General features: G+C 18.9%; 18 protein-coding genes across 18 annotated transcripts; 3 read left to right on the top strand and 15 right to left on the bottom strand.

The window, feature by feature from the left end:
* Positions 1–10,209: 10,209 nt before the first annotated feature.
* Positions 10,210–11,112, bottom strand: MKS88_000176 (fam-m protein; the record flags this gene model as incomplete). The annotated part of the gene is made up of 2 exons (XM_067216072.1): positions 10,210–10,896; positions 11,029–11,112. 2 exons carry the CDS (start codon positions 11,110–11,112, stop codon positions 10,210–10,212), a joined length of 771 nt encoding a protein of 256 aa, XP_067075982.1.
* Positions 11,113–14,403: 3,291 nt separating this feature from the next.
* MKS88_000175 (fam-l protein) lies at positions 14,404–15,405 on the bottom strand (the record flags this gene model as incomplete). The annotated part of the gene is made up of 2 exons (XM_067215966.1): positions 14,404–15,195; positions 15,322–15,405. 2 exons carry the CDS (start codon positions 15,403–15,405, stop codon positions 14,404–14,406), a joined length of 876 nt encoding a protein of 291 aa, XP_067075981.1.
* An 11,384-nt stretch (positions 15,406–26,789) lies between these two features.
* MKS88_000174 (fam-l protein) lies at positions 26,790–27,805 on the bottom strand (the record flags this gene model as incomplete). Its single annotated transcript, XM_067215857.1, has 2 exons — positions 26,790–27,593; positions 27,722–27,805. 2 exons carry the CDS (start codon positions 27,803–27,805, stop codon positions 26,790–26,792), a joined length of 888 nt encoding a protein of 295 aa, XP_067075980.1.
* A 6,567-nt stretch (positions 27,806–34,372) lies between these two features.
* On the bottom strand, positions 34,373–35,241 carry MKS88_000173 (uncharacterized protein; the record flags this gene model as incomplete). The annotated part of the gene is made up of 2 exons (XM_067215749.1): positions 34,373–35,023; positions 35,155–35,241. 2 exons carry the CDS (start codon positions 35,239–35,241, stop codon positions 34,373–34,375), a joined length of 738 nt encoding a protein of 245 aa, XP_067075979.1.
* A 10,414-nt stretch (positions 35,242–45,655) lies between these two features.
* MKS88_000172 (fam-l protein) lies at positions 45,656–46,666 on the bottom strand (the record flags this gene model as incomplete). Its single annotated transcript, XM_067215639.1, has 2 exons — positions 45,656–46,453; positions 46,580–46,666. 2 exons carry the CDS (start codon positions 46,664–46,666, stop codon positions 45,656–45,658), a joined length of 885 nt encoding a protein of 294 aa, XP_067075978.1.
* A 4,312-nt stretch (positions 46,667–50,978) lies between these two features.
* Positions 50,979–53,498, bottom strand: MKS88_000171 (STP1 protein; the record flags this gene model as incomplete). Its single annotated transcript, XM_067215533.1, has 4 exons — positions 50,979–52,121; positions 52,210–52,295; positions 52,374–53,364; positions 53,490–53,498. The coding sequence occupies 4 exons, from the start codon at positions 53,496–53,498 to the stop codon at positions 50,979–50,981; spliced, it is 2,229 nt and encodes a 742-aa protein (XP_067075977.1).
* Positions 53,499–60,713: 7,215 nt separating this feature from the next.
* On the top strand, positions 60,714–63,305 carry MKS88_000170 (STP1 protein; the record flags this gene model as incomplete). Its single annotated transcript, XM_067215423.1, has 4 exons — positions 60,714–60,734; positions 60,864–61,890; positions 61,977–62,029; positions 62,151–63,305. 4 exons carry the CDS (start codon positions 60,714–60,716, stop codon positions 63,303–63,305), a joined length of 2,256 nt encoding a protein of 751 aa, XP_067075976.1.
* Positions 63,306–67,286: 3,981 nt separating this feature from the next.
* Positions 67,287–68,467, top strand: MKS88_000169 (uncharacterized protein; the record flags this gene model as incomplete). The annotated part of the gene is made up of 3 exons (XM_067215316.1): positions 67,287–67,313; positions 67,457–68,170; positions 68,294–68,467. The coding sequence occupies 3 exons, from the start codon at positions 67,287–67,289 to the stop codon at positions 68,465–68,467; spliced, it is 915 nt and encodes a 304-aa protein (XP_067075975.1).
* A 2,676-nt stretch (positions 68,468–71,143) lies between these two features.
* MKS88_000168 (uncharacterized protein) lies at positions 71,144–71,599 on the bottom strand (the record flags this gene model as incomplete). Its single annotated transcript, XM_067215209.1, has 1 exon — positions 71,144–71,599. The coding sequence occupies one exon, from the start codon at positions 71,597–71,599 to the stop codon at positions 71,144–71,146; it is 456 nt and encodes a 151-aa protein (XP_067075974.1).
* Positions 71,600–74,754: 3,155 nt separating this feature from the next.
* MKS88_000167 (fam-l protein) lies at positions 74,755–75,773 on the bottom strand (the record flags this gene model as incomplete). Its single annotated transcript, XM_067215099.1, has 2 exons — positions 74,755–75,558; positions 75,687–75,773. The coding sequence occupies 2 exons, from the start codon at positions 75,771–75,773 to the stop codon at positions 74,755–74,757; spliced, it is 891 nt and encodes a 296-aa protein (XP_067075973.1).
* Positions 75,774–87,589: 11,816 nt separating this feature from the next.
* Positions 87,590–88,572, bottom strand: MKS88_000166 (fam-l protein; the record flags this gene model as incomplete). Its single annotated transcript, XM_067214991.1, has 2 exons — positions 87,590–88,360; positions 88,486–88,572. 2 exons carry the CDS (start codon positions 88,570–88,572, stop codon positions 87,590–87,592), a joined length of 858 nt encoding a protein of 285 aa, XP_067075972.1.
* Positions 88,573–91,149: 2,577 nt separating this feature from the next.
* MKS88_000165 (uncharacterized protein) lies at positions 91,150–92,069 on the bottom strand (the record flags this gene model as incomplete). Its single annotated transcript, XM_067214885.1, has 2 exons — positions 91,150–91,848; positions 91,986–92,069. The coding sequence occupies 2 exons, from the start codon at positions 92,067–92,069 to the stop codon at positions 91,150–91,152; spliced, it is 783 nt and encodes a 260-aa protein (XP_067075971.1).
* A 6,163-nt stretch (positions 92,070–98,232) lies between these two features.
* On the bottom strand, positions 98,233–99,194 carry MKS88_000164 (fam-l protein; the record flags this gene model as incomplete). Its single annotated transcript, XM_067214777.1, has 2 exons — positions 98,233–98,979; positions 99,108–99,194. The coding sequence occupies 2 exons, from the start codon at positions 99,192–99,194 to the stop codon at positions 98,233–98,235; spliced, it is 834 nt and encodes a 277-aa protein (XP_067075970.1).
* Positions 99,195–107,787: 8,593 nt separating this feature from the next.
* Positions 107,788–108,732, bottom strand: MKS88_000163 (fam-l protein; the record flags this gene model as incomplete). The annotated part of the gene is made up of 2 exons (XM_067214669.1): positions 107,788–108,519; positions 108,649–108,732. 2 exons carry the CDS (start codon positions 108,730–108,732, stop codon positions 107,788–107,790), a joined length of 816 nt encoding a protein of 271 aa, XP_067075969.1.
* A 1,966-nt stretch (positions 108,733–110,698) lies between these two features.
* On the bottom strand, positions 110,699–111,664 carry MKS88_000162 (uncharacterized protein; the record flags this gene model as incomplete). Its single annotated transcript, XM_067214560.1, has 2 exons — positions 110,699–111,448; positions 111,578–111,664. The coding sequence occupies 2 exons, from the start codon at positions 111,662–111,664 to the stop codon at positions 110,699–110,701; spliced, it is 837 nt and encodes a 278-aa protein (XP_067075968.1).
* Positions 111,665–117,691: 6,027 nt separating this feature from the next.
* MKS88_000161 (STP1 protein) lies at positions 117,692–120,231 on the top strand (the record flags this gene model as incomplete). The annotated part of the gene is made up of 3 exons (XM_067214449.1): positions 117,692–117,712; positions 117,841–118,864; positions 119,129–120,231. The coding sequence occupies 3 exons, from the start codon at positions 117,692–117,694 to the stop codon at positions 120,229–120,231; spliced, it is 2,148 nt and encodes a 715-aa protein (XP_067075967.1).
* A 3,799-nt stretch (positions 120,232–124,030) lies between these two features.
* Positions 124,031–124,348, bottom strand: MKS88_000160 (uncharacterized protein; the record flags this gene model as incomplete). The annotated part of the gene is made up of 1 exon (XM_067214339.1): positions 124,031–124,348. One exon carries the CDS (start codon positions 124,346–124,348, stop codon positions 124,031–124,033), a length of 318 nt encoding a protein of 105 aa, XP_067075966.1.
* Positions 124,349–131,098: 6,750 nt separating this feature from the next.
* MKS88_000159 (fam-m protein) lies at positions 131,099–131,987 on the bottom strand (the record flags this gene model as incomplete). The annotated part of the gene is made up of 2 exons (XM_067214233.1): positions 131,099–131,755; positions 131,892–131,987. 2 exons carry the CDS (start codon positions 131,985–131,987, stop codon positions 131,099–131,101), a joined length of 753 nt encoding a protein of 250 aa, XP_067075965.1.
* Positions 131,988–135,697: the final 3,710 nt, after the last annotated feature.

The raw sequence follows: 135,697 nt of genomic DNA, 5'->3' as shown, positions 1-135,697 counted from the left end.
ATTAATAAAATTAGAGCGTCAATCAATATTAATGCTGAATAAGCCAAATTCTAAATTGTAATTTATTCAAATTATATTTTTGAAACATATTTTATTAAAAAATTTTATTAAGTACATTTTTCTTTTTTATTTACATATATTTTATAAAGAAAAATCTAAGAACACTTAATTACAGATGATTATATTATAGTTCCAGTAAACAAATATAGTTTAAATGAAGCATATAGCACACAAAAGCATATAAACATAATACAATGGAAAATGTTATTTATATGTTAATTTTTTTTGTATTATGAAGTATATTTTGTACGCAATTAAAGTTAAATAATTTATGATATATTAATATATATTACTAAAGTAATTATAATTCTTAGCGTAGATTGTTACTCGTAATTCAAAGCTATCATGATATCAACCATATGAACAAACACACTATATTTATAGTGTTTAATTTAATAAATAATTTTGTTAATTTTATTATATTTTGTTACATAATATATGTTTATCATATAATAAATAATTACTAACATACTCCCTTGATTTTTAATATTATTAGATATTAGTAATATACATAATTTTATTTTCTTTTATTATTAAAAAACATAATTTACACTTAATTATTTGAAGTACTCCCTTATTACGTCTTTTAATTATTTTTCATTTGTTTCATTAAATCATTCAGAAAATACACTAACTAATTATGACTATTATTTCAATATCCCTTTAATTCTTATCAAAGTAATTCATTCACAGCATAATATGTCATCATAATATTTACTATTCTTATGAATAATTATTAGTAATAACTTTTCTTTTTTCCTTTCTTTTTAACTTAATTTTTATACGAACATAATTCACCTTCATACAGATAAATTACAATCTTTACAATTATATTAAAAAAATATATATGTTTTTTCTGAATATCAAAATTTTGTAAAATTCCTAATTTTTAAATTGAATTTAATAATATTTTAAAAAAATATATATTTATTTTCCATTACATATTAGGGCAATTCAACTTTTTTATCGTTAATTTCTTTGATGTTAATATGATAATGTTGTATAAGTAAAAATATTAAGGATATTAATGCATGAATAATGCATATTCAAATACTAATTTAATTATGTATTTACATAATATTGTGTTATTAAAATATAATGACTGAAATGTTCTGTTCAAATCATTATTAAATATAATTATATATTTTTTTTTTAAAGTATTCATATTTTTCTTAATACATTTTACATTAAATGTAATTTAAAAAAAAATGTAAGAATTAATTTACAATTATGTTTATTTTAAGAATATTGAAATACTCTTTTTAAAAATATTTCTTTAATAAAAATAGTAAGAAATTATATAGTACATGAATCATATTCATTAATATATACCTTTTAATATAACAAATCTTTTTTTTATATAAATTAGAAACTCATTAAAAATATTTTTTGTTAAGAACCTTTCTGCAATAATATATATTTTCGGATTATCATCTTAAAATTCATATAATCAACACCTTTTTTTATTTATATTTCCTTTGTACTTTTAATATAAAATATGAGAATATAATTATATTCTAAAACGCAATTTATTATAAATTTAAGGTTAATGGACATATAATTTGTGTTTCTATTTCCATTCTTCATATAATTTTTATATAATTAATTTAAAATTTATAAATTATATATAATTTTTTATTATAAACAAATATTTATTTAATAATTTAAAAGGTTTATTCGTCTTAATTTTTAATATTGTTCCTTAAAATGGATTTATATATATATATATGTCATAATATACTTTTGCTAAATATTATATTTGTGTTTTCTGTTCTATATTGAATATAAAAATAAATTATATTATATAATAAGAGTAGTGTATACATGTGAAGGAATAATTTATAATTATAATATTAATTTTTTTAAGTATCCTAAAATATCACATAATGTAGTGTACCCCTAATATTATATATAATATGAAGTTATTTCATTATGTCTAATATATATATATATAGAAAATTTCAAAGTTAATTAATATTATATATATGAACATAATCCTTTAATAAATTACAAATAATATTAAAGCATAACAAATATATTTTATATACTAGTATTATTGTAGTTAATAGTATAAAAAATTTTCCTATTTTATGAATTATTTTAAATTTATTTAATTATTATAAATTTACATGCTTATTTAACCATTAAACAATTTAAATTTCCTTATTATATATATATTTCAATATAGTCAATAATCCATAGAATTAATTATTTTAATTTGATTCTTTTATTTTCTCTGCAAAAATATTATTTCTTAGTGTATAATTATTATGTAACTCATATTTATTTATAATAGGTATTTAAAAATTACCAACCCTTCTTTTGAAAAGTTATTAACATTATCCAAAAGTAAATATATTAAAATTATTAGTTTTTTCAAGAAATATAATACACGTTATTATAACATTCATGTAAAATAAGTTTATTAATAAATTATTCCAAATAAGTCTTATTTAGCAAGCATTTATATAGATATACAGATATATATTTTGTTTTTTTCTACAAAAATTATGTTCTTATTATAAATTATTTTCTAAAAACAATGTAATTTTTTTGTTTTTTGAAAATTTTCCTTTCCTAGTTTTTTATTAATTATCAGCATCATGCTCAAAGGCTATTCTTAGTGTCAAATAATTTGTAATAAATCTAAATTCAATTAGTTATACAGATACTGATTAATTTATTTAGTGTTAAAAAGGTATGCAAGTTTATCATTAATAAACAAAACTATTAGATTATAAAATGAATATTTATGCGATAACTGTAAGGTACTTTTAGTAAATAATATATAAAATACAATAATTTTTGTGAAACACAGTATAAAAAAACATTTATTAGTGACATTATAATGGAAGAAATATTACTACATTTATTAAATTACATATTATAATTTTATGAAATGAAAAAAATATTACTATAAAAGTAATAAAACGTACCTAATTAAAATTTTTATTCCTCTATATTTTAAAGAACAAAAAGTCATCATTATATGACATATTATGTACACGCGTATTTACCTATTTAAAAATAAACATTTATATTTACGTATGTATAATTCTTAAATAGTATGAATTAATATACATGTAAACACTCATTTTCAATCTATAAATACCCATGCGTCCATGAAAAATGTGCTATATATATATTTTCAAATAATATTACGAATAAACTAGATAAATTTTACTTTATTTTTTTATAACTATTGTTGAAATGTTGTTTTTAAAAAATATTGCAAAAATGAATCTCCACTAATAAATTAATGTATATTAAATATGTCATTTTTTATTCAACGACATTGAACATAACTTTATCATTAACGTGAATATCTAAAAAAAATACTGATTTATAATTTCATTATAATTGTTCATAATGATATAATCATGTATGACAAGACAATATTAACTTTCTTAAATACATACTATTCAAACCTGATAATATGCATTATATATAATTTAGACATTATATAATATATTAATAAATTAATAATTTTTTTCTATAATTATAAATTATTATAATTTTACATATTGATGGAATAACATGGTTTACAAACATTATTTATGAATATTAAAATATATGAATGATCAGGAATATACTATACAATATAAAATGTGTATATAAGTATACTCATTACATATTGTAAAAAAATATCCTTAAAAATTTCATTTTACTTTAATAAAATAACACACAAATATACTTTATGATATTTAATATTGTACAGAATAATAAAATATATTATTTGATCTATTTTGAAATTGTGAAGACATATTTTCATAAGACATTTCTAACAATACATTTGTTTCTTGTTCATTAATATTTTTGGAATTTTTCTTCATCTTTCTAATAAGTCTATCCAAAAAATATCCAGTAGGAGAAAACTGTTATATAAAAGTAAAAAATTCTATTAATAAATATATATATTTCAAATTTTAAAAACTTTCGAAAAAGAATAAATATTGTAATGTCAGAATATACATATTTATAAAGAAAATTATTTTTATATCACTTTATATATAAATATACAAATGTGAATTATTCCAAATAGAGAGCAACACACAGATAGAGGAATAAAATATTCTTAATAATAAATTTCAGAATGACTACAACTACTCGGAATCAAGTCTTGAGTTAAAGTGTAAGTCCTCAGATTGTTTTTGTTTCTAGGGCATCAGTCTTTTTTTTTTTGTCCTTCTAATTCCGTTTCAAAATTTCTTAATATTACCCATAATGATTCCACACATTTATACCATAAAGTATTATTTTTCTGACAGGATCCCTTATAAGTGTAAATTAGTTTTACAATGTTTAATCAATCATTCAAATAATCACATAATGCAGTACTTCCCTTCTCCATTTCATTCCGAATATGAGCATGTTCATAATATTCTGAGCGATATAAGGAAAGAGTTCTCAAAACACGATAATTAGAATCTACGATACTCGTTGATTTAGCATCATCCACTCTGGTAATATTACGGGGATTTTTATAATAACATTGATAACGGTGCTTTTTGTAAATGTTCGTGACTGTTGAACCGTAAATCGAAAAATAAACATGCATAAATATAAAAGTGAATGTCAAAAATACATTCATTTATAAAAATATTATAATATTCAAGTACAAGAATGGAATTAAAGGCTTCAAAAGAAAAAATAAATATAATACAGCTGCCGTTTTGAAAGAAAACAATTGGATCATAAATTTATATATTTATTTATATTACATTATATTCCAATAATTAAATATATTTATAAAAATTAAAAAATGTACTTCAGAATTTATTCTAATATATGTATAATCCAACATTAACAAGGTTACGCAAAGATTCTCTTAACGTAATATTCGTGAAATTATAATTAACCACTAAAACATAATAATAATACTATATTAATAAATTTTATTAAGTATTGTTATAAAATAGTAATAGTTAAAATATTTATACAAAATTATATTTGTATGTATATTTTTTTTTAACATTTCTACATTTTAGTAGATATTAATTTTATGATTCTTATTCAAAAAGCATAAAAATTAAAATATAAATATTCCTATATATTATTTTCATAATATTTCAACAATATAACATTAATCAAAGAAATACCTAATAATCACAACAAATATATTGATAGCTGTAACAAAATATATTTTAGTTGTAAAAAATTTATTCAAATATTTTATTAGGATGCACTTTTTATCTTTCAGAGAAATTCTGTAAGATCATAGTTATACCATTAAACGAAACTTAAATAAAAAAGATAAAATAATAGTGAAACTATATATAATAGTTAATATAATACATAATAATTAGATTATTCATACATTATATAAAAATTAAAAGAATGATTTCTCTTCCATTTATGACACCATATTTATAACTCTCATTTAGAACGCTTCTATACATTGACTGTTTAATGTAAAATACTAAAGTTATTTTAATTTGATAATACATAATTATATATATATATATATATATATGTAATTTATTTGTATATCTAAATATGACACACACACATAAAAAAAAAACCTTATATGAATACATTGACTATAAAATACATTATAAAGTGCACATAATTTTGATAACCAAAACACGTATTAACAATATATTAACATGTTTATTTGAAAGATCAATAGTCAATTAAATGTATTTAAATGATTAAGATATTTATTCTCATCGAGTTGTATTTTTAATATTACACACAAGAAAAGACTTTGAATTTTTAGCATAAAATATTATGTCTAAAATATATAATAATTATTCCTTCATTCATATGTAATAATTTTATTTAATACAATGTATTATTTAATATAAGCACTATAAAATAGAACTATATAAAGTATATCCTTAAATATATATTAATTGAGTAATATATAATGTTAATTATTTCTTTAGCTGATAACAATAAAAATGATATTATTAATATATATTATATTACTTAATTTTGATGTTATTATATAATTATACTTCTACATTTTTAAAAATATAAAAAAATTCTACTGATTTTGTCGTTACTTTTTCAAAATATTAAATATAAACTTTTTTGAAATATATTTTATGCTAAATATAATATTTCTAATTAACTTTTATAAGTCTTTTTTTCTATTTTTTTCTATAAAACAAAATAAAGAATGATAAAAACATCAAATTTATAAAAAAATAAAATATTATGATCATATTGTTTAAATGGTACAGAAATTAGAAGAAGTACATTGAATTAATAGTTCCTTGAATAAAAATTATTAAACATCACAATTATAGATAATAATTATTTTTATTCGCATTTAAAATCTTTAATTTTTTTACGTATTATATTTACATTTTAATTATATTTCTATTTCATGTACATATATTTAATGCATTATTGTATTCTCTCTAGTAATTTTGTAAAAATACATATAACTTCTAAAAAAGGTTTAATAAAATAATTATACAGTATATTTCGAAATATCAAAATGAAATAATTTTTTATGGAAAATATAGTTTTGTTATATACAAATATACCTATAAATTATATATTATACTAAAACAAACATATATATCGTTTCATATATATTTAAAAACAATTATTAATCTGTTATTTCCCCACGTTTTTAAATATTGAAAGAATTACATTTTTGCCTTATGTTACTATGTTGTTACAATTTGCCGTGACTTTATGAAATGTTATATTTTTTCAAATATCTAAAATATTAAAGTATTACTAAGTATATAATATCATAAATAATAAAAAATTATTTTTATATATATTTCCCCATATACTGTTATTAATTATTTCATTCTTAAAACAAAGGGTATATAATGTTAATTATTGAAACAGAGTGAAACAGTGAATAAAGGAACAAAAAAATTTCATAAAATTAAAATTCAAAACCCATAAACATACCAAAATAATGATTTTTTAATATAATAGATTGATTAGACATAACTATAATAAAATAATAGTTTATGTACATAAATATTTGCAAAATTTGATTATTGGGTAATATGAATATTTTTTTTTATTTTTTTCACCATATAACATGAGCTGCGTGCTTTTAACTTGTAACAGTATTGATATTTAAATACCTTTAATTTAATGAATTTAGAGTTATTATATTTTTACTAGTTAAGAGTTAATAGTCATTTTTAATCGTAATGTTTGACATTACTCCATTAAATAATCATATGCAAAAATATATATATTTTTTGTATTATGTTAACTTATATAAATTGAAAGGCTAATACGTCTTATATTTAACCACTATTATAAAGGATTCAAATATTTAAATAATTTTCAGTTATTTTTTAATTTTCTCTTTTATTTTTTTGGTAGATTGTTTTAAACTAGTTTTTCTGTTTTTTTTCATTCTACAGTCGTAATGTTAATACATTATTTAAAATTTTATTAATTCGTTTTTTCTTTATTTCTTTTAGTAATGTATTCCCTTAAAAAAAGTTTTCATTGTATAAACTCTTTATATACAAATATATGTCCTTTTTTTTGGTTTTATTTTTAGTAATGAAAAGAAATAGTCACTAAATATCCATTTTTTCTCCAATTTCTAATATATATTGTAACGTAATATTTCATATTATCGGGAAATAAATAATAACAAAAATTAAGGCATACAGAAATATGTTCATGCACACAACACACATATCATGGATTGGCTCTCACATATACCAATTATTCCGATTATAAAAAGAGAAAAAGTTGGTGCGTTATGGAAATGGCGCTTAATAATAACATTTTTACATTAATATTTAAAAAATGGCTCATAAGAGAAGAAAGGATACACTAAAAAGTGAAGCAGTAAAAAAAACTGGTGGGTAATTTACAAAAATTTTATTTATTTAAATACATTAATTGTAGAGAAAAAACGAATAATGAATAAACTCCTTTTTCCTAATTAATAGAAGCATTCATTTGTTATGAAAAATGAAAATAAAAGCAATGGAATTTACAGAATAATGAGAAAAAGACTATAAATTGGAAAGCAAATATAAATATAATAAACCACGATATATCTAAGAATAAATATTAAAACACTTATAAAATTTTCTTCCATCTTAGGTACTAAAATTAGAAAATTCTATTGGTTCATTATCTAGGTTTTATGCTTACTTTTGTACGCTTATGTTTCAGATTTTATATTATAATGAAGTAGGGAATAGTGCAACGAAATGAAACCCTGAAAAACATGTTAATCATTCATATTTTTCATTAAATGTTAGTCATAAATGTTCGATATATCAAAAAGAGTTTGTATAATTTTAAAAATATTTTTAAATAATTGAATTTATAATAACACATTAATAAAATCTGTATAATTAGAATTAATTATCATAGTTGTTTAATAAGCATTAAAATAAGCGTATGATTCTCATTATAATAATAGGTTTATATAATTTTCCTATCTAAAAATTCATCTGAAAAAAAAATTAACTAAATTATGTAAAAAAATAAAAGGTGCAAGATTTATTATCTATAAAATAGGTATTTCTTTATTTTTATTTCAATAACTGTGTTACGTTATAAATATCAAAAATTCAGAATATAAAATATAAATATTACTGAAATATGTAAGTAAAAGCAAAAAAATAATCAAGAAATAACATATAATTTTTGAAATATTTAATCCAAAATAAATTAATAATATTTATATTAATATAAAAACATACTTTATTTATGAAGTTTATACATATTTATTATATAACCAACATTTCAAATATTTCGATATATATCTTGCTATATAATTATTCATCTGTTGAAGTAATAAATAAAATAATATATAAACAAAATATAAGTGATAATATATTTTATGAGTATTAACCCTTAATACATTTAAAATAAACATAAATTATCACATATATGGCTAGTCTATAATTATAAAAATTATTATAAAAAATGTAGTTGTTCCGTTGTTAATTTGAAAATTTTAATTATATGTATCAATTCGACTTATTCTAATTAATAATAAAAATAAGATATATTGTTATTTTAAAGCATGAATGCAATAATCATACAACAATATTGTAGCAAAGTAACAAAATGATTATATTAGCTTAGAAAATATGAATAGAATTAAGCAGAACTACTTTGACATATATTTTCAGTAAAAACATATATATATATATATATATATATCTTATATGCTTCAGATCTGCCAGTTAATATGAAAACTTTATATTCTACTAATAGACTTTAAAATGATAAATCTTACAGTCTAAATAAATATAAATATTACCTATTAATATGTGATTAAAACTAATTCATAAATTTAATTTTTTAATAATATAAAAAAATAAAAGCAATATAAAATATATGTATGTATCCTCAATACAATATACATTAAATTAATTTATAATGAATAGAATCAACAATATCATTATGAACAATAATAATATAATAATTGGTTTTTATTCTTGAAATAATTATGAAGTTTCATAATACACAAATTATTAAACAATTATAAATTTTCCATATTCCAAAAATATATTATTTCATTATATATTTATACTTCACAATTACTGATTAAGATAGAAATCAAAATATTTTGAGAATACTTTTTCAATAAATATATTTTTTTATATACGTCTAATAAAAGATATTATATAAAATAAATATTAATGGCGTTTTTAAGTAAAAATATATATTTATATATATAACCGTGCAACACTATGTTCCCATATAATTATATTAAATACTAAAATAGACCAGTTTATTAATTTAAAAAAAATAATATAATTTCTTTTAATTACCTTAGCAAAAAATAATTTTAGAATAAATGATGTTACATAATAGGAGACAATAATTTTTAGTTATAATGTAATTTAACTGAGTTTTATAATATTTTATAAATAATTTTACTATTTACTCCCCTTAAAGCACCGACATATATTGTGCATTGAAATCTATTTATTACACAAATATATTTATTGTAAGTATTTTTAGTTAAGCTTAAATTATACGTTAAAATACAAATTAAATAAATTTTTAACTTTCAAATTCCTGAAAAGACGAGCAACTAATATTGTGTGCCAAAAAGACTAATTCTGTTCATGCGATTTTACAATATTTTAAAAATTATAAGTATTCATATTAAGAGTATCACTAAATATATTGCAGACATTACTCATATTAATGAATTAGTCACAGAAATATATAAGTCTATTAATATGCATTTTGTTCAGATATCAATTTAATTTTATTATATTTTTCATTATTTCCTAAGACTCTACATATTCCTATTACAAGCATAATAATCAATATAAGCATAAGTACACTATATAATGATAAATAAATAGAAGTCATTCCTGCCTTTCCCAACTCACTTATAGTACTATTCAAAGCTTCCAATATTCCACCCTCTGTAATGGATTCCCATGCAGTAATCAAAGAGTTTAATCTTGGTAATACATAAAATGCTGCTGCAAACAATGAAAAAATAACAAACATAGCAACTCCAGTACCATACTTTCTAAATCTTATTTTTCTTAAAGATATATTACAAATTCTCCTGTTCCTTTTAAGAAAATTATCGTAATCTCTTTTTTTAATCCATTTTTTTTCAAAATGAAAATGTTTTCCGTCGAACATTCCATTATTATAATCTATAACTTCTGTATAGTATTGTGCCTTATTTAATAAACTTTTGATTGATTGTTTATTTTTTCCTTTATTTCTTCTTTCATTATTAGTTATAATCATTTTTTCATGTTCTCCATTATATGGTAAATCTTTTAAAACTAAAACATTTGAATCCTTATCATTATTATATTTTGCCAATAATCTACAACTTGCTTTATCCAATTTTTCCCAAGAATTGCTATCCTTACCCAAAGATTTGTTAAACAAGTTCTAAAGAAAAAAAAATAATAACGTAAACATTTATTATGTAAGAAATATATAATTCATGCAAAGAAACATTATTAATAAAAACAAAATACGTAAAATATGAATAAATATTCTTATATAAAAGTATTATATAACATTATGGTTAAAAAGGAATATCCAAGACAAAAGGATAAATGCATCAATTTTAATAAATAAGAGTAAAAAAATTTTATGATACATTATATAGTTATATAATAGTCTAATGTATTCAATGGGTAAAAAATTATTAGTAAAAAATGTATTTCTAATGATAATATGGAATATGTATTTTTAAAATTTAACTTTATAATTGCTTCGTAAATACTTAATAAAATATATATAAACGTATTTCTTTTTACAAGAACAATGAAATATATCTTTAAAAATATAAAACACAGTTTTATCTTAATATTAATCGGAAAAGTAACTAAGGTACATTAAAACAAAATAATATTAATTCATTCATATACTTTCAAAATATATAATTAATGTAATGCACTAATTAAATTTTTTTTTTATTAAATTTTTAAGAATTAGCTAATAAAAAAAATATGTTATATATTGTTGCATCGATATAGTGGATTTATATGTAGAAGAGAATATATAGAATATATATATATATTATATTTCTCTACATATTAAAATAATAAATCATCATTCTAAGTATTTTATCTTATACTTTTAATTTTATAATCATTATATTATAAATTAATTTGTTGTAAACATCTTCTAACTCATTAATTATTATAAAATAATAATAATAATATCTATAATGGTAGTAGTAAGTAAAAAAAGTAATATTCTGTATAAGGCTTTTTATTAAATTATATATAACACGCCCATTAGTTAATACATGCTCATATGAACTTTTTTTATTGCATATATTATATTTAACAATTACAAGTTATATCATGTTATCTAATCTATTAAGACACTTATTGTTAAGTGAAATAGAGATATATATTTTATTCATTATCTAGTATTTAAAAATATTATCTTGAGTTAAATTAAAATAATACCTACTATTTCTAAATGAAATGTTTAAATATATAAATTTAATTAATTTTTTTATTTAAAAATAAATATATTTACAAGAAATGTTAATATAATAGAACATAATGAAAAAAAAAGCTTATTAAAAGTAAACTAGCATAGAAATATTATATTCAATTGTTTTAATTTTAATATACTAAAGATAATATGTATTTACAAATAAGAATAATATATTGGTGTAATATATGTATAACAAATAAGAAGAATGACTAAATTATATACTTATATATATAATATAGTAATTTTTACGTTCACAATTTTAAAAACAAGATATTATTTTTTATTTATTCTTTTACTAATACATAATGTCAAGAACATTATTTAGAACATTAATAAAACAATGTACGTAAATAAATATAATTTTGTTAAAAACGTTTTTAGAAAAAAAAATATGGTGAGTTCAGATATTTCTGTTCATTTTGTATTATATCTGAATATTTCGTAATTATAAAAATATTATGTTTACACAATATTATTGTAATAATATATTATTAAACTATTTTATTTTTCACCTAAGATATTACACTTTTATGGAAATAATTAAGAAATTTTAAAAAAGTAAAAAGAATTAAATTTTAAATGATATATATTATTAAAAATTAATTTACAAAAAATAATATTATTTCGCTTTTATTATTTAAAATTTTTTATAGTGTCTTATTGATTCTTATAAATTTTTTTAATCAATTACACTTTTTTGTTACTGTAATTTGATTCTTTCACATTTTTACTCACAGTTATTATTTCTATATAAAATATATGTAAATGCATTTTAATAGATTTAAATAAAACATATATAATGATTGAAAAAAACAAAAATACATATATATAATAAAATCATTCTAACTGTTTACTTATATAATGAATTTATTATTGTTAGTAAAGTTCATTGTTACTAAACTTATATTTGGCGTATATATTATTAATTGCACATATATATTTTTCTAAATTTTCCACATTTTTGTAAAATTAAAGTATTATGTATAAGTAGTTCCCATTTTTATAATATATTCAATTTTCTCCTTATTAAATTACTATATCACGAATTGTTTTATATGTATTCGTATTAATCTTGCAATGATTTGTACATTTAAGTGTATATTTAAAATACTTTTCATTTATTCTTTTTTTTAAATATATCATTTACATTTATATTTTATATTCTTAATATATTTGTTCAGTGCTATTCCATATATTGAAATTTATTACCGTTCTTTTAAAATTTTTGTCTAAGACATAATAAAAAGTTTTTAATATTTATCGAGGAGAAATTAAGTGTATAATTTTTGAATAATTTGTAATACTTTAACGTATTTATTAAAAAATATTACATTGCTTAATTTATTTTGTTAGAAGTTAAACATTAATATATTTACGTAATAATATATATCTAATTTATTATTTTAGATGAATAAAATTTTATGATTTCATTCATGTCATTTTTCTTATATTATAATTTAGATTTATATCTGTTTCTTTATTAACAATTATCTTTCTACTTGATTAAAAGTATTCTATAACTCTGTGTTCGTAGTTTGTATAAGTTTACGAGCATTTATACATGTTGTGGGAAAAAAATATTGTGTCATTTTAATTTTTTCTTTATAATTTATACTTGACGATAACGGAATAGTTCGTTTACGTAAAAACTTAACTTATTTATAAATTATTTTTAAATTATCATCGTTTTACATACATATGCCTTTTCCATGTTTTTATTTTATTAAATAGTATAATAATAAAAAAACTCATATATTAATTCTTGCATACAAAATTTGATTCTTTATTTAATTCATTCTTAGATAATTCTTCATTTTGTATTAAAATATTTTTCTGTTAAATAGGAACTTCCATATATAAAAATGTAACTTTTACAGTTTATTTTAAGGAAAAAAAAAAAATATATATATATCCATGAAAAAAAATGTATTAATATGTTATTATCAAATATATAACAAGACACATAATTTTTCAAAATAAAAAGTATAATAGATATTTTTAATTGTACCAAAAAATAATAATATTACAGAGGAATATGAGAAATAATATAAAGTATCACTAATGGTTTAAATACAAATTAACACAAGACTTATATTAAATTATATGAATTGTTTTATTTTATTCTTATTATTACTCAAATCTTTTATTTTTCATAGTAATGTACTTATATAAAAAAATATATTCAATCATATTATTTAACTAAGTTTGAAAAATACATAAAATTCAACATTTAGAAACATAAAATAATTCAAATTCATAAAAAGAGAGAGAACATATTTTTTAAATATTTTGCACAAAAAAGACATGTAAGAGTAGGTGTATTTGTAATATTTAAGCAGATATCTATATGATAAATAAGTACCTAACTAATGATATTATGTTTGCTATTTTTTACTAAAATATTCTTTACAGAAAGAAACGTATATTTTACTATTTGTTTTACCTTTTCCTAAATTTAATTTTTTCATATTTCTTAACCTTCTTATGATAATAAAACACAGCTGATATAATTGTGAAACCTAAAATAAAGAACGTTGAGAAGTATATTAGGAAGCTAATAAAACCAAATACATAATCACTTCCATCTATTAACACCCTCTTCTCGCGTGCAGATGATGCCTTATTCCATGTATTTTTTACTTTTCCCATAGATTTGGTAAACGAACTTAAAAAAGATGATTTCAAAAATATATGAAAAGAATTGTACCATAAATCTCCAGCGTATAAATTTAGTATCTTAAATAACCCTGCTCTTAAGCCATAACCACCATAAAAATCTAAAGAGAATGATAATGATAACAACAAGAACAACATTACAGGTAAAACAAGCCGTAATGCAAATTTTTTGAATATTATTTTTTTATATATTTTATCACTAATTGTCCTGCTGTTTTGAAGAAAATCCATATAATCTAGTTCCTTGAATATTTTTTTTTCCATATGGGAATATCTTTTTGTTTCAAATACACAAGATTTACTTCTCTTATCTTGTTTATGTCTTCCAGAATTATTCAACGCATTTCTACATATTTGATTATTTTTTGCTACAACAACACTTTCATTATAGGTTACATCTCTTTTCTCGTTCACTATATTATTTGGTAAATCTCCTTTTAAACATACGACATAAGAATCAGTATCCTTTTTATATTTTGATAGTAATCTATAAGTTATTGAATCTAATTTTCTAGCATACTCGCAGTTTTCATCTATATATTTGTTAAACATACACTAAAAAAAAAGTAAATATTTATTACTAAATCATATATAATTTCATTATAAAATACAGTATTAATAAAAATAAATCACTCAGACTATTCATAGTAAAAATTTTCTTAAATAATATTATCATATTACATCATTGTTAAAATGGCATGTCCAATTTAAAACGATAAATGCAGCAATTATAATAAATAAGAGTGACTTAGTTTTTTTTTCCATATTATATATATTTAATACTATAATATATTCAGTATAGTATAAATTAACCGTAATAGAATAATCTTTTGATGACAAAGGATTATACTTGTATTTTAATAAATCTTTTTTATTAATATTTTGTAAATAATATATATATAACTATACATTCTTTTTACGATAAACACAATAAAAGGTAAGATTTAAAATATATAAAAATAATTTTACCTAATTTTATGTTAATGTAAGAAAGTAATTTAAAAATAAAATATTTTGCTCCTTTCAAAAATATTCAAAATACATAAAACGATTTTTAATATATTAGACTAATTTAATAATTTTTGTATTAAAACATTCAAAACTTAAAATGAAATATGACTTCTATGTATTGACACGTATTAAATTTATGTGGAATACAGAATGTATAGAATATATAGAATATAGATTTTATAGAATATAGATAATGTATTTGCAAATATATTAAAACAGTAATTGATATTATTAAAGATATTTTATATTAATAATTTGTATATTGTAAAAAATTTTATTTTTCAAAAAGGGTTATTTTTTAAAATATCAATTATTAATACATTAAAATAATAGTAAAGTTAAATGAAAGTAACAATATTTTTTATAATTTATTGTACTGCATTAACTATAGCAATGGTATTAGTTACTATTAAACATATGTATTCTTTTATTTTCTATATCTTATTTAAAAATAAAATATACATGGTATTATTTAATATATGAAAAAATATATATTTTTGATTTAATAAAAAACTTATTTTTAATTTTTGTAATATAGGATCTTAAAGTTTCAATATTTCATTTATTTGTAATTTATACTATTTCTTTTACAAAAAAAAAGTTCAAAATTAACGACTTAATCTTTTTTTGTTTTTACTTATATATAAATGTTTAATAGAAATGGAATAATAAAAAAAAGGAACATATCTATAAACTATTTCTCCTATTATTTTTAAAAAAATCAAAATTACCTTGTTATATCAATGTATTATTTCATTCTATCAACAATAAAAATGCATATCATATTAAGTTATCAGGTTATACTATATATATTTAAGTACTTTTTAAAAAAAACTATTAAATAAACAATTGAGCACGTTTAATTAAAAATAGTATTTATATTTAACTTTTCATCAGTAAAACATCGTAGCATATTTATTCATAATTTACTGCATATATACCAACTATAAATTAAAATATTTCTAACAAAATTTGAATGCATCCTTCCAGTATTCTAAAGCTCAAACCATAACATCTGTGCGTATACATTACATACAGTAAAAAATGTTATTTTTAAAAAATAGAATACCTTTTAATATTTATAGAAAAAAAAAAAAATTAAAGAACATATTAAAATTTTTATTAACATGTTTTTCAATATTTTTTTGTAGATATTTCCAAATATTAATCTAAATATATATAGGTACAGAATTATTTTTGAAAAATATAAAATATAATATATGTTTTATGGAATAACAAATATATTTTCAAATTTACTATGATGTTATTAATAAATCAAATACTAACGTTAATTTGGGTTTCATCTTGAATTTAAAGAAGCGAGTTTTTTAAAAGATATGATTACTATAGTTGAAAAAATTCATAAATAATTTGCATCAAAAATCACGTAATTTATTATTATTAAATTATGCAATTTATAAATAATAAAGTAATTTTTTAATTAGCATATATTAGTACTTATAGAAATAATAAAAGCATAATATCATTTATTTGAACTAACTTAAATATATAATGTGGATATTCTCTTAAATATTATATCATAATGTGAAAGATTGCAAATTTCAAAATAATAATTGATTACTAATATAAACCACTGATGTTTCTGTATATAAGTTCCTATAGCTATTGAGACCAAACATTTATATAGCAAAAATTGAAAGTAATACAAATGTATAAATTGTTATCTATATACAATGATATCATCGCAGAAATATATTAATCCAAAAAAAAATTATTTTAATTTTATTTAATGGCTGATTAAATTTCATTAAACATATATTATTCATTTTAACTATGTAGTTAAAGTTTATGGCATATTAATATTAATATTTGTTGTACAGTATTAAATAAAAATTATCTAACATTTGTTCAAAAAATACACTCGCTTTATATGGTAAAAAAAAAATATAATTTCATTTTTCTACTGAGGTATAAGTGACGTATATAAAACATATTTATGTCTAGCAACTATGTTAGTTAACTAGTAAATTTATAAATAAATTTTTAACCATTCCTCTAATTATAATGTTTCACAAAATCTAAAATTGATTATGTGTCAAAAATAATTCAGAGTTATATGTGAACATATAACAGTGTATATTTATGATATCATAGTTAAACTATATATAAAAAATATAAAAATCTAATAAATATACTGTTATATTAAATAATATCTTAACGCTTTATTTTTCAAAATAAATTTTATTAAAATATTATTTGATATACATACATTTAAAAAAAAAATGCATATGAAAAAAAAAAAAAATTATATGGAATTGGTTACATTGAACAAAGAATAGCACTATATATTTAAATTTAAAATAATATATAATAAATTGTTTTAAATCATTTTCCAAAATACCACTTACTACATAAAAATTGAAAGAAAACCTTAATTTTTGAAAAAATAAATTTCCTCAAGTTGAATTGTAGAAATTGTAATTTTATATATTAATTAAATAAGAACATATTTATCGTAATACATATTTGCATAAAAATTTAACATATATAATTTTTGCTTATAAATACACGCTTAATTTCACATATTCGAAAAAATAAATTTCAATTTTTAATGGAATATCATATAAATGTTTATGCTTAGTGAGAGTACTAAATTGCCTCAAAAGTGTACACTAAGAGATAAAAAAAACGTAGAAAAGAGAAAACTCTTATTAATATTTAACATATATTTATTTTATTTTTTTATTTTTCTGTAACAGCATATATTTTTATATTATCTATATGGAATAATAAATTTTATATTTTTATAATGGACTTTTTTAACATATAACTTCATTAATCTTTTAGTACATCTACAATGATTACAGGAAATATATATTCCCCCGAAGTAATATATATACTATAATTAAACTTTGACTTTATATTCTTCTATTTAAATTACATATTTGTGTATTATATAAATTTATAAATACCTATTCAAATACTTAAAATAAATTAGGATACAACTATATCTCCATTATAAGTAATCAAATTTTTTAATACTTCAGAATCACCATTAAACATTAATTATATGCGATAAATACCTATATAAAAAAACTAAAATCCTATTAGAAAAATTAATACTGGTAGAGGAAATGTTAAATCTATACTGATATGTGTTGAATATTTTAAACTTTTTCTCTGAATAGGGTTAGAACATTCTATGAATTTATATATAAGAATAATTCGCATATATAATAGTTTTTTAAGCAGATTATATATGATAGAAAATGGTTTATATATAAAAACCATACATTTCTCAACAATTTTTTCACATAATATGTTGAATTATTTTTATTCTTAAAGTAAAGTTTTCCATAATATTCTTATACAACATTATCATTTTCGTTGCATGAATTAACATATCCATTTCCAAATGTATTATAATTAGTTACATATTATTTATTCTCTTCTCATTTTACAATAATAATCTATCTACTATTCAATCTAATTCTTTATCATCACTCAACCAATTGTCTAAAGATTTATCATATATACATTAAAACCAAAAGAAAATATTTTTATAATTAATAATTTAATATATTTACCTACGCATGAAACAAAATTCTTTTATATATATATATATATATATATAACATGAAGCATCAAAAAATAAAAATAAAAACTTTTGCAATGTCATTATAACTAGTTTTTGAAATGAGAACATATTCATGTAAAAAGGAAAAAAGGAATAGTTTTATGATAAATAAAATATTTAACTATTTTATTGATTTTGGTTCTATTTAATTTTATAATATGTCTAATTAGGTGCAAAATTCAATGTATATTCACAACGTAGTAACAAAAGGGTATATTTATTTGCATTCCTATTTTATACTTTTTTTTTTTTTTTTTTTTTAAGTACTAAATAACATTAATAAAATACAAAAATAATGTATAACAAACAAAAGAAAATTTTAAAAATATTCTTGCAAATATTTTCATATAGATATTTACAAAATAAGCAATATACAATAATATAATTATTGATAAAAATAATATTATTAATAAATTCTCAAGAAATATATATTATAATATTCATACAGAACAATTCTAAATTGTTGATATGAATTCCTATCGGTGAACAAACAATATAAAGTAGATTTTTGGTGAATAAATATTTTAATTTGTTAGAATAGAAGAAACATATATAATGAGAATGGGCACATTAGAATATATTATGAATGTCATTATTAATATTTTGTTCTGAGCTTTCTAATAATATGTTTAATCTGTTGTACATTTTATAACTTTTAAAAATTATTATATAATTAAACAAACAAAAATTAATGCATACAATGTATTAGAATTCATAGAATAAAGGAAACAAATTAATAAATGTAAAATACAATTTTTACACTATATATTATAATTTAACATATACATATACCTATGACACGTACAACATTTGTACAGTAATTAAAAAATATCATTTTATGACTTAATTCACATAATTATTAATAATGTTTCAAAAATTACTATCCATTTTAACGCTTTTGTATATTCGTATCTTATTATTTTATATGTAATACTAAAGTTTTTATAAGATTTAAATAAAGTATTTTATTATAATAACTAAAATAAAATTTAATAGATTTGATAATCAAGAAATACTTATTTTTTTTTTTTTTGAAAAAATATAAATTTATAAGTTCTATAAAAATACTTATTATAATAAAAGAATAAAAAAGTAAATTTAGAAAAAAAAAACATTTTTAGTAAACATGATAATTAAAAAAAAATATTACAATAAGGAAAACATTTTAAATTAAATAATTTAGTACATATAATTATATAGATAAGAAATTATAAAAGATAAATCATAAAATAATATACATTACCATTTACGAAAGTAATTAATGCATTATATTTCTTATAGGAAACTTTATGGTGCAGATTATTATATATTTATTTTTTATTAAATTATGTATAAATATTACCCTAAATAATAAATTAAATGATAGCTTTTATATAATTAAAAAAAATAGGTAAAATTTTGAAATTTTTAATATTCTGCATAGTACATAATATTCTGCAGTATTTCACAAAAATAAGATAATAATTTTTTTTTTTTGTATTTTAATATACTTGTATATATATTTTTATAAATATATTGAGAAATTTTCTTCATTAGAGGTTTTTAAATAATTCTCTTATGTGAATACTCCTTATTCTCTCAAAATTTACAAATTTCCTGTAATATAAAAATGTATAAGAGATGATTCTTATAAAATAATACTACTTAATATTATGAATCCATAATAATAAATATTATATAAAGATATAAACTCTTATCCATTTATTGTTTTGTAAAATTCCATGTAATTAATTGGGGTGGAAATTTTTAGAGCATTAATTTTTTCCTATATTTTCTTATGCATGTTGTTCTTACTAAAAATATTAACGCAAATTTAAATTGATTAATCATTCATATGCAGTAAAATAAAAAAAAGAACTCTATTAGATTTTCACTTTCCTTGAAATATTTAATTATGTCTTGAGTGAACGCATGTAACATAGGCAAATAGAATTATTAAATATATTTTTTTTATCTATGTATATCTATTAATTAATATATATATATTTATATTATTCCCTTAATATTTCTTAGATTACTGTAGATATGATATCATTTCCAATAATCATTTCGCATAAATATAACTTTTGTTATCATAATTTAGGTTTCTTTTAACATAATATTTACGTAGTGTTATAATAATAAGGCTTATGAACACTTTTAATTTAATATTTTGTCGAAAAATTAATTAATCTGTGCTATTCATTTTTGAGTGAAATGATTTTTTCCTAATGTTTAATTACGTAATTGTTTTTATGATCATCCTTATTATTGGACTACTCAAACTTTTCTATACTGCTATTACTACTATGATGTCTATTGAAGAAGGTCCACACAAACATATATATGTTAAAATTATTTCTTAATTTCGTATCATAATGAATTTTAAATTCATATATTTCATTTTACTTTAGAACCTTATTGATATTTGTTTATTCTTCCCATTTTTAACACTTTTATATTACAAATAAGTCTACTTACATATATTTAATATAATTCTTTAAAAAAAAAAAAAAAAAAAATTTTATGTATAATTTTTTCCTTTTTTTATGTTCCAAATATGTTCATACATTACATGCAAGCTTCCATATGTAATTTCCTTGTGCATTTTATTTATTATTACATTTGCATGTTTCCTTATATACTTGTTTAACTATGGTGAAAATTATGAACACATGTACCAACATATAAGTACAGTTCAAGCATATGTACACTTATTTGCATGCATGAAGTGTTTTCTATCTTACTACAACGAACTAATAATTTCGAGGTTTTCGCTTATACCTTTACTCCTTTGTTATTTTTTGTATTTTTTTTTTTGCTTTCTCCATGCTTACGATGAATGTTTTAATTAATCTCTATATAAGGATCTTTAATTGAGGCAATCATAAGTACGTTAACAATTTTGACCTAATATAAAATAGGATACATATAAACGAATTTTCTTTATAATTAATTTAAACAGATCACTGTTCAAGTAACGCGCAATATATATTACTTTTTATCTCTTTTCCGTATTCACACATGTAAGATAAGTAACTCCTTTAACGAACTTCACTCTTTGTTGTTTATCTCTCTTGTAATTTATTTTAATTTTATCATTTTTTTCATACTCTTTTATATGCATGAACTTATTTTCTAAATGTTTCATATCTATAACAGAAAAAAATAAGTTGGTAACACTATATAGATAAATTTCCATTATGCAAAAGTTTGCACATATGTATATGTGCCCACGTTTTCTGTTTATTACTTTTCAATATAAATGATCTAATACATACATGAAAGGAGAGTGTAAAAAAACATATATGCATGCATGGCCATAATATGCATACATAAGCATCTAAACGTGGATAATGATATCTTATTAACGTGCATATATGTGAACTCATTTGTGTCCTTAAGTTATTTCAGTTAATGACGTAATATTGTATTCCTATTACAAATGCCTTATTCCATTTATTTTGCTTTAAACATATTAAATGAGCATTAGTGTCTGTACAAAAGAATCCTTTCTATGGATTTTTTCATTCCCGTCACATGTAATGGTTACAATATAAAAATATGTATATGTATTAAGTTCAGCCAAAATATGGAAATGCCATAATTATTTCGTAAAATGAAACACATAAAGCAGTCTTTGAAAGATACATCATATATGTTTTATTTGTTATTATTACTTTTATGTGACCTTTATTTATATACAAAACACGCTTACATCATTCCTTTTAATAATATAGTTAACTAATTCAATTCATTTTTCCAAATTATAAAATAAGGATGCATTTTTTGAAATATAGGAAAGAACATGTATTGAAATATATAAATGTATACATATATTACGTAAGTATACATATGCACTCATACACATGCACCTATGCTTCTTTACACACATACATGCATGTTCATATGCAAATGTATATATACATATCATAGCAGCATGCATGACACACATACATTCTTGGAAAACAATTGTTTTCAACTTTAATACGTCCAATACCCATGAAAGTAGATAATTACTTCCTTATTTAGTGGGTTTTAGGTTTTATGTATCAATTAAGAGATGCAATAAGCACATAAAAAATTTTGTAAGGAGTTAAACTCCCCTTTATTATGTGTTACTTTTTCATAAAACATTTATATATACATCTATCTTCGTTTTTTATAAAAATATTTTTGTAATCAGTGTCTGAACTTAGAAAAAAAAGTAGTTTTTACAAATTTACACTTATACACATATACTCTGTATAAATATTAATTAAATTTTATGTTATTTTACTTTTTTTATTTTTTAGGAATTACTTTTGCATGAACTTGTTAGATAATATATTCCTTCTTTTCCATTCTCTCCTTTATTATTATAACTTTCTTTCAAGACCAGTATGTTTTCTTGATAGAGATACAGGTAGTTTATAAGAAAAAGTATTCTTCATAACCATAATATTGATAATTTTTACATATATATATAAAGTTAATTTCCTCAATTCTCATATTGTATATTTATTAAAGTTCGTTCATGTATTCTCCTATTAATGCTTATGGATACTAGCAAAAATGATACTCTAAGTACTGAAAATAAAATAATTTTCATAATTTTAATTACACATATCACAACTATTATATCATTTGAATCTTATATTGTTAATTCAGTCACTTTTCCACAACTGTAAAATGCAATATTACATTTTCATATTTTTTAAATCTCGCTCAAATAGTAATTCCATTAAAATTTAATAATTTCTTATTTTTTGATTTTGATTTTTCATAAATTAATTACAAAAAAGAAAGAAAAGCAAAAAAGCGTAATTAATGAGAGAATTAAAAGAGTGAGATAAGAGGGAAATGTTAATATATGAACTAAAGAACTTTTAAGGAATATATGCACACTTGTAATGCATTTTCGCTCCATATATATATATGTAAATAATTAATAACAATTAAAAAACAAGAAATATATATTTTAAAGTACAATATTAACACAAAAAAATTCAAAACATATTATAAAGAAGACTCAAAAAGAGGTTTATTCTTTTATTTTTTTGGTGAATAGTTTAATTCATTTTCGATTATAATGTTATGCATATTAAAAGTATTTTATTAATTCTCCCTTTGGTGGATTCTAGTAAAGAGGAATTTTATTATTATATACTCAAGTTCACGTATACAATAAAAATAAAAATATATGAAAAGCTAATAGTATAAAAAAATATGAATAATTACTAAAAAATAAGTTTTTCTAATTATATAAAAATTTTATTATCATAACTCTTCTTTTTTTTATATAGTTCTTTTTATATAAATAGTTATTATGCCTTATACGAAAGAATATTTTTGTAATACTTATCTTTGACTTAACCTATAGGAATGTTCTTAATTCATTTTTATTTTATTTTACACTTCTATGTAATATAATAATTTTTATTTTTAAATATTTATATTCAGGTGAAAAATATAGGACGAGGCAATTCTATTATAATATTTTTTCAAAAATATGACATAATTAATTAACTATAAATTATAAAAAATAGATCTATTAAAATAATTTTACTTTTTGAACACTCAAATTTCCTACTAATACATACTGATTAATATAAAGCTAATGATATGTAGCCCATATTAATATGCTACAAATTATAACTAAAAACTTACTTACTTTAGTATACTTGTGTATCTAAACGTATAATAAAATGACCTAATAAACTTTATTATTTATCTATTTTATATCTCATTTCATCTATACTTTTTAGAAATTTAACTAAGCAGGAATACAATTATACTTTCTAACCTCACCAAAAAAAAAGCATTATCGTATTATTATTATTCTACATACATATATATATATTATATATATAGAAGAAAATATTTTAGTAAAATAAATCAATAGTTAATATTAATATAATAATATGCACTTTGTATTAAAATTCCCATTATCAGAATTTCCATTCTCCCTTTTCAGAAACAAATATGCCTACTCGAATAATTTTCTCCAGTTCTTAAGTATACTTTTAAAAGGATTAATATAGGCACGTGATGTTCGACTACAGAATACTTTTTAACGTTTATATAAGAGATATAATTAAATGAATTATTAATATTATATTTTTATTTTCATTTAAATATATAAAAAATAATATTTAATAAAAGGATATTATTTTCAAGAACTACTATGGGAAACCTCAACTTTTTTAATAACACAACGTTAAAAAAAAAAAAAAAAGGGTAACTTTTTAATAAATCTTATTATAAATTATCTTAGGAAATAAATGATACATATCTACGAATTATCTGTAAACATATTTTTTTTTTGAACATTATTTTATTTAAAGAGTTATCACTATTAATATGAATAAATTGCTAATAGATAATATAAATTACGTATATTATTATATACCATTTAAACAATGTTAGCTCATTTCTTAATATATTTAGAAATATAAAAAATAGGAAATAAATGTAAAAAAATACGTACACATTATTATATTTTTTTTAGAAATTATTTATTTATTTTCTGTACAATTACCGCTACTTTTTCTTTTTGCGTATATATTCACTTTCTTAAAAATTATAATATTATGAAAAATCAAAAACAAGAATTTATATATATCATTCATTAAAATATTATTACATTTATTTCATTAATTCAATACATTAGATATATAAAAAATGAAAAATATATGTACTTAATTTATAAATTTTTAAGATATATATATATACAATACTTTTAATGCAAAATTGAATAAAAATTTCAATAAGGAACCATAATAGTACAATTAATGTTTTTAACTATTCATTCTGTTATAGATATATAAAAAATATATAATTGCTTAAAAGAATACGATAATTAAAATTTAATAATAGTATATTATACTTATATATTTTTAACTTCAATGTTATATAATGCAAATTAAAATAAATGTACATTCAAAAGATTTATACAGTAGTTATGTTCTATAAAATGCTTCTCATACTCTTATTTTATAAAATAAATATTATCCATTCTCCAAGATATAAGAAATATATATATACATATAAAAATACGACATATATTCACTTCCTTTTTGTTAAATACAAACCAAGACAAATTTATTCCTATTATGATGGTAATTATAAATTTTCTTCACAACAGGATAAAATAATAGATTCATATTAGAACAGAATAATAAACAGAAATCTATCATTTTTAAATAAAAATTAAATTAAAATACTTTAGTAAAATTATGTAAATTGTGCTATTTTACATTCACTTTAACGCACATATATGTGTATACTTATTTTTAAAGGCAACCTATTTAAATATATAAAAATAAACACTAAACCATAAAAATTATTCAATCTCAAACAACATTTTATAATGCAAATTCAAAAATATTAGAAATTCAAGTTTAAAAAAAGTGAGATTATATGCTGTACAGTTGTTTACGAAAAAACGACTTATCTGTATGTATATTTATAAAATATAATCAATTATGAGGAAGTCTAATAGATATGTAACTAAATATATTATAATTATAACTTCATATTAAATACTTTATAAAATAAAAAATATTTGTTATTATTAGTTTTATCTTTTCCTGAATTTAATTTTTTCATATTTTTTAACTTTTTTATGGTAATAGATAATTCCTGATATAACTGTGATAGCTAATATAATAAAAGGTATAACATAAATTATAATACCAAATAACTGTCCTAATATGCAACCTGTACTAACTTCTGTTGCAGTACAACCATTATGTGTAGCTTTACCAAAAATTGAATTATGCTTCCAAAACCATGATGAATTTGTTTTTAACCATTCTAACATTGTCTTCAACCAACTTCCATCAGAAGCTGACCAACCTTTTAGAATTTTCGATAATCCTAATGCACCCCACAATCCTTTACTTCCATCTACCAAACCCCATGTAAAATCTGTTATGAGTACAGTTAATAACAACAAGAACAATAATAAAGGTAAAGCAATTCTCAATGCTAGCTTTTTGTACATTATTTTTTTGTAAATCTTATTACTAATCATTTTGTTACGTTTAAGAAAATCTTCAAAATCAAGTTCTTTAAATATTCTTTTTTCAATACAGGAATATTTTTTTGTTTCAAATATATTAGCTTCTTTTTTCATAGCATTCCTATGATCTTTTATACTCTTTGATGAACTTTTATATAAATGCTTCTTTTTTTCTGGGGTTTCACCTTCATTATTAGATAAATATTTTTTTTCTTTCACTCTATTATTTGACATGTCTTGTTTTAACCCTAGTATATTTGAATCACTTTCTTCTTTATGTATTACTAATAATCGATAATGTTTTCCATCTAATTTACTATCATTATTAGAGTTATCTTTTAAAAATTTGTTAAGCGTGCTCTGAAAAAGAAAAAATCAAATATTAACTATTTAAAAAATAAATAGTTTCATGTTAAAAAACTGAATATATAAAAATATAACAACAAAAATATAAATTGTACATATATGAGTAAATGGCATTATCATACATTATCAATGCTAAAATGGAATAACCATGTTAAAAATATAAACGCTGAAATATTAAAAAATAATAATTTAATATTTTTTTCCATGATATAGATTTTCAGCATTTCAATGTATTAAGTAATAAAAATAATAACAAAAACATAAAATTCTTCTAATGATAAAAAATTATATACAATATATTTGATTATTTTTTCTATATTTACTACCTTTCGGTAAAAAATATATTGTATATAATTATAATATTTTTTACAGCGAAGTAAAATAACATTAAAAATATATATTATAAAATGTTTTCTTAATATTATTAAGTAAAATGTTATATTCATTAAAATGATTTTATTATAATTCATTATTATATACAAAAAATATTTTTTTTTATATATTCGTGTAATTAAATTATTTTTTTATTAAACTTTTTCAATGTAAAGTAAAAAAATACATTTTTTTATCATATAAGGAAATATTTAGTTAATATAGAATGTATTTTCTATATTCTATATAATATAGAGAATATAGAGAATAGATTGTTCCATATATAATGAGAATATTAACGATTTGATGAGTGACTATTAAAAAAATTTAATTCCATAAACATTTCTTTTCAGAAAAACTTGTAGACAACAATATATTAATTGTTATGATGATATAATAATAGTAATAATAACTAAAGAAAAAAATATTATGTATAACCTTCCCTTTTTATATTATTAAAAGCCTTTGCGTTAACTACATTTTAAACATATTCATTATAATATAACATTATATATCTTAGAAACTAAACATAAAAATGAATAACTAATCTATGAATAAAAATATATATATAAGTAAGTGAACACTAATTTTTTTTTTTTTAATATAATTTCATAGAGAAACACTTTTTATTATATATAAATGATACTATTACTGCTAAATAAAAATTTTGTAATTTCATCAATACAACATTTTTTTTATTTTTAATTATGTATATATATATATAAGAAATATAATAAAAAGTAATGAAAAAAAAAAAAAAAAATATATAGATTAATTATTATTTAAAATTTATTAAAATCAGAATAACCTTAGATCAAAAATGTATTTCTTTAGTACATTCAAGAATGGAAATATATATATCCTTTTTGGGTATCTATATTTTTTTTCAAAAATATTGAAGTTCCATAATATAACGTTAAAACAATATCTACGTTATTGTATATATAATATAATGAAAGAATATATAATTAGAATTAATGTAACTACATACTAATATGCAACATTAATTATTCTTTATATAAAATTTTAACTAAAAACAACATTACGCTAATAAATGATTACTATTTTTTATCTGTAAACTGAGAACTGAATATCCATTTATGAATTATCTGCAAAATATAATTAATTCTTTTTTCTTTTTGCTTATATTTTATTTAAGATTTACGCGTTACAAATATAAATAAATTAGTAGTAATCAACATATACTACATGTTTATTTAAAACTCAACAAATTTATGGACAACCAAAAAAAAAAAAAAAAAATAATAATAAATATATAAATAAATACTTACTAAGGAATAAAATTTTGTATAAAATACATAATTATTTTAATAACTTCCAATGTTAATTTAGATTTATACTTATATATAACACACTTTTAGAAATTAACAATTATGAAGTTAAGAAATATCTTTTTACTTACTAACTCTTAATATATATTTAAATTTAATTCTACAATGACGTAAAAAATAAAAACAAAATATAATAAATTTATTTATTATCAAAATAATATATATTCAAATAGCTCGATCAAAATGTAAATAGAACTATAATTAGGAACTATAATAAAATAATAAATGATTTTAACTATTTTTTTAATAGAAATATGTTAGAATCTTCAATTTAATGAATTATAAAAAGTAGTCGATATTTAATAAGTATATTTCTTCAATATACATTTATTATTTCAAATTTATAAGATGTAAAAATTAACTAAAATGTTAACTTCGCTATGTAATATAATGGGTAAAATTAGTGGATTATTCTATAAGTATACGATATAATCTCTCTTTTTAAAAATACATTTATTATTAAAGGCGTTTTTTCTGATGAATCATATATTTAAATTACAAAGTTCCCTTATTTTCTATATATTTTATTAAAATTTTAGTTAAATTATATTTTCATATACTTAAATTTCTATTACAGCTATAATCAAGAAGTTTTTCTTAACAAACATATAAATCAATATAATAGTATAATAAAAACTGAAATAATTTGACATGTTTTATTTATCCTTAGTAACGAATAAAAGTTAATAAAAGAGAATATTCTATACCTTCCAAAGAGATTAAATTTATGTACATATGATATTTTAAGTGATATAAGTATATTAATAAGTAGATATTTCAATATGATATTCTTTTTATGTGAATATGTACTAATAATATTTTATTTTATTGTATAATATTTCAATAAAATTATATAATACACTTTTTTACAAAAATAATTGTAAAGTGTATGGTACTCTGGAATATGTTTTAATAAATGTAAAGTAATCCCTTTTTTGAAATTATCATATTTACAATTAAAATATTATTCTTTTATACTATTCACACAATACTGACTTATTTCAATTTTAACTAAAAACTAAAGAGTATTTTTAGTTAAGTAATTATTTTTAAAATTCAGTGTATCAAAAAAATAAATTTATAAAAAATCAACATATAATATATCATTTTTTTACATATACAAATAATTTGATATGGATTGAATTTTTGCTACCCAATTAACGTTTATTTAATACAATGACATCCTACAATGTTTAGAACTCATATTTTATTTTTCCCTTATATTCAAATGAGTATCATGTTTTTACAAAAATTTGGTGTTCTTTAAATGAAATAAATATTTTTTTTCAAAAAATATTATTTTTTCCATTTATATATTATAATTTTTTGTTTTATTTTTAGGACGATACAGTGAAAACGTTTCTTAAATATAAAGAAAAATTTAATTCATTCGCCTCCCAAAATTGAGAAATTAATAATACCCTTTGTAGTACTATTTATTCAATAGATTCAGATAATTCTATTTATTCAGATTTTGTCTCTTAATGTCCAACGTTCAGTGAGTACTTAAATAGTATATATTCGAAGAAGGACGAACCTGCTGCTCATGATAGATGTAAATAATTGAATTATCTACTAAATACTGGTAATTTTCATGATAAATATAATTTGTTTAATAAAATTAAAGTTGATATAACAGGATTTATTAATGATACATGTAAGCAAGAAATAAAAATAATTAATTCTCGTATTCTAAAAAATCTTAAAAATCTATACAGTTATGAGGATTTGAATAGCTTTAATGGTAAATACGATAAACCTAATGATAATGGAAGCGATAATTGGAAATCACTATAATTTTGATACTAAACATTATAAATGATGCTCAGGATATAAAAATAACGAATTTCTTGAAGAGTTAAACAGATTTAAAAAAGCACATAATAAAAAAATATCCGCTGTAACTTCTCGCTCTAATATACCACAGATTTTACCACCTACAAAAGTAAATTACTTATTTGTTTCCACCTTAATAACAGCTGTAGTATTATAACATCTTTCACTTTATTCATTTTATATAAGGTTAATATAAATTGTACATAATTGTGCGAATATTATACCACAATTTGTAAATTACATTTTTACGAAAAAAATAAAAAATAATTTATTATTTTTGAGTATATATATACACATTTATTTTCTTCTATATAGTTTAATCCAGTCAAATGTTGTCTGCGTAACTGTTTACAATGAAAGAAAATAAATGAAATTAAGGAATCTTAAGCAACTAGATAATCCTTACAAAACATATAAAAAGTAGTAAACAGATATAATACAAGATTCCACAATGTAAACTGTCATTCTCAATGATATTTTATACAAAAATTACAGTTAATATTATATACATTAAAAAGTAGTATACTTAGTAGTATAAAGGTTACATATAAGGGAATATATATTAATAAATTCGATAAACGAAACTTAAAAGAAAGTATTTAAAACTTATAAGAGTTGCAAAAATAATTATATAAAAATTATTCAAAGAAAAGGTTACCATAAATAGAACATGATTCAAGAACCAGTTGCATAAAAATATTTTTGTATATCATATTTTCATTATCGTAAAAAAAAAAAATTTTTAAAAGTAAATATATAAGACAACACTATGACATAAATGTAGATTTTTTACACAGTAATATGTATTAACATTTATTACATACTTATTAAAAGAGGAATAAAAAAAATTAAAAAAAATAAAGAAACAAGAAATAGAAGAATTAATAACTACGATAATATTACTGTATAAATAAAAAAATAAATATCCGTAAATAAATATATTATTCAAAAAATATAAAGAATATATACGTTTTAATTAAGACTATATTTTAAACGTATATTTTAATTTGTTCCCTTTAAAATGAATAGAATTAAAATTTTGTCCAATTATGGGAAATTTTAAATATTATTGTTATTATCTGGAAGATATTTTATATAAAATGTTAGTAAAAAGTTTTCTACAGAAAGAAAGCAACAAAAATCATGATCTTGTTAGAATTCAAATAGACATACTTATGACCAATTTTTAATAATTCATAAATGTATTTATTGGACAATTATTCGTAATTTTTTTTTTTTTTGTTATCCTAATAACCTTGTATAAATATAATATCCAATCTGAGAAAACAAATGGACATATAATAAATAAAATATATATATAAAATTATTATATAATTATAAATATTTCACTAAAATAATATTAGTAACAAATAGTGAGTATATTCCTATATTTTATTTTTTCTTTACTTTATACAAAAGGAAGAATACGGCAAATATTCCCATAAATATAATATCAAGTAACATGATAATATGTAAAGGATAAGAAATATATAAAATTAATTTTACTTTCCTTTAGTTTTCAAAGAGAATTACTCTTTTATATGATCCATGGAACTCATTATATACACGTTGTTAAACATATGATATTTTATTAATAGGGGCTTACTTCTTTCTTCATGTAAAAATTTTAGCTGTTGTTCTAATTTTCTAATTAGAAATTTTAGGATATTCACACTTATATATTAATACAAATAACTATATAGTCTTGGAATTTACTATATATCATTATTTTAGTTATTAATTTAGACATAACAATTTTAGGATTATACTCAATATCATATTCAAAATAATAAAACAATAAATAAGTAATACTAACATTATAACACATTATTAAAAGATTGGCTTATTCAAATAAAAAGGACAAATAAAAATTTGTGTATGATGAAAAAATACTTAATAATATTTTTTATGACCTTTTCTTTATAGTTACCATAAATTTGGTAAAGATAAAAATGCTTAGCATGTACTTCATATTACTAATAAGTATTAAAAACTTATGTAGTTTTTTATATTTTTTTTAATACTTGTTATTAATTTTACCTTATTATATATACGTTGAGAACGGCATAATCGTGTATATAACAACAAATGTTATAAAAATAATAATAAAACATTTCTTTATTAATTTGTTTATGCAATACCATGTTGAAATATTTTTAACCTAATTAATTCATAAAAATTGTACTCTTCGTTCGCTTACGAAATCATCATATTATTAATAATTTATTTTTAATTTAAAATATATTTCAGTAATAAAAAAATTGTTTTGGTTAATATATTAAAAGTATAAGCTATAAATTAAAAGTTATTTAATAGATTAAAAAAATATAATTAAAATTCATGTTATTTTTCTTTAAAATTTTTTTTTTTTTAAGTACATAAATATAAAGGTATATCATTTTCTTAAATGTGTAAGATTTATATTTTTCATTTACTAAAAAAATTAATTGTATATTTAATAATAAGCATAATATTAAAAATAAAATAAAATATTAACAATAGTAAAATAAAAATATTAACCATTCTACCTAAACTAAGAAGCATGTTTTAAATGGATATTATTTTATTATATATATAATTCCCGAGATATATCATAAGAAAAAAAAAAAAAACCAACATCTCTTAAGAAGTCAAAAGGAATATATATATTTAATAAAATAAATATTTTGTAATTTATACTGAGTAAAAAATTTATATATATATCATTGTAACAGTATATATTTACATCGTTTCATCAATTACAATAGAAAGCATAATATTTTTTAATATACAGCTAGTCACATAATTTTCTTATTAGAACTACAATAATCATATTAATCTTGAAGATGATAAAAAATACGGCAAAATTATTTTTCATTCAAAATATAAATTGTAAAACGACATCAATAAATTTATATTAATTTTACCTCATATACATATATTTTTATAAGTATCTATTTTAACAAACAAATATAAATATTAAGCATTAATATTTAATTTTTCTGTAATAATGATTTATTATGCAAAATGAATAACATTAAAACATTCAAATTAGAAAAAAAATTAACATATTTTATTACCATTCCATATAAAAATGAAGAGTTATACGCACATACATCTACAAAACTGTAGAAATCATAGTTATGAATATAAAAATTATAGCACTAAAAATATCACAGTTATGACATCATATTGATTGCATTCTTACAGAAAAAGAAATACTTATTATACTATTCACTCAGTCATATACTTAATTTTTTTATATTTTTCATTATTTTTTAAGATCTTAGGAATTGATACTAAAATCATAATAGATAATATAATGATTAGTATGCCGAATGATATCAGAAAAGAGTACTTTTTTTCTTGATCTACAGCTAATTGTAGAAGACTATTCATAGGTGACAACACATTCTCTAAGTACTCTAATCCATGTAATATTGGTAATCCTATTCCAAACAAGAAAAAAAGAAAAAGTATGATAACTCCAAATCCGTAACTTCTAAATTTGATTTTCTTTAATTTTATATCTTTTAATCTCCTTTTTTTTTCAAGAAAAGAATCATAATCCTTTTTCTTGATCCATTTCTTTTCAAAATGAAAATATTTTCCATCAAAAATTCCATTATTATAATCCACAACTTCTGTGTAGTATTGCGCCTTATTTAATGGATATATATTAGATTGTTTCTTTAGTTTTGTGAACACATTTTCATTATTATATGTTGTTTTCTTCTCGCACTCTCCGTTATCTGCTATATCTTCATTTAACGATACAATATTTAAATCCTTTTTCTTCTTACATTTTGCTAGTAATCTGTAATTTCTTATATCTAATTTTCTATTAACTTTTAAGTTATCATACAAAGATTTATTTATGGATCTCTAAAATAAAAAAATGTTAGTATTATATTTTTAACTGAATTAAAGATATAAATGTAAAAAAAAAAATATTATTATATTTAAAATTAGAATAATATGAATAAAACAAATATACTCCAATAATTTTATAATACCGCATCATTCCATAAATTACATATCCATGTTAAAAGCATAAACAAAAAATATTTAATTAATAAAAGTAACATAATTCTCTGATCCATGAGCTAAAGTTTTTAATAATCCGATATATTCTCTAAGGAAAAAATTAATAATAATAAAATATACTTCTAATAATAAAAAACGATATATGTATTTCAAAAGTTATTTTTGAGACTTTTTATTCTTTCATAAGAATATTATGTATTATATCTTATTCTAATTTATTAAACGATATTTTCAAGGAAAAATGAAATTAAAAATACATCACATAATTTTTATCTTAAAGTTCTTTTAAGAAAAAAGCTAATTATTATTAAAATGAAATAAAATGATTTCATTCCTATATATTATATATATACATTTTAATATATTACACTAAGTATATTACATATTTTTTTAATATTTTTAAAAATAAAAAAAAAATATATAATTTTTTAATATTGAATTTATTTATCTAGAAAGTGGAATTCATCGTATAGATCGTATAAAATATATATATTATATTGTTCTATATATAAAGGTAATAATAATTATCAACGAAGTTTTCCTATTATGAATTATGATTTTTAAACGCTTTCTTTTTTTTTTAAACTATTTATTATTGTTAAATGATGTTAATTATATAAAACTATAATAAAAGTTATAATAAATAAAGAAAGCATTATTTTTTTTAATATGTTTTTTTATGTGTTTGTACTATGTTCAATCTTCCACGGAATACTGTACATATGAAAAAAAATATTTATAAAATATTACGTAATCTATGAATAAATATTTATTTTATAAATAAATTAGAACAATACATCATTTTTGTAATATATATGTTTAAGGTTATAATATCTAATTAAGTATAATATATATGAATATTTCTAAATAAATAATTTTTAAATGTATCGATTTTAATTTATTCTTTTTTTTTTAAGTAAACATATATTTTTAAAAAGAATTTGATAAAAAATTAAAATAAATAATATATAGAGTAGATATTGATTAAAGGTTTTAAAATACAAATAATCTAGATTGTATAATGTATTTATATAATTTTATAAAGAATAAAAATTCTAATTTCTTTTTATAAATTTACTTTTTTACATATATTTAAGTAATTATTAAAAAATGCAATTAAATTAATAATTATGTAAATGTTATTATAAAAATATTAATGCCGATATCCACACCTCTTTTGGAGAAGTTTTGTGATACACAGTATTAATAAGATACAACTTCTACTAAAACTAAAATTATACTAATAAATAATTACTATTCTAAAGTAATAAATTGAATCCTAACTCTAAATCCTAAAACTAAATTTATGAATTATATATTGAAAAAAAAATTTTCTTATTTCCTTTTTTTTAAAAAATGAGCATATAAAAGAATTAGTAATGTCTATATAAAATATATGTATTGTTGTATCCTAAATATAATATTAAAATTATACTTAATATATATATATCAAAGAATAACAAATAGTAAGCAAAATTGAATAAATACAAAATTCCTAAAAATTGCAAAAAAAATTTATTTATATTTATTAACCCTAAAGTTCATTTAGCCTTTTGCCGATATATAAAATAATTTTAGATGATCACTATCATGATAGAACCCAAATAGCAATTTTGTATATTATTCATTAATATATCATTAACGTTAATTTAATATTTTATTGACATTTATATATAAAACATATTCATCTATAAATTTTTAACTTAATATATATTTAATTATCTACAGAAATATTGAATTAACACTATAGTTATAAACAATAATATACTGTTCAATAATTTTTTCTTGTTATTTTCTTGTTATATTTTAAAATTCTGAAGTTATTAAACTGTTGTAACTCTCATTTTATAAACATGATATTTTGCTATTTATCTATACTTTCTCTTTTGTACACTAGAAAAAAAAGCTAAAATGAATTTTACAATACATCTATGTTTGATAACCCATCACTAATAAAACATATTTTGTATAATAAGTAATAAGAGTATTTTGGAGTAAAAAATTTAATTATATAGATATTTATATATATAACAATGAAACATAATACTCTAAAGTAGTTACATCAAAACACAAAATAAGACACACATGTTATTAATTTAAAACTAATAATGACTTTTTTTTAATTATCTAAAAAAATAATCATTTAGACTAGAATATTATGCAAAATTGAATATAAAAATCATAATTTAAAACATAAGTTATGGGAATTCCATAAAATTATATGAATTTTTTTATCATTTATTTATTTTATATCCTCAATATATACTGTTCATAGTAAAATACTTATGTATACAAATATATATATAATACTAATATTTTTTAATTAATATTAAATAGTACGCTAAAATACCAAGTAGAAATTATTAAAATTTACAAATTCACAAAAAAAATAACACATATTTTTATTTGTTGCTTATCAAAATAACCGGATGTACACATATGCATTTACAATATTTTAGAGATTATATGTATTCTATGTATAACACTAAAAATATTACAGATATTACTTCATATTAAATACTTCTTTACATAAAAACATGTATTCCAAATTGTTCCTTTTGCTCAAACACTAACATAAGATTTGTATATTTTTCATTATTTCTTGTGATCTTATAAATATACAATATATTTATATCAGATTAAATAAAGATTATTTACATAATATTATATGAAAATAGAGTATAACTATTTCGTCATCCTTTTCTATAGAATTGTGAAAAAGTAGTTCTATGCGATATTATGTAGACAATATATTATCCAAATACATTAATCCTGATAATAATGTTATTTATTTTCTCAACAGCAACATCAACAAAAAAAAAAAAATAGCAACTAGAAATCCATAATTTCAAAATTTTATTGTTTTCAAAAAATAAAAATTCTTTATTCATACACATATATATTGACTAATTATAAGAAAGTACACACAAAATAATAAAATATTATATAGAAATATTATGAAGTTATTTATAAATTAATTTTAAATGTAAATGATATTCCAATGAAATTTTTTAATATACTTCGTCGCATTTTATCCTCAGTTTTTTTATACAAAAAAAGTACATTACAATATCTATGAATTTATTATATATGTATAATAATATAGTATAAGAAAAATATTTTAAATGTACCAATATAAATAATATTATACATAACGAATCATCTAAATATACAAAAAAAAAAATTTTTTTACCAACCTGTACATCAACATTTATATATATATAAAGAACATATATAAACATAGTAATGTATGATAATTATAAACCTAATATTTATAGAAGATGATAATATGAATTATTTGATATTTAAACTTTATAAGGCAGATGTATTTCATAAATCACAAATATATTTATTCTATATCAAGTTATAAAGGTTAATTATAGAATATTAATAATTGCAGAAAAAAATTCAATAACTTCTAAATTAATATTATAAAAACCATGTGAATAATGTTAACTAATAATTTCTATATTAATCATAAGGCTAATTTATATTTTTTAATTCATAATCTTTTTATTATTGTTCTAAAATACATTTTTCTGAACTTTTTTACTATATTATTATAATTATATTCTTACTACATAATATTAAATATAATATAATTCCAATTTAAAGTATCATAAAAATGTTAGCTCAGTATGTATATATTATTCTTTATGACATTCTTATATAAATTTGTTATTTTTTATTAAATTTTTTTTTTTTTTTTTTTAATTGTATTTTCTTACTTAATCGTAAGAATTTAAAATAAACTTTATACTTCAAATTTTTATTTTTAATATTATATCATATCTTTAATATACCTCTATATTCAATAATATAAAAGGCTATAAATATCACAAGATTTTAACAAAATTTTGTTTCATATTGTTTAAAAAAATAAAACTTTATTTTAAGTTTTATCAATATATAATTAAATTAACTCACTGAGATATCATATATTTTATCCTTAAGATTCTATTAAGCATTTTTAGTTGAAATATATAAGTTGTTAATATTTTATAATGCTAAACGCAAATTAAATTTTATTAAAACATTTTTATTTTAACACATTTTGTTGTTCTAATTGTTATGCTTATTTCAAATTATTTTAAAATATTTGTCATATGTAATGCTTTAAGAGACTGCAAAATTTTATTTACTATTTTAATCAACATATCCTTTAAAAGTTCTATATTTTTAAAGTATAACTTGTATACTTCATGCCTTATAAAGTTATATCTTCCTATTGAGTTTCATAGATAAATTAAGAAAGCAGATTTATATTTAATGCAAAAAATATACAAGTATATACAAAATATTTGAAATAAATTTTTTACATTATTCCTAGTTGCAATTATTATGTAATAATTGGTTATACGCTTTTTAATGTTTTTTCTTAAACCTTTTTTATCTATATTACTTTAATTAAAAATATTATTATATAGAAAAATTAGTATAATATTTTTGTTTAATGCATCATTTCTCAATTTTATGTTGAATATATTTTATAGTTAATACTAATTTAAGAAAGATATAAATTTAAAAATTTTTTTAAATAAAAAAAAATTATATCAAATATTATATTGAATATTTTCAAAAAAAAATATATTCCTTAAAATTTTATCATCACATAAGTTTTAGTATTTTAAATACATTCATCACAATAGAACAAAAAAATAACATTTTCCTCTTTACTTTTTTAATGTGGATATTCCAATATTCCTATAAAGTTAATTATTATATTCAATAATTTGTATACATTTTTTGTAATCTTACATTTTTATATTAAAATGAATAATATATTAATATAAAAATACAGATATTATTATAAATATTATATATTTATCTTAATTTACAGTGAACTAATTCTGACAAAATATGGAATAAAAAATCAACATAAATAATACATCAAATATAGGTTACACAGATTATTATATACGGAAACAAATATAGATTCTCAGAAGACAGTATTTAATTTAAAAAATTATTTTTAAGATAATTTTCAAAACTCAAGTAGTTCATTAATATTTAAAGATAATTCCGAAAATGCTCATTATTCGTTATCATCTATTAATTACTTTGATGATGTTCTTGAAGAAATAAAAGAATCAATTCGAGTAAAAAAATATAAGTAAGCAGAATATAGTATATAACCATTAACATGTCCAAATTTAGAAATACTAGATTTTCATGATAAAAGCGAACTACCAAAACAATTGCAAACTGTATATAAAAGGCCAAATATACTTATTGGTAATTCTAAAGAAATTATTACTAAAAAAATGATTAAGGAGTTTAACTTATATATTTTTTCTTTATAACATTGCACTATAATCATTTGCATTAGGTATGTGTATTGGTTTTCTCAATGCTTACAAATATTGTGCTAATTAAAACTCTGAATAGGAATATTCGATAAATTTAATAAAAAGTACGTTTGTAATTTGAATGTAATATAATACATATTCTGTTGGACAAATTTACTGTGCATCTGATTAATATAAATTAAACCCTGTTTAGTTGCCGTATATATTTCCGTATAATGTTTTTCTTTATTATCATCCTTATGGGAAATATCTTTTTCAATGAACATTATGCATTGGTGATATTTTTTCTTGTCATATACTGGTATTCTATAGTTTGACTCTTTCTATCCTATTTGCATATACTTTTATATAGATATATCTAAAATGTGAGCAAATAATATGGTAATGTGTTAAAAAACAAGAAAAGAAAAATATCAACATGCAAAAGTTTGCTTATATATACATGCACATTCACATGTATATATGACTTGACAACATAAATATTCTAACACGTACAAGGAAAGATAGTTCATTAAAAAAAAGTAATATATATATATGCAAGTGTGTTTTATATGCTTACATAAATATTCACACACGATTAATGCTATCCAATGAACATACATGGACATCCACGTAATTGTATCCTCAAACTATTTCATTTATTTATCTACATGAAATTACATCCATACCATAGATGTATTAGTCGATTTATTTTGTTTTAAACGATCTATGTACACATTATCACCTTTATAAAAGTATTCTTTTGATGGGGACTATAACATAAAAAAAAATTTACACATATATTTATTAAACTCAGTTACAATAATAATATAATGAGACCATATCGTAAGTGAGAAAAGATAAATCATTCCATATAAAATACATTTTATTTCATTTGTTTGTTTTAATTTGATTATGTGTCCTTTATTCAGGAGTAAAATCTTCCTTTATCACCTTTAAAATATGATCAAATAATATAATGTATTTTATACGTATAAAAATAAATATGCATAATATGAAATTTAGGAATGTGCATATGTGGAAACAAATGAATGGACACATAATCCTATCTATTTCATGCATATATATACATATATGCATTCTCAGTTACATGTACATGAGGTAGAAACATATATGATACATAAAATTTTTTCGAATAAAATAGATTTTATTTTTTATAATCATATATTCGAATAACGTACATAATTATAAATTTGTTTTCGCAGTTTTTAGTCCTCGTACACGGACAAAGACAAGAAAAAATGCAGTAAAAGAGAGCTGTAAACATTTACTTTTACTAATTTTATTATTCATATATGCTTTCCATTAAACATTTATATTTATATTCATCTTCTTTTTATAGAAGAATTTCTTTTTAATTGTCCCTTCACACAGGGAAATAATATAAGAAACATTTTTTAAATGTATATTACTCTTATATATTTGTTTTCATACTTAATTGTACTTTATTTTATTTTTTTTTTTTTATATTTCCTGTTTTCATTTGTTCCACTTTACTTTTGCGTGGTCTCTTAGCTATCGTATTTCTTTTTCTTCATTGCCATTTTTTTTAGAATAACATTCTTTTACTAATATTACGTCCCCCCAATAGATAAAAATGTAACTTAAATAAATTAAAGTGTAATGTTGATTATTTGCTTATTTCTATTTTTACATTTTACATATTGCTATGATCTCTATTCTCTATTTTCTTTTTTACTAAAATTGTTTGTTCACTATCTTTTATCTTTTAGATAAAAAATAATACTATAAAAATAACAGAAAGCAAATTAAAATTTATAATTATAATTACATAAAATACAAGAATTCTTATAACTGTTCATTGTTCGATACATTCATCACTAACTTCGTGACAATAGCAAAAAACTAATTCTAGTTTTTCCCTTTTTTTTTAAATTACTGTACATGGTGATTTACTTAAAATATAAAAATTTTATGTTTTATAATTATAATTTTTCGAATATTAAATGCAAGGGTAAAAGAAAATATATACAGAAAAAAAGGAAGGTAACACATAGAAGTGTAAAAGATAAATAAAAAGGGGAAATACAAAATTGAACAACGTTTTAAATATATATTTACACAATTAATATATCTTCATTTCTCATATATTCATGTATATATTTGTAAAAAATTCATAAAAATTCAAAACAAAGGAGAATATATAAATTTGTATATGGAGGAGAGGTGTACAAACACTAAAATGTAGGTTTAGGTCGCATGAATAAAATGTTAAAATAAATGCAATTATTATATAAAACGTTAGATGAAATCATGAATAAACAAAAATAAATACGATATTAATGATAAATTCTTATTTTATAACTGATAAAAGTAATAATGTTAAATAATTTTATTTTTGTAGTTATAACAAATATCTACACTAAAACATAATGTTCTATAAAAGAAAAGCATTTAATAATGATAAAAGAATAAAAATGTTTTTTACTATTTCCTTATTTTATTGTACTGCATAATAGTTAATTGTTTTACTAAGTGAAATAATTAGGTTATTTTAATTTATTATAAATTTGTTTTCGAGATCATATTACAGTATTCCATATGAATATCAGCAATATATATCATTCAAAACAAAATAATATATTAATATTAAATGATATATCAGAGAATATTTAACTAACCATACAGGAATTTATTAACTATAAATATGATATTTGTTTATTTATATTTTTTTCTTCTGCATATTATATTTTTTTACTAATTCTAAAATAACTAGTTTTAATTAACATATATATTTTTTTTTTTTATAATATTTTTTAAATATAAAATAAATATTACATATATTCAGAAACAGTTCAAGTGAATATAAAACAATTAACAAGTAGATTAATATATTATATCTAACAAAAGTAAATGTACTTAATATATTAACTATCTTATTTCATTATTCATATAATGTAAACAAGTATTTTTTTTAAAGATTCATATCACATGAAAACAACACATGCACTGTAATCATAGTCAAAAAAAATATTACATTACTTAATAAATAATTAGACTCACAATAATATTCTAACTATTATATTTAAAATATTATGTATTCACTAACATCCAAGGAATCTATAAAAGGAATAGAACAATAATGACATGGTACATATTATGTAGAACATATATATTCCTCCATACATTTAACAATAATTTATAATTAATAATAATAAAGGATAATTTAATTGTTTTTCCCTACTTAGCTTAAAAATTTATATTAACATCTATTTAATAAATAACATTATTAAATTACTAGTGTATAATTTCATTTCTAGTATTGACTTTTTAAAATATATAAGTATCGAGTGAAATTGTGTTAACATTTTATAAGAATAGATATTTAAAGTGAAAAATGAAATAAATAAATTTTTTGAAGTATACATTTTAAAATACTCATGAATATATGAAAATTTATATAACAAGTATTATAATATTACATATAGAAATAAAAAAATTTAATATCTTTTATGATATTAAAATATTTTACCAATTTCGAATGCAAAAGTATATACATATCTAATGTTTAAAAGTTTTTACATTGAAGAATTAGCATATGATAGATTAGTTCTCTTAGAATATTTTACTTTTATACATCATATATTAAAAAAAAAAAAAAAAAAAAAATATCTATTTCCAACCTAATTTAATAAACACTTTTTATGAGTTGCTATGTATAGTAACTAAAATATATATTACTATCACAATAATAATTTCGTATCTATTTATAGAAAATCAAATATAATAAATGAAATTTTTAGATTAAAATTACTTTCCAAAAAAAAATTAATGGAAAACTGAACATATTACACTAATTTAATTAAACATTCTAACAGCAAATGGATCACTTTATAAGATAAAACTTATTAATACCTATTTAATAAATTTAAATATTATTAATTATATATTAATAATATATAACAAAATTTTTTTGTATTATTACCTTATTTTAAATTTAAAAAATGAGCTTTATATATGTTAAAGAATTACTATTTTTTTGTATAATCTATATATTTTTTATATGTTCTTAAAATAAACTTGGCTAATAATATATTTGAGAACATAAAAAATAGCAAAAATACATACGCATATACCTGAATATTGATATAAGATTATAAAACCTAACTATTTATTTTTACAACTTCTAATAATAATTTATCTTTTAACAAATATATAAAGTATTATTAGAAATATACTACTACAGATATACAAAAAGAAGGATTTATACATCTTATCTATAAATGTATAATTATTTTTAATTCATTAGAATAATTTTTTAATAATGTATAAAATAAAAAAATATATATATATATAGATTTATTTATAAAATTTAGATACAATATCTACTTAATTTATTTCCACAAAAATAAACTAATACCACATTTAAGCACAATAATAAAATAATAAATTAATTTTATTTTTAATTTAATTGCAAGGTTATAATATCCATAAATTAGAAAATCACTATAAATAATCGATATTTAATAAGAATATATATACATATATTTTCAAATTTAGTTCATACAAAAAAAAAGTTCATAGAAAATTATTTACAGTAATTATATTATATGTCATTATTAAAATACATTTTATGGAATAATAATATGTTTCTTATCAATGAAAGAAAAAAATATATGCAAATAATTGCAACAAATAATATTCAGAAATTTCCATCAAAACAAAATAGGACATTTATCATTAATAAGAAATTGATAATATACTTTCTTAATAACCGCAAAAATAATCATCTTAGCACATAAAACTATAAAAAAAAATCATGACATTATAATTCATGTATAAATTATCAAACATCAGTAATTTTCATGAATTATTCCGTTATATATTAATATAACATATATAAATATACTTTTCTTAAAATTCTATTTAAATACAATAATGTACATATGAAAAAACATTATACAGTTAAACACAAAAGATAATTTATAATTCAAATTAAAAAACATTGAAAATTCAAGTATACAAAAATAGAAGATCCTGTTTTTTTTGTTGTTGTATATCACACAGATTACATCTATGAATTCATATTTACAATGAATAATTATAGATATGTTTAAGAAGTATTGAATGATGATTTTACAGCTATTATTTCATGTTAAAAAAATTTTTATAAAATGAAACATATTTCTTATTGTTCATTTTACTGTTTCTTGAACTTAATTTTTTCGTATTTTTTAACTTTTTTATGGTAAAAAAAAATCGCTGATATAACTGTGACACCTAAAATAAAGAAAGGTATGACATATATTAAAAGTCCAAATAACTGTCCTAATATGCATGTTTTACTAACTAATTCGGGAGATGTAACACTAGCGCACAAACTACAACTAGCAGTTGCTCCCCCAAGTGTATTGTGCTTAAAAAATTCTAACTTTGACAAAGGTTCTAAAATGAACGATAATGGGCCTTCCAATACTTCTAATTGCTCTTTACCTAAACCTATTGCCTTCCATATACTTTCTTTCTTCAACAAGCCCCATGACAAATCGAGTACTAATACTGTTATTAACAACAAAAATAGTATTATAGGTAAAGCAATTCGTAATCCATATTTTTTAAGTGTTATTTTTTTGTAAATTTTACCACTAATTGTTTTGTTGTTTTTGAGAAAATCTATATAATCAAGTTCTTTGAAGATTTTTTTTTCTAAATGGGAATATTTTTTAGTTTCAAATATACAAGATTTATTTTTCATATCTTTTTGATGTCTTCTTTTATTTCCTTGTGAACTCCCATTTAATTGTTCAATTATTCCCAAGGAATATTTTTCATTATTAAACATATCATTTATATTGTTTACTCGATTTGGTATCTCTTTTTTTAAATACACAATACTTGAATCCTTATCTTGCTTATATATTGCCAGTAAACGGTAATTTTTTGCGTATAACCTTCTATGTTGGTTGTAGCATTCAACCAATGATTTACTTTGCCTACTCTGAAAAAATAGAAAAAAATTATTTTTTAATCAAATGAATAAATTCTCAGTAAAACAAAACACTAACAATAATAAAAATAGAAAAAAATAAATAATATATATACACTTAAAAGACATTATTATAACCATATAAATGTAAGAATGACATATCCAAGTTAAAAATATAAATGTAGGAATTTTATTATATATTAAAGACTTAAATTTTTGTTCCATAATATAAGTATTTAATACGCTAATAAACGAAGAAATGATATAATTAACAATAAGATAATTTTAATGATATAGAACCCTATTATTATTTATTTAATTTTTTTTTTTTTTTTTGATAAAATTATTAAAAACAATGTATAATTACAATTTGTTTTACAATGAGAAAGGGAAATATAACTTCAAAAATATAATCTAAAATTGTTATGTTAATATTATTTATAAAAATGTAACATTATAAAATATACTATAAATATAATTCATCAATAAATATTCAGTGTATATAAGTTATTTATTAAATACAGTAAATTAATTAAATAATAATTTTTTTAATTTACAAAATAAAATAAAAAATTATATATATGTTTTCATAATATGACCAAGTATGGAATATATAGAAAATATAGAATGTAGAGAGCATACATAATACGTTATTCTGTATATTAAGTATAACTCATTTAATTGATGTATCCTTATTAATTTGTATATCTTTTTATTTTATATATCAAGGAAAAACTGGTTATTCCCATAATATTATTAATAAATTTAATAATACAATAATAAATGAAGAAAACAACATTTATTACAACTTTTCTTTTTATTCTCTTCGTCGTATATTTGTTAATTCTTTTATAATAATACACTTTATATTATGATTTATAATGTATTTATAACATCAAATTTATAGTATATGAACTACTAGAAAAGTATATATTTGGAAGATATATAAGAACTGATCATTTACTTCCTTAATATAAATATTGAAGGTTATAGTATTTAATTAAATATTATTTATACTATTATGTCTATAAGAAATGTTTATAAATTCATCGACCTTTTTTATATTACCTTTTTCTTTTTTAATGTTATATACATATTTATAAGAAATATAATAAAAAATTATTAAATATTTATAGAGAAATTTTGTACAAGGTATATTACATAAAAACATTATAGTTAATATAATTTAGTTATTTAATTAATTCGATAGCAAAGTCAATATAATTTTTTTTTATCAATATATGTTTCACATATAATTAATTTTTTAAAAATGTTCTTAGCACAAAAAATTACATAACATAAAAAGTAATCGTATAAATTTTTAAAACTCTAAATAAAAATAATCTTTCAAGAATTCTTAAATCGATAATCTTCTATTAATAATTTAAACTTTAAAAAAGAATTATATACTAATGTATTCATAATTTCATACTCGCACAAAAAAAAAATATCTACTGAAAATATCTTTATATCAAATAAGTTATAAAACATATATTTCACATAATAGTTTTTTTATAAATATGACTTGCTATATTTACTTTTACATAAAAAATACATATAAACACGAGAACAGATATGTTTTTGATTTTAATATACGAAGAACAACGTAATATAATGAAAATTAAACTAATGTATTAAATATGTTTTTAAATGTTCATTCAAGTGATCACATAGAACAATAAAAAAAAAAAAATTATATAATTTTTAAAAATATTAATTAATTCACTAGGATAGAGAAGTTATATTAAGTCTAATTTTATAAATTAATTTAAACGATCACATACATATCACAATGTAAATACACATGATACATATTGTACGTATCATTTTTTTTTATAAAGCAAATATGTATATTATGAATATTGAGAAATACCAATTTTACTTTTATATGCTTAGAAAAATATATATTTATATACAATTCATTAGAGTATTAAATTACCTCAGAAAATGATTCATTATTATAATAGAACTAATGTATAAACATGCAAAATGTTAAAACTATTTAATATATTTTTTTCTACTTTTATGTATCCATATATATTTATATAATATTCAGTGCTCATAAGAAAAAATTTATAATTATGAAACGATTTCTGTTGCTAAGAATATAATTCCATTAAGTATAAAGAAAAACTTCATTAGATGTATGAAGAATATTATTTATAAAAACAATATTTGAAATGTAAATAGGATATAACTAATTTTCTCAAACACCAACTATGTATTTTATAAAATTTACAAGTACATAAATGGTCATTAAACTACAAAATAAAGTAACTAAGTTCATTGTAGTTGTACCTCTATCGTTAGAGTAAAATATTGTTCTTCGTAATTTATTCCTTAACAAACAATAAATTTACTAAAGGATTAAGAAATAAAAAATGCAACAAAAATATTATAAACAAAAGTATTCTTACAAGGTAAGTAATAAAGAGATATCCATACATGCTAAATATTCTATACTTTTTTTCTGAGTAATATTGGTATATTTCCGATATTAATATATAGAATTAAATCCTCTATATAATTATTTTTCAAAAACAAAAATATATTTATCACCTCAAATGACTAACATATAATAAACACTCATTTCTTGATTAATTTATTTTCCGTAAAATTTGAATTATGTTTGACATTACACTAATCTTTTCATCAATAAGTCGATTCAGTATAATCACTTTCATTTTCAGAATCATCTTATCCAATTTTAAATAATATATCTTTAATTATATATTATTTGTTCTTTCTCATTTTCTGATAATAATATATCGGTTGTTGAATTTAAGGTTCCATCTTCACAGTTCTAGTTAACAAAATATTTATCTAGGATACGATTAATGAAAAAAATATATTTTTATTATTTATAATATTATAAATGTACATATAATGGAAATTTTCTTATAATACATTTAATTTCAGATATCAAAAATTATAAGTTAAACTCTCAACTATGTTATCATTAGGCCATGCAATATAAATTAGAACATCCCTAAATAAAAAATATAATTCTGATTTTTTACTATAATAAAAGATTACATTTTTTCTTTCATATTAGTATTGTTTAATTTTACAATATTTTTAATTAAGAAAAATAAGAACTGTTTATCTACAAGATAGCGATATAAATATATATGTATTTGCATTGTCCTTTTATACTTAAAAGCGCATAAAGATATATAAATAGAATATAAATATAAAGTATAAAAAATCATATATAATTTTAAATATATTTTTGTAAATATTTTCAACAAATTTATATAAGAAGCAATAAAAAAAAAAATAATTTTTTGTAAATCCAATAATATTCCTAAACGTTCCAAAAAAAAAAAGAATATATATATATATATATATATATATATATATTAATATTCGAACAGAACAATTCTAAATTTTTATAATCAATAATTTCCATAATAAAATTAAAATAAAATGACTTCTTTAGTTCATAGGGATTTTATTTCAGAATTAGTATAAATATAATATATGCTGTGAAAATTGGTGCATTAGCTTATACAATGTATATAGTTATTAATTTGTTGCTTATCATCCAAAAAATGATCTTTCGGCTATATAGAGTTTATACCCTCTAAAAATTACGTTATAATTAAAAAATATAAATATTTGTACTACATACAACAGTATTGATAGGAATGAAAGAAAAAAAAAATAAAATAACACAAATTTTTTATATGACACATGTTTTATTAAAATGTGACATGAACCTACGACATGAAAAAAATTTATACTGTAAAAATATAAAATTTATATTCTAGGATTCAATTAACGTACAAACGTTTTTATTTTAAAACGTATTATCCAATTTAACAGTTTTATATAATTGTACCATCTTATTTTAATTGACATATTATTGTTTTTATATAATATAAAATAATGCATTCTTTTTATTATTTCTAAAGTGAAATTTATGAAAATTTAAGAATTAACAAATAATGTAATATATATATACTAAAAAAAAATTTTTATATAAGATCCTGATATACGCATTAATATCAATTTCATGGGAACCGGGCACCGACAATTTTACTATATACTTATCTAAAATATAGATAATAAAATAAATACAATTTAATAATATATGTAAAAAATTTAACATATCCAAATATTTCAATAAAAAAAAACTTTTATTAAGGAATCAAAAAAAAAAAAACATTGCTTAAAACTTTTTAAATAAATATGCTATTATATAACATATAAAAATTACTATTTGTTTTATATACACATTAAAATATTGCTATTTTTATTGAATCATGTGTAACTATAACTTTTGTAGAAATATTCTAATAAGAATAAAAACAATTATATAATCTTGGAATATCTTTTAAATAAAAACGTTTGAATCTTCATGTACTATGCCTCTTTTTCTATTTTACATAACTCATTTCTTTGCATTCTACTTTTTCTTTCTTCCTTAGATTATAACAAAATTTAAGAAATTTATTTCATAGATATCGTACAACTTCTCCTGATTATTATTCAAATATATTTTGAATTTGTCTTTATTAATATATAGCATGTATTATTCTACCACTTGATAGCATTCGTCTATGTTATTATCACTATCTAAGGAATTTATGTATGCATCATTTTCTCTTATCCATTCTTTCAATTCTTCTCTGAAACAGTCTTCTCCCTCATAATCATAATTTTTATTATTTTTTATATTCCCTAAAACATCTCCGTTAACATCAGCTAAGTTTTTCTCAATTTCTGGTTTAATATCTGAATTTACTTCTGTCATCCATTCATTTATGGAATTATCGAAATGCGATTCCTTATTTTCTATATACTCTTCCTTTTTACATTCTTCTAATACCATCATAAATACTAGTGTACACAGTTTTTCTAGTAATTTTGTTTTAAAATATTTATATAATTCTTCATAATTTTCTTTGTTTTCCAATTCTTTATTCATAAATAATATATCATCCTTTCTTCCTTCATTTTCATATGTATCTATCATATTATATATTTCCTCTCTCAATTTTTCAAACAAGTCCTCTTCCAAATATTTTTCTACAATAGTACCCTTCCTTGATACCCAACGTCTCCATATATCTTTTTTTCTTTCTAAAAATGGATCTTTTTTATTTTCATTTGAAAGATATTTTCTTAATTTTTCACTATTTTTTATGTATGATCTTTCTTCTTTCCAATCATTTTTCAGATTGTTAAACCAATCCTTTTTTCTCAATTTTTCCAAAAACATTTTATGTCTTTCCACCCATTTATTCCATAGACTTTTTTGTTTTTCAATTTCATTGGTACTTTTAATATTATCCATTACTACTTCATCATCTTTTAAGTTAGTGTAGGTTCTATTTTCTTTTTTTGTTAATACTTCTTGGCATATTGCTAAAAATTCTCCTTTGTTATATTCCCATTCTTTATTTCTGCATTCTTCCAGTATTTCCATATGTACTTCTATAATAGTTATAGATCTGTCCTTTTTTCCGTATGATACATTTTCATTTTTGTTCATATTATGTTCTTGTATTTTTATTTTTTTAATGATTTCTTCATCTTCATTTATTGGGTGTTCCAAATGATTATGTCTTAAAAATTTACTTCTGTTATAATAGGAAGGTACTAATATTCTCAGAAATTTAACTTCTCTTCTTTTTATCTTTTTCTTTTTTTTAAACATACCTATTAAAACATACTACAATTTAATAGAAATATATTTATAAAATAAAATATTACATTAATTACAAGTTTATGTTATTTTTAATATTTTAGTTTTATTTTACTTTAATAAAAAAGGAAAATACTATAATAACTAGAAAGCTTGTTAAAATATACGATATGTGGGCGTTATATTGATTTCCTTCTGTATCTGCAATATCTTTTAAAATTTATATATTATTTAGTATAGTTATTTCAAAAATATAAAAGTAAGTAACATAAGTGATACCTAGTCTTTTAGAGGGTGTAATAAAAAGAGAACTTGAATCAGGATTTAATGCTTCAACAGATGGTATAGTAGTTATATGACCAGTAGTTCCTCCTAATCCACGAGTAGTTGGACGTTGTTCTACAGGATCAGATTCAGTCATTGAAGAAGGTTGTTCAGAATTTTTAGGAAATATTGATTTTTCATCTTCATGGATTGAGGAATCTACAGCTGATCCAGGTAATTCTCCTGCACTTATAGTTTCAGATGTTTGAAGTGATGATGCCCCTGAAGTTGAAGCTTTTTCTTGTAGTGTACTTTGATTTTCAGACGCATTTCCTCTTACTCTTAAGGATATGCATTCTCCTTTTCCTTCTCCTCTTATCTCTTTTCCATCTTCTTCAAGTGGAACTGAAACTGAAGGTAAAGTTTCAGAAAGTTCACTATATATCTCAGGATTCAGCAAGTTATTAATTGGTATTGAAAATTTCAATTTCCTTTGTACAGATGAGGAATTTTTTTGAATGAGTTGTCTCTTTTCCTCAAAATAATTTTTCCTGTCATTAATCCAAATATTATATTCGTTAAATATTTGCATACAGCTCTGATCATTATTACAACTATATGTATTATTTTCGATGAGGAATGGTTTTAATCGCCTGAGGTCTCTAATTTTTTTTTCATGAAAATCTTTTACGTCATAACTTAATTCTAAAAGATTTCTCTCATTCTGCTCTATAATCATAGGGCATTCCCCATGTCTAGTTAGATCTTTATATCGAATTTGATACCAATTCTTTAGTGCTAGGTCCCATTTAGATTGATCAAGATATTCGGGTGCGTGGTTTTTCTCAATTATATAATCAGCCAGATCTAAGCAATTTTTTCTAAATTCTCTTTTATTTTTCTCAACTCTTAAGGAAGAAGTTATATTTTTAATATGTTTTCCTATGCTTCTAAATATGGGATTTAAAATATATTGCACTGACGAGTAACCAAATCCATGCAAACCCTAGATTCAAAAAAATTATTAGGAATTATTTAAGCCTTAATTTTTAATTAACTTATCTTTTGTTTTTACCACAAACTTAAAAATTGGATATAAATTTAGATATATTAAAAAACATTAAATTTTACCAAATCCATGATGAAGCTACATTATTACTATAGGTAATTCTAAATAACTATCTTAACTAACAATAAAATTATATAATATTTTATTTATAGTTAGAGTAATATTAAATTCCAATATATTAATTAAATGAAATTCTAAAATTATAAACATTAAAGGAATTTATGCGAGAACTATAAAAAAATTTAACATATTAATATTTATTTTATATTCTTCTTATCCTTTTTATATTAAAAACTTATGCCACAAGAAGGAATATATTCTAATCCTAATATGATATTAAACAAATATAAGTATATATTTTTATGTAAAATATATACATCTTTTATAAAGAAAAAACCCAATAGCTAATAATAAAAAATTACAACAGAAGTAACATTAATAAGAAATACATCATTTATACATAAAATTAACAATAATATACGTAATATAACATTTTTTTTTTTATTTTTTAGTACTAACGCCTATATTTATAGATATTTTTACGTGAAAGCAAATGATAACTTTTAATCTATTACTTGTTCAGAAACATATAATTTATAAGCAAAATCGTTATAAGAACTTATAGTATGTTCCTCTTTATTGTCTTTTGTAATTTATTTTTGATATAGATCGTTATAATGTTATAGCATTATAAAAAAATTTTTATATATACTTTTATCTCTTGATAAGAATTAATAATATATAAATTATACGAATCTGTTGATATATTTGAGGCAAATATATGGAAATAATATATACAAAAAGGTCTAATCATTATATACATATGAATTACCTAAATTTAATTACTTGTGGTAAATATTATGAAATTTACTAGTTTTAAATTAGTATAATTTATTATATATAAGTTTTCTATTGGATATATATATTGCCACATTTGGATACGGATGATTCCATTAGGACTAAATTTTAATTAGTAAAATGGACATTAACGTATATTTATTAATATAAATAAATTTAACTACTTATTAAAAATAAGAAAAATTTTTAGGTTATACTTATAAACAAATTTATTATACTATATGGTTAAAAAAAAAAGTAAATGTTGTTAGAACATTACAATACAAAATAAAATTATTATAATTTTATGTAAATGGAATATTATATTAAATTAAACAAAAATGTTGAAGTTTCGTAATAATTTTTCTCAGATTATTAATATAAATGTTCAAATAAATAGATTAAAATTTGTTTTTTTTTTTTTCAGTTTTTACTGCATTTGATAACTATATGAATATATCTCCTTAACACTGTTAGTAAATATTATTTACTATAAAAAAAAAAACATAATCATATATTATTTTACAATATTTTTAAGACATTAATTGGAAAAAGAAATTATAGAACAATTTAAACATATTATATATATTACATGTTATTCCACTATAATGTAAATTTATATCTAATTTTAACACTTCAATTGTATTGGGTAAATAAAAGATTAAAAAATATTGAAAAAATTATATAAAAAAATATATATTAATAAATAATTAATTTTTTAATAATTTTTTCATGTAAACAGTTAAATTTATTATAGTTAAGTTTATTCATTCTATTTAAGATTTAATGAAATAAAGCATTTTTAACTTTTCAGTTTATAAATATACAATTTTTTGTTCCTTCAAAAACACAATCTTTTTATTTTAATCTCTTACGATATATGCAATTTTTTTTTTTGAAATATGTTGTTTAATAACCGTATACATTGGAATATATATAAATATAATGTTATTGTATTATAGGATATTATATATTTAAGTTGTAATTGAATACAATAGATAACAAACTTAAAATTGTATTTGAACATGTACAAACATAAAAAATTATATGTTTTTCCCAAAATAAATTTAGATTATGAAAACAAGTAAAATTTGCTTTCAAAAATTTATATAACCAAATTTTTTCTTTTTAAAGGTATTTTTTATTATTTTGCTTTTATAAATGATTACAATTATTTTATCGTATCGAAATTTATACTTTGCATTTCATTAAAATTAATGATAAATTAATAAAAATTCAAACGTATTATTGTATATTCTATTTTTTCATGGCATTATGAATATATTATTTATTTAAAAAATAATATTTAACATTAAAATAGATTTGTTTGACATTTAAACATTTCACATCAAACACATAATCAGTATTACATTATATATTAAGCAGCACAATTTCTAGCTACAAATATACTAAAAAACAATCCTATATAATATTTTTCGATTACTTCATATAACACAATATAATTTTCTCATATTTAATTTGTATAAATGAAAAATTTAAGTAATTTTCATATATATTATTTTAAAAAAATACACTTAAGTATTAAAATTTTATAGTTCATATTATTTCCCTCTCCAATCTATCATTATAAATATATTCCAATAGATCAAGCAGTATTAAAGCATAATATAGTAGAAAATTATAACATAAAAATTTATTTTACCTTAAATATTTTTTAATTTTACGTTTTATTTTTTAGAAATACAAGTAAATATAGAGTCTACTAACACTATACAAGAAATTTGTCTATATGTTTGATTTTAGTAAAAATTCAATAAATTATATCCCCATTATCTTAATATAAAATATTAATAGTATTGTTAATATTCAATTAAAATTTTTTAATGACATTGGAATACATATTTTTGTTCTCTATAAATCTTTTTAATATAAAATTATATTTTATAGTATTTGTATTTCAAATTTTGGATTAGAGACTTTATGATATTTTTGACAAATATATAACTATAGTACAAAAAACATAATTTATATATTAATTCTGCATTACAATATATTATATACTCTATCTATTACAAACTTTTAGTTAATTTAATCATAATTCTGTTTACATTTAATCGTTTCTATTCGTGTTACACTTATTCAATTAATAAAAGTCTCTTTTTTACTATCCATTTATATATATTATGAGATGGATTACTTAGAAGAAATTTTATATATCCTTATTATGTACATACTAAACAATAATATGAATATTACTTATACAATAAAAATTAATTCTTTTTTATTCTCTCATCCTATGTATTTCATAACTTAGTCTTTTAGTAAAATACTTGATTTTTAATTAAATATGTTTTTTTTAACCTTGTTACAATAGTTTATACGGCTCTTCACTTATCAACGTTTTATAATTCTGTTAGAATCATACACTTATATATTACATTAGTAGCATTATTATTAAAAAAAAATTATTTTAACTTTTTTTTTTGCATTCTTTTAAAATATATTTCATTAAGTTTATTAAGGTCTTTTTTTATATTCACAAAAATGTGTTATTGAAAATTTATAAATTAGAATTTTGTTCTGTATATATTGTTTAATATCCCTTGTTACACTAATATATGTCATGCCCTTCAAAAGCACTTATCAGCATTTTACCACTTTGTTCACCTGCACATTTCGACATCTTTTAATTTTTTTTTTATTGAAAACAACATCATTGCCAAGATGGAAAAAACAAATATTACTAAGAATTACATACAGAGAGAAACAATTCTAATGGAGTAATAAATAATTATCGTTATATATTAGGATTGTAGAAACGTGTTCACGTTTTTAATTAGAATGATATATAGTGTAATACAAAAGGAAATACATGAAAAATATTGCATTAAATATTAATATAATTATGGAAAATTAATAATTAAATTAACACCTAGTAGCATCATAAGGTGGTTTATATGACAATAATCTCTTTAATCAGTATTTTACTGAAACTAAACATGAATGAGATTCAGCAACTTCATGTAGTTCATTAACATATTTTAACTATTCTACACTTTTGAAATTAGATATATACTTTTTACCAGTTCCATATTCATTTTAAAATTTTTGCAATTGATTACAAGAATTATTTCAATTTTGCTCAGCATATCTATTTATATTACTATTATATAATTAATAATATTTTTCATCATAGATGAGATAATTATACGTATTAAATTGATTCATAGTAAACTTTTTATAATCATTAATACATATAATTTATATTAAAATATATATTAAAGAAAAACATTTTAAAGTAATCTTCTTTTTAGAAAAGTGTAAAAATAGATATCTTCAAGTTATGTTTGAAGCCCCATATATAAAACATTATATTCCATAAAAATCGAACATTTTATTTTTTGTATATATTCTAATATATAGCTAGCATAAATATATAAATAATACTTTAAAAATTGTTAATACTATTTTATATATATTTTATTTTTTATGTATGTATAATTTAGCAAATATAAAAAAGACTTAATATGAAAGGTTTCTGAACTTTATGCCGACGTACATATAAGAATGCATTTCCTTATATAATATATACTCAACAAGGAAAAAATATAATATTTTATAAAGATAATAAATCATTTTTATAGTATTCCTTAATATATAAAAAACATAAATAAGTTGTTCAAATATATATATTTTGTTTTATTAAAACAGTCCCAAAAAAATATTTAGGAACAAGGATTTTTACTAAAATAGAAAAATCCTCTTTAAATGTAAATGTTTAAGGGAATTTCATTATATACAACGTTTATTTTTATTCTGTTTTGTAAGTTACATTTGTGTTATTATGAATATATAAAAATGCATTATTATTTATTTCATTCTAAACATCAGCTATATGTAAGATAGTTAGAGAGCCTAGTTCTGCTAAAAATTTATAAAAACCAAATGAGCGCTTCCATAAATGCTGTCGTAAAAAAATTATATATATATTAAAAAGATAATAATATATTATTGTTAATTATCGTAAATTTTATTTTTTTTATTATTTTTTAATTATTCATTTGGAAGAATAATATTTTTTTAAGTGAACAATAGTATAATGTATTTACGTGATTATAATTAATATTGGGCATATAATTTTTTTATATTTATTAGAAATTTGTTTTTAATACATAATGAATACAAATATATTTGCATATTTTTTCCGTTAAAAGTATTCTTAATAAAATGTTATATATATATATATATATATACATACTGGAATATCATTAGTCCATTTTATATGAAAATTCCACTTATTTAATATATATATTTTAACATTAAAATATACTATTTAAGTAAATTAATAAAATATCCATCGTAATATAGAGAAATATCAAATAATTCATAATAATATTTACTATTTTTTTCATATATTTAAATTATATGTTATGTATAAACTGTAATGTTATGCAATAAATTTTATAATATATTAAAAATATAATAATAAAGGATACATCAAAACAGTAAGATTTTTCATACATATATAAAACAATAAAAAAAAAAAAAATAGAGCAAATAAATTGTTTTATATACACTTTATAACAATTATAATAATGTTCTTCCAATATACTTTCACATATTTCAGAAAATTATATTTTCTTTTATTTTGCTACCTAATCAAGCACTATTACATATATATTATGTACTATATTTTCCACATATCTTATATATTCAAATGAGATATTTTAAATATATAATATCTTAAAAAATGATGAATTACTATCACATATATTCCCATGTACAATGTAATAAATAAAAATATTTAAAAAAAAAATGAGTTGGAATGTAAGGGATTAAAATATAAAGAACAGAAAAAAAAAAAAAAATTGAGTAAAAATAAATTCAAAAATTACAAATAAGTAAAAACCATTAATTCTTTAATATAACAGATTGGTTATACATAATTATATTACATCAACCACTAATTCAAATAATTATTTACTAAAATTTGTTAATATATATATTATTTTAATTTCTTGCTTATTCATTATCTTTTATATTCTTGTTTCAAAAGAAATTTTAAAATAAGTAATAATATATTTACATTAACAAATAATAAATTATATTGCAAGTAATATTATTAAAGAGTTCTGTGATTTCATTTATTAATATTTAAAAATATATCATACGCTAATACTTAATTTTGTCATTATAGATCATAAATGAATACTTAATAATAGTCTTAAAACGATTTTTTCATATTCATAGTAAATGCAGAAAAAAAAAATAAAAATAGAAATAAAATTAAAAAAAAATTTTTATGATGTATTTATTAGAATATATATATGAATAAGTACAAAAAAACAGTTATGAAATATCAATAATGTTGTATTATTTAATTTAATATATTATTGCATTTACGTGAAATTTAGTATTATTATTTTTCATTACATAGTTATAATTCATTTTACGATTTTTTAGACATGTAGTACGAATAACGTTCTCACAAGTATATTCTAATAATTTTTCATATATTTCATAAGCATTCAACATTTTATTCAATAAATAATATACCTTAACTTATTCTTTATTAATTAAAATTTAGCCTAAATGAAATCAATTTTATTCAAAAGTGGTAATAGAGACAAGTACAGAACATACATATATATGTATATGTATGATAATGTATACTTTTTAAAATTATTTTGTAGCATAATGTATAGCATAACTTATTAAATTTTTGGTAGATTATTTGCATATATTATTAAATGGATTAAGTGCATTATAATGTTATTTATCATTCTCAAAAACAGAAACAATATAGTATAATTTATATATTTTTATTTCCCATATCTATATATAAGGTATTAAAAATAAAAAATCGTTAACAATATAATTACAGTGTAGTACGCAATATGGGAAAAATGATAAATGTAAGATAATAACAAACATACTATAAGTGTTAATAATTATCTGGTTTATAGATTATTTATTTTCCAAAAAAACTTGAACAAAAAGAATTGTTTACCTTAATACACAATAGTATTTATATACATTATTTTGCGTTAAAAAAAAAAAAAAGAGCCAAAAAAAAAAGCAATAAATTGATTAATAATACTTATATATAATAAATTTTAACTTATTTTACATTTAATTTATATGTAATTTTTTTTTTGTAAGTTATTGGGATCCCTATAATAATGGTTATATAAATTTTATACACTAATATATGCTTAACTACCATTTAATTTCAAAACATATTTAGGATATATCTTCCGTTGTTTTATATTTATTTAAGGTAAAATAAGATAAAACTCTTACAGAATATATAATAATAAATTTATTTACTTTATATTTCTAATATAAATTACTACGTAGCTCATAAATATGTAATTCCTTTTAATACATCTTAATTTTTAAAATACGCTATTGATACAAAATGTACACGGTTAAATTTCTTTAGCATTTTCATTTTCACCGAACTATAGCATCAATATAGGGTCATTATGGAAAATTGTATACCTAACGTAATATTCATTTTTTTTTTAAACAATTATATTCATACATAAATTATTTATTTATAATAAAATATGTTACAGTGCAATTAACGTAATACTTAATACTTAGGTAATTTTTAATAATTCTTTTAAATTCAGAATTTCGCTCTTTCTGGATCGGCAGGATTTGGGCTACAACTCACACAACAATTTAGTACTATTAGAGCTCACATACAAAATAAAACTAATTTCTTAAAAACGGCAAATAACGAAAATTTATTTAGAGAAGAATGCAAACAATTAGCTGATTTTCTAATTAAGAATATGTCTCCTCCTCCTCAGTATACAAGCCAACATATGTGGGAATCCTTTTTAAAGTTTCGGCTAAATCATTACTTTAATAATATAACTAAGTATGGTGGATGCCCTATGATTTTAAAAAAAGAACATAAAGAACTTTTAGAATTAAAATATAAAGAAGAGGATTTTTGTAAAAAAAAGACTGCCGATTTGAAAGAAATAGAGGGCTTAAAACAGAATAATTCAGGTAAATGCGTCAATACATGTTTAGACAAATGCAAAACATATAATGCATGGATTAAACAGATGCAGAAGCACTTTGAAGAAAAGAAAAGTCTCTTTAAAAATTGTTACACAAAAGAAAGTTCAAAAAAAAAGACCAAAAAACTAACTAAAGAATCGATATGTGATATAATGAATGAAGAAACTTTTAAAGAACTTTCTGAATGTATAACCTCTAATTCAGCAGAAACTACTAAAGGATTACTTGAAAATAAAAGATTACAAAGTGGAACTGAAGGTATAGATCAAAATATTCCCAAACCTCAAAATAAAAATATAGATGTGCCCATTACACCCGAAGCTCAAACTGAACTTGAACTACAAATTCCATCACAACCTCCATCAAAACTTATTAAAAGTGAAGATTCAGAAATTCAGCATTCAACTATAGAAACTGAGGATTCACAATCTTTAACAGATGCATCATTAGAAAAAGCTAAAATTTCTGAATATGTACATGTAGCATCAGAAGATACTACTGCATTACCCTCTCCAGCTCTTCAAGGCACACAATTATCTCCTGATCCTGAGAATACACAGCCAACTGATAAAGCATCGACATATACCTTAGCACGTAGTCCTCCCCAAATATCACATACTACAGGTATCACTAATTCTACTTATGTTTCTACATTTGAAATAACTATACTAAATAATATATACATATATATGTATAAAATACAATTATAGGTACGATATTAAATCCAAGTGATAAATATACATCATCTATTTTAATAAACTTGGTAATTATTATTATATTTTCTCTTTTTATTAAAGTAATATAATAATAAAGGCTTAAAAATATGAAAATCATTTATTTATTGTAATAGCTTATTTTATAAAAATGTTTTTCTTATACTATAGTTTGCTTTAACTGGAATATTAAAAAAAAAAAAAAAGATAAGTAGAAAACATGTGAAATTTCTGAGATTGCTTGTACCTTCATTTTCTAACAAGAAAAGTAAAATTTTTACGGATGATCCTTTAGAACACATAATATATGATGATGAAGAAATTATAAAAAAAATAAAAATAAATGAACTTACAAAAAATGTAAATTTATCAAAGCGAACAAGAGACAGATCCAAAATCATAGTAGAAGTACATATGGAAGTACTCGAAGAATTTAGAAATAAAGAATGGGAAAACATCCAAGACGAATTTTTAGAAATATGCATAGATGAGTTCACAAAAGAGGATAATATAACCTTTCCTAATTTAACTGATAATGATCTAATAATAGAAAATATTAAATGTATCAGTGATATTAAAAAACAAAATATTCTATGGAATAAATGGATACAAAGACATAGAAATCTTTCTCAAAATCTCAAAAAAGACGATTGGTTTAATAGTTTAAAGGATGAATGGAAAAGAGAAGTATCTTACATACAAGAAATGGAAGAAATAAAAAAGAAATCTTCAAATGAAAATCAAAAAGTTTCATTTTTAGAAAGAGAAAAAGATATATGGAGACAGTGGATATCAAAAAAGGGTATGATTATACAACAACATCTTGATCAGTACTGGAATAATGGATTAGCGCAGGAGTTGCAGAATATCTCAGATGAATATGTAAATGAAGATACTAAAAATTATGTATCACTATTAAATATAGAAGAATTGAAGCACAAAGAAAATTATGAAGAATTATATAAATATATAAAAAAAAAATTATTAACAAAGCTTTGTATTCTCGTGCTTATAGCAGTATTAGAAGAATGTAAAAAGGAGGTAAACCTTGAAAATAGGGAATCATTTTTGGATATATCCATAAATGAATGGAAGACAAAAAAATATTCAGGTAACAAACAAGAAATTACAGAAAATACAATTGAATATATCAACAGTGATATAGAAAATAGAAGAAATAACGAATTCCATACTCATATAGAGAAGGACAGTTTCAGAAATGAGATAGAAGACTGGATAGGAGAAGATGACTTATATGCAAGTTCTATAGTTAATAATGGGACAGTCGAAAAATCCATTGATATAGCAGAAAAACACATTCCATAAATTCATAGTAATACAACCAAAATATAGTTAGATTATATTTAAGATAAGGTACTGCTAAAAAATAAGTTTACTTTAATTTTTTAATGCATGTAAGAAATAAAGAAGAGGAATATAAAGTAAGAAGTAATAAAGAAGAAAAATGCAAGAATGAAATATGAAGTTTGAAACTTCGTTACTTAAAATATATTACTATTACATATGCAATTTTTTCTTTCTAAAAAAAATATCCATTAGAATATTATATTAATACTTTATTCAATAAAATTTGTAAGATGATATTATATATATCAGAAAAAAAAAAAATTAAATTAATATTAATATTTTCCAAAATATTAAACATAGAAAAAATTAACATTTTGAATAATAAAAAAGAGAAAAATAAATAAATTTTAATACTATTTTTGAATTAATATAATATTATCACATAAATTTATATAATTATATTTTATTCCATTAAAAATTACTGTACAATATTTTTCACTTTTAAAAAGATAATTATTATGTAATCTACAAGTATTCGCATTATTTGGAAATTAATGCTTTAACTGATATAGTAAATTTGTTCATTAAAAAAAAAAGATGTTAAAATATATGAAAAGGTAATTATATTCCACACATAATTTATCTTATAAAAAAGTAAACTATATATTCTATAAAAAACTGTTAATCTCTATGCCCTAATAAATGTTAACATATAAATAGTTCTTATTTATTATAAATTTATAATACTTTAACTGTTATATATATAATAATATTTTTCTTGAATTATTTATATATACGCAAAATGAAAAAATCATATATAAAAATTCATTCTCTTAATAAAGAATTTAATTTTTTTTCTCAACAATATTGTGACTTTAATAAAAAATGTTCATACATATTTATGTACCTTAATATTATTAAAGTATTTATTTTTTTGTTTATATAAGTGTTATTATAATAAATTTTAAATATCAATGAAATTGTTAAAATGACAAAAATGTGATAGTAATGAAATTATTCAGGATACATAATTTTTTATATTAACCTGATTATTCACTTTTAAAAAAAGATATAAACCAATAATTAAAAATGATTCTTATGGTTTTATTGTTCTTTTTTTTTATACATTATAATTTATAAATATTTTTATAATATCAAAGATATAAAATATAATTATAAAAAAGTATATGATTTAAGCAGCACTAAATTGATAAGTTTCAACACTTTTTTAAAATGAAGTACAAATGAAACAGAATAAAATTATTTCATAGGAATTTCAAAAAATATCATATATTTTTATTTTTTCCCTTTCAATTAGATATCTATTTTTATTATATTAATAAAAAAATTTAGACACTACCTTTTTGAGTTTTGAAGTGTGTTTATAAATTTTGACTTTCAATAATTCTTCTTTTTCTCTTTTTTGTAATTACAGAATAATACATTTCTTTAATATATAGTTAATAATATTTTTTCTTCTTATATTTTTTATTATTATTGTATAAATTATATATATATTTATTTATTTATAACATAAACCAATAGTAGATCTATTTGTTAAAATATTTAATCCATTTTGATACATAATAATTTTTTATTTTTATCATATTCCATAAAAAATTAGTAAATTATAAATTTTTATTTACTAGTTTGTATTGAGTAAAAGCTATAATAACAGAATTCTGCTTATTTTTTAAACATTATAATTAATGCAGTAATAATATTAATATAAAAAATATAAAAAATATGTTTCTGAATGAATTATAAGCATGACGATCAAATAACACAATCCTAACTGAAATATAAATACTTATTTGTAATATAATATCCTCATATTACATAAAACATATATATTATAGTATATCAATAATATTTTGTTAAGAAAACAATTGTTTTTACTTATTAATAATATTAACTTTATCCATATTTCAAAAAATATTTAATAAATTTAAATGAACTTAAATATTCTTATTTTATATTACAAATAATGAATATATAGTTCTTTTAAAGTATATTATTTTAATATATATGTCTCCTTTCAAAAAATACTTTTATGTTTTATAATGTAATATTTATATCACTTATATATTTCATTAATATTGTGTATAAATTACAGAGATATTAATACGTATGTTTTCTTATATTTCTTATATTTGATATGTAAACTTAATAAATTATTTAATTTAACTATAATATAAACATATTGCAAGTACATTAAAAATATATTAAATATTTTAAAAAAATATTTACATACATGGACTTACGAACATAGTTATGATTTAATATTAAAGTCGAATTACAAAACCGTAATGTTTTGAAATATATAACGAGCCTTGATATATATTATACTTTATTAAGTTAAACGATGATGTAAAAATTAAAAAAGCAAATTTTAATATTATAAATAAAAAAATGATATAAGAGCAAAAGAATATCCACTACAAAATAACGTTAACTAATATTTATTTTAGCAATTATAAATCTTATTGTACTATATAAAATTCTACATCGTTTATGAAGAAAAAGACAAATCATTACATATATGAAATAATAACAAAAACATATTTTTCTTTTATTTTATTTTTTAGTTTTTTTTTAAATATATTTGATTATATGTTAAATATATTAATTTAATTAAGATATAACTTATAATTTATATATCATACTAAACGTATATAATCGTTAGATAATTTAGAACAATAAAATATATATAAAAAAAAAATAATAATAATTTAATATTATTTTCTAAATACATTGTATTAAATGTTATAATATGTTAGAACTCATATGAAATATAATATCATAAATAAAGTAGAAGTAACATATACATAATTGAAAAATATTATGATATTAACATTCGAAAATGTTTTATTATATATTGAAATATAAACACGTACCATAAACAACATTGCTAATAAGTTGTATTCTCTGTAGATTATTATGATAAATATTGATTGAAATATTAATTTATATTTTTGTTATGCTATATGTACAAATGAATTCAATAATAAATTTTACTAAAGCAATTAAAATAAATATTATATTATTTGTATTTTTATTTTTAATACATAATAATAATTATTCTATAGTATAAACATATTTACTTTTTCTGCATACATTTATATATCGAATATAAATATATATATATCCCATTATGAAGGTTCTAAAGAAGAAAGTAAAACTTTAACTTCTTTATATAATACAATGAAGAGAATTAGCAGATTATTTTAAAATTATACGATATAGTGCATTCATGGAATATTATATTTATAATTAAAATAAATTTTTTGAGGATGTATATTTTTCATTTAACAAATAAATGCCTATTTTCATATACTATAATTCTTTTTAGCTAAATTTCTTCTTTTATTTAGTTAAATTTAAATTTTAGTAATATTCGTGAAGTTCAGTTTATTGACTAATATATATATTATTAAAACTTATTATAAATATTAATTTAAATAATATGAAAGGTATTAACTTAACAATAAAAAAAAAAATAATAAAATAAATGAGAAAATACTATATCTTATAAATAGTTAATATTTAACTATTTATAATATTTTAAAAGGCAAAAAAGGATTTCTGAAAAAATATTCAATTATAATAGGAAATTTATTTGAGAATATACTAAAATTAATTTATTTTTTTGTATAATATATCAGTACAATTATATAAGTCTCATATGAATAAAAAAATAGAAAAGCGAATTTCTCTCTATATTTTTTTTTATTTACAATAAAATAACCCTGTTTTTACAATTATTATTTTATTAATTAAAAGCGTTTATCTTATATTTTACTAACTATTTTACTTATTGTAATGTTAATAAAAAGTAAAGAGGAAATTTTTCCTAAGTAATTTTTGTTTTTAAAATCTATATATGAAAAAAAAGAAAATACTACATATTAACATATTATATATATTTTTTCATTTATATAAATATTAAAATGATACTAATTTAATTTTTGTTCCTTAATTCACGTATACCTATATACAATGGCAACTCACACTACAGAAGAAAACGTAAAATTTATTTTTGTTTTTTAATTATTATATATATTATTTTATCCAAGGTTTTGTTGTTCTAGAAATGATATATAAATCTATACAAGGAAAAATTTGTTTTGTGCATTTTTATATTATTATTTTATATTTTTTATTATTAGGAGAATACTGTGACATTATATGTTAAATATAAAAGTGAATTTGAAACAGTTATCGAAGATATTCAAAATGATAGTGGTGGAGAAAATCCTGGAATGAAATGTGCTCTAATGTTCGGAAATTATCCTAATTTTACTATACCATGCCAAGATGTTGGTAGATATTTAATTGAAATAAAGGAACACTATAAACTTGATAGCCTCAAACGTTGTAAATACTTAAATTATAGGATAAATTCAGATGAAATGTATAATAAGAATCCTAAATGGTTTCAGGGATATAATGAATTTTCATCCCTGTTAGATAATATATGTGTCCAAAAATTCGAAAGAATTCAACCTAATATTTTAGAAAAACTTAAAGAATTATACAGTTATTATAAGAGTTTTAATGAATATAATGGCAAGGAAAGTGATTCTGATGGTACAATTTGCATTAATATTAAAAAATGTTATAACTTTTATAACGATAATTACAAAGAATGTCAAAGAAATAATGAAGGTCTATTTTGTGAAGAGCTAAACAATTTTAAGAAAGCATATGATGATAAAATGAATAAATTATCTCCATGCATTGGTTTACCAAAAACATTACCACAAATAGAACAAACTTCAACAAAAATATTAACACCTACAAAAGAAGATGACGCATTTGTTCCCATTTTAACAACATCTATAGTATTACTAATGTCTTTTACTATATTTTTTTTATATAAGGTTAATAAGAATTATACTTAAAATTAATAATAATTTATCACATATAGAATAATTTATTTTCACAAAAATTATAAGCATATAAAAATTATATTTTTAAATAAATATACATATATTTTGATGTAGTTTACTCCACTGAAATCTTGGATATATTATCGTTTACGAAAAAAAAAAATTATTGAACTTAACAAATTTCAAGAAGCATTGAGCGAATCCTTACAAAACCTTCATGTAGTAGTAAATAGGAATTGTGAAGTAAGTTCTCATAATATAACCTATCAACCTCAAGGAGACACTTGATGTAAAATTAACCTTTTATGTCATTTTCAATAGAAAATAAAATACTTAGTGATATATATGTTACACTTATGTACAAATTCATTAAAAAGCAATGTAAACAATAAATAAAGAAATGAATATATGTCTATAAAAATTATTCAAAAATAAAGATTAAATACGATACTATTTTTAAAATTAGTAGTAGAAATTCCCTTTAAACGAGATTCCCCTTAAAATGAAATATAAATAATTTTAAAACTTAAGTATATAACACAAGATGATAAAGCAAAAGTGGATATCCTTATATAACAATATGAGGTAGCGTTTATTTTCTTAGTATTACAGAAGAAAAAACAACATTAGAAACAACAACAATAATAATATTATATAAATAAAAAATGTAAAACCTTGGAATAAAAACATTAATCAAAATATAAAGTATATATCTACTTTTTCTTTATAACTTTATTCAAAATTTTTATTATTTGTCCACTTTCAACTTAATGTTACTAAAAATGTTACACATTATGTAACATTTATAACGTTTTTTCTCTTCTATTGATATATATTATATGTGATATTGTTAACGGGGTATTTATGATTGGCGCTAAAGTAGATGAATTCTAATTTTAATTGAATTAAAATAGGAAAAATCCTAACCATTATTTTATAATTCATAAATATGTTCTGCTCTAGCATTATTCTTATTGTTTTTTTACTGCATTAATACCTTATTCTATACATAAGATACATATGATTAAAAAAATTGATATATGATAAATAATAAAAATAGTGTAACCACATTATAAATTTTTTGATAAAGTAAATTTTAATAATAACAAATATTATTTAAATGCCTATGTTTCGCTTTTATCTTCTCCATATAAAAAGAAAAATTCAACAAATATTCCCATAAATATAATAGCAAGTAACATGTTTATGTTTATAGAATCTGAGAAATAGAAATGTAATTCTTATTTTATTGTGTTTCCAGATAGAATCCATTTCTATATTATCTACACAATTTATTATCTATACATTCAAATAAGAATAATAATTTAGAAAGGGAGGATTTCATTTATCAATACATAAAATTTTTAGGCACCATGGTAATTTGTTAATTATAAACTTCATGTACGCCCTCACTTTTTTTATTTTACATAGTTACATATGTCTTTGGATTTTACTATAAATATGAATTTTAGTTATTAACAAAATATAATATATTTTGCACTATACTTAATATTGCGTTCAAAATAATAAACAAAAAGATATGTAATATTGAAATTATAGAAAATTATTCAAACACTGAAATATTCATTTAGAAAGAATAAATGAAATAATTTTAATGATAATGAGATACCAAATTTTATTTTTAATTATCTTTTCTTTACAGTAAGCATAGATTCAGTAAAAACAAAGTTCGGAGAACATGATTCATACATCTAATTAAAATAAAAGAAAAATTTAGTCTGTTATAATTGTTAATTATTGTTTTTATTTAAATAGAAATTATTTATTAAAAAATATATTTACATACATTGTCAACCACATACTGTGACACATAACAAAAATAAAATATAAAAGTAATAAAGTAATGTTATCTTACAACTTCATTTATTTAATATCGACTTAATATATTTTAACCAGAATTAATCTATAAAAGTTTTTTACTTAGTTCTAAAAATTCGATATATACTTAATTTAATTTTTATAAAGAAATAATTTTAGTGATGCAAAGGTTGCTTTCATTTATATATTAAAGATATAAGATTTAAACAAGAAAACATTAGCAATTAGAAAAATGTTTTTATAATTCGAAATGTATTTCTTTTAACTTTTTTTTAAGTATATATGTAAAAAAATATTTTATTTTCTTAAAACTATGGAGTATATTTTTTTCTTTTTAAATAATAATTGATTGTATATTTAATAATATTTATGAACTTATAAAATTAAATAAGAATGTAAATGAAATTAAAATATAATTCATAAGTTCTTAACTAAGAATCCTATTTAAAAGGATATTACTTAATTATGTGTTTATAATTTTACTTTTATTTCATGTAAGGAAAACTAAAATTCTAAAAAAAGATTTTTACAATTGATATATTTTATAACACATTTCACTTAAAATATATTATACAAAATAAATATTAAGTTCTTTCTTAAATAGAATAATATATATACATCAATGCATCGAAATATATTTACTATCATTCTTTTAATATAATCCAAGATATACTTATTGTTAATTTTAAAATAATACACATTCTTATTTACCTGAACAAATAATAATTTTAGATTACAATTCACAATATAAAAAGAAAAATATTTATTACAAACATCAATTTCTAGAGTTATAAATAATTATCTGTTTTGTACTATAATACATAAACATTTGAGAATAAACCCATATTTTTTATAGAAATATATTTAAAAATATAAATAAATACTTTATGTAATAATATTTATTAAGATACAATAATAATATCTATTCAAATTCAAAAGCATTAAAGTATTTAAATTCAAAAAGAGCAAAGAAAATATATATATGTTGTGCATTAAAAACACCAGTTATACACATATCCATTTACAATATTTTAGAAATTATAAGTATTTGTATTAGGAATATCACTAAATATATTACATACATTACTCATATTAAAGAATTAATTACAGAAATATATAACTCTATTAATATGCACTTTGTTCAGACATCAATTTAATTTTATTATATTTTTCATTATTTCTTAAGACTCTACAAATTCCTATTACAAGTACAATAATCAATATAAGCATAAGTACACCATATAATGTTAAATAAATAGAGGTCTTCAATGTTGTGTTCCACTCATTTATATAGTCATACAAAATTTTCATTATATTAGTTTCCTCTTTAATGGATTTCCATGCAGTATTCAAAGATTTTAACCTTGGTAATACATCAATTGCTGCTACAAACAAGGAAAAAATAACAAACATAGCAACTCCAATACCATACTTCCTAAATCTTATTTTGCTTAAAGATATATCACAAATTCTTCTATTCCTTTCAAGAAAATTATCGTAATCTTTTTTTTTAATCCATTTTTTTTCAAAATGAAAATGTTTTCCATCAAACATTCCATTGTTATAATCTATTACTTCCATATAATATTGCGCCTTATTTAATGAACTTTTATCAGATTTATTGTTTTTTTCCTTTGTTCCCTTTTTCATTAATAGTTATATCATACTTTTCATACTCATTATTATTTGATTTATTCTGTTTTAACCCTAAAATATGCGAATCCTTATCCTGTTTATATTTTGCTAATAATCTAAAGGTTATTGTATCTAAATTTCTTCCATGTTTGTATTTCGCATCTGCGAATTTATTAAATGTTCGCTAAAAAAAAAAAATTAATAAATTAAATTTATTTTATTTAAAGGATAAATAATTAATTCTATGAAATTTTAGTAATTAAAGTAGAATATGTAATAATCGTATAAAGAATATATCCTTATATAGTATTATCAAACCATATCATTGTTAAAATGCCATATACATGTTACAAGTATTAAGGAAGTAGTTTTAATTAATAAGATAGACTTAATTATTTGCACCATTATACATATCTTTAATATTCTAATAAATTAAGGAAAGAATTAATAATAGTATAATATGCTTCAAAAGATCTATAATGCTATATTTATTTTTATAACAATCTTTTGCTGTTTTCTCTGTAAAAAACTAATAAAAATTATATAAATAAAACATCTATTATAACATCCCTACAGAAAATAATTTTAAATATATATCATAAAATTTTAATCTTAATTTTTATAAAAAATTAACTCTCATTAGGATAAAATAATTTTTATTTATACTTAAATATTTTTAAACTATAATTTTATTATATAATATAAACAATTATGTAATACTTTTCATTAATTTTTTCCAAAATAAAATAAAAAAAATATATAATTATTGAATTTATATAGAATATATAACGTATAGAATACAGTTAATATACTGTTCTATAAATGAACACTATATGTACATTTCGTACAGATACTATATAACTAATAATTCTATTAGTATAAATAATTTATTTCAGAAGCACCTCTTATTATTTTTAAAAAATATTTATTATTTTAACAGAATAATAATGGTAATAATATACTGATAGAATAATATTTTGTGTTACATTAATCATTACAGATCCTTTAGGTAATCCCTGAGCACATACAATCTTATATAGTATTATATATATATTCTACTATCTGATATAAGCAGTAACATTTATTTTAAATACTAAAAAATACTGACTTTTTAATATTCTAAGATAATTTTTGAATATTAAGATTTTAAATTATGTTTAATATATACCATTATTAATTAATGATAAATCTTTATATTCATCTACTTAATTTTTTACATATTTTTTTTAATTAATTTTTTCTCATATAGAAGAAACCTTCACATACAAAAAAAAAATAAAATAAATAAACATTGTCAAAATATAAGTATTTGCCTTTTCTGTGCATATACTAATTTGATAAATGGACTAAAATATTTTAATATGTTTTATTAATATTTATTATTAAGAAGTATATATATGTAATTTTTATTAAAATTTTTATTATTTATATTTTTATTTTCCACATATGTTATTCCCATATATATCAGTCTAATTTTGTATTGTTCCTAAATATACTTTTACAAAGAAAAATTGTGCAATGATTATTTCTTTAACTATACTGCACATTTTAAATATTATATAAAGGTGATAATTCAAACGTATATTAATATTTTGTTGTTATTCTCATGTGAATACATAGAAAATTATATATAAAAAATAATGTTTAATCATGAAAATTACTTGGGAAATTGTTGCATGCAGTTTCTTATTTATTATGATTATTTAGATTAAACGTTTTTAAAAAAATATATTTGTCATTTTGATATAATTTATTAATACCTATCAAACGAATAATAAAAATATTACCAATTTATAAATCATTTATCAAATAATAATTCTTTTTTAATTTTTATTTTGTTTATAGAACTTTTATTATTAATTTGATAAAATTACTAATGGTTAATATACACTTTATGTAAACATATATATATTTATGAAATAGTGTTAAGTTTTAACTTAATATATTTACAAAAAGAGTAAACAATAAAACTTATATATAATACTTATCTATGTATTATTATTTTAAAGAGAAAATAACTGAATTGTTTTTCATTACCCTTAATGAAAATATTTATAGATATATAATACATTCTTAGAAGTCTACAATTATGAAAAAAAACAATATTATATAGATAACGATTTCAATATACAATTTATTAATATCAAATTACATATAATTAAGTAATTTTATCCTTTAGCGACGTAAAAAATAATAAAATTTATATAGCTTATTTATTTATAGATTATCAATATAAATTAAATTTAATTACTTTTATAAAAACCGAATTAACTCCAGAAGTAAGCACAATAATAAAAAGATGAATAGCGTTAACTGTTCATTTACATAAGAATAAAAATAAATTCAATTTTATTAAACAATATCTAATAACCCATACACAATAAAGTTATTATTTTTTTATATATTTATTTTTTCCCTTTCAAACTAGGAACAAATAGTTAAACAATTAATAAAAGCACTATTAAAATATGCATTATTTATAACAAATGTCTCATAAAACCTAATTTATAGAGTAATTAATATGTATTTTTAAGTAAATATATATATATATATATATATATATAATTCAACGCAACAAAATACATGCACTTCATTTGATTACTTACAAAATAAGTCGCGTTAATTCTTTATTTTAAAGTAGTGAAGCACATTTTTTGAATTATATCAACATATAATAATTTTAAATTATAAAAAGTGAAAAATTAAAAAATATTTTTTTATATAGTTCAAATATAAAATAGCATACGGCTTAAATGAAACAATAAAAATTGTACAATAAATTCATTTTAAGACGCATATATATATTTTCTATGAAGGTATATATAAATACACAAATATATATTTTAAGTAATAATTTGTAGTGAAATGAAATAATAATTTAAAATACATTTTGAAGAAAAATAATATGTTCAAATTCAAAAAAATCTAAGAATATATTTTTCTATTGTTGTATATCAAAAATTCCTTATTCATGTAGGTGCACTTAAATAAAAATAATCTATTATGAGAATATTTAATAGATATATAACTAAAGATAGAAAAGTTATTACTTCAAATTAATCACTTCCTTATAGAAAGGTTTGTATTTCTTATTATTCTTTTTACCTTTTTTTGAACTTAATTTTTTCATATTTTTTAACTTTTTTATGGTAGTAAAAAACCCCTAATATACATGTGACACCTATTATAAAGATGGGAATGAAATATATCAGAAAACCAAAGAAACCGGTTATATAATAATGTTTATCTATTGAGTTATCAGTACTACTTGTTACATTAACAGCACATTCGAAGAAAGATCTAAAAGGGGATTTTTTCAACCATTCATGCAGAGGTTTCAACATTACTTGTAAAGCTTTCACTTTTCCTGTAACTGTGTAGTTCAAATGTTCAGAGATAATATTCAAAATCTTAAACAATCCTCTTATAAGCCCATAACCCACGAATAAATCTAGTAAAAGTAATATGGATAACAACAAAACAAAAAATATAGGTAAACCTAATCGAAATCCGTACTTTTTAAGTATTATTTTTTGGTAAATATTATTACTAACCCCCCTGTTGTTTTTAAGAAAGGTAGCATAATCAAGTTCTTTGAATATCTTTTTTTCGAAACGAGAATATTGTTCGGTTTCAAATATACGAGAATTATTTTTCTTATCTTTTTTTTGCCTTTCTATATTCCTTGATAAACTTCTATTTGATTGTCTTTTTAATTGTGCAAATATGTTTTCATTATTAAATATATCTTTTCCTTCTGTCATATCACAATTTGGTATCCCTTCTTTTAACCCCATAGTACACAAATCCTTATTATGCTTACATTTTGCTAATAATCGATAATTCTTTGTATTTAATTTTTTGTCATTTATATAGTTTTCACCCAAAGATCCATAAGATGTCCTCTAAAACAATAAAGTAAATATTTATAATTAAAAAGAATCAATGATATTATGCTAAAAAAAAGTATTAATAAATATAAAGCACAAGAAAAAGAAATATTTGCAAATATCATTAAATAATATTATCATACAGTTTCATTGCTAAAATGGCATATCCATGTTAAAGGTATAAACGTAGCAATATTAATAAATAAGAGTAACTTAATTTTTTTTTCCATTATATAAAATTTATATGTTGTAGTACGTTCGATTAAAAAAAAATTATATTCATGTAATATACATTTAATAGTGACACTACATCTATTTTTTTAATTTTTTATTATTCTGTTCTCATAAAAAAATTATGTAACAGAAATATCAATAATACATTTTATAAAACAGAAAAAAAAAAAAAATGTTATAAATTATTTTAAAATTTTTATTTTAATTTTATTCTCTAAAATATAATTTAATTAAGATAATTATAATTTATTTTAATTCATACATATTTAGAATGTACAATTTTGTTACTTAGAATAGTAAATGAATACATATTATTATTAATTCTTTTCAAAAAAAAATATATTTTTTTTTTTTATTTGCTATTTGCAAATATTGAATTTATCTACAGTGTAGAATACAGAGAATATAGATATAATCTATTGTTATAATTATTGATACATTAATTACTGATGTTGCCAAATTTGCTATTTTACTATATATATTATTATAATTCCATAAACATCATATATTCCAAAAATTGGATATTTTTGATATAAAATAATAATTGTTCGAACAATATTATAATAGTAACAATAAATTAAAAGAGTAATAATTTGTAAAAAGGTTTCATTCATTGTTTTATAAATACTTTAGTTACTCTTTAAACATATACATTCTCTTATATACTACAACATATTTAAAAAAATTAAAATCTCCCTACATAATATATGAACAATTTATATTTTTAATGTAAATAAATGTTTATTTTTTGTTCAAGTATATATAGTTTTAAAAATTCGAATTATTAATTTTATTTTATATCATAATTTCTTTCTTTAATTTTTTAAATTCATTTATTTAATATATATATATTTAAAAGAAATATAAACATAGCAAAAAAAAAATAAATAAAAATATGAATTGTATTAAAATATTTATCAGAAGGTAAATTTTTTTTTGCAACCTTCCAAAAATTATTATCAACTTGTTAGTGTCCAACTGTATTTAAACAAGAAAAAAGGAATACATAGTATTCTACATGATTTAAGGAATAAATTTTCAAATTTTAATACCTTATAATTAACAAATAAAATATCAATCTAAATTAGGAGGTTCAAATGGAAATTACAAAGTAGTAATTTTAATAAATATACAATTTAATTACTTGTAAGGCACTTAAATAAAACGTATTGAAAAATTATGTAATTTATAATTAACAATTTCAGACATATTATAGCTTAATATTTACTTAAAATATATAAGTGCTTATATATTTATAATAGCATAATAACGTTTATATGAATTGACTTATATAAATAAAATTAATTTCCTTTTGTTTATCATTATATTAATAAAAAGAGGATGAAAAGAAAATTCCAAAAATTTAGGAGCTACTAATGTAAATTATCTATAATTTTACATGTATTTAATACCTTATTACTGCTCCGGAAAACCTATCAATAAAGAAAAAATAAAAAGCAACAAAAATGCGTACATTATTATTAATATGTATGCATGATATGGAAAAATATATATTTAACATTAAAAGTTATTTATATTTTATTTAAACCTTAATTGAACTTCATTAAAAATGAATTAATATCATTTAATGTACAGTTATTCTTTAAGATTGAATCAATATAGTAATTGTTTTATTGTCGCAATATAACATAAGACTAAAACAGCTTCAAAAATATATTCACTTAATGTATTCCAAAAAAAAAAAAATATATTTTTTTTTTATCACCACACTTTTTAACAAAGAAATTTAGGTAATATTTATAATACAGAATTATCTATAACAACTTATTAAATAAAAAAATAATACCACAAATGTTTCTTAAGTCATGCATATAATTATAAAGCTTTACGGATTTTTAAAATAATAATGTTCTATTAATAACTTATTTTTAAAAATAAAATAATATTTGTATATTATAACAATACCATAATTGAAACATGTGAAATATATAATAATTTAGTAAAAATATTCTTATATTATGTTTTAAATATATAATTATCAAAATACTTTTTACATAAATTATTTATTATGTTCACGCGTACCTAGAAAATACATATAAATTGATTAAAACACAAAATTATAGTTTTATTAAATGAAGAAAAAAATAAAAACATTAAATAAAAAATAAAATATAATGTGTTTCTTTGAAAAATTCTCAAAATAATTAAATTCTTAATATAGAAAAAATAAAAAAGAAAAAATATAATTCTTAAAAATATAAATTATCTCACTAAATTGAATAATATTTTAAATGTAACTTCATGTATTAAATTTAGCGAATACATATTTCTTACTACAAAAATTTAAATTAAACATTTATATACACATTTTTTTTATATAAAGCACATACATTGCTATGAATACAGAAAAATATCAATTTCTCCACTTTATAAAGCACATTATATATATATACATATATATATGTTAATTCAGATTAATAGACAACTTAAACATATTATATCATAATGAGAGAACATTTAGAATAACATGCTACTACTATAAATATTTAGAATATACATTTTTACCCTTATTTTTAAAGACATATTCATATAATTTATTGTTTCCTAAATAAAATATATATGTATTTAACAAGGAAATATTTTGAAAATATATTATTATGCAGAATAATATAAATTTTTATTAGTTTCTAGAAAAACATTTTTCTTCAAAACACTGTTTCAATGTAAATATTCTTTAACTAAATTTTCTTTCACTTCAAATACGTATAGTAATAGTTTACCCAAGATTTGAATAACCGCAGAAATACCCAAAACCACAAACTATAAAAAATACCTTGTAAATCTATCGTACATTTCTAATGACGTATATAATATAAATCCTATTATCAAGCGTTTTTCTGATACAGCGAATGTTAAAAAGATTTTAGTACATACTGCATGTAATAATTTTTTTTTCCGAGTGTAATAGTTACATTTCATGTATTATATATGAAGGAATAAATTTCCTATATAATAGTCTTTCAAAAAATTTTCTATCTCTGAAAAAATTTGATATGTAACATTAGTGTATTTCTCGATTATTTATTATAGATGTAGCACTTAAATTATCATAGTTTGTAGATTAACTTTTCACATCATACTCGATTTCGTAATAATCATCTTAATTTTTTTTAATAATAATAACTATTTATAAGTAACATAATATTCAAAGCCGAATTTCTCGTTTTTCTCGAATTTTCCAGTTATAATATACCCTTTCTTGAATTAAAGGTTCTACCTTTACTGTTCGTATTATCTACGTATTTATCATATATACACTACAAAAAAAAAAAAATATTTTTAATGTTCATAATTTTGATAAATTTAAGTATTAAATGAATCTTATTTATTAGTATGTATATATATAGTACGAATTAAAATATAAAGAGAGTGTCCTTCATCTTTATCATTTTATTGCATTGTTGAAATAATAACTTAACCGAATAAAGCGCATAAATGTAGGAATTTTAAATTATATAACTAATTCTTCTCATAGATTTGGTATTCTTTAATATTATAATATCCTTAATTCTGTAAACAATTTTCCATATAATTACAGAGTATTCTTAGAAAAATTAAAATATTGGCGCTGATATTTTATTTTATTATACATTTTAAAAAAGGACTAAAACACAAAAATAAAATACACATAAAAAGTTCCACAAAAAAAGTTAAATTTAAAAATGTTTTAGTAATTATTTTCAACAAAAGTATTTATAACATATGCATCATCAAATAAAATAGATGTTGGTGAAACAAATTTTATTAATGAATTCCCCAATATATATATATATTTTAACAGGCTAATATAATAATTCTAAAAATTCGTTGTAAACATTTTCCATAAAAAAAATAAAATAAAACGTATCTTTTGATGAATAAGTATTTTATTTTATAATTATAATATAAAAATTTGATTAGGCGCGAACAGGTATATTAGAATATATTAGGAATATAGTTATTAATTTTTTGCCGAGCTTCCAAATAATGAGCACAGATATTTATACATATTTTACCATCAAAACATTATTTTAAAGTTGAAAAACTTTAATCACTATACTTTGTATAATAATATTCTTAAAATGAAAAAAATTAAAGAAAAAAGTAAAAGATTTTTTTATAGAAAAATTTATAATCTAATATACGCAGTATACATACGACATGTATAATATGTATATTCGAATTATTTTAAAATTGCATTCTAGCATTTAATTTACCTGAAAAATTTTGATGCTTTAAAATTTATTAACAAATTTAACTTTTTTACATATATGTACTTACTATTATAAACGGCATAGTATAATTTTTATATAATTTAAAATAATGCACTTTATTTATTATGACTAAAAAGAAATTTATTAAGTTTAGTAATTAGGTAATATATTTATTTATTTTTCCTAATAAAACATATCATATTAATTATGTTTTATAGGAATAATACCATTCAAAAAAGAGACTATTAAAATTAAAGGAAGCGTACTAAATATAAACTATTAGTAAGAAAATTAAAAATAAATTATAATAATAATATTATTTTAAATAAAATAAGTTACAACATAAAATAATATGTGTTAAGTTTATTAAACATAATGTATAAAAAAGCATATGATAAAATTTAGTAAATTTTTTAATGTATGATTTTTCTTTTGGGCATTTTTATAAATGATACAAAAATTTACATATTTTTATTGACTTATAAATTGGTATTACCCGAAATATACTAAATTACACCTACATTGTAACTTACATAAATGTATAAAAATCGTATATTAAATATAACTATATAAGCAAAAATATTTGTATTCTGTATTGTATGTTTAATATAATAAATGTATATAGTTGTAAATTTTTAATATCATAAATATATTATTTTTATTATATAATAATCAATTGATACCAATTTTTGCAAGAAAAATACTTTTCTAAAAAATAATTAATTGTAAATAAATATATAATATTCTTAAATTTTCCATATACTACATAACATACATTACCCTGAATCAGTATATAAAAATAAGATAATTATTATATTATTTCATGTTTTTTTAAGTATATACGCTATATTAATATATATATTTAGATATAAATATTATTAATAAGATTCAATATTCAAGATATTTAAATTCTTTTTTCAACTTGATGATCCTTCGTCAAAATTTACAAATTTGGGTTCATATAAAAAAGCATGACATTGAAACTTAATGATGAATACTACCTATTATTAAGATTATACAATTATAAAAATTATAAGAACATGTAAATTTGTCATTAATAATTACCATCTAAACATTCATGTAACTAATCAATTTGATGTTTTTTAGGTATATTCTTTTCTTTTTTTTTTTAATTATTTTATACAAATTATAATTATTGAATATATTCACGTCAATTTAAATTAAATAGTTATTCCTATTCATCAAAATGGAAGAACAAACAACAAATAACTTTCATTTTTTTTTGAAATATTTAATTAGATACATAGAAATGTATACAACATAAATTATTGGCATTATAAAATATATATATTTATTTTATAAGTGTACATCAATGAATTCCCATATATATATATATATATTTATCAATATAAATCCCTTAATTCTTGTTTATTTCTTGTAGGTTTAATGCCTCTTTTAATAATTATTTCTAATAAAAATTGATTTTATATTAATAATTTATGTTTCCTCGAATTAGAGATGTTTTAATGTTGTAATAATAATGGTTTATATGACGTTTTTAACTTCTATATACTATTCAAAAATAAATTTAAGGTATATATATTTCCATCGAAATTATTATGTCCCTATTGTTTCATTAAGTAATAATTTTATAATAACTTGTATTATAGAAGTAATGTTCCTCTTCTATAATATATTACAACTACAAATTCTATAATGTATGCTCTCACAATCATATATTTGATAGTATAATAGCTGAAATGATGACCATTATATTTTATATCTATATATATTTCATTCTACTTAACTACTGTGATATTTATTTATTCTAATTAATTTATATATATCAAAATTTATTGAATCTTTTCATACTATTTATGGGTTTATATACATTAATCTAATGTAATGTTTACAAAAAAAAAAATCAACCAATAATTGTATTTTAATTTTTCTTTTTTTAGTTTCAAATGAATAAATGCATTATATACATACATGCATTAGTAATTTTTTTGTTCATATTTTCTATTATTACTTGTGTACATATCCTTATATACTTGTTTATATAAGTGAATATTATAAACATGATAATTCATTCGTAAGACTACGTTATGCATATGTAGTATATGTGTATATGTAAACTCTTTTCACATTACTCCAACGAACTAATAAATTTTACGTTTTAATTTTATACCTTTCCATTTTCAACTTTCCATTTTGTGCTTTCTGAATATTTACAACAAATATACTAATTAAAAACCTGTATATTATTCATTAATAAAGGTAATCAAATATAATTTTATAATTCTGACGTAATATAACATGAAGCTCTTTTTAAACGAATTATCTATATAACTAATAAATTTAATCAACGCCAACTTTAGTTTCATTATTATGTAAATTTGTTTATACTTACTTTTTTTAACATCCTTAAGAGAAATATCTTTTTCAATTAACTTCATACATTGCTGATATTCTCCCTTGTCATATATCAGAGCTCTATCATTTGTACTATTATATCTTATATACGTAAACATTTATATAGACTCATTTACAACAGGGAAACATAGGTTGGTAATGTGAGAAATAACATGTGCATAAATTTTCCTCATACAATCGTTTATATGTATATATATATATATATATATATATATATATGAGTATGTATCCTTTTATAACTTTTCAACATAAACAGTCTAAAACAACCAAGGAAAGGTAGTACAAGAAAAAAATAAAAAACATATAGACACATAAATTCTCTGTAGATAAATAATCAATGAATCATGAATAATGTAATCTTGTGCACACACACAATTGTGCAGTCAAAACAATTAATTTATTTTTTTACATAAAATTAACTTTTGAGGAAAATGCTTTATTAGATATATTTTATTTTAAATGGTTTATGTGCATATTAGCAACTTTAAAAATATATTCTTCTAATAAAGACAACTTAAAATAAATTTACGTATATAATTAAGAGGCTTGGTCATTATAAGAAATTCCTGAAAAAATGTTATGGTGGTAAATAGGTAAAGCATGCCATATAAAATACATTTTATAACGTTTATGTGTTTAATATTTTCTTGCTGAACCTGTTCAGGAGAAACTTCTTCCAATGACACAATAAAATATATGATTGAACGATTCAAAATATTTTACTATGTATAAGAATACATATGCGTTTTATGATATTTAGAAAGATACGTAGAGGGAAACGAGTGAATACACACATAATCCTATAGAATCCATTCATATATATCCACATATATATATATACATGTTCAAATACTTATACTAGATGTTGCAACATAGATAATGCATATAAATTTTTCTTACAAAATGAATTTTCTTTTTTATAATTTCAAATTACAATGGAGTACTTATATACAAATCATTCTGTGTAGTTTTTCGTCTACTCACAAGAACTAAGACAACGAAATTAAAGTAAAAAAATGTTGTAAACAATTACATTTATAAGTTTTTTTCTTCATGTTTGCTTTGAATTAATCATTTATATTTATATTTATCCTCTATTTTTAGAAGAATATCTTTCTAAATGATCAATAACCAAGTAAAAAAAAAACATAAAAAAAAAAAACAAAATATTTTAAATTATACATTTGTTATTACAAATTATTATCCTTTATGTTATATTATTTTTTTTTTTTATGTTTACTGTTTTTATTTTTTCTGGTTATACTTTTTCATGGACTGTCAGTATAGTTTTGCTAATTATCCATTTTCCCCTTTTTTAGATTAATTTTCTATTACGAAGATTAAGTAGTCTAAATGCCCACATTTGTTTTCTGTAAAAATGAAAGCGTACTTTCTATGAAATTCTTATTTCTATGTATACAGCTCAAATATTGCTAATGCTCTCTATCCACTATTTTCTTTTACTCTATAATTTCTGAACACATATTTCTTTTTATTTAAAGAAAAAACTAATATCATACCAAGAAGAAAAAAAAATTAACATTTTCAATTCAATTAAAAAAAGTACAACAATTATTATAACAGGTCTATACTTCTTTCACATTTCAGTGACTTTTTCACAATGTGAAAATAAAATTTTTTTTTTTCCTTTTTTTAAAAAATTACTACGGATGTTAATTTACTTACTATTTAATAATTTGCTTTTTTTTAAATATAATTTTTCACTTACTAATTTCAAAAATAACAAAAATAGCTAAATATGTATAGTAAAAATGTAAGATATATGGGAGAAGTATAAACGTGAGATAAAAGGGGGGCATAAAAAAGATACGTAAAAAGAAGAAATAAAAATCTGAAAAAAAGGAGGTTTAAGAAATACATGTACATAAGTTATATATGTTAGCTAATCTTATATATAAGAAAAATATTAAATTATTCAGAAAAAATTAAAAAAACAATATATAACTATGAATAAGATATAGAGTCATAAAAATTTGAGAAAATTTATATAGTATCCATTGAACCAAATACTAAAATAAATAAAACGAAATGCATATAAGTAGAAGTAAAAAATAATGAAAAAACAAGAATCTATCCAATATCTGTTAATAAATATTATTTTATAATTGATAAAAAAAAAAAACAAAATAATAATAATAATAGAATATTTTTCCTTTCCAACTTATAGCACATTAAACGTTTAAAATTTACTATTACACATATGAAAAGCAACTAATAATGATAACATTGTAACATTTTTTAAATGATTTTTTTATATTATTTTTCTGTATAAGAGTTAATTATTTTATTAAGTATAAAAATTACATTATAATAATATATTAAAAATTATTTTAAAGATTATAATACGGTACGTCACATATACATCCTAGTATTTTACATTGATAAACAAATTAGCACATACACACTAAATTATTTACCGGATAGTAATTAACATTCCATATAATACCTTATTAACTATATATACACTATTTAAATTTTTTATTTTTAAATTACATATCTCTGTTAATTACAACAAGAAATTTTCAATTAATGTTTTCTTGAATGAAATATTATATTTTAAAATATTAAATACAATATTTCATAAATTAATAAATATTTAGAATGTATATAAATAATTAGGTATTATGTTAATATATTTAACCAATAAAAGGGTACTAATTAAATTTATTATCTTATTTTCCTATACTTATGATATAATAATAATTATTTTTTTATGTTCTCTATAACTTGATAACAATGTATGTGTTATAATAATGATCAAATATAAAATTACGTTATTTGAATAGTTAGTATACATATAATAATATTTTAATTATATCTAAAATATTATGCATTTATTAATTCGAACTAAATGTATAAAATAGTTAGAAAAAAATGACTTGATTTATATCCATTCAAGTATATTAGTTTCACCATACACTTAATAACAATTATTAGTAAAAAAGCATAAAATAATTTAAATATATTTACGTATTCACCCTAATTAAAAGATAATATTCACCTCTAATTTACCTATAAAAATTTGTTAAACAACTAAAGTTTATATGCTTTCGTGCAACTGTCAATTTATAAAATATAGATATAATACATACGGAACATATTGAACACTCCTAATATATATATAGAACATATTTATAATAATGTATAGTTTAAATGGAAAATGAAATAAATATATCTTTACAAATGTATATTTTATATTGCTTATAATAATATAAAAATTAATGAAAGGAGAGCTCTAATATAAGATGCAGAAAATTAAAAAATTACAATGTCTTTTATGTTATTCTTTATAAATTTCATATATATATATATATATATATATGTTATTTAAGTTTATATATATTCTATATTAACAGGTATAAGATAAAACTTAATAGATTTTCATATAGAATTTTATTTTCATTGATTATATGTGGAAATGTAAAAAAGATAAATAAAAAAAATTGTTTTAGTGTAGTTATTTTACATATATGCGTATTTAGGATATACATAAAAGGACATATTTTAATAAAATAAAGAAATAATAAATGTTGACGAAAAAAAAATATGTGAAAATATTCCTTAAAATTTTTAATAACAATATTTCTACTTTTAATATGTACATTTACCCATATGTACTAGTCTCATTTTTCCTACATGCTAATTATTATTTGACACACAAAAAATAAACATGTTCTACTTAACTCAAAAAACAATAATTTTTAAAGTTTTTAGAAGTACGATAACTAAAATATATACAAGTATTATAATACCATTATCGTCTAAATCTATATAAAAGCAAATATAACAAAGGAATAATATTAGCACAAGTTCTGCATGATAAACAATATACATTAAGCTTATTTAATTATAACGTGTTAAAAAAATAGAATAATTTTCTAAATAGGTCATTTCAAAGTTTATCTAACCGAGATAAACTATGTTATGTACTTATTAATTATCTAAAAAAACAGTTAATGTATTTTGCTCTTATTTTATATAAAAAATTAATGTCATAAATGCATATTAATAAATCGTTTTCATTATAAAATACATCTATTTTTATACATCTTTAAAATAACATTTTTTCTTAATATAATTATAGACATAGAAAATAGGAAATATATATAAAAAGGTATCTTCTTCTTATAATGTAAACGAATATTACATACATTTAATTTAACTACCACTTAACATAACATAACTATTTACATACATTTATACGCATTTAAAATTATACCATTAACAAAAAAAAAACTATACATATTATCTAAATATATGAATACTTTTAATTCAGTAATTTAATATTTTAATAATGTAAAAAATAAAAAAGCTATATAATTCTATTATAAATTCTGAATATATTATATACTTTATTCGTTTTTTGCAAAAAAGATTTAACATGAGAATTAAACATAATAATAAAATAATAAATATTTTTTACTCTATAAATATAAGGTTTTAAAATTAATAAGTTAGTAAATAATTATAAATATTTGATATATAATAAAGATATATTTTAATATATATATATAAATTCTAATTTAGAGTATGCAATAAAGTATAAAAGTACACTAAATATGTCTTTAGAGTAATTATGTTTTAAATTTATCATAATAGATATTTTATAGAATAAATATTAAGTTTTTTCTTTAGTAAAAAAACAGTATATATACATATCAATGGACAGAATACTTCATTGTCTTTTATTAATAAAAAATAAGACACATTTATTGGTAAAATAAAACAAATAATACATTTTCTTAATAAACTCAAAATATAATCATTTTAGACTAACTTATAAAAAGAAAATTATCATATTTTATTTCAATTATAGATTTTCACATTTTACTAAAATTATAAGAATTTTCATTTTGTATATTAATTTAACCCATATATACATGTTTTTTATAAAAATTTATTCAAATACTATAATGTATATATTAAACCATAATAATTAATTTAATAGCAACAATATATTATAATATAAATTTAAAAATATTATAAAGTGCAAAATTACAAAAAATGTAGGAACATCATTTTGTTCTATTATATATCATAAAGTCACTTCAAAAATAGCCATATTTTTAAAAAATAAAGAATTATATATATATTTGATAATTACATAAGCAATGATTTTATAGATACTGCATCATAATAGAAAATTATTTTATAATTAAACATATTTCTAATTATTCTTTTTATCTTTTCTTAAATTTAATTTTTTCATATTTTTTCACTTTTTTGTGGTAATAAATAGTGCGTGATATAAGTGTAACACCAAAAATAATGAAAGGTATAGCATATATTATCAATCTAAAAAAGCTCGGAATGTAAACATATGTTTCCATAAATTCAGATCCTTTTTTTCGTACTTTTACTTTTTTCATAGACTCGAAAAGCCATTTAAAACGTTCATCACTAAGCACTTTACGCAGTGGATTGGACCAACCTTCACTAGCGCATAATCTCAATATACTATATAATCCTCTCATAAGTCCAAGATTCATAAATGAATCTAGCATTAGTGATAAGAATAATAACAAAAATAATAGTAAAGGAAAAGCAAATCGTAGTCCGTATTTTTTAAGTATTATTTTTTTGTAAGTCTTATCACTGATTGTTCTATTGTTTTTAAGAAAATATTCATAATCAAGTTCTTTGAATATTTTTTTTTCCATATGGGAATATTTTTTTGATTCAAATATACAAGACTTATATTTCATAATTTGTTTATGGTCTTTTGCACTCTTTGATGAATCTATATTTGAAAGTTTATTATTTGTTTTGGCCCATTTTCCATTAATAGATATATCTTTATTTTCATTCGATCCACAATTTGGTATATATTCTTTTAAACATACATCACATGAATCCTTATGCTGTTTATATTTTGTTAATATTCTGTATTCTACTGCATCTAATTTTTTTCCAGGGTTGCATTTCATACTCAAGGACTTTTTAAATATACTCTAAAAAAACAAAGTAACATATGTAATTTAAAAAATATAAAATATTATTTCAAAAAATATTATCAATAAACTCAAAACAAGAAAAATTTTAATAACTCAAATATTCTCAAATAACATCATTAGACCATCTCATTGCTTAAATTCCACATCCAAGATATAAGGATAAACGCAGAAATTTTAATAAAAAAAAGTAACTTAATTTTTTTATCCATGATATAATTTTTTAATAACATAACTTATTCAAGAATGAATAAATAAACGATAGTATAATATTCTTTTAATGATGTATAATAATTTTTTATTTATTTAATATTTTTTTTTATTATTTTTTTTTTGTTCCATAAAACGTAAAAAAAAAATGTACTCATAATATTTTTAACAACAGACACAAAGAAAAATATTTATAGTAGTATATAATATAATTCTTACCTTTATTCTACTCTTAAAAATATTATTTTTATTAAAATAAAAAAACTTGAATTCATTTATAAATATTCAAAATATATAATTTAATTATTTAATATGGTAGAGTAATTAAATAATTCTTTATGATTTCAAATAAATAAATAAAAATAAAAATATAAGAATACGTAATATATCCAAACATGGTATTCATGTAAAATAGAGAATGTAGAGAATATAGGTAATATATTTACTCTGTAATTAAATAACAACTAATATTAGAAATGTTTTTATATTAATAATTCTAATTTTGTAAACTTTTTTAACTAAAAGTGGAATTTAACGTTATATAATATTAATTAGCTTAATAATCTAATATTAATAATGTTAAATAAATCATATCTCTTACACTCATTTGTATTATATTAATTAGGGCACTTAATTTTTTTAATCAGTTATAAAATATTTTAAAAATTTAATATACTGGATACTACAAAATTTATACAATAATATATATTTATATTTAAATAGATGGTAATATTTTATTTTTGTATAATAATTTTTGTAAATTACTATTTTAAATTAAGCTTAATTTATATTACCTGTAAATAAATTGTTACTAAATTATCCCATATAACCTATTATTTTATTCTTTTTAAAAATATGTATATACTTAGAAGAAATATTAATATTATATAATAAAATAAAAGTAATCATATATATTAATATTTCAATATATATATTATTATTAGAATATCATTGTTTCAATAATTTATTTTTTTTATACAATAGATGATAAAAGCACCTATATAATTTTCTTAACATTTTAATACATTATTCAAATAAAATTAATGCTTGTGAAACAGAATTAATTCAGAAATTACGTAAATGTAAAAATAGAATATTAAAAGTATGTATAAACTTATACTCTAGAGCAACTTTGTCATACACGATATTAATAATTTACATACAAACACTTAATACCAAAACTAAAATTTCAGTAACAAACGTTGGACAGTACTTAGAAATAACCTGAATACTAACGTGCAAACCCTTACTTAGAACGTATATTTGTATTTATGAACTGTATACAAAAAAATAATTCGTATTTTTTTTTGTTTTAATTCATTTAAAAAATGAGCATTATAAATATGAATAAGTTCTTATTGGTAAATATAAACTATATGTATCGCTTTTTATTAACAAAATAATATTAAATCTTTACTTATGTATTTATATAAAACCATGAATATATTATAAATGTAAAGATAAATACCTATACATTATTAAATGTTTTTACAAAATATATAATTATTTTGAATATCTTTAATGATAATTTAGATTTTTACAGATATATATATATTACATTTTTAGCATTATACAGTTATTAGAAATATAAAAAAAATAAAATAAAATAAAAAAATTTTTCTCGTATTAACAAATTATATATGTTTAAAACTAATTCATTAGTATAATCACTTAATGACATAAGATATAAATACAAAGTATACAACATATGCTTATCCAATTTCAAATTAATATATGCATAACTGATTTTAACGGAATTTAATTAATCCTATAATTAGGAATAATAATAATAATATGATAAATCATTTTAACTATTTATTTAATTTTAAATGTATAATATCCCTAAATGAGTAAACCGTTACAATTAGTCCATAAATAAAAAAGATATTATTTCATAATATATTCATACGTTTACTTTTTTACGATAAGATAAGTACTAAAAGGTATTAAGGAGATTTTTCAATAAATATGTTTGTTGCAATTTATCATAAATCATATTTCACATAATAAATATTAAGCCCTTTTTAAGCGAATGTACACATATATATATATCAGTTCACCACAATACATTTAGTTCTTTTTATTAAATACAAAACAAGACATATTTATTTTTAATTCCTTGCTAATTATACAACATTTTAATAATCTGAAAAATTATAATTTTATATTATTACAAGATATAAAATTAAAAGAAGCAAATTTTAGTACAAATATAAATTATCACATTTCTGTGAAATTGTATCAATTATTCGATTATATATTTACTTGAAAGCTCAAAAAAATATTTTTATCTTAATTATGTTTTTATACAGAAATATATATATTATACCATATTTGCTTAATTAATATTAAATAATAATTTAAAATATATATTCAAAAATAACGAAACAATCAAATTCATAAAAAAAGTGAATAATACAATTTTTATTACGGTTCTGTATCAAAAACGCAATATTTATACACTTGCATCTATAAAATTGTTACAGGTATAGTTACGTTTGTTAAAAATATATCACTAATGATATTACAGATATTACTTCATATTAATAGATTTGTTAAATAAAGATACATATTTCGTTTTATTGATTTTGCTCCATCATCAATTTAATTTTCTTATATTTTTCATTATTTCTTAAGATTATAGGAATTGCTATTACAATTATAACAGCTAAAAAAACGAAAAGTAGTACATTCGGTAATATCTTATAAGCTGCTTCTGATAATTTTAAATAATTTACTATATTTTTTAAAATATCCCCAAACCATGTTGAATCTGTTGAACTACCTACAAGCATCTTACCTGCAGTTTCCAATACCCCTACTCCTTCTAGTATGGGTAGACCTATTCCGAACAAAAAAAAAAGGAAAAATATAAAAACTCCAAATCCATAACTTCTAAATTTTATTTTTTTTAAAGCTATATTTCCATTTATTCTCTGTTTTTCGAGAAAATCATCATAATCTCTTTTTTTAATCCATTTTTTTCTTAAATGGAAATGTTTCCCATCAAACATGCCATTATTATAGTCTACGACTTCTGTATAATATTGATTGTTATTTAATAGATTTTTACCGGAATGTTTTTTTTTTCTTTTTGTTTCCTTTTCTTTATAAGATTTATGTTCTTTTTCATTCAGGCTATAATATGGGATATTGTCTTTTACCCCTATTATATTTGTATCCCTATTTTGTTTATATTTTGCTAGTAGTCTATAAATTCTTCTATTTAATTTTATATTCAAATTGTACTTCACATCAAAAGATTTGTTAAAATTAATCTAAAAAAACCATGTAAATGTTTTATATTTAGTAGAATAAATTATCTAACGGTAAAAAAAAATATTAATAAAAATAACACAATATAAAAAAAAAAATATATTAACAATTCAAATATTTTTAAATAATATTAACATACAACTTCGCTAAAATGGCATATCCAATATAAAATGATAAACGCACCGATTTTAATATATAGTACTAGCTTAATTTTTTGTTCCATGATACAGATCCTTAATATTATATTCAGTAAGTACAAAGTTAATAATTATATAATATAGATCTAACGATAAGATATTCTATAATTATTTTAAAAAATTTTTTTTTTTTCTATGACTCCATAAATATTTAATTTTATATAATTTTAATAAATTTTACAAAGCATACAAGGAAAAATAACTTTAGAAATATATTATATGATTTTTATCTTAATGTCAATTTAAAAAAAAAATAATTTCCGCTAAAATAAAATAGTTTGCATTCATTAATAAATTTTTAAAATATGTAATATAATTATTTAATGTAATGGAGAAATTAAATTATTTATTAACACGTTTAATTATAAAAAAATAAAAATAAAATAAAAATTTTATATATTACTATATATTTATTTTATGTAGTATATGGAAAGTATATAATATAGATTGTATAGAATGTACACAATATCTTGTTCTAAATATTTAAAGAGTAATTATCTTTTTTACTGTTACTCAAATTACTAATTTTCATTCTAAAAAAAATTATTTTTGAAAACTTGTTATGATTTCGAAAAATATTAATTAATATAACATTAAAATAATAACAATAAACGATGAAAATAATAATATTTCTTATTACTTTTTGAGTTATATTATTTTTAGCACACGCTTTATTTACTAAGTAAATATATATATTCTTATATGTACTATAACCTATTTGATATAACTCATAAGAAAAACTATCGAATATATTAAAAAATACATATATTACAGGTAATTAAAGACTTATCTTTTATATTTTCTATATAACTTTCCAAATTTATACTTTTTAGTTATGTATAATTTGTAATATTATATATAAATGAAATATTTTTAATTTAAACTAAACTTTATTTTTTTCTTTAATAATATATATATATTTAGATGAAATTTACCAATGAAAAAATAAAAGTTACAGAAATTCATGTAAAAAATGTACCAATATCTGAATAAGTGTAAATAAATAATGTATATGTTTAAATATATCAAGAATGAAATATACATTTTACCCGTTATGTTTTTATTTCTTCATAAATATTTAATTTTTATAAAATCTAATTAAATCAACTATGAATGTGTTATAATAAATGTTTTCTACCTTGCATTTATTGGTAAAAAACTGTAATATGCATATTAACAAATTCCAGCATAGGTATATATTATAAATCGAACTTATAATAGAAATTTGTGATAATTACCTTTCAAAAATTTTGATTGCTAATACAAAAGATAAGTATAAATATTTATATTATATTATATCCAGAAAAAATAATAATTCATAAAATATTATAAATTATATTATCAATAATAAAAAAAAAAACAATAACTTATGAAAATTTTTATTAACATGTTGGTCAATTTGACTATGTATATATATCTAAATATGATCATCATGTTATTTAGCTCCATCTATATTTTTTAAAAATATGAAATACTTAATATATGTTATAGGATAAGGTATACATTTTCAAATTCCCATAACATATTGTTAATGAATCAAATTTTAATGTTAATTTTGGTTAATTTTGAATTTAGTAAGAGCATTTTCAAAACCAGAGTTTATTCATACAAAAATCTTATAAATATATGAAGCCAAAAACAATGTAATTTATTCACATTTAATTAAAAAATTTATACAAAATAGATTAATATGTTAAGATATATTAGCACTCAAAGAACTAATATAAGAGTAATATGATGTACATAAATTATCCTAAATATATAATATGGATTTCTTTTTACTAGATAAGATATTATTGAAAAGGACAGAATTAAAAATTAAAAAAATTTTTTTTTTTTATTTTAACAAAATCCCTATATTTGTATACATTTAAGGTTGTAATAATGACTACGTAAACTAACAGACATATCAAAAATATAGAGTAACACAATTCTATAAATTATTATCTATACATAATGATATGCTATACAAAAATGTCACTAACATTAAAATATTTTTACATATTATTTAATGCTTAATTGAATTAAATGTTAAATGTATTATTAATTTTAATTATGTACTTATTGTTTAAGACGTAACAAAATAAAACATTTTTCTATTATATATACTAGTGCCCATTAGCGCTGATTCAAATATATATTAGCTTAATACTATCAAAAAAAAAATATATATATATATAAATATATATACAACAGTATTATATGCATAAATATATCTGTACTAAACAATAATATAATTCTATGTACATACACAAACATGAACTTACTTGTTCACTAAAATTATATATGATATTTATATATATAAAACTTCGTTCTCACGATAAATACATTATATGATTTATTTTTTTTTAAAATGTTTTAACTACAAATTATTTTCTTCATGCATGTCTTTTTCTGATGAGTTCCTTCATTCTTATCACATATGATGGATACAACATAAAAAAAAATTTACATATATATATGAAGCTAAGTCATAATAAGAAATTGAAGAAATAATGTCATAATATAAAATAGATAAATTAAGCCATTAAAAATACATCTCATTTGTTTCTTTTGCTACTATTTTTATATACCCACTGCGTACGCATGAAAAAATGTTTGCGTCAAATCTTTTAATAATATAGTCAAATAATTCAACGTAATTTTTAAAGCTAAAAATCAAATAGGTATTTTCTGAAATATGAAAGATACATGTGAGGATATATTTAAGTGGATATTTTATATTATACGAGTGTACACATATACATATATATATGCACCTATACATATTTACATATGTATACGTACATACACACAAGTATATTTACTCGTTATAACATTATGGGTGACACATATATATTGTTTGAATAAAATACTTTTCAATTTTTACATTTCCATTTCCAAAGAAATTATATAATAATAGGCTTATTTTCGTGTTTTTTTGTCTTTTCATATGAATTAAGAGAAGAAATAATAAATTAGAAAAATATTTTAAAAAGTTTCACACTAGAATTTTTTATTTTCCCCTCTTTATAGTTAATATATTATGTATATAATGATATTCTGTTATTAGATAAAAATCTTTGTTATTCCTTCCTTAACATAAAAAGAGCACAAAACAAAAATAGTTTTAATATTTTTACTGAATTTATAAGTTTGGCATTCTCAATAAATCAATGTGGTACTTATTTTTATTTTTCTCATTTTCATATCTTTTAAGTCATTTTTTCATTGTCTTTTCAAATATTGCTTCGCTTCTCCATTCTCTTCTTTTCCTGCGTAACAGTCTTTCCCATTTAATAAGTTGCCTTGATAGATGTAAATGTAATCTCCAAAAAGAAAGCTTTTTGTTAAGGATGATCATATTTATATTGGTTACATATATATAATCTTAATTCAAGCAATACAAATTTTTTTTATTTGTTAAAATTTCTGCATGCACATTTTTTTAATACTTAAAGATATAACAAAACATAATTCACTAATAAAAGAAAATATAATAACCTTTACAATTATAATTATATATATCAAAACAATTATTACAGCAGGTCTAAGTTATATTCTCAACTCAGCGACTTTGTCCAAACGGAAAAATGATAATTCTACTTTTCCTTATTTTTAAAAATTCTGACACCAAATAATTCCATTAAAATTTAATAATTTTTTATATTATTATTTTAACTTTTCATAAATTAATTTTAAAAGAAAAAAAAAAAAGAAAAGCATAAGGGGGAAAGGAATTAACGAAAAAGATACATAAGGAAAATTTTGAGCGTACATATACATAATTGAAGAAATTTAAAAAAAGATAAAACATATAAAAAAGAACATATATATGTTAACTTTTAAGAATAACATATAGAAATTAAAAACTTAACAAAGTAAAAATTCAAAAAAAGTTTTTTTCTTATTTTTAGAAGGACTAATGATAAAACTTCAATGGCTTTCTTAAATCTATACGCATTTTAAATTTTTTATTATCTATACATCTGTATTCTTTCATCGTTGAAGAATTTTACGTTATATTTTTAACTTCATGTAAATTATATAAATACAAGTAAATGAAAAACAAATGGTATTAAAGAAAAATATTAAATACATAATAAATAAATCTTATTAATTGCAGAAATATATTTATTATCATAATCTTTTTATATAATATATAGTTCTTCTGATAAAATTAGAATTTATGTCTTATATTAAAGGATACTTTTATAATATATATTTCGTTTCTACCTTATAGGAATGTTCTTTATTTAATTTATCCTTTTTTTTCTGTTATTTACATATAATATATTCATTCTTAATTATTAATTTTTAATCGACTATTAAAAAGAATATAGGATAAGAAATTTTTAGTTAATTTCTTTTTAAAAAATATAACGTAATTTCATAAAATGATAAAAAAAAAAACAAAATATATTACAGTAAAATAATTATTTTACATACATATATATATTATATATACAGAAGAAAATATTTTAATAAAATACAGTAATACATAATGTTAAAAATAAAAACACATATAAATATTTTTTTTTTTACTAAAATTATTATTATAGTCTTTTTGTTTTCTCCACTGAGCATAGTTAGTATATATAATTCTCATATTTTCTCTCTAGTATGTTTTTTCAAAGAATAAAATATAACATGCTATTTAATGACCAAAAAATAGTTTTTAATTACAGATAAATGTGATAATTAAAACGAATATTACCATTATATTAATATTCTCATTTGATACTATTAAAAATATATTATTATGTCAATTTTTGTAATAAAAATTATTAGCAAAACTGTAATATTCGAAATAATATATATTACGCTTATTCAATTAAACCGTCAACAAATAAATTAGTAATTTATAAAATGAATTAATTAAAACTTATGTAATCCTCCCCCCCAAAACAAGCCTAATATACCCATGAATTATTTAAAAATATATAATATTTTTTTTTTTTTTAATTTCATTTTATTTAAAATATGAACCTTATAATTACAAATAAATTATTAATTGTCAATATTAAATATGTATATTTATATACACGTTTAAAATTATATTAGCTCTTTGCATCATATACGTATGTACAGGAAAATTAGGAAATATATAAATAAATAAATGCCCACATATTATTATGAATTACAGAAAAAATATTTTTTCTTACATTACAATTAATGATAATATAGCAACTTACAGACATATATACATACATATAATTTTATTATTTAAAAAAAAAAATAGAAATGATTTTGTATGTACTATCTATTAACATTTGTTTATATTTAATTTATTTAATTAATATTTTATTAAAGTAATAAATATAAAATATCTAAATTTTATTTATTTATAAATTTTTATTTATAATATATATATAATTATACATTTCAAAAAGTAATTAACATCACAATGAAGTTTAATATTAAATAATTCTAAGATGTCTTTTTAATTATAAAGACAAAATCCGTAAGATAGTAAATGAATATAGATTATATGTATTTAATGAAGAAATATTTTTAATATATGTATATAATTTCAAATTTACATCATGTAAAAAAATACTAAAAGGACATTATAATAGTTATAACTATAATTATATCTTATACGATATTTTTCATAAAGTAAATTTTGTATTATGGCTATTAAGTTTCCTATTTAGAACAAATAATATATTTATACATATGAACACAACAAAGTATATTCACTTTATTTCATTAAATATAAAACCGTAGATATTACGGCTAATTTTAAACTAATGATATATTTTATTAATTACCTGAAAAAATAATCATTTTAGGCTAGAATATATTATATAATGGAAATCAAAACTTTTTAGGTAAAATATAAATTATTACAAGATTTCAAAAAATTTATATTAATTGTTCTATTATAAACTATTATTAATGTACAGATATATTATTCTCATAAGAAACTATTTAAATAAATATTTCGTAAACATTTTGACAAATATATTTAATTGAGATGCTATGATACTTTATAATACAAAATGAAACATAACAAAATCTTCAAATTCGCTAAAAAGCCAAGAAAATATATTACTGTAGTATATAAAGAAGTTCACACATATGTAGAAATATTTGTAAACATTAAGCAATTATGATTATGTTTAATAGTATCATGAATAAATTTATTACTAATGCTACCATATACGAACGATGTTGTTACAAAAAGTATACGACTTTTTATTCGTTTTACCTTTTCCTAAACTTAAATTTTTCAAATTTTTTAACTTTATTATGGTAGTAAATAATCCATGATATAAGCGTAACACCTAATATGAAGAAAGGTATGACATATATTATTATACCAAAAAAATGTGTAATAATAGTAGACTTCGTATTACTTGTACTACCCGTAATTTTGCACAACTCCCTTATGGGGTTAAAAAATGAAGATTCATTAAAACCCTTCATCCACTTATTTAAAGAATAATTCTTCAAAAATGCAAAAAGTCCATTTATAAATCCACATTTAAAAAATAGATCTAATATTAGCGATATTGATAATAATGAAAACAATAATAAAGGTAGAGAAAATCGTAATCCATATTTTTTAAACATTATTTTTTTGTGCAATTTATTTTTAATTATCCTGTTGTTTTTAAGAAAATTCTGGTAATCCAGTTCCTTAAATATTTTTCGTTCCAAATGGGAATATTTGTTTGTTGCAAAAATACAATATTTATTTTTCTTACCATGTCTATGAATTCTCGAATTATTTAATAAACTTTTATTTGATAATTTCTTTCTTTCTTCGTGCCTTTTTTCATTATTGCATATATGATTTCCTTCGTTCTCTCCATTATATGGTATTACTTCTTGTAAGCCCAAAATACGTGAATCATGATTCTGCTTATATTTTACTAGTAATTGATAAATTCTTGTATCTAATTTTCTAACATTACTGTTGTTTTCGTCCAAATATTTTTTAAGCACATTCTAAAAAAAACAAAGTAAATATTTGTCATTTATAGTATAAATAATATTTTGGAATAAAAACATTATAAATAAAAGTGAAGCAAGAAAAAAATGAATAAGGCAAATATTCTACGATAATATCATAATACCAGATTACTGGCATAGTTGATTCTCCATGTTGAAAGGATAAATGCTGCAGTTTTTATTAAGAACAATAGTTTTATTTTTTTCTTCATTATATGGATGCTATATATTGTAATACATTAAGGAAAAAATAAATAATAATATAATATTCTTCTAAAGATAAACTATAATATATTTATTTTATTTATTCTTTATATTTCCATAAAAACATAATAATATATATATAACTATAATGCCATTTACAAAATGAAAAAATAAAAATAACCAAAAAAGTATGTTATGGAATTTTTACCTTAATATTACTTTTAACAAAATAATTTTTATTAAAATAAAATAATTATGATTCGTTATTTTATATTAAAAATATATAAATTAAATATTTAGTATAACAATTAATTAATTTTTTATTTACCTTAAAAAAAAAATAATAATAATAAAATATAAAATTTTTTAATATTTTCATATATTGCGTTTATATAGAATATTAGACGTATAGAACGTAGGTAATATATTATTCTTTATATTAAGGGGATAATAACTAATTTTAAGGATACTTCTTTATTAATAATTTTAATTTTTTAAACACAATTAGAAAATATATCTTATTACTGTTAAAAAATATTAAATATAATAGACATAATGAAAAATGAAGAAAATGATATTACATATATCATTTTATGATGTATTAATTATATCACTTTCTTTCCATTAATACCTATAATATATTTAAAATGTAAAATGCATATCATTCTATTAATCTATATAAAAAACATATATCTCCAAAGTAAAAAAATTATAATTTTTTTTTTTTTGTAAAATAATTTTTGAATCTTAATTATCTAAGCTTTATTCTTATTACTTGTACATGAAATGTTTTTAAATAATTTTTCAGTTCTTATTTTATTTTAATTAAAAATATGAATTTAAAGAATACTTAATATAACATAATACAATAAAATAAAAAATAATAAAATATATTATTCTGGTATTAAATTGATTATTATCAGAATATAACTGTTAAAATAATTTGCTTCTGTATCTATCCAATAATGAAAAATCATATCTTTTTTTCTTATTTTACTATATCATAGATATTCTATAAATTTTTATAAAATAAATTGTATTATCAATAAAGAAAGTATAATAATAAAACAATAAGTACATATATTATTTATCTTATTCGTAAATAATTGAAACACTTATTATTATTAAAATCCTATATAATATTCCTTCTATTTTATATATTTAAATAATATATTTTTATTATTTCTTACCAATATAGTGCACCTTAACAAAAAAACTTTTATATACTTATTTATATTATTTTCGCAGAATAATATATTATAATTAAATATTTTAACTTTTGATGTTAAGAATAAAAAAGCTTATACACATATAGTAACGGTTTATGCAATTGCTGCTTTAAAATGTATATTATATCCTATATAGAAGTAATAAATATAATTTAATGCATATACATTATGTATTCATAGTGCTTTATGATAATATTAATTAAATTGTGTTATTTACATATATAAAATATTATCTTTTTAAATATGCTTTTATAGGTATATTGTATTCGCTCTAATTAAAATATGTAACATAGTTCTACATAATATTTATTATATATTGAATACATTTTTTTTAAATAGGAAAATTCTATTTTTTTTTTTTTAATTTTTAGACTCATTAATTTTTTAGCTTATTAAATATACATAATACAATTTATTTTTCATTTCAATTAAAATTTGTTGAAAATATTTAATTTTTTTCAATTTATAGAATTATGTTGCAATAATGAACTATATAATTTCTGTTAACAATATGACTTTATGTCATTTATAAATAACACTATAATTCATATATATATTTTCACATTTCATAGTATAACTGCCACTTAAATTAATTATATATTTTTTAAATTATGAAAAACCATAATATATATTGGAGAAAAAGACATATAATAATATGATATTTGTTTTTTATGAATTATTCCAGGTGTTGTAATTATCTATAAATTATACTATATATATATCTAATTTTATATATTCATTTTCTATATATCAGTTTTATTGGTTTATACTCTTATACTTAAACTAATACAACGTAACTTTTATTTGCCAATAGGAAATAACATTTATTTTTCGTATTATGTGTTCCTTGAAACTTATTGTCTATTTCTATGTATTTTAAGATTTTCAAGTATACTTACCTATTTTTTCGTGCATAATTAATTATATCATTAAATATATTCAAAATATTTAAAATTTTTTGCATGTGTTATTTTTTTATTTTTATTTTTTTTTTTTGTTAATTTTATACTATTTAACAATTTACTAAAATTGTATATTTTAAAAAAGGTAATACTTAATTTTTGGACAGCTTTATTTCTAATTAATAAACACAATTAATTAATATAAGTTATGCTAATATACAATATTCACCGATAATTTGGGACTCAATATTTTTATTATTATAGTAGAATTCAATTAATTATATGGAGTATACATTTTATGTTATTCTAGGAGTTTATACTTTATGCAAAAAACAATGTTATATAAATATCTACTAAATTATTAATAATGAAATTCATAAAATAATTCATTTACTATATATGTATAATCTCTTAATATAGAGATCATAGACAAAAATTTAAACTAATATCTTATATATAATTAATAAAGATATATTAAAACAGATGAACGACAAAATAATTTTTCATTTTATATGTATATATATTTCTTATTTCTTTTTCCTATTATATATATATATACTTCTTAGCAATATTTACACGTAAATCAAAAAAATATATATAAAAACATATTTCATATTGTATATACAAAATAAATTAATATATATTCTATACAATCGTACTAACAAAAATATTATCTCACTTTAAATGTAAATAAAAATATATAGTTATACATATAAAAAATATTAAATAACTCAAGCATGATAATGCTCTTATGTAGCATATATAATTTATAACATGAAAAATTATAATAGTATTTTTGTTAGAATTATATACATGTAACGCTACATTAGAATTATTTATTATCATTTTCTTATATTACTAATGGAAATGTTATTATTTATTATTACTGCTATGATATGCAAAAAAAATATATATGAAATATATAGAAAGACAGAATTGAAAAACATGGTAATATAATGTATTATAATAATTATTATATATAGTAAGAATAAAAGATATGTTATTTATGTGTCTTTACAACATAATATATACTCTATAGATTATATAAATAGATATTGTAATAATATCTGCAAGTATATTATTATTATTCTGGAAATACACAAGATGTTTCATAATTCTTTTTATCTTTTTATATGAAATTATTTTAGAAACTTGATTTAAAATTTTTCTATTTATATTAATTAATATATCCTATGCATATTTATATCGATATTTAATAAAATAATATTAGATATATATAAACCATAATAACAACTGAAGCATCTAAAAAAATAGTATTTCCTATAAATTAAAGTGAATACATAAAGCATAAATACTTTTTATATACCTATTATGCAGTTTAATATAATTAAAAAAGTTATATCTAATAATATTTCTTAAAGGATATATATAATTTATTAAATAAAATATGATATATTATTCATGTATATTTTTGCTAATCTATAATATAAAAGAAAATTTTCTAATAGATTATATACAACATAGCAATAACATTTATATCTTCTGCTTTAAGTGATAAATATTATTTTTGTAATATTTGTATTGCTTAAATATATTCCTACTATGTTATTTTTATTTTTTTGTTTCATAATATATTGTTATTAGATAAAAATTTCACTGCTAATATCGATACGAACATTAATTCCATTTACTTCGTTATATCTAAATCAAGAATTTCATACATAATGGTAATGAATCCTAATTCTTCCGCTTTCGGAATGTGAAGTCCAATTTTAAGAAGTTCTTTCCAATGATTCACGTGATTCTTCTGGAATTATTTTGAGTATTTTTCTCTATTTTTTACAAAGACATTACTTAATCCTCAGTCTAACGGGACTAAACTATTATATAAAATGAAAAATAATGAAATATGATATGCATATCTATAATAATAATATTTTAATGATAATCAAGTTCACATGTTGTTCTAAATTTTCGTAATTTTTAACGATAATTCTAATTATACGTTATACAAAAGAAAAAAAGTAATAAGAAAAGTTCCCAGAAGTGTAAAACCCAAAGTTAAGGCAATCTTAATTTGAGGTAAAGCAGTACAGTTATAGGTACTAGTACTTCTATTACATAAAAATTCTTCAACCGCTTCCTCATTTAATTCATGCCACAACCTCTCAATAAAGTTATCCCATAATACGCTTTTACATTTACATTCATATCTTTTCGATATATAATCTTTGTTTTTTTTGTTCAATCATTCATACAATATATTACATTACTCTGACTCGCTAATACTTTCAGTAGCATTATCACTATTAGAGATTCTAGGTATTAACGTAGATAGAAATTTTTTCTATTTTCTATTATTAATAACCTTTCAACCATTTTAATATAAATTATTATCATCTTCCTTCAAAGATTTTATTAATGCATATGATTTTGGAAAACCTTGAAAATTATAATCATCAATATAGTCAAATTGCACAGAAATTTATTGTTTCTTACTTGTCTCTGCACTCTTACTAGTAAAGTAAAAAAATAAAATGAAATAAAAATTAGAGAATATAAATATATTAAAAATTTTAAGAAATTAATATGAAATAATATATACATTATAATATTCAAAACACTTCATAAATATTATTACGTAAATTACATGTATAATCATATGTTTACAGGTATTACTATAAAATTCTAATAAATGAGAATAAATTAACAATAAGTTATTGTAATAATCTCCTATATAGTTCTTTATGTTTTATGTAAAAAACATATCTATATTTAATTTATTTTTACATTATTATATATACATACAACATTTATTTATGTATTTAGACATTAATATAGAATAAAATATTTGTTAGAACAATAAATTTCAAATGCTTAGATAAAAAAATTGTTTCGGGTTAATAATATAATTTTAGAATGATAATAGGTTTAATATATTAAAAAATAAGAGAATGAATAATATATAACATATTTTATAAAAAACATAAATAAAAATTTTCTACTTATTATTATTTATATTATGAACTCTTATAATAATTCAACAATAAAATCCATTAAAGTGAATGTAATAATATTATGTGCACTTCTGAAAACTTATAAATATTAAAAATATATTTTTTTTACTTATGATTAAAAGATATTAAGAACTTTTTTTAATATAATGATATATTGCTGTAAATAAAAATATACGATAAAGTATAACTATAAAAGATGAATTATTTCCTTTATCTTACATATGAAAAAGTTTTATTACTTCTAAATATCCTGAAGTAATGTATAAAGTGTTTTTCAGTTGTTTTCTTTATGTCTACAATGACTTTTCATTTTACCATATATGTATACAAGGTTTTCATTAAAAATAAAATTCATATATTAAACAATATTTTCACATATAATGTATATTTATATATACTAATATGATATTACTCATATTCTTACTTAAATTCATATGTTTAATGGATATCATAAAATGCTAAATAGAATAAAATTATAGTGAATATCAATATTAGTAATGAATGACTAAGTTCTAAAAAGTAACTTATTCAGATTACGTTTTTAAAGAATATTTTATTAACATTTTTTTGAAGAACTTTTTTTTTCTTTAATTATATAAATATTACAAAGACTAACGTAATGTCACTCAATATAACGCGATGATATTATATATTCAGAAAAAAAACATACTTTATATATAATATGTATCGCATAAAAGCTTAAATTTATTTAAACCAAAAACAATTATTTTCATTTTAATTCTTTATTTACTATACTGAGTATTCTGTATTACATTTAAATTAATTTATTATACCACAATATCTATTACTAAAAGTTAATGTTATACTTTACAATTATTTTTCCTTATGCTTCAAAATTACCATCATGTGAGACATTTGAATACAAATAGAATATTTTTATTTAAAATATAATTTAATAAATATCTTTATTAATTCTATTTAAATTTGTCTTACTATACATATATTTCATACATTAAATAAATACATATATATACTCCTTATCATTAATATTTTTAACATTCAAAATATTTTTTTTTTTGATATTAAAAAAAAAATATTATATATATTTATTTTAACCATTCTTTCTTAAATACTCATAATTATTTTTCATTTACTTTATTAAATCATTTAGAAAATACACTAAATAATGGTAACAACTGTTAATTCAACGGTATTTTAATTTTTATTTAAAGATATCATTCCATGACAAATATACCAACACGATATTTACCTATTCTTCAGAACAGTTAAATGTGATAAGTCTTTTTTTTTTTTTTCTCAATAATTTTTTATTAATGTAGTTAATTCATCATCAAAAATAAAACTTATAATTATTGCAATTAAGCTAAAAAGTATTTATATCCTCTAAGAATTTTTACATGTATAGTTCATATTTTTTAAATTGAAATTAAGAATATTTATAAAATATATATATTTATTTTCATTTATATATTATGCTTTTGAAAACCATTTTACTATTAGTTACTTTTTTCGTTATTAATATTATAATGTTCGTTAAATAAAAATAATTAGCATATAAATATAAAAACCATGTATTTATAAATACTAATGTAATTAACAATAGGAATCATAGTGTATTATTAAAATATTTAAATTGAATTATTCTGTTTAATCACTATAAAATGTACTTATATTTTTGTGCTTAAAGAATTCACTTTTCTAAGCATATTTTTCACTATATATAATTTCTTAAAAAAATTAAACGTAATGTACAATTATGTTTATAATAAAAATAATGATATACACCATCTAATAATTTTGCAATAATAATATAATAAAAAATTATTTAACATATAAAATATATTTATTAATATATATATTTTAATTTAATATTTAAGTTTCTGTATATATAAATTAATATCTATTTAAAAATATTCTATATTTAATACATTCTTTTATTAATATATATTTTTTTAAATTATCACATTACAGTTCATATAATCACTATATTCTATATTTATTTACTTTGTACTTATATTATCAATTATTGGAATTTAATTATACTCAAAAGCTGAACTTAATACAATTTAAACGTTCAGGATTATATTATTTGTAATTCCATTTCTATTCTTCATATAATTTTTATATACTTGAAATTCATACAATTATATATCCTTTTTGTGTACTATGTAAGTATTTCCCTCTTAATGCTTATCATTTATTTATTATAATTTTTAACACTGATACTCAAAATGAATTTTAATATATATCTGTTATAATTTATATACATTCGTTAGGTATGTTTGTAGTTTCCTACGCTATTTTGAATGTAAATATAAACCATAATATATTAGAAGTACAAAAAATAATTGAAAAATATTATTTTACGATTTAATATTAAAATTTTAAAGTAACCAAAAATACAGTATAATATAGTGTACTCAAAATATTTTATATAATATGAAGTTATTTCCTTATATCTAATATAATTATTAGTGAAATACGAAAATAATTACACAGGCAATATTTAGAAATGATATATAAACATTCCCCTATTTAACATTAAATAAATGTTATTTAGAAATAAATCCAACAAATTATCTATTAACATTTTCTTCATTATTTTCCAATAATTTAATCTTTCAATGATATCTAATATAAATAAAATATGTATATTATTTAAATATGTACTTTGAATAAAATACATATTCAAGTAATTTGTGAAACGTTGAGTTAACACTACAATTAGAAGCACAAACAACTGTGCTTTAAATATTTCAATTAATTGAAATGATTCACAATATCTGAGTCCGCAGGAAATTGTTATTAATCCATAATTAAAAAATACATTATTATATTATATATTTATAATTTGCATTTAGTCAATATAATAAATCAAATCTTTTAAAAATGTTTTTACATATAGTACCTCTTGTAAAATATTTAATATAAAACACATATTATAGAATATATATGAAGATTTGCTTTTGGTGAAAAAAAAAAAAACATATATATGTGCTACTGTAATAGAAATTACATATGAATATTCAATTAATACATAATTAAACATATTTATTGTTAATTTAAAAATAATAATATATATTCATAGTTACCTAAACAAGCAATCATTTTAGACTAAAAACAGATAAAAATCAGAAAAGATAAAATTACATTCAAATAGAAACTAGCACACTCAAATAAATATATATGAATTATTCAATTATATATTACTTTTATCTCATATATATATATTATTCATGAAACCTATTATAACACGAATATGTATATAAGTAGATTAAATAATTAGTTAAGATAAAGTCATTACTTAATATACAAATATAAAATTTTCCATACAGTCAAAAATTCAAAATAACAAAAAAATTAAGTTCATATGTTTTTACTGTTTCCCAATAAAAAGTCTGGTATATTTAAGTGTATTTATATTATATAAATAGTTATTGTTATACTTGTTATGTATATAACCAAAGATATGACTATACAGGTAAATTCATCTTTACAGAAAAACACATGTTACTTCTTATTTAATCTTTTTTTGAACTTCATATTTTCATATTTTATAACTTTTTTATAGTAATAAACCATCCCTAATATAAATATAACAACAAATATAAGGATAGGTACGCAATAAATGAAAGTAGTTGATGCACATATTTTTACTAAATTACCCCATCCATCTTTGCTTAACAATGTAACCAAAGACCCATCTACTCCAGGTGCTTCTCCAGATGTTGGATATAACAAGTATAATAAACCCAACAAACCACCCTCAGTAATTTTTTCTAATGAAAGATCTAATATGGGTAGTATCAATATCAAGATAAATAACAAAAGTAAAGCAATTCGTATTCTTCGTTTTTTACGTGCTAACTTTTTATGTACCTTATAATCAATATTCTTGATATTTTTAACATAATCTTCATAATCAAGTTCTTTAAATATTTTTTTCTCAAAATCGAAATACTTTTTTGTTTTAGTTAAACCACATTTATTTTTTTCAATATTTTTTCCATATTCCTCAATATACAATGAACTTCTACAAGATTGTTTGTGTTTTCCTTCTGTTTCTTTTTTATTATTAGATATATTTTTTTTTTCTTTCACTTCTTTATGTGGCATTTCTTCTTTAAAATTTGCAATACTTGAATCCTTTTCCTGCTTATATTTTGCTAATAATCGATAATTACTAGTATTTAAATGTCTGCTAATATTGTATTTTTCATCCAAATTCTCCTTTAATGTGTTCTAAAAGAAAAAAAACGTAAATATTTCTTATTTAAATAAAAAAATATTCTCATCCTAAAAAAAATCAAAAATAAAAAAAATTAATTACAATATAAATAATAGAGATTTCTTTGAATAATACTACCATACCATTCCACTGCAAAAGTGACATATCCAAGTTAAAAGTATAAACGTTGAAATATTAATAAATAACAACACAATTTTTTGTTCCATCATAAAGTTTTCCAAAGTTGTAATATATTTAAAAAGAATTATATTTATAATAAGTGTTATATATTCAATGACATATAGTACTTTATATATTTTTTCAATTTTTGTTTATTATTACTTCATAGAAAGAAAAAAATGTTATATAACTAAAATGCATATTACAATATATCCAAGTAAAATACTTTTAAAAATATATTATAAAATATTAATATTTTGGTTATAAATGAAAAAAATAACTTTAAAAATAAATACTGTAATTTTAATTCATTAATAAATATTCAAAATATATAAGTTAATTATTCCATATGCTCGACTAATTGTAAGTTTTATTTATAGAAATTTTTCACTGTAAAAAAAATATGTGATATATTAGAATTTCTAAATAATCATTTAGTTTACATCATAATACGTATAGGATATAAATCTATTGCAATATTTTATATATTAGGATAGTGTTTTCTAATTTTAATGACATTTTCCTATTGTTAATTATAATTCCTAGGATATTACACTTTGAAAAAGCGTGTTATTTATTTTATAAAATATTAATTATTATAACTCTAATATAAGTTAAATAATTAATAAAGTAGTCAATAGCATATACAACGTTCTTTGTAGTGTAAAATAAAATATATTTTTTAGTTTTCACATAAAAGTTACATTAGATAATGGCTTGTTCTATATTTTGAAAATTCAGTTTAAAATATATTGTTCAATCTATTACAAATTACATATATTTAAAAATTAAATAAAAAATAAGTTTTTATCTTTGTGTCATATTTTTAAAATATTTAATACTTAATTGAATCTAATTTGTTTTATTATTTCTAAATAGTAAATATTAGAATTAATCCACTAAATGTTTTTATTTTTTACCTATACATATATGCATGAGGCAATATAAATATATGAGAAAAATAAAAAGGAAACCTTTAGTAAAATAAGTACATAAATCTTTGAAGGTATTATCATAATTTTGAAAATTCCAAATCGTATAAATTTTCTTATGATATTAATATATAGTTTATTATATGCAAATTAGAAATAGAGATGTTTAATAATATCATTTACCAAAATTTATTATTAGGTAACTTTTGTACGGACAATTTTATAGCTAATATATTAGTTTATGTATGGTATATTTGTAAATATATTTTGCCAGATAAATCATCTTACAGATTCTTTTTAAGCAATGAATACAGATAAATAAAAATTATTCTTTATAATAGTACTTAAAAAAAAACATTATCTCCTCATTTATTTGTTCTACGTATGTGATGTAGACCATATAACAATTATAAAATTAATTTATTCACAAAATATTACCGTAAAAAAGCTAAATTTATTTTTTTATTTTTCTCTTAAGAAACGATTATTTTTCCAACGATTGAATTAAGAAATTAACAGAAAATAAAAAAAAATTATACTTAAAATACCATATTACACATGAAAAAACAAAAAAAAACATATAAATACAATAAATATAACCACTTCTTCTCATGTAAAAAAAAAGGAATATTAATTCTTAATGTAAATATAATAATTTGTTTTCTTAATAACCTTACAAAATAATAATTTTATAGCAGAAAATTATAAACAATATAAAGCACCAATATTTTTAATTAAAATGTAAATTAACGAGTAAATTCAATAAAATTATATTGAGTTCTTGTATATAAATTCTAACTTACAAATATATATATTTCACTAAAAATTTCATATACTCAGAAATATATATATTAAGCAATAATAATTAATTCAGATGAATGAACACATTATATTACAAATTAAAAAAATTTCAAACATTGAAATGTACAAAAAATATAAAAATACATTTTTTTTATATTTACAAATAAAAATAAATTCGTATATATATATATATGTATATGTATTCATGTATAATATTTTGGAAATTATTATTATATTTAATATCTCATTAAAGGCTTCCTTACAGAAATAAATATATTCCTTACCATTCGTTGAACGCTTCCAAAAACCTAATTTTTTTATATTTTATAGAATTTTTATAATAAGAAGAAATTCCTAGTATAAGTATAATTCCCAATATTATGATAGGTAAACAATATACTAGAACACCAAATACTTTAATTCCTGTCAGATTACTCAATTGACATGTAGAGGACCAAAAAGTTCCCGAATTACCTTCAATTTGTTGCCCCGAAGTAGATGCTGTTCCATATACTAAAGTACATAATGTATTTAATAATTTACCTACAGAACTAAAATTACTTAATGATAAATCTACTATAGGTACAATTAATACCAATACGAACAATAATATAAGTGAGCAAATTCTTAATCCATATTTTTTACGCTTTAATTTGTTGTAATCCTTATCATTAATTAACATCATTTTTTCAAAAAAAGCATTATCATTTAGTCCATTCATTACTTTTTTTTCATAATGAGAATATGATCCATGAAGCATGGTACATTTATTTTTCATAAGTTTCTTAATCAATTTTTCCTTATATAATGCATTTCTATATAATTTTTCTTTTTTTTTTTCGTCCCATTTTTCATTATCAAAAATAAATAATTGTTTGTTCTTTTTTTTTTTTTTATATGGTATCTTTAATTCTAAATCTGCAACATATGGATAAATATCGCCTATACAAATTCCTAATAATCGATAAATTCGTATACCTAACTTTCTACCAAAACCATAATTTTCATCCAAAATTTTGTTAAACCTACTCTAAAAAAAAAAAAAATGTAAAAATTTCCTATATAAACTGATAAATATTCCCAATATAAAAAACAAATTAATGAAATTAAACAATAAAATTAGTATTCGTACAAGTGTCATCAATGTATTTTATCATACCATGTCACTGTAAAAATGACACATCCGAATTATAAGGATAAACATTAAAATTTTGATTAGAAATATAATACTAATATTTTGTTCCATATTATAATCTGTAATATTGTAATATATAAAATAAAAAAAAAATTAACGTCACGTTATACACTTCAAGCAATAGGAAATATCTCTTTTATTTTTTCTCTAATATTTTTTCTTAAACAACTGACATATATATAGTATTTTACTGCATAGTCCAAAAAAATAAAAAAAACCTAATAAAGAACGCTATAATTTATTTAATTGATATTATTTATAAAAAGTTAACTTCAATAAAAATTACCGAATTTCAATATATTTATATGTATTGCCAACACTAATTTAATTACTTATTGGTGTAATTAAACAAATTTCTTCTTTATGTTTTTTTATCACTTGGAAATTTTGAATTCATTTACAATATAGAATGTATAAAATATAGATAAATGCTAATGATATAGGTATTTCTAGAATAATTACTATTGTGAAGTTTTATTACTATTGATTCCTATTTTATAAATACCCTATTTCGAAAAATGTTGTTATTAATTATAAAAAAAAGATTAACTTTTACAACAATAATATAATGGTATTAACAAATTCAAAATATATATATTTTGTAAAAATTTCATTGTTTCACTAATTATAATACATGCTTTTCTTCATGCTGTATAGTATATTTAAAAAATTGAATTACTCACTCAATGATTTCTATATAAATAAAATATATACATTAAATGTAAATAAATAACGATATTTTAATTTTTTATTATAGAATTAGAAAATCATATTTTTTAATTAAGTATAATTTTCACTTTTATTATTAAATGAAAAATATATATATTAATACTCTATATTTAAGAAATTTTTTTTTTTTAATTATATATATTTAGAAAAAAATATTAACACAGTGAAAAACAAAAAACTTCTTAAAGGTAAAGTTTGTACAGAAATATTGTTGAAACTTTTAAAAATTTAAAAGTATATCAGAAGAAATATATATACAAATTATATACAGCATATATAATATACACAACAAATTAGAAAGCATAACAATACATATTACTATTACACATGCTTTAGTAATTTTTATATTAATAACGTTAGAAGGAATCTATTATTTTTTATATATTCTTTTAGAATTATACTATGCCTGTAATATATTTTACAGGTACATCAATATAAATTAACATATATATATAAATAAATAATATTTTATTAAAATTAATATTTTGATACTTTATTGTCCTAAATTATATGGTAATTTCGGTATAACCTTTATAAATGCCCTTATTTTGTTCTAAGTTTTCGCACAATATTAATAACTCACATTTTTTTCATTAGTTAACATTTCACCAAATAATACTCTTTATCCTCTCTAAATAATTATATTATCATATGTGTATAAATTGTGGAATACAATATAAAAAATAAGTGCACTATATAATAAAGTCCTTCCAAACATTTAATTATAAATAAACCTTTTCAGTTTTAGCAGTATCCATTATTCCTTAACTTCTTATGATCTATTTTATTAAAAAATATATTTGTATTTGTCTAAAATTTTTATATTCTCTAAATTAATAAATCATGAATAAATACTTTAATATACAGAAAAATATATAATATGATTTTTATTAAGTATATATATCATATGTCAATTATATATATATATGTTTCTTACATTATTTTATTTTTACGTCTTTTTTATATTTTCTATATCATATTATTAACAATTAATACATATAAATAAAACTAGATTAATATAAAATAATATTAATTTTCAATTTACAAAATATAATTTAATATTTACAAAAATTATATATCTCAAAATCTACAAAAAATGTTATAATCAACTAAATGTTCAATATTTAATGGATTTATTTTATTATTTATATTATTTTTAGTATTGTTAACTTAAAGAAATGTATTCTGTTGTTCTTCTACAAAGATATTGTGTTCAAAACCTTTCTTTTTATTTATATATTTAATGGAAATTATTTGTTCTCTAATTCTATGAATTACTTATACTTCATTTAATATATATAGTACTCGTATCCTTGCATAAAAATATGATTTACTATATAATAGCCATATAAAAAGATGTGTTATACGAAATTTCAAAAATTTTGTACAATTGGGTAAATCTTTAAAAAATGAACACCGTATTAGTAAAAATCATATAACTAATTTTAAATGTATAGATATATTAAAACATGTTAATTAATGTAATGAACATACTTAATCCCAAATATATTCAGTTTCAGTTAAATTCTCATTGGAGCGTCTGGTGTCGTCAATACAAAAACCTTCTAATTATACTGTATATAAAGGTATTTCATTATCTCCAATGATTGTATTAACATTTACAGTAATATCATCTATATATTTTTTGTCTAAAATTATGAATTATTCTACTTAAAAATTTGAATTCTTTAACACAAATCCTCTAGTATATTAAGACAATACATTACTCACGTAGTAGTATTGTATTTATAAATATGTAATATATTTAATACTAGTTTATACTATTTATATTTTGATGTAGTCTAAAAAAGAAGAATTATAAAGACCTTGAAAAATACGTATTAGCTAAATGATCAGTTAATTTATTATGGTTCTAAAAGTGAAAAAATAAATTTGGGTAATAACAGGTGTTATATGACATATCCTAAAGAAATATATTCTAATTTATATTATTCAACAATATAAATCTATGTACATATAAAATAAATTACCGAATAAGTATATGGAGTAGTATTTTAAAAAAATAAAATGGGAAAAAGTTTGTAATAATTTTTTTAATATTAATATTAAAAATGTAATAATGTGTCCATGATGATAATTTTAATACAATTATATAATATTCTTATATAAAACTCTTTTAAATATTTTAAGAAAAAAAAAAAAATAAATGAAACGAAAAGACGAATGCTTTATATATTATTATATGTTATTAATTATTGAAAGAGAAAATAAAAACATCATTAATTTTAATTTTTTATCCATTATATATACTATTTATCAAAATTAACATGGTTAAAATACACAATATTTCTTATAATAAACCTATGTAAATGATATATATAAATGTTAAAATACAAGAAAAAACGACTCGATAATTGAATAATCGTAATGTTAACAATAGTTGTAACGGAAAAATAGAACTACCATTAAATTAAAAACATTTTCGTAATAAGTAGAACATCTTATCATTTAATATATAGCTAAACATATGTAATAACATATGTTCTTATAATCAAGTAATGAGAAATTTAAGAAATTATGAAACTATTTTTCTGAAATATCAGAGATTTAGATGTACATTTCGATATTAATTAAATTATATAGAGAATTATAATACATAATTCAAGAGAGCTAAATGATATAGATTGTAACTTTATAAAAATATCACACATTTTACATTAAAATAAAATTTATCAATATAAATTATGGCATTATTACTCAAAACACATATTAAGTAAAGTACTCCATATTTGATTGTATGGTTATATATTTATGAGTATTACCGAAAGATTATACTTAATATTAAAAAATGATTATCAGAAAATTATTTTATTTATTATATTTTTACAATATATATTTCCTTAAATCTTTTGTTACTATTATAATATAAATATTATTATAAACTGTCGCGTAAAATTATGTAAGCAAAAATTTTACGCACATAAGTACTTTCTTGTAATGATATATAACAAAGATTCTATATTGTTCTTTACACGTATTAAATAAGAAAAATGTATAATATGTTATTTATGATCACTAAAATGTGGTAAATATGTTTAAATTTATACATATTTTCGACTTACTCCTGTACTATTACGTATATATATATATATATATATATATATATATGGATATACATACTTAAATTTCGTTAGTGTTTTTGATGCGAAAAATTTACATATTAAAAATAATAATTTTTATATATAATATTATTTTTTATATAAATAATATAATCATAGTAGTATAAAAAAATATTAAATAATTCTTTTATATATTTTTTAATTTTTCATTAATTTAAATTAAATGTAATAAGTACATTTCAGTATTATACAGTAAATTTAATTATATATTAAAACAGAATAATTAAAAATATATCAACAAAATAATTTTTTTTCATATATCTATAAATTCTTACAAAAAAAAAAAAAAAAGAATATAAAATAAATAAATGCTGATATATATAAATGAAATCAATTATTATTCAGTTCTTTCAGTATGTTTTCATATTTTAGAAAAAGTATTATTTTGTTTTATATTAACATATATTCAACCAATATTTTATGTTCTTCATTTACATGAAATTTGCTAAACTTTTAAATAATAAATTCAAATAAAATATATAAATACATAAAATCTTAAAACATGATAAATTACTTTACGTCCAATTAAACATATGTGGCTATTATACAAAATTCTTAAAAAAAAAATTCTATAGTATATAAGGGATTAAAAGAAAAAACAATTATATAAAAAGCAATAAAACAATTGTATTAAAATAAATTTTATATAAATATAAAGTAAATAAGAACTAATTAGTACAAATGGTTATTTATATATAACCACTATAACTTAATTATTTAAGTAATTATTTACAAATATATACTATTAATATTTTTTCTATTTAATTTTCTTATTATTCTCTTTTTCTTACGTACCTTTATCAAATTAAGCATTAAAATAAGGAATAATATATGCATATTATTATAGAATAACCTAAGGTGTATCTAATTCTCTTGATTGTTATGCAGTTTCATTTAACTGTACTTGTCTGAAAAAGAATTTTAAAATAATTCCTAAGCTTTTTACGTTTTTAATACAAAAATAATTCTTATTAATATGGTTATACAGTTATTTTCGTTTATTTATCAAATATAATTAATAACAAAAATTAAATTATATCCTTTTAATCTTTTTGTTAGTATTTATCTATAAATAATTAGAGGAAAATAAGTATGAATATTCAATATTTGCTGTAATATTTTATGTAGTATATAATTCTATTTACAAGGAATTAAAATATTATTATTTTTTTATTATAAATTGCAATTAATTTTAGTTTTTTCAATCTTTTTATATAATTAATTTTTCTATAAGTATATCCTAATAATTTTTCATATTTTGAATAAGTAGCTAAACATTTTTTCACTAAGTGTTATAAAGAAATATACATATTATTATCTAAAATTTAGTTCAAATGAAATAATTAAAATAAAGTAGTCTTCCTAGACACTTAATTGATATATATAGATAATAAAATGTACAACATTAACACTAAAGAATGTTAAAATAAATACATTAATTAAAATTCAGATAATTGATATATATACGATATTATATGTCATAAATTCATTTTAAAGTTATATACGTCCCATAACTATGATAGCAATTTAGTATAATTCCTATATTATTAATAGTCAACTCTATATATAACGCCGTAAACACAAAAAACTTTTAAAAAAATAATTATAATACTGTAATATTTATATCGAAAATAAATAACAAAAGTAAAATAATAAAAAGTCTACATATTGCCAATACTATAGAAAATTTTTTTATAAATTATTTATTATCGAAAAATAACCGAATAAAAAAATTTACATTAGTACAGATGATAATATTTATATGTATGTATCTGTATTAGAAACAAATAGAAAAAGACTCATTAAATACATTAATAATAATTCTTCACAATATTTTTCATACAACTTATTTATATACATATATATAATTTTTTATTGATAACTACATGAATTTTTCCTTATAAAAAGCAGATAAAATTTATATACAAATATGTATATATTTGTTATTTAATATCACTACACTGTAAGGATATATCCATTGTTGTGATATATTAATTTAAGGTAAAATAAGTTAAGAAGGATATAAATGTTAATGTATTCAATTTTTTTACATTACTCTAATATATTTTTATGGAATTGTTTATTATATTTTATATGTTAATATATATCAATTTTAATATTATGTTATTAATAAATATTAATAAATATATTTGAATTATACTTTAAGATTATTACCTACAATAACCTAAAGTATGAATGTAAAGCCACTATGGAAAATTGTTTTACATCGGTAATGTTCAATGTTTTTTAATATATCTAAATTTATTCATATTTATTATATTTATTATAATAAGTAGGTAACAAAACTAACACAAAAACTCATTCTTATATAATTCCTAATAAATCTTTTGAATATAGAACGTTTATGGATTAGGTAGCATAGCAGGAACATACCTTACCACGACGAAGTTTAGAAATGTTAGAAAACATGTTAAAGAAAAAACAACTTACTTAAAGACAGAGACAGATAATGTAAATTTTAGAAATGGATGCTTACAATTGGCTCAGTATTTAATTAATGAAAAGTCCGCACCACAATACGTTCAACAAGGTACATGGGAAGAAGGACTTAAGAAATGGCTTCAATCTAACTATAATGGTTTGACTAAATATGGAGGATGTCCTATGATTTTAGAGCAAAATGATAAAGATCTATTGAATATATCATATCAAGCAGATGATTTTTGTGAACAAAAAAAAAAGTATATGAAAGATCTACGGCTTTTTTTGGAAAAACCAAATATATATAAATGTAATGATACTTTTTGTGAAACTAAATGTAATGAATTTAAAGTATGGTTTCAAGTAAATAAGAAAAATTTTGAGAGTCAAAGTGACTTCATTAAAAATAATTACAAATGTTATTCAAGAAAAAAGGTATTTCCAACAAAAACATGCAACGTACTTAATCCTAACACATTTAAAAATATTCCCATATGCATAAGAATTAATCCAGATGTAAGGGAAGATACAGAACCTAAAATAGAAACTGAAATTACAAAAAAAGAAAATGATCCAGTAACACCTGAAATTCCATCTAATTCTGAAGAAAAAAAGTCAAAAGAAACTCTGTCTGCACTCAGAAATCAACAGTCACCTGAACCCCAAGTTCAAGATAAAGCTCCATCAGCAGCTATAAAAGAAACTACAGTAAGTAGAACTGATCAGTATGAAGTTACATCCTCTACACAGTCTGGAATATCAGAACCTTCTACAGCTTCTAATTCTTCAAGAACAGAAATACAAAGCCAGACTACATTACAACCTCTAGCACATAAAATTCCAAGAGTACAACAAAGTACTCAAGCCATTTCTCCATCTCATCAAAGCTCATTTCCTTCCTCTAAATATGTAACTATTCCTGAAGCTAATAATAATCTAGGTATAATCAATTCTACTTATATTTTTATTATTTTTTTAACTGAATTAATTAATGTGTACATTGAAAAATTTTTGCAGGTCAAGACGAAAATTCACGTAACACATACATATCATCTATTTTAATAAGCATTCTATTTATTATTATACTCTCCCTTTTTATTAAAGTAAGATAGAACTTAACTATTAAAAATGTAATAAACATTTGATAATTGTAGCAATTTATATTATAAATATATTTTATTTATACTACAGTATTCTTTAATAGGGAGATTTAAAAAAAAAAAAAAGATAAAAAGTAGACAAGTGCATTTTCTGAGAATACAACTACCTTCACCTTCTGAAAAAAAAAGTGAGTTTTTATTACATGATTACATACAAGACCCAACATATTATGATAAAGGAATAGTAAAAAATATAAAAATATATGAACACAATTTGAACAAAAATATAAGTGCTTCAAAGCGAAAGAACAGGAACAAAACTATTATAGAAGTACATATGGAAGTACTTCAAAATTTTAAAAATGAAGAATGGGAATCTAATAAAATAGAATTCTTGGAAATATGCCTACAAGAACTCTTAGATAAAAATTATGGAACAAGTACTAATTTAGCAAATGATAAAATAGTGGAAAATACTAAAAATACTAGTGATTTTGAAAACAAACAAATTCTATGGAATAAATGGATAGAAAGATATGGAAATGTTACTGAAAAATTGAAAAAACTAGAATGGTTTAATAATTTGAAAGATGAATGGAAAACAGAACAAGCTCACTTAAAAACAAGTGAAGATTTAAAAACAATATTGTCAAATGAAAATCATAAAATTCCTTTTATGAATTATCAAAAAGATATGTGGAGACAGTGGGTATCAAAAAAGGGTAAAATTATAGAACAACATTTGGAACATGAGTTGTTTAACGGGTTTGAAGAAGAATTCCAGAATATAAGAGATGAATATAAAAATGAATCCCTATTAAGTATGGAAGAACTGGAGAACAATCAACGTCATAAAAAATTAAAGAAATATATAAATATAAAATTGCTAAAAAGGCTGTGTATACTCGTACTCATAATGGTATTAGAAGAATGCAAAAAAGAAGAGTATATAGGAAATAGGGAATCACGTATGGACAGCTTTATAAATGAATTGATTACAATAGAAAATTCAGACGGAATATCAGATATTACAGATAACATATATAGAGATAAAGGAAATGTTTTAGAAGATGGAGAAAATCTGGAAATTCATGGTTATAAAAATAAAGATTGTCTTATACAGGATCTAGAAGATTGGATAAGAGAGGATGATGCAAATTTAAATTCCACAGATGATAAAAATATAGCAGAAAATATTATTAAATAATAGAATAATAGTTCCTATAAATTCATAAAAGTACATTCAATATAAACTCTAACAATATTCAAGTTATTTCAGATGAAGGTAAAAAGCACATATCTTAATGTTTCTGATACCAGAAGGAAAAAAATCAGAAAGAAGAGTGTAATGATTAGTTTAAACGAAAAATCCATTCATGAAATATAAGGATTGAAATGAAGATACTGAAAAATTATTCCGCTTATATAATTTTTTTTATTTCTTAAAGATTATACATATTAACGTTATATTAACACATTTTTCAATAAAAATAAGAATGTTTTAAATAATATATATAAAAAAAAAAAATTATTTAATATGTATTAAATAATAAAATATTAATTTATGAAATTTTAAAAATTATTTTTTTGTCTTATTTCTTAATAGATAATTTATTTCAATGAAATCATAAGACAAATTGAATTTATAACATAAATTTTTAAGATGTATATTTTCTTTTTTATATATATGTTACGTTATTGCATTATCTAAATTGGTAACCTCATTTCCCCAATTAAAATATTCAATCGCCCATTAGTGCTCAATATAAGAATTCATTTAAATATATGCATACTTTATTATAAGTTAATTTATTTTTTTTTTTTAAATAATTAATGTCTTTATAATTATTTTATCTAATTTAATTTTAAAATATTATAAAAATATAATATTATTTTTTCCATTAAAATGAAATATATTTTTGTTTCTTTAATAATAATATCGTTATTAATGTATTACTGGAAAAAAGGAGTAAAATTATATATTTTAGTAATTTACTTTGACTTTATATTAATATAAAGGGAAACACGTTATTATGAATAAAAATCTATAATATATATATATATATATATATATATTTTAAAAAGATTATTGAATCTGTTTCTAACCTAATATGTAACTAACAGTTATAACATAATATTTCTTGGATTAATAAGAAATATTGTAATAATATATTAATATTGAATAATTGTATAATCCAGTGTTGCACTACACTTGGTTATTAATAGTTTATTATATTCCTTATATTAAATTATTTATATTAAAAAAAATATACATATATATATATATCTTCTTTGAGAACCCTTATATTAAATATGTAGTCAATGCTGCTATCTAAAATAAAATGTGAAAATATATTTGAGTACTTATAAAATATGATCATTTTTGTTTAATTAATACTAAAAGGCAATTATAAACAATTATATAGCTTTAATTTGAATAATTAGATGTTCATAAATATATATATATATATATATATATACGCAATAACTTTATTATTTTTATAGGTCTATAAAAGGATTATATGATATTTATGCATATATAAAATTTTAATATTCATTTATAATATATTATTAAAGATATTATAATCATAATGAATTAACAAGTATATAATCTTAATATTTATATTTCTTATTTTGTTATTATAGTTCTCATAAAAATTCTAACTAAATTTTCTTGAACATTTTTATTAATTTTATAAAGGTTCACTATATATTGTATTAATAATAAAAAATTAACCATGATATTATTATTCATACAAGTTGAATAATATTAATTTCGCAATATAACATAATAATGCATATTTTATATATAAAACTCATGCATAAATGAATTTCATTAAGATATTTTTTATCCACTTTTATGATTTATTCTATGGAACTCATGTTTACAGGTCATAAATAACAATACAAATTAAGATTTATAATAAATTATTACTAGAATAATATTGAAGTACTAATAAGTGCTACAAGGAACTATTAACATAAATGTATTTAAATTATTAACAATTTTATTAATAAAAAATTCCATGAACATTTTTTTTACATTCAAATCAATTTTGTTGTTCTTAAAGTACAAATATACATTATTCATAAATAAATATAATGTTTATTTATAATTTAGTTAAAATTCATAAATTTTTAAACAGAAATATTATAATTATATTTATTATACAATTTTACATACATATGGTATTTCCATTAAATTTTTATAAATATTTCTGCATATTTTATCCTACAAATATTCTTACAATAAAAGTGAGGTTAATATCTATATAACATTTACTATATAGTAAATAAATATAAATGAACAATTTTAACCAATTAATTATCAATTTATTATATAGCAAAATAATTAATAAATAGCAAACTTATTTATACATACTCAAGAAATATTTTTAAATTATAATATATAAATGATATGTGAAAAATATTTAATAAGATTTTAATATTTTATTTTAAAATAAATTATATAATTTTAACAAATAATTTCTCAATAATTCATAATGGTTATTCTCTTTTTTTATATTACAATCTTCATTCCGCTGCTTTATTGTATTTCGGTGATCATGTATTTTTATCTTGCTATATGTATTTTATTATTATATAATGTTATTTATATATTAATTGCATGTTAAATTATAACTAAAATGTCAATAATGTATATATACATTAATCTTGTAACATTTTTAATGTTTATATATTTTTTTAACTATTTGTTTTTATTTATTAAAATATCTATTTTAATAGTAATAATATTAGAAAAAAACTTCTGCTTTCTTAAATTTTTATATCTAATGTTATTTCTTAAACTGTTGTACTATTAATAATAAAGGCATTTAATCTTATCATTATAGAAGAAAATAATATTTTATATCATTAAGATAAAAAACATTTTAATTTATATTATATGCTACAACAATAAATGTAATCTCAAATAATATATATATTATAGTTAATAGGTTTTTAAGGATTTTTGTTTTTTAAATATATAAGTCCTTAATATTGTATACACTGCTCATTATATATATTCTATTAAATAATTATTATAATGTATATATTTTGTTCTTTTAATAATTATGCTTATAGCAAATTGTTTAAATAAAAAATTTATAAGATTTTAGTTAACTTCAAAATATTTTTCTTTATTTTGAGAGTAAAAAAGTAATTTAAAATATTATATATTTAAAGGATAAATTATGCATATACTTCCATGTACTTTTATTATATTCTATCCATTTTCATAAAAAGATTGTAAGAACAGCTTACTAATATTCATATGAAATATATAATTATAAAAAAATATTTTGAAATAAACTATTTTTACATCAATTATAATTCCATTTATTATATATTTTTTAATGTTATTTGAAATCCTATTATTTTTGTATTAATTTAATAATAATATTTTTACTCAGCAAATTTACTAAAATATTTATATTTAATGCTTTTTTACTAACGTTACTATTGAATATATATCAAAATTATAATTGAATATATAAACGTAAGAGTTTTAAAATTTTAAAGTTACAAAAATAATAAAACAAAACTATAAGTTATCTTCCGCTGTATATTAATGAAAAACTTATATAAACAAAAAGTCTACTATTACAAAAGTTTTAGCAACTATAAGTATTTGTGATATGATGGAAAAAAGAAATAAATTCTTCTTTTTCATTCAATTTTACTCATTTTACATTTTAATATGTATATACCAGAATAATTATGATCTAAAATAATAATTATGTTTAACTATTTCTATACATGTTTTTGTAAACATAGATGTTAATTTTATATATTAATATTTTTTTCATACCTTAATCCGAATATTTTAAATATTAAATGTTCACTCTAATTTTTAGACCAATATATCTGATATATCACAAAATGTGAAAATTAATCTAAGTAACTCATTCTATTTAAGAATAGTAAGATTATTAAATGGAGAAACAGATATACATACCAAAAAAGAAGGCTTATCCTTAAAAAAAAATGTTTCAAAAAAAATTTCAAGAATAATCTGATACATTTAAAAACGATAATAACCATGAAAAAAAACCTAGAAAGCTAAAAATAAAATCATTTAAAAAGTAAAAAAGTATATTATCATCCATTCTTAAACCAATAAAAAAATTAGATTGATTATTTGAAAAAGAGGTAGTTAAACTATTTGATGCTGAATATAAACGATCCACTAATTCTAGATTGACATTTGAAGCACAATTTACAAGGTTTCTTTTGGTAATTAATCCAATTATATTATTCAGTATTATTGGAACTGCATAAATAGTAATTGTGCCTAAGGCTGATTCTACATCTACTACCATACCACTAGAAGGTGTTGGAATTCTAATAGTTAATTCACTATTTATTTTAGCAGTACTTATTTCATATAAATTATGGAAAAATATGTACAAATGTAATAAAAACAGGTTAAATTATGAAAGAGCATTACTCAACCCTCATTAGGATAATGAAATAGAATAATTCTTAGATATATTTATATCGAATGCAGATATTTTAGCATACGTTCAATATTAAATGTAATATATATTTATGTAATATAATAATTATATTTCTTTCAACATTTAAATAAGCAATTCTTTAAAAATTATACATATTTTCCCTATTTCATAAATAGAGAGTTAAAGATTTTAGTGTTTTTTTATATAATTTATTTTATACAGGCTCTATGAAAAAAAAAGGAAACTTATAATATCTTAGTTTGTTCTTATTTTGTTACATTTTATTTATATATATAGGAATATCAATAAAATATATTTTCATTTTAATTATTTGCCTAATGATATAATTTAACTAGTTGGCATATGTAATTTGAAATTTATTGTATTTTTGTTTATTATTTCACTTGTAACTTAATAAATTCCTTAAATTTTTAAAGGACTAACAAAATTTATATTTATTATTGTACTATTTATGCTAATATATTTAGTGAACATGTACATATGTGTGTTATATATTAACAAAAATCATTCTATTCAGAAAAACAGCACCGTAGAATATGGTGTGTTTTAATTATATATGAAAATGATTATCATAATAATTATTATTTAGCAGAAAAATGGATTATATGTAAATTTCAATTTATTCAAATTATATTTTTTGATCATAAGACAAATTAATATATCAGGGAATTACTTCTATAATAATTTAAACAGAAATTTTATTTCATGTTCATTTAATAAGTACACATATTTGTATGAATTCACTATTTTATTTAATTTATTTTGTTATTATTCGTTCTTTAAATTCCTATTTTTCTTCATATTCCAGAATTTTTTTTAACATTTTTGCAAAATATAGATAATTGATTCCCATGTATATATTTTACGTATCATATATATCTTTCTATTGATTTATATATATATACTATACAAGAACATTTATATATCTTGAAATAATAATATGTAACAAAAATACGAAAAAGATAAATCCTGATTTTAATATTATTTAGTAATACATAATAATTTTCTTATTACATATCAAAATATTTACGTATATATGTGTGATTTCATAAAGATTACATACTGATGCTATATTTTTTCAAGGTGTTTTGTTACTAAGAATACAAAAAATTTCTATTACCTTCATAATATATATAGTTTTGTCAAAAAATATTTTGGCAAAAACCATTACTATCTATTCTTTTCGATTACATAACATACTTTGGAATGTCTATGTAAAGACAAGTAAGTTTCATATTACATATACTAGAGAATATTAAAGCTTTATATAATAGATATATAAAACAAAAAAACAAGCGTAATAATTTCAAAAGTGTTATAGCAAGTAATATTTATAAATTGCATAAATCTATTTTATTATAAATACTTTAATTATATTTCGATCTTTTTTTTTATATCTATATAGCGCACTATATCCAATATACTATTTTCAAATATATTTCCTCTCTTTTTTGAGAGATTTTGATGTAGAACTTTTTTTCTTAGTAATAAATTTATTCTATTTCCAGAGTTTAATGGATGTTTTAAGTCTATAAATTTTTGTTTAAGTTATTCCTTATATCTTTTAATTTAACTAATCCTTCTATTTTCTTTAAATTAATATTTTTTTTCAGGTTTTCTAACATAAGTTTGTTCTTTTCTTTTCTTTATTTTCATGTTCATCACTTGATAATGTCTTTTTTTTCTTAATTACATTTTTTGATTCAGATTCTATTATGTATTATTCTAATAACACACCAATTCTGTAATGAAAAGAAGAATCTCTATTGTTATTTTGGTTTATAGTTTTACTAATTGGAAACTAAATGTAAGATTTAAAAATATATTTTATTAATTCATTATGTGTTCTATTTCGTAATAAGAAAATTTTGTTTAAAAAAATGTAACAAACAACAAAAAAAAAAAAATATATATATAAAGATAGTACAAAAAATGTATATATTGTAATTAAATCATAGAATTGTACAAGTGAGAATTTCATAAAAAAAAGAAAATTAATAAATTTTCATAATGAGAAAGGATTTATTATTATTTTCCACCTCATATTTCTATAACAATCATAAATTTATTACGGAATAAAGTATTCAGCGTATTGTGCATATTTATATTTAATTAAAAGTCATTATTTACTTTCTTATTATATTATACCCATAGTTTTTAATTCATCGAGATTTTTTATTAAACTATATATGTATATATACATATATGTACATACTGTATATTGGATGATATCATAAAGAATGAGTAAAATATAATAATAATGTAGTATCATTTCCTTATTGTTTTACTTAATACAAACATAACATATATTTAACATATTATATAAAAATTAGTTACATAGAGCAAGAATCAATTCAAAATTATACTAAAAAGTCTATTATTCTATAGAAAATAATTTCAGCAATAAAAAAATTACCATCATTTATATATAAAAAATATATAATATAGACACAAAAATATTTTATTAAATTTAAAAGAATGGATTTTATAATGTTTATGTTCATATCTTTTTTCTTTTCTTTTTTTCCCCCCTGCAACTAACAATGTTTTCTTGAATTACCGAAATATCATTAATTCTACTGATGCATGTTTTTATTTTATAAAAATTTTATGATTCTTTTGCAGAAAAAAAAATTAATGCATCAAAATAATACAGCAAACCTTTTTACATATTTGTACTATAATAATTAGGTGGAGTACTTACATTTTTATGAAATATATAAATAATAAATTACATTTAATTATTTAACAAAAATCAAAATTTTCTATTTTTTACATTTTAAATATGATATAACCAAAACTAAAGTTCCTTTTTTATATGCCGATATTAGATATCTAGTATATATCTGTCCAATTTAGTATTTACCTCTTTATTTTATTTTTATTTTGTGTACTAATAAATAAAAAAGAACATATATATTCATAAAACTCTTTAATTCTTTTTTTCTTAAATAGAAATAATTACTATATAATTAACAAATGCATAGAACTAATAAATTAAAATACTAAGTGAATAATTAAAAAATTAACCGTAAACTGTATTATTTTATTTTTAATGTTATTGACTTCTATTCAAAGATGATTTTTTTTCCGATAAATTTGTTCTTCATAAATTAACAAATGATGATGTATTTTTATCAATATCTAATATTGGATTTTTATACCTTTTATTAATATTTTAATTATAAATTTACATATAAGGTAAACATATAAAGCAAAAGTAGCAACTATTTTGTTTTTCTTTTTTTCATTTGCATAATTTCAGTATCACATTACATTACAATAACAGAATTCCCTAAATTTTTTTTCTGCTTTTTTATAGTGGATCATTCTTAATAATTAACTTTGCAAAAATTTATTTTAAATATAAATATTTATACGCTTTATAAATATAATTTTTTGTGAGTTATTTTAAAGACAGATGTAAAAAGAAAAAAAAATTATAATAAATAAATAAAATAATTCATATAAACCAATGAATAAATCTTTTTAATTTTTTATTTTTTTTCTGCTAATTTTTATCTTATGAAAAAAAAAGACATTTTTTGAAAACTACATTGAAACATGTTTAAAAAATATTTAAATTTAATTTATCAATTTCTTTTACTAATGCTTTCTCAATGGAAAAAATTAACATAAAATTTTTTAACAAATAATAATAATCTTATTATATAAAAAAAAAAAAAAATTTAATTATTTTTAAAATAAAATGTTTAATTTGATTGTTCTTTTTATTATTATATCATATTTTGTTTGTATTTTTGAAACACTTACAAAAAGACAAATAATTACAGTTAAAATTTTATGGTTTTAATATTCTTTTTGTCGCTACGTTACTGGTATTTCTGACTTTACATATAAACATACATATTCTGCTTAGAATTAAGAGAACACGAAGCTAAATTATTATACAAAATAAAAATTTCATATATTATTTATAAATTAACAATAAAAATAAATATATGTTAAATGATTACATTTTGTCATCTTAGTTTTTATTAATTACTCATGATCAAATCTATTAATATCTAATAATATATATAATGTAAATTGAATATATAATAATTTTGTTATTCATATATATATTTTTTCTTCTTTTTGATTAATAATTTTTACCAAATTCATATCAAAAATAATTACAACAGGATAGTTAGTAGAAAATTTATAAAAAAATTTCCATAATATTTTTTAACAACGGAACTATCCTTAATTGTTCTTAAAATATTTTTCGAAGGTATTCTAATGTATATTTTATTACTAGAATTTTACCTAATTTCATATCCTCCTTAAGGAAATAATTGATCAATAAATGATACGTATATATATATATATATATATATATATTTTTTAAAAATAAAATTTTTGTATGTTGTGTTATTATATTAATACAATATTACCCTTAAAATACTTATTAAATCGTTTTTTATTTTTTTCATTTGAATAATATAAATTAATAATATTTTTAATTATAGCCTTTATCAAAATATATTTTTTTTAATTGTAACTTTTTTCTTGTACTTCAGTACGCACTACAGTTATATTTTTTTTTAATAAAAAAATATAAAGACTTGTTATATCGACAAAATAGTAAATAATTAAAACAAGTTATAGATTAATCATTTACTCATACTTTTCAAAAAAAACAAATATACCTTGTAAATTATATATAAGTTTTTACAACTTCAAAAAAATACATTATAAAACAGAATGCGAAATTGCTTATCTTTTTCATTAAAGCTTTAATTTTTTCCTGTCTAATATGGATATTCAAATACGCTGATCTCGTATCATAGTAATTATACTACGATTTCTTTTCTTTTTTTTTTATTTTATGTTTCTCTATGGGAATAATATTTTATTCATATAATATATAAATATATATTTTTGGAATATTTCATATGAATCTTCAACATTACTCAGCCAACTGGGATAAATCATGGAACAAGGATTTGAACCGAAATGACATATTAACTGTTAAATTTGGAAGATTGTTAACTAGTGAAACAAGAGCATCGGATGGAGATAAATATAAATTTTTAAAAGAAAGAATAAATAATTTAAAATACGAAAGTACTGAAGCAATTGAAAAAAAAACAGCATGCATTAAAAAATAATAACCTTTTTCAAGAACAAGATAACGAATCAGTATAGGATGATTCTTATCACAATAAACTGAATTATTTAATGCAACCTAAAAAACCTCAAAAACATAAAGATTTTAATTTTAAGAATAATTTTAAAATAAAAACTCCAAAATAAGAACTTTCTGATAATATTCAGAACAATAAATACATATCCAAATCTTTAAAAAATTGCACTCAAAATATAGATCATCTGTACACCATATGAGCTCCTGGAATAAATGTAATTTTTTTAATTATGAAAACAAAAAGAATTATACTGCACATGATAAGCAAAAAAGTCAAAAAAAATACACAATTTCATACTGCCTTACTGGGTTAGCATTACCTTCAGTTTATGATTTAACTGCAAGCTTAATTGTACTCATAATTCCAGTCCTAAATCCAGTCTCTACAAGCTGGACTCTTGAGGCTCTTCGCTCTTCATTCCCTATGCATTTCGCGAACGTTTAACATGATCCTATACTTTTATTTCCTCATAATTATATCTGTTATTATTTTATATTAATATGCACTATTTATTGATATTCCTAGTAAAATTTTTTTGTTATTTTGTTCTGCTGCTTTGGATAATACAATTCTTTTAAATTAATATACATAAAATTATCTGATAAATTAATCTAAGTTTAATAAAAAGTGAGAAAGAAGTATTTACTATAAAATATTAATTTTATAAATTTATTATAATAATACGAATGTTAATAAAATTTTATATGTTCAGATGTAAAAAAATATATTCCACCAATACAATTATATAATATATTAATTTTATTTTTTTTTCATTACTTTTTAAAAAATTGTTTGTGCATAATTTTATATTTCTTGTAATATAAGTAAATTATTTGTAATTTAGTTTTTAGTTTAAATTATTCAGGTTTCAAAATTTAAGTAAAAATATACTTTCTAGTCATATATATATATCAGTATTATATAATACGTTCACTTTTCCCAAATAAATACAAAAAAAAGACATATTTACTTTTAATAAAAACCTAATTATATAGTTTCCTCAATTTATATACAAATAATAATTTTAAACCAGAACAAGATAACAAATAGGACACAATATTTTTTCATTTAAAATATAATTTATTACAGTATATCCATGAAATTATATTAATTTTTTTATTATATACTAATTCTAATTCTACTATATATATTCTATATATGTATCTATTTTAATGAACAAATATATATATTAAGCAATAATATTTAATTATTTTCAAGCAGTAATTTATAATAAAAAATTAAAATCTTTAAAACTTTCAAACTCACAAAAAAGTTAAGAACATAATTTCTTACTTTTCGTAAAAACATGATATGATATACACACATGCATCTATAAAATTACTTCAATTGTAGCTATGTTTACAAAGAACATATATCTAAAGATATTATAGTTGTTACTTCATATTAATAACTTCCTGACATGATAATACATACTAATTATTTATTTTCCATCCAACAACTTATATTTTTTATATTTTTCATTATTTATTAAGATCTTAGGAATAGTTATTATAATTATTATAGCTAATATTATTATAAGTACTCCATAAAATATTGAACAAATAAAGTGTTGTACTACAGTGGGATTACCTATGATCTCACTTAATATCCCTAGAAGCTGCGTCTGTAGAGGCTTAAGCAGCTCCAAACCTTGTAATATAGGGAATCCTATTCCAAACAAAAAAAAAAGAAAAAAAACAGCAACTGCAAATCCGTAACTTCTAAATTTTATTTTTTTTAAATTTTTATCACTAATTCTTTTATTCTGTTCTTGGAAGAGCTCATAATGTTTTTTTCTAATCCATTTTTTTTCAAAATGGAAATATTTTCTATCAGACATTCCATCATTATAATCCGTAAGTTTTGTATAGAATCTCTTCTTACTTAATGATTTATTGGGTTTTCCGTTTTTTCGTATTCCCCCTTTTTTATTATTAGATTTATCTTTATTTTTACACTCTTTATAATTTGGCATATCTTTTAATACTACAATATTTGAGCCCTTACCCTCTTTATATTCAGCTAGTAATCTATAAGTTCTTTTTTTTAAAACGCTACCAAGAGTGTAACTTTCATCCGAAGACTTGATAAACCCATTCTAGAAAAAAGAAAAATGTAAATATTTTTTATTTAATAGAATAAATAATTCCATTATAAAAAGTAGTATTTATAAAAAAAAAAAAAACACTAACAAAATATATACCCAACAATTTCCTTATATAATATTATCATACCATGTCATTTATAAAATGGCATAACCAAGTAAAAAGAATAAGCATAGAAATTTTAATTAAAAACAGAGATTTGATATTTTGTTCCTTGATATACATCTTTGATATTATTAATATATTTGGAAAAAAAAAAAAATTAATAATAATATAATATATTAATAATGGTGTACGTTAGTATATTTAAAAATAAAAATAAAAAATTAATAATTTCTTCGTAATTACTCAATGAAATGTATATAACTGTAATGAATTATGCAACATATATAAAAAAAAAAATATACATTTAAAAAGGTATTATAAAATGTTTACCTTAACAATATTTATAAAAAATAAACTTTCATTAAAATAAAATGATTTAAATTTATTAGTAATTATTCTAATACATTATTTTATTATTTCATTTAGTGTACTAATTAAATAATATTTTTGTGAATCCTTTTCATGATAAATGAAGAGAAAAAAATTTCATTTCCTATTATTTGAAAATATTTAACTTTCGATATAATATAGAATGTATACAGTATATTTGTAATAATGTATTACTATAGAGGTTAAAACAATTTTTAATTTTAATTATTTTTTCATGTTAATAATTTTTATTTTATAAACATTATATTCTTGATAAATAATCATTTTTAGTAAAATACTAATTATCGTAACGATATAATAAAAGTAATAATAATCAAAAAAAACAACATTCTGTGTTATGTAAATTATAAAAAAATTGTTAGTTACACTTTGGATACATTCCCACTTTTGTAATCAATAACACAATTAAAAAATCTTTTTTATAGGTTACCATCTTTTGTACGAATAAATATATATTTTAAAATCACTTATATATTTATTTTTTTTATTTTTCTATCATATTATTTCAAAAATATGATATTAATTTAAGTTTAATTTATACCGTTATTTAAAAAAAAAAAAAATATATTCAGGTATTTAGTTATTTTATATATTTTTAATTAATTATATGTAATTAAAAGAAATATTATTGAAGTAAAAAAAAAAAAAAATTAGAGAGAAAGGGAATGGAAAATAATGTTAAAAAAATATTTCATACTTTTTCATTATATAAAAATATATTAAATGGTAACAAATTTATTAATAATATACAGGATATAACATTCATATAACCAATTAAAACAAATAACAATATAATATACTAGTATATGTGATACATTACTTTTTCTATTAAAAATTTTAAGAAGAAATTATTATTTTTTATTTATTTTTATAAAGGTGCTAGGTGTGAGGAACATATTTTACTGCTACTCTATAATAAACCTACATAAATATATAAATAAATAATATTCTATTAAACAAACTTTTAACAACGATAATATATTGTGCTAAAATTTTTCTAAACCTTATACGTTATTGAAAAGAGAACATTAATTGTAATAATATGATGAGCACCAAAAAATATTGTAAACATCTGAAATATAACTTTACACTACTGTTCTGAAGAAGTACTATATTCTAAGCGTATATATAAAAAATTAAAAAAGAGTAAAAATAGATAAATTTATATCCCCATTTTAGAACTAAAAAAAATTAACATTATTATATTTTTATTATTTTATTGTATATATATGTATATATATCATATTTATGAACACACTTATTTCATTACTTGTTCCTTTTCTCACACTTTTCAGTTTTCGTTCTTTTATTACAGATAATGTTACTATATAATATATACAATAAACAATTTTTTATATATACAAAAACATAAATATATACCATAAAATCACTATAAAACGTAAGTGCAGTATATTATAAAATTATGTTAAATTAGATATAAATGGACTTTTGCATTTTTGGTAACACCTAAGATTTATAAATATTTTTTTTGTCCTTTTTAAACAGTATATATTTATTTATCTAAATTATTTATATTTTATTTTTAATTTAAATTTCATTAGAAAATATATTAATTTTCTTGTAAAATATTAAAATATCTACTTATTATGTGTATATAAAATAGCTTATATATGTAATCATATGTATATATATATATATATATATATATATATATATTTTAATAAAATTTACGTGCTTTTCATATTATGCCTTTTATATATATAATACATTAAAATAAAAATAGTTATGTAATAAATAATATTAAATTTCATATTATCATAATAATATTTATAAAAGATATATAGTAAAATATTTACGAATTATGAACTATTCACTTCAATATTCAATTTATATAGAATTTAATATATCATTTATAAGGTTACAGATATAATTATGTTATCTATATTTATATTTTTTATTTTAAAATAAGGAAAACTTCATAACCACCCCCTTTTTTTTTTTAATATATATGTTATACTGTTTCCGAAAAGTTCATAATATTCAATAAATACATAGACTTTTTGTGAATTTTGAAAAATCAAACCTGAGATATAATAATATATATATATTGTACAAGAGATAAATAATTTTTGCTTGAAATTGCAAATTTTCAAATATTAATATGGAACTTGTAAAAATTATATAACTAACAGCAATAGGTTACTACTTATAAAATTTATTAATGAGGTGTATGAAGCTTCTATGTTTTAATGAATTGCTCTTCTTATAAAGCATTCAGTCTAGCGGTCAAACACACGAGAATAAACATATTACAATAATATGTAGTACGAATTTGTCTAAAATTTCCAATAATTTCATTAACATTTACACTATTATTTTTCATATTTATTTTTTTTGTTGAACTACATATTATTCCTACGAAAAATAATAATTCTATTCTGCAATCCACATAATCTATTACAACAAATTATTGTTGTATTGATATCTTACAAATAACTATATTTTTTAATATTATTTAACTTCATTTAAAAAATGATACTGCTATCAATAAAAAAATAAAATAAAATATTGAAATATCTAGATGAACAAAATGATTAAAGAAATAATCATTGTTCTGAAAATTATTATACATATGTAACTCACAGTACATACTATATAGAACACTATTGTGTAAATAACTCTAATTTATAAAAGTTCAATAATAATAACTTTTGTAGTTACAAAACAAATTCCTGAACAAGTACATTGAAAGGTGTTTTAAAAAAACACCAAAAAGAAAAAAGGCACTAATAACGTTTTTTAAAATCATTACCAGAAATATAATATTTTAAGAGAATTATTCTAACAAAACTATAAAAATTTCATATATAAAGATCTTTGTTAATAAGTTTTAGAAAGATACAAAATATTAATGTACCAATATTTTATGACAAAATATAAGTTATAAGATATAAATATTGAAAATAAGAAAAATTATAGATTTTAACTGAATAACCAATATCCATATTATTGTTTAAGATATACGTTTTTAGGATACACTCTGCTTCTTGTAGGAAACAATCCACATTATATATAAATGGAAAATTAATAGAAAGGATAAAATAATAATTTGTTAATCGTTACTTTATCTATAGATGTGATGATAAAGAGAATTATCATTATATTGCATAAATATTTGTAATAGTAAGAATATATTATCATTTAATGTATAAATAGACATACATAATAATATTTTATTCTTATAATAAAATAATAAGAAATATAATAAATTACAGAACTCTAATTTTAAAAGATCCTTGCTAAATCCATACAATTTTATGTTATATAAATTACACATAAAACAATAATATATAATACATTAAGATTAAAATGTATTAATTAAAACTGTACTATAATATCATATATTTTACATTAGGATAATGTAAATAAATAAAATTCATTAAATTATGGATAAAATTATATATAAAAACACGTGTTTT

This window comes from Plasmodium brasilianum (assembly GCF_023973825.1).
Source record: "Plasmodium brasilianum strain Bolivian I chromosome Unknown PB_00_04, whole genome shotgun sequence".
Lineage (NCBI taxonomy): Eukaryota > Apicomplexa > Aconoidasida > Haemosporida > Plasmodiidae > Plasmodium > Plasmodium brasilianum.
The sequence above is the reverse complement of the archived record's forward strand: the minus strand, read 5'-3'. Positions and strand labels throughout refer to the sequence as shown.